At 35.0% G+C, this 144,179-nt stretch overlaps 1 pseudogene; it reads left to right on the forward strand.

The window, feature by feature from the left end:
• Positions 1–7,184: 7,184 nt before the first annotated feature.
• Positions 7,185–99,269, forward strand: LOC112649700 (synaptosomal-associated protein 23-like; annotated as a pseudogene).
• Positions 99,270–144,179: the final 44,910 nt, after the last annotated feature.

Genomic DNA, 144,179 nt, shown 5'->3' on the forward strand with positions numbered 1-144,179 from the left:
CTGGAAACTATAAAATACCTAGAAGAAAGTAGAGGGAGTGTGATCCTTGACAAAAGTCTTGCCAATATGTGTATATATATTTTAATTTGACACCAAAAGCAAGGGCAACAAAAGCAAAAATAAGCAAGTGGGACTACATTAAACTAAAAATCTTCTTCATATTAATAAAAAAATCTAATATGAAATCAAAGAAGAATGTGCAAACTAAGTGTATAATTAGGAGTTAAATATATATATTAACATATATATGTTAACTCATATAGCAAATAATCTGATCAAAAATAGGGCAGAGAAACTAAATAGACATTTTTCTGAAGAAGACATGCAAATGGCCAACAAGTACATGTTAAAGTATTCATTCAACATTACTAGTCATCAGGGAATAGCAAATAAAATACACAATGATGTAACAACTCACAATTGTTAGAAAGGTTGTCATCAAAAAACGAAGAGATAAGAAGTTTTGGTGAGGATGTGGAGAAAAAGCAGCCCTTATGAACTGTTGGTGGAAATATAAATTGATTCAGCCACTATAAAAAAACAGTATGGAGATTCCTTTAAAAATTAAAAATATAACTAACATAGAATCCAACAATTCCACCTCTGAGTATGTACTGAAGGAAATGAAATTACCATCTCCAAGAGATTTGCTCCTGCATGCATTATTTACAATAGCTAAAACATATAACGAATTTTGTTTTCACTTTAATACAGTGCTGTATGTCAATTATATCTTGCCAAAACTGGAAAAAAATAAAATAATGACATTAAGAAATTTTTAAAAGTCAAATATTATCACCAAGTATAATAAGGAAAATTTTCCTTTGAATTTATTACCTTTTTCTTTGTTATTAGATCTATAAAGAGTAAGAATATTTATATGCTCCTAATCAATTATCTGAATGTCTAGAATGTTGTTTTCCTTCTCAGCCTCTCAGCCACTCATTTGACAGTTGCCTCGAAGAAAAAAATAGCAAGAAATGTCTTGTTTACCATTTTAAATTACCCTTCTTTCATCTGAATTCAGATCCACAAATCTTCAGTCTGGGAATTTCTCTGATGTCCTCAGTCATAAACTTTGTTTATGATTTAAAATTTGTTTAAAAAGTTATCCTACATTTTAGGTATTTATTGGCAATGTGAATGGTTTGAAATAGCCCAATCCATCCTGATTAGCAGTGGCAATATTGTATATATGTTACTTAAAACTAAAATTCCACATTTACCACGTCACCCTCCAGCCCATTTTGAAGCAACTTCCACAATGAAGAATAGGATTACCTATGTAGCTGTCCAATTTTTCAAGCCCATCCTCTTCTAAAATTATTCGTATCTTTGCATCCTAGCAGCCAGCACATTGGATTTCTATAGCAGGCACACAATATATGTCTGTTGAAATTAGTTGATGTACAACAAAATGGCCATAATTTGGTCTTAAATATGTCTCTTCAGTTATTTGAGAAAAGCTTCACCTCCCTCTGCAATGGTCTTTCTAATAATTTGAAGGTAGGTGTTATTTTCACCACTATTGTTTCTTTACAAGTTAAATGTTCCCAGTGCCTTCCATGGTGTTTCACAAGGTAACTCTTTTTTCCTTTTTTATTTCAACTTTTTATTTAAATTTTAGTTAGTTAATATGTAGCATGATATTGGTTTCAGGAATAGAATTTAGTGATTCATCAGTTATATATAACACCCAGTGATCATCACAAGAATTGCTCTCCTTAATACCCATCACCCAACTACCTTACCCCCTCACTTACCTCCCCTCTAGCACCCCTCAGTTTGTCCTCTATAGTTAAGAGTCTCATAGTTTGCCCTCATCTTTTTTCCTTTCCCTTAATATTTTTCTATTTTGTTTCTTAAATTCCAAATATGAGTGAAATCAAATGGCATCTGTCTTCCCCTGATTGACTCCTTTTGCTTAGCATAATATACTCTAGCTCCAGCATTTCATTCTTTTTCATGGCTGAGTAATATTCCATTGCATGTATATGTCATATCTTCTTTATCCATTCATCAATCAATGGACATTTTGGGCTCTCTCCATAGTTTGGCTATTGTTGATAATGCTGCTATAAATATCAGCTGGCATGTGCCTCTTCAAATCAAATTTTTGTATCCTTTAGGCAAATAGTAATAGTGGAATTGCTGGGTTGTAGGATAGCTCTATTTTTAACTTTTTGAGGAACCTCCGTGTGTTTTTCCAGAGTGGCTGCACCAGTTTGCATTCCTGCCAACATTATGAGAGGGATCCCCTTTCTCTGCATCCTTGCCAACATCTGCTGTTTCCTGTGTCAATTTTAGCCATTCTGACAGGTGTGAGGTGATATCTCATGGTGGTTTCGATTTGCATTTCCCTGATGCTAGGTGATATTGAATATCTTTTTATATGTCTGTTAGCTATCTGGATGTCTTCTTTGGAAAAATGTCTATTCATGTCTTCTGCCCATTTCTTAACGGGATTATTTGTTAATTTTAGCCATTCTGACCTGTGTGAGGTGGTATCTCACAGTGGTTTGATTTGTATTTCCCTGATGAGTGATGTTGATCATCTCTTAATGTGTCTTTTAGCCATCTGGATCTTCTTTGGAAAAACGCTTATTCATGTCTTCTGCCCATTTCTTAACTGGATTATTTGGCTTTGGGGTATTGAGTTTGATAAATTCTTTATAGATTTTGGATACTAACCCTTTATCAGATGTATCATTTGTAAATATCTTCTCCCTTTCTATAGGCTGCTATAGTCTTGTTGATTGTTTCCTTCACTGTGCAGAAGCTTTTTATCTTGATGAAGTCCCAACGGTTCATTTTTACTTTTGTTTCCCTTGCCTCTGGAGACGTGTCTAGTAATAAGTTGCTGTGGTCAAGGTCAAAGAGGTTACTACTTATGTTCCCTTCCAGAATTTTGATGTTTTCCTGTCTCACATTTAGGTCTTTCTACTGATTGAGTCATAATTTTTTTTTTCATTTTCATCTCATTTCATTACATTTCTATGTCAACTGCCAATCCAAATCTTTCATATCCTACGCTCATGTTACAATTTCATATCCTAATCCCATGTTCATTAAAATATTAGTAGCTCTTTCACAGTGCTATATTTTACTTTTGTTGTGATTATTCAATCATTGGTCTCTGGGAAAGACTCACAATGTTAATTCTTTCCATGTCATTTATGATGAAGATCTGATAACTTGGAGAACTGGAGATTTGTTCAAAGTCGTTTGTCTAAAATGTAGCAAGTAGGAACAGGTGGCTACTGAGCACTTGAAATGTGGCTAATCTGAGTCAGGATGTACTATAAAATACACACTGAATTTCAAATAGTTAAAAGATGTAAAATTTATCCCTAATAATTTTTTTTGCTTATATGTTAAAATGATAATAGCTTAGATATATTGATTTAAATATAACATTTTATTAAATTAATTTCAGCTATTGCCATTTACTTTTTAAATAAGTTTATTAGAAAATTTAAAATTACATATGTGGTTTGCCTTTGCAACTCACTTTTTATTTCTGTTTCACAATACTGGCCTAAAGCCACATAACTGTTCAAAAACAGCTAAAACTCAACTTTTTTGATTGGAGGTCCATGTTGACTTTATTTGTACATCACAGTTTGAGAAGATACGACTGTAGGCAATCAAGTGACTACAAAGTCTGTCTTCATTGCAGAGTTTCTCTAGTAGAATCACCATTTTCTGCCTTGAGTAATTTCACAAATTCACATTCTTATGATGAAAGGCAGTAGCAAGTAAAAATTGGAAACCTTCTTCTCCTTGGGATTCTGGAGGTATGATCTGCACATATGTACCTTACATTGATTCCTATGTAGGACCAGTACTAAGAAATCCCCTGAAGACAGATGAAATGAAAGAATGAAGTCCTTGGTGGCATTCTCCCTTTTAAACCTAGTACACTGGCATGTGATACAGGAAAGTATAATTTGTCACTTCGTGGAAAGTCAGCCTGCAGCAAGGTTCTGATTATAATAGTCTTTCTTTAGATCATTTCCCAGGCACATTTTGCAACACACAAATGAAATAAAGGTATGATTTGTTCCCCCATTCTGCTAGCTTCAGTCTTGCAGCTGATAGAAGTTTATTTTTATCTTAACATTGGAGGTTGCCCCTAGGGCTGCTGAATAATTAAGGACTGTTTCCAGTAGTTCCTCAACAACAAAATACCAGGCCTTTTCCTATCATTAGTTAATAAGAGAGTTAAGGTTGCTGCTTAGAAAAATAGTGACTTTTTGTTGAGTTAAAATGACGGTTCTAATTTGCACTCTTTCTTCCTTCTACATTTGCAAAATACTTGTTCCTGCGGCATCAGTGTGAAAAGCCACAGGTTTCTTATGGCATAGGTGATGTTCATCCAACACAACAGTTCATAGGAATTTCTAAGTGATAATCACACTTAGTTTTATGCCTCACTTTGGTAAATAACTTGCCAATTTACATTAATCTAAGTATAGAGACTTTGTTTAGGGATCTTGGTTAAAAATGTTATATATACTGCACTAAAAATTTAAGGAAAAACTTCCTTGAGTCTAATTAATTCTGCTATATCCCACTTTTGTCTCTTTGGGGTGCAGCTGGACTTTTTAGTATATGACATTTCATGGTCTGGAGTGTTTGGTGTCCATTATGGCAGGACTGAAAATCAACCACTTTTCTGGAATCCTCTCAAGAATGACACCGGGAAGAATTCCTTTGTATACAAGTATTGCGACTACACACACCTTTATAGACTAGCATTTCATCTTTAGATAAATAAGGATAGAGGACACAGAATTCAGGGTCATATGGGTTAATTAAATATCATCAAAGGGTCACACTTGTCAATTACATATACAATAACTTATTTATCTTTACTTCCTGATGATTTAGCTCTCTTTTTCTCATATTTTTTTCATTTTTTGATTCTTACCAGACCACCTTTTAACTAACATGCTCCAGTATAAGGCCAATTAAATGACCATCCCTACCTCCAATGAATCCCCTATAATTGTATTAGTCTTATCTGTTTTTTTCATTGCAACTATCATATTGGGGATCATAAATGTGTTTAATTAGCTACCTAATCTCTGTTCCCATTAGACTATAAATCCCAAGAAATAAGTGTCTTATCTATTTTTTTTTTCTGTGTACCTTCAACATCTAGCTTGGAGCCTATAATATAAATGGTACATCATAAGTGTTTGCTGAATTTTATTAAATCCAGGAGATAAAACTTGTTTCATCTAGAAATGAGTGATGCCACACCCTGGAGGACCAGGGTAAGGTCTATTGGGCAACAGAAGTCTGCTAAATTGCATGGAAAGAGGCAAGGATCCTATTAATGGAGGAGTTTCCATAGTTGGGTCACCCATAGTGCTGCCAGGAGGAAGTGGCCCCTAATAACCTGCTACATGAGTCACACTGGTAGAGTTTCTGATCTAGAGCAATATTTCTTCTATGCAAAGAAACCCAAGTTTAATTTTGCTATGAGGGGGAAGTAGAGACCCTGTGTGGATTTAATTTAGTCCTAAAGGGGCAATATGCTGAGGCTAGGTTTTCTAGATAAATTTTGGAAATCAGAATGTGTTTTCCCTTAATATTTTCATCAGTGTCTCAGAATTCTTCTACCCAAATCTGAATAATAAATTCTCTTCTCCACTCTTAATACCTCACTGTATTATTTCATACCTTTTGGTTCTCCGAATTCCATTATTATGCCAAACACTTATTCACTATATATTGCTGATGCGAGTTAAAAAACATATGCCTATATAACATCACATACCTATGTGGGAAGAGTAATGAATCCTCCTAAGATACTTGCTGAAGTATTTTATAAGAACTGTTTTTTTTTTTTTTTTTGTTCACTCTAATCATCATCAACACAATCTTTGCTGAAATACATAGGATTACACGGGCCACAGATATGTCTATAATGTTATTAGGACTTTCTTTTAACTTCAGAACTGATAAATGCTGAAAATAGTTTAAGTGACTTGTAGTATGTTTTTATATACTTTTGGTCAATAAATGATAACATGAGTCAATAGCACCTCAATCTATAACATACATTATTTATAACTTGTGTTAATCTTTTCTTCCACTAAACATTATTTTCTGAGCCACTTCAGGTTAGCATTTTTTTTCTTATAGTTCAGATTTAGTATATTGCATCCTCGAGTTTATTGACTGCTTCTTTTTGTGAGGATCCCTGTTATTATCTGCAATTTTTTAAGGAAATTACATCTTCAAATAATTAAACCTCAATGTAAGTACTAAATCTTCATTATAACATCACAAGAGATTTGTTTCTATATCTGCAATGCTCTAGCTACCTACCTTTTTTCCCCCCTGAAATGATGTTTGTGAGTGGTTTTATCTTATGGGCCTTTTTGACTTGAGTGTTTGCTTATATTGGCAGCTCCATTCTCTTTCAGGTTTGAGGAGGAGAAGAACAGCATGGAGAAGAAATTTTAAACACATCATATTAGAATAATTTCTTACAAAATTCATGAAGTCAGAGCTGAAAAACAACAAAGAACATCATTTATCTTCATTGCCCTTCCACAATCAATTCAAATATAAACATGCACCAATACACACAATATTAAACAGCATTGTTGTCTTGTACCATTTGTGATATAAAATAGTTAGGACACAAGTCCATGAGCTAAGTTTTTCTGGACTTCCAAATCCAGGAATAGGCAATCTGAACTAAAATGGAACACTTCCTAAAAGTGTTGGATAAAAATATAATGTCTGTGCATGGATATGCAACTAAGAGAGAGAAAAGTCTCTAAATGCCAGAAACAAAGATAAATAAAGGGACTCTAAGTTGTTTATGTTTTTGAGAATGTATGTATTGGGGGGAAATATATTTAAATTTTTAATTATGCAGCAACATACTCAGGATCAGTTGTTTATGTGCATATGAAGATTTGAGAGGAAACATAATAGCGTGGTTGGAAGACACAATAAGATCATGGTACTTGAAAGAGTTTTGCACTCCTAGTGAAAGGAATTCTCTAAAATGAGCATTGGGTATATGGAAGTTATGAATCACTAACCTCTACTTCTGAAACCAATATTAATATGTTAACTAACTGGAATTTAAATAAAAACTTGAATCAATCAATCAATTAATCAATCAATCAATATAAAAGGGCACCAGGGAAACTGCTATGGATACTGCTGGGCTCTGGAATCCTGACCTGCGGGAACAACACCCATCTTCTGGATTTTGGTTGGGGTATGCCATTGGGGAATACAGTGAGAAAATGAAAGAAGGTAGGTGAGGTTTGAATATTTACTTCCCTAGCTTCTTATTTCCAGCTTGTCACATACAGGCACTTCCTGACATATACGGTTGGGAGACCAACCAATAGTTTTATCAGCCTCCAGGTTTTTTTTTTTTTAAGATTTTATTTATTTATTCATGAGAGACACAGAGAGAGAAAGAGGCAGAGACACAGGCAGAAGGAGAAGCAGGCTCCATGCAGGGAGCCTGATGTGGGACTCCATCCCGGGTCCCCAGGATCACGCCCTGGGCTGAAGGTGGCGCTAAACCACTGGGCCACCCAGGGCTGCCCCAGCCTCCAGGTTCTAAGGAATGGCTCTGTCTTCTCACTCCTTCAGACTCAGTTTCAGTCACTCAGTCTTTACTCCTATTACCATCTCTGAGGGGTCATAGTTTTGTGTGTCTTAAGATTTATTTATTTATTCATGAGAGAGAGACTGGCGGAGACACAGGCAGAGAGAGAAGCAGGCTCCTCCTAGGGAGCCTGATGTGGGACTTGTTCCCCAGACCTGGGATCACCCCCTGAGTTAAAGGCATATGCTCAATGGCTGAGCCACCCAGGCATCCCAAGTTTTGATTTCCCTACAGCTTGTCTACATCTTCTAACAATCCTTTATTAATTCTTCTCAGATATCTCAAAGAAATGTACCACGTACTCTCTGCCAGGACTCTGGTGATAACAGAGACTGAAAAAACATACCATTCACCTTCTCTTCAGGAAAGAACCATTTTTTTCTTTTCATGGACAAGGAAACTATACTTGAAGAGGCTTCAAGCTCAAATCTACCTTACTTATATAGTATATGAATTATAAAATTTAAATATTAACATAAAAATTGTTCTAGGCCAGGTATAGCATGACTCACTTGGCAAAAACAAAACTTTAAAAATGCTCCAAAAGGCATATTCATAACTCAAGGACATGATTTTCCCAGGTGTGCCAGGGGCTTAATATGTACTAAATATAAGCTCACAGTCAAAATAAAAAATATGAAGAAATGATTTATCATGAATGAGTGAAGAGCTATAATCAGAGAGGATGATTAGCATTTCAAAATCAGAAGCTAATACAATAACCAGAAATAATGAATTAAACTTGTGTATATACAGTGGAAATATACAAGAATACATACTTTGAAAAAATAGGCATATTTGAAAAAATAATGTAATAAACAGTATATTTGTGTAATTAGAAAAGGATTAGTAACCTTTAAGATAAATATGAGGAAATTAGCCCCAAATGCAACTCTCAACTTACAAAGTCAAAAACCACAGGAGAGAAGTCATAAATACAGAAGACAGCACAAGATTTTCAACTTCAGCCTAAACTAAATCCTAGGAAACTAATATATCCTATTATTACATATTAAAGGCAATATTTGATAAGATAATGACTGGATATTTTTCAGGATCAATTAAAGAACCTGAAATTTGAAACTAAAATCACGGTTACAAAAATAATGTCCAAAAAGAAAGTTTAAAAAAAGGATCAGAAAAAAGGAAAACATTTTTTTCCTAAAAACACAATAAAGAAGTTGCTTTTTTGACTGTTGCAATGTACTTCATAGACAACAGAAAATACATTTCAACTAAACTGTCATTCAATAATGAGAATGATTCTTCAGAAAAACAAAGCACAAGAGCTTGTTGCACATACCTATTTGCTAAATATTTACCAAAAGATTCATATAAGGTGGAAAAAAATTAAATCCAAATAGGTGATGACAAGTACAAGAAATATTCTGGGCCAAAAAAAATGTGAAATAAAATAATTTACTTTAAATGGATTTTTTTTTCCTTTTTCTGGTGTTACACCTTTTGATCTACTCTGAAGTATTTACCTTATGAACATTTAACTTAGTGATTTATGCAATAGCATTTGCTGTTCTTCTATAGTGAAAAAAGAAAATCTGTTTTGTTTTGATGCTGATGATAGACCTCCACTGGGAAGAGAAATCAATGTCATGAATGCCATGCCATATGACATATATGTAATGTCCTAGTGCAAGAGTGTTCATCATTTAACTGTTTTGCAATACGTTTTACACCTTTTTGCAAACAAAAGAAGTGGGGAAGAAAGAAGTCCACACAAGTGCTCCTTAAATGTAATTATGAATTCAAATTCTCTTATTAAAATGCATACTTGATTGAGGATTTCTAGGTGGAGCTTAAAAGACTACATCTCCTTCAAGCTCCAACTAATAGTGATTTCTTGTTGCCCTGGGGATGTTCAGAGTAGCAAGTGAAGGACTAACAGTTATTTACACACTTTAGAAATGATGCAGAGTGATTACTGTAAATTGATTCTTCACTAAACTGAAAACATTCTTTTGTATTTCTGTGTGGGATTATTACTTCCTTTTTAAATCTTACTTTACATTTACCTTCAATACTTCCTTACTATGAGGTTAGAGTGCCAGGCATTTTACCTGATAATTCAGATAAGCCATAGGTCATTAACTCATACTTTAAAATTCCAGGAGTCCTTTTAATCCCCTTTTCAAACTGGAATCAAATTTTTGGTTCTCTCTTATGGAAGTAAACTACTTTCTTGACATTAAATGATGACAGTAAACGATTTCACACCAATGTGGGGATATTTCACTGAACATGCTCATCTTCTGCTTTTTTCTCTCTTTGCCTTGCTGTTAACTAACTACTGCAGTTCTCCATTCTCTAATTAAGTAATTAAACACATGTTTTGGAATCATAATATGTAGAGTGCTTTTATCATTACAGGTAAAACAATAAGAATGAGGTTAATTGTATTGTTTCTGCAGTAGAGGAAAATAGAGCCAGATGGGACTAAGCTATTTGTTTCTAAGTCTGAGGCAGTTCTTCGTGACAGATTTGTAATGAATGCTAAACCATCAGAGTTGACTGTCCTTATTGTATTACTTAATAGTTGGGTGATTAGTTTATTGGTACCACAGGATGGAACTAGTAAATTCTTTAAGGAGGAATGTTCTGGGTGTTCTGATTTGAGATTGCTTTGAAATGACTAATAAAACTATCCCTGTAATTTTAAGTTACATTGTACCAGTGAGAGGTGGATAGGATAAGAAGATAAACTTATTTAAGAGAAAGGCTAGGCTTGGATTTCATTCATTCCAGGGAAGTAAGATAGAAACATGGTCAATAATCCTAGAGTTCTGGACTGTGCCTTGTTCTCTTCTATTGTCTTTCCTGCATCTGCTTCATTCTCTCTGAACTGTGCTGATGCCGCAAATTCTGTGTAGAGAGGGGTTTTACACAGGCTTCCTTACACATTTCAGAAAACATTTGAAGTAATGATTCCACAGGAAAAAGAAGCATGGGGATTTATTCACCTTAAGGAATAAACAAGTGGCATTTTTTACGAAGATTATTTTTGACGAGTGTAAAATGTGCTAAGGATATTTAAACAGATGGAAGATAGGAGAAGTAAAAATTGGTTCAAGGAGATCAAACTCAGGTTTGACTAGAGCCAGGAAACTCACAGTTTGACTAAAAGTGATGAATACTCTAAACTCTCACTATATTTGGTTAATTAGCAAAAGCAAATGCAATTTTTTAATGGCTTTTTTTGGATTTTTCTCATTTCCCAAGCCCAAAATTCTGTCACTTTGAATAAATCAATTTCCCCAGTTGGAATAATTGAAAATACCTCCTTGTAATTTTTGGCTTGTTGAATCCTAGACAGAAAACAAACTCTTTTAAAGTCAATGATTGTTTATTTTTGTTTGCTATTTATTATGTCTGGGATGAGGACTTATATGAGGTTTCCCAGACAGTTACTAAATGCATAGGTGGAGTGGAAATGTATCTTCTCTACTGTCACTTTAAGATGCATTTTAATGCCTGTGTGCTACAGGAGAATGAAAAAAAAAAAAAGACAAAATTTGGGACCAACACAAACTTAGATTATAACCATGGCTCTGCCAAAGTCTAGATATGGTGGTCTTGAGATAACCAATTTTTTTAAGCCTCTGCTTTTTCATCTATAAAATGGCAAAGCTGCCAGAAAAAATTCTTTTAAGTATTAAGAGTAGTCAAAGATTAAACCTTGCCAGACATTAATTAAAAGAATAAGAAGATTTCATTCAGTAACTGCCAACCTTAGGGGAAACTACTGAGCTCCATTCTTTCATCGCCATCAAGAATAAGTTTGCAAGCGGCAAACTCCTGAAGATCAGCACAATTCCTCAGCTGAACTCAAAAGCCATCCAAGAGCTTGCCTCGCCTCTGATAGGACGGTCCTATGCTGCCGTGGCCCTGGGGGGAGAATGCTTCGTCCGTGCACTTTGCCTTGCTGATTTGGAACTCTTCACTTTGTATATAGTCCTCTGGTCTATTTCATGGAACCTTTTCTTAGACCTATTTTCTAAGTGTATATTGAGGAAAAATAAAGCTATTAATTTTTCTTAAGGCAAAAAAACACTTTGAACACTTGGAAGAGAATAAAAGAGTAGGAAGGGGGTGAAAGGGCTCAGGAGAGTCAGAGAAGTGAAAGTTATAAAGGATTATGTAGTGTAAATGCAATTAAGCCAGCTATGTCTGCTGGTCAGCCATCAGAGAAGTTAGGATTTCTTCTCCCCATAAAGACCGGGAAACAGGGGCTCTATTCCTCCTGTGATTATTTTCCAAAGGAACGGCTTCGAGATCTTTGGGAAAGACAGAGATACATATTCACAGTTGTATGTCTCTTTTAGCAATTGCCTTAAAAAATGAGAATTCAAGGGCCTATCCTCCAGTGTTGGATACAACAAAAAGTCAATTCTCCTCCATGTGCTGAGCTCTCAAGGAGGCGTTAAGGTGAGCCTGAGGTTACACAGCTTTACGCTTCTAGAAGGCAGGCTGGCGTTTGTTCATCTCTTAATGCAGAGGTGTGGATGGAGTCATGTGCCAAGATTTCTGCAATTCCCAGAGTCAAAATGAATGTAAAATCCTTAACATAATACTGATACATTGTAGGTAGTTAACTCAATCTTTCTAAATCCATTAGGAAGAAGCAACTTAATCATTCAAGGAGCATGACTAATCTTAAATTCATCAAGATATTATGTAAAAATACAATTCTGTAAAGTCGGAATGGATGGAAACTTTACTAATAGACTCAGAATTAAGTAAAATATACATTCCCATGATGAATACTTACATAAGAATAGCAACAATTTTAAACTCACTGTTGGATTGTAAATATAAACAAGTCCTAAATGATACAGTCACACAATAATCAAATCATAGAATTTTTCAGTCATGTTAATTTTCAAAGATGCCACTAGGAAAGAAAACCTAAGACAACAATCTCCTTCCAAGGTCCATGGCATGCTGAGTGTGAACTCACAGCTCACATGACAAGTCAGTGAGGTCTGGAGCAAGAGTGGACAGTCCAGCTGCATTCACCCCCCTTCCCCATTCCCAACTTAGATACCCACAGACCTTTATTTCCATATCCACTTTCATGGTATGCTCAGTCATTCTGATGTTACTCTGACCTTTCACTTTTCCTTTTATCAGTGCTTGCTCTCCATTGGCCCTAATATGATCAGAATACATGTCTGACTCAAACACTGGGAATTGGGATATGTTCAGTTTCCGTGGCCAAGGCCAGTCCTTTCTGATCTTCACTCATGGCCATACACAGTCACAGATATAACAAAATACATGGTAGGTGGACATCAGTCCTGAATTTTCTTGCATTAAGAAATATAAAACTGCGGTTCCTTTAACAACAAGATAGCGATCTTCCAAGACTCTGGGCTAGATTACAACTACCTCCACCGTCACTGCAGTTGGTCACCATCACCTACAACTTATCATCATCATCATCATCATCATCATCATCACCACCACCATCACCTTCATCACCATTAAATGTTGTTGAGCAATAAGTGTCAAATTCTGTGCAAAGACCTCTGTGGGATTATCTCATTTAATTTTTAACTGCAACACTGTCTGGAGTAGCTGGTGGAGACGTGAAGTTTTAAGAACCCTCCCTAAGAATGGAGCCTGGCTGTAAACTGAGGCCTGCAGGAAGCGCAGATCTGGACTTTCAGGACTTCTGATTCATTATCTTTCAGCGTGCCTCATGTGCACATCAAAGGCTAACTCTAGAACTGGTTAATTAATTAATTAATTAGATTGTCAATTTCATTTAATTAATTAATATAAAATAAAATAAAATAAAATAAAATAAAATAAAATAAAATAGAACTGACCCAGTTAGCATTTTTCAAAAGTCATGCTAGTAAAATAGAGTTTTCTTTTCCCCTTCACTGTCTTCATGTTTTGTGTGTGTGTTTAGGTAACAAAAATGCTCTCTGACATGTAGTTGAAACTTGAGTAAGATCTTATGAAACCAGTAGGTCTAGTATCTGCCATAAACCCTTATATTGGCAACATGCGTTACCTGGAACCATCCTCTTCTGGGTAGTAATTGCAAACTCTTTTGTTGTATGTGTCCAGCTGCATATTCTCTGTGCTGTTTGAATTTTCTTTTCTCTTTTTTAATGAAAAAACATTTTTTAAATGTTCTGCAGCTCATAAACAGTTAAAGAGCCACAAATAGAGACAGTTTGGATATATAAAGCTAAAAAATCATTTATTTATTTATTTTTTATTTTTTTAAAGATTTTTTATTTATTTATTCATGATAGTCACAGAGAGAGAGAGAGAGAGGCAGAGACACAGGCAGAGGGAGAAGCAGGCTCCATGCACCGGGAGCCCGATGTGGGATTCGATCCCGGGTCTCCAGGATCGCGCCCTGGGCCAAAGGCAGGCGCCAAACCGCTGCGCCACCCAGGGATCCCTAAAAATTCATTTAAAGAAAACATTCAGTAGAAAATATTTAGCTGGTCTTATGTAGCCTGCCATGCAGTGCCAAAGCATTCCAAAGTGAAAATCTTTTTGATTGGTGAGTTTGTAAACAGTATCTGGAAATAATAAACATCTGTGGCCTGCTTCCTTCTCCTGGCTTGTCTTTAAAAGCTTAAAAGAAATTCCCACACCTGGGTGTTTTAAAATTCCTGTTCTTTTTCTTCCTCTCTTTTATGAAAACAGAGATCTTATGTATCAACTATCAAAACTATGCAGAGACTTCCTTTTAAAAAAAAGCAATTCCATCTCAAGTCTGGGTTTTGTAGTCAAACAGTTTTGAGATGGAATTTACCCTCTGTTTGTTGATCACTTTAAATATGTGACCTTGGACAAGTTGTCTCCTTGCATATTCATTATAATACATGGAGAGATGATAAATAGGTATTATATATCATATATAGCCTTACATCGTTATGTATATATACATCTATATGGATAGGATATAGACACACAGATCATATTACATATAAATATGAATCGTGCATATACATGCACACACACACACACACACACACACACACACATAAAGTTCAGGTCTCATGTTCCAAACCTCTCCTCTCTACACTAACACCATCTATTTCAAATGAATTCATTTGAACAAATGAATTAATGCTAAGAAAAAATATATAATTGCTACATGCTAAGAAAAATATATAATTGCTACATTAAACTCTTATTTTTCCCCAGAAATACTGGCATTTTTTTAAATGACAAAAATATAAACACTGATACTTAGGAATACCAGTAGGAAAGATATTTTGGGCAATCCCTGGTAAGCAAATGTCTATTTTGCTAATGCCAAAATGTAATCTGCCTCCCAAGCTGAGTTGTAGAAGATAATAATGAGGCCAGAGGCAATTTCAATAGCTATCCCTTTAGGCTCCAAACAGTTGGGGACAGATGGACTGTGGGTCTGGATGGAAGGAGACTGAGTGGAGATAAATAACAATGAAATCTGCAGATATTTACCAAACACACACAATGGTAATATGTCCTAAATAATTATGTCCCAAAGCTGGAAATATATTGCAGTTGATTTAGATCTTTTCTCTACCTGCACTCACTGTTGTAATAGGATTGCTTTACAATTCGTTATACTGTAACCTTGACCCTATTAAGCTGTATCACATACCATAATCTTTAACTTTTTTGGATACTCGCAGCAGTTTCATTGCCATTTAAATCATCATAGGAAAAATTTAAAGAATGAAAGAAAACAAGAAGAGGATGGAAAGAAAGAATAGTATCTGTTGGGAGCCTATTCAGAGATTATCCTAGATGTGCTAAGATCATTAGCTCGTTTACTCCTCGCAATAACTCCACGGGGTAGGATTATTTTCCTGCTTATTTTTCAAGAGAAAAAAATGAAGCTTTGAGAGTTTGGGCATCCTGTCTAGTGTCACATGCAGAAAGATAGTCTATGGTCATGCTGGGATTTGAATCTGCCTTTAAGCATCTTCAAAATTAACTAATATGTAATGCATTAGACACAGGCATATGTCTGACTTCCAGATTGTGTTCTTTCCATGATATTAGATGTATTTGTTCTATGACACACCTACATGACCACTCTTCAAGCAAATGACCCTTTCTAAAATTAAATCTCCTCATGAACCGTGAATTGAGATCCTTGGCTTCAGGATTCTTTTCTCCCTGCTCCTAGGGTAGTATGATATTACAAAGCAGAACACAATTATGTGAGATCTCTTTAAATATTACATTACTATTATTACTATTTATTTTGTAAATACTCATAGAGCAGTATATTATAAACAAAGAACAATTGTGTGAGATCTCTTTAAATCTTGTATTACTATTATTATTAATTATTATTATTTTGTAATTTAGATCCTATCTTATTCTTGTACTGCTAAAGAGAAACAAACTGTTTGATTGATGTAAACTCTGGCCCTACCAACAAAGTCCCAGATGAATTTTGTGAATTTTGAATCTAAGAAGCTTGTTGCTTTCTGGGCACAGTCCAATGAAAATTAATGCCTACACTTTTGAAAAACAGGATATAACATATTCAAACATATTTATTCAATACTTTGATTTCAATAATGTGAATGCCCACATGATAAAATTCTGTTTTTTTGAAGCCAAGAGAAATACACAACAAAGAAAAATAATGTTAACTCTAGCTTAAGCAGCTTGGGAATTGATATTTAATGAAATATGTAATACAAAAAGGAATACATATTCTATTTGTATTTGTTTTCTACTCTTCTATTTCAAAGACACCTTTCAATGCCTGTTCACAAACAGCTGTCAGCATCTGTCTTCAGAAATGAAATAAGGAAAAGAAAATGACAATAGAGCGTATCTATTGCATCTCTGGGGAAGCACATTTTTAATTTCCTATAACTTACTCTACTTAATTTGACAGTTGGAAACTTTGTCTCATTTGGTCCCCAGAACTCAGTGGTATACATCACTCAGTGAGCTTAATTTTATTACAGATATTATCCAAATGCTTTTTAATCATCCAAGATTGTGAGGAGCACCAGAGAGGGAATGTTATTTAACAGGGACACTTATAAGAGAATTAAATGAGGATAGCACTGATTGATTAAGTTGTTCGTGCTTCCCGCTGCACTCTCATTCTGTTTACATGTTAGTTTTGAGATGAGACTGCTATGGCTTGAAGCTTGACATCCGAGTCTTCTTTGTGTGCTAAAATTGCATCAATTGCAACTTATTATCACAATATGTGTGATAACTCCCATAGGGCCTGAGATGGAGTTCAATTTGGCATTAATATCACGTGAAAGAAGAGAGTGAGAATGCTGGGATGGAAATTTCTTTTCAAATTATAAAGCATCTCTAATTACAGGCTAGGGAGTTGGCTTATTTTGGAAAGGAGAGGTCATATTAAAAGGATTTTTGATCAAATCATGACTTTTCAAATATTCATAATAAAAATCTGTCAACAACAACAAAAAATAAAAATAAAAATAAAAATAAAAATAAAAATAAAAATAAAAATAAAAATAAAAATCTGTCAACAAAACCGTGTTGGATATACCAGTTTCTAGCTGCGGATGAAAGATATTCATGTATGAAAAATACTTGTCTACATTCCGTGTCATAATTACCGATTAAATTATGACTGGAACACATATGAAAGTGTATTAGAAAATAATTTGAAGGTGAAAAAATGCAATCCATGTAGACATAATAAGCTCAAAAATAAGAAAAGCGTAAGACTCCTGGACACTATCAGGGGTACATATATATGCCTAACAACTGATAGTGTCCAGAAGTCTTACGCTTTTCTTATTTTTGTATGTATATATATAACACATATAAAATATATATAGATATAATTTGCTATTTTAATGAATATACAAATTAAGCAAACCAAGAATCAAAGAAAGACAGCCAATATTTTCTGTTGTTGTTAAAAATCATGTTTATTAAAACATCATATATGACAAAAATGTGTTTATTCATGCTTCCTTCTGTCAGAAGGAAATTCTAATCTCGTAGTCTCATAACTTTGTCTCTCAGGAAGCTCTAAATACTGGATCTTGTGTTGAAAGAGGAAAAGGGGTAAGCAACTATGCAGCAACTCTATAGTAAACAACTATGTGAATATAGCACTGTGAATAACACCTGCATTTCTGCCACCATCAATTCAATTCACAATGAAGAAATAAAATGATTCTTTCATAGTGTTTAGAGTCTCATTGGCCTTCTTGTCAGTTAGTATGTCTTGAGATGACTAAGGAACAAATTATTAGACAAGGTAAAATGAGGACAGCCTCATTCCCTGGATATTGATAAAAAAGATGTTTAACCAAAACTTCAACTACTAGAGTAAATCTATTTTTGTCACAGATAGGATACTTAAATTATGCCCCAAAATTCTTGTATTTGAATAATCAGGCTGTTTTCATAGCCTCTAATGCAAACTTTAATTAATATTTATCATCCTATATTAAGATTTTCTATATACACTACTATTTTCTCTTACAGGATGCAGACAGTATAAAATAGGAACTGGAACTATCATTCGTCTAATTTTAAGTAAGAAAAAAAGCTAGACATGAGTCTTGGCTAAGTAGTTATATATTTTGCTGCAATTGTTTTTATGAATTTTTTTCCTTTCTAACTTATAAACATATGATCAATACCACATGAGCTGGGGGGAAAAGCTCTAGAAAAAAATCAGATCTTACCAACCAGAAATAATCTCCCAGATATGCATTCCTCCCTCATCATTTGTGATTCATAGGCCTAATTTTACAAATTCTTTTATCTGGGATTCCTGAGTGGTTCAGTGGTTAAAGTGCCTGCCTTCAGCTCAGGGAATGATCCTGGAGTCGTGGGATCAAGGCCCACATTGGGCTCCTTGCATGGAGCCTGCTTTGCTTCTCCCTCTGCCTGTGTCTCTGCCTCCCTCTGTGTCTCTCATGAATAAATAAATAAAATCTTTAAAAAAAAAAAAACCACTTTTATCAGTGCCTGCCTAAGTTAGTGATACTATTTTTCTCTTCCATAAGATCTTTTCTCAACTATATACTTTCCAAAAATTTAAGTATATAAATTATTTCCAATCATTAATAATATGTGGTCCAGTTCAAAAATTTCATCATTTACTATTTTTCACTTATTAACTATGTAAAATTAACCAGCATCCCACATTACTGAAATAATTCTAATATTATCAACACTGTGTTACTAATCAAATGGCTAATTCTTTAGTCCTCATTTGATTTTTACAAAATTGTGTTTTGTGCTATCACAATGTTCTGTATCTTCTTTTAACGTTCTTCATACCCCAGCACCTCTGCTGTTTCATTTTCTACATGTCTATTAAATGTTGACGCTTGTCAGGCTTGAGCCTGGTTCCTATTTGATAGTTCTCCCCAAGCAATCTTATTCATGCCATTAGCTTTAATTGCCATCCATGCACAAGAGACACACAAATATAGTAATAATTAAGATGTCTTCAAAAGTTTCAAATCCACATATCTTACCAAGTATTTTTCCTTAAAAGTTCGAAAAGCTCTTTAATACTTATAGTTGTAATTCTAACATGTAAAGAATTTGGAACTCTTCACCTCCACATTTACATCAAAATAAGGTTGAACAAACAAAAAATAACTATTCTTGGAACCTTGAGAAAAACTGAAGTTTCAAGCAAACTACTGTCCCCAAAGTCTGGAACACTATGCAAAGCCAGAGTCACAATGGCACCCCACTTCCCTAGAAATGAGCTGCTGGATATGAGTAGTTTAAGGGAAAGTTTGGCAAATTTTTGGAGGTTAAAAATGGACTACCTTGAGATTAAGAAACTCCTGAAGTCCACAGATTTGAGCAGCATCAACGCTTTATGGATTTTTACTTCCAGAAATCTCACAACGCTATGATATTCTGGGAAAAACAAAACAAATCAAAACTATAGAGATGGTAGAAAAAAAATACCAGTGATTTCTAGGGCTTTGTGTCGAAGAGGGTGGACTGAATAGTTGAAATATATGATATTTTGTACGGTGGTAAGAGTATTCTGTATAATATTGCAGTGGTAGATCCATGATACCAGGCATTTTTTTTTAATCCATAGAACTTTACAGCTCAGACAGTGAATCTTAATGTAAGCAAATTTAAAATATATTTCTCTAGGTCAGAGAATCAAGGATGGAATGCAGAATGTGACAAAATAATCTAATAGTATTATAGATGTGTAAACCAATCTCACTGAAGAGATGATGGAAAAAGTGCTGACTTGAGTAACTGGAAATGAATGAGGTATGCAACCCTAAAGACAAACAAAATTGAACATAGTCAATAAAGATGTTTGTCGTGAAGGTACAGGTTAATAATTCTGATGCCACTGTTATTGGAACTGAACCATTAGGCAAATGAATGCTGGATGGAGACAGGTTTCTCACTGTTGAATCTTACATAGAATGATACATTTGGTAATAAATTACTGTTAGAAGTACCATTTTGAACTCATTTTCCATTATATAAAGATGCATAAATATAAAAATATGTATAGATCTGCTTATCTAGATAATTAAGACACAGATATTTCTTTATTCTGTCATCTGGAAGCTCTAGAAGCAAAGACACCTCAAATGCAACAAGTACTCCTATTACCCAGATCTTGGTTTCTCCTACCATTCTCCAACGACAATTGCCAAGTCTTCTTGGGAAATGGCTGATTCTGAGATTGGGGCAGGAAATATATAAGATGACCATGGAGCATCTTAGAGTGCCTTCCAGAAGGTAAAGAAATGTTGTGGGGTGGGGGGAGGCCTTTGTTGATGGGTATGCATCAAGAAGAAAGGAGTCATTCAAGTCCAAATTTGGAATAATTCCAGCAATATTAAGTGATGTTTCATTATACTATACTATATGTATGTGTATATGTATAATATACATTATACTATAATCTAAAGTATAAAATAGATAAAATAGTTACTATATACATAAATACATATGTGTATAACATAATTTATATAACCCATTCTCTGCTATTGGAAAGTTATGGATGTTTTCTCAAGTTGTCATTATCTCAAAATATATTTATTATTTTAAATAAGTCTGTGTGTATGGCTTGATTATTTTCTTCTAATAAATATAAAAAATATAATTATTAAGTCAGGGTGTGCAAAGTTCAGATTTTTGATTCATGTTTTCCAAATGCCACCAGTCATGTATGAAATTTAGTTTTCAGAACTCCTAGTGACATTCTGATATCACTCCTGCATTATGAATGTATCTCACTTTGTTTATATAATTATAAATCAGATTGCAAATAATTTAAATACATTTATTGGACATTTGCCTTACTCTTTCATGAATGAATTACATATATCCTCTGCCCAGTTTTTAGAGATGTTTTTCCTATTTAGAGATTTTTATGTTATATAACTCTTCATTATGAAAACACTTTATGAAAAAACTATTCTTGTGATGCTAGTTTTACCTCCAGGCTGGCATGAGTTGAGAAAAACAGGTTTTTTATATAATTAAGATGCATATTCTCAGACTAATTTTGTATCTGATGGGTGGTCAAAGTAACTTTGGCATAGTTTATTGCTCTTGTTATTTTGTTCCTTTCATGAGTCATTTACCTTTCATAGCCAATTCCAACTGTCTCATGCCAGCCACTCCAATACTTAGCTCTCGGCCATAACAGTCAGATCTTTTACTCAGAAAATAATGTCATATATGCTGAGTTGTCAGGATAAATTAAGAAATGCCAAACAAATACAATCATAAGGGTTGTTAAATGCACATAAAATGTTAAATATAACAAGTTTTGTTTAATTTCATTATTGGAATAATTTTGTTAAAAATGTTCAGAATTATAGTAATTTTGTTGGAATTATTTTCTTACTTTGTATTTACTGCTTTTAAATATGGATAAAAATATAGTATAATAACTAGGTCAAATAGGCACACTCACCACTAAACCTTAAAAGGCATGTCACTACACCCTGACATTTTCCCCAAGAACCATACTGGTAGGAGAATGCTGGTGAATTACAAAATTGTTAACAAAGAGAGTTCAAATAGGTTGTTAAACTGTGAATGCAGTTCTGCTAATGTTTCGTTGTTTACTCAAAGACATGTCTACCATTTTGGAAGTATGCTATTCTTACTTAAGGTGTATTTATTCTGTTTCTCTAACAAATGAGAAACTTAAAGTTCTCTAAGCTAAATAAGAGTGGAATGGTCACTAGTCAGTAGTGAAATTAATGTTTATTAAATCAATTATGACAACATCCTATAGAGAATTTCATGCACAGTTACATAGCTTAAATTAGTAAAAAGAAATAGTGCAGATTGCTTCCTATTTCCCATCCTCTATTTGATAAAAATTTCCCAGGATGCTTGTAAATGTTTTGCTTTCTTGGAGGTAATATGCATTAGAAATAAGCACCTCTCTTGTTTTTCATTTGAATTCGCAATGCATTTATTTATTTGAAAACTTAGAAACTCTGATTATTACATTATGGTATAATAAAAAGTGGCTCATTATTCTCATACAACACTTGATTGTAATTTTTCATGTAGAAGAAAATTCAAATAAATGCAAATTTTCAAGAGGATAGTATAATATTAGGAATATTATTAAAACTTCTTCTAAAACCCTGCTTTAAAGTAAAATAAAAAAAAAAAGAAAGTAGAATTCAGGATGAGAAAATAGTTCTGATTTTTTTATTGGCAGTAGACAAAGTACATGGCACCAGGCCAGTTTTATTTAAAAAAAAAAAAAAAAAAAAACTAAAAAGAATAACTTGCATTCCAAAAATAATTAGCTCATAATCTCTGTGTGGATCATAAAGAGATAAAAACACTTTGAAAAGCAAAAAGTAATATATTAATTTGGGGCATACAACAAGTAGATGAAGAAAGTCTTACTTTTGCAAAAGTTCTATAGAATTGTATATATATTCACTTTCAGGACACCTGGGTGGCTCAGTGGTTGAGTGTCTGCCTTTGGCTCAGGGCATGATCTCGGAGTCCCAGGATCAAATCTGACATCGGGTTCCCTGCATGGAGCTTGCTTCTCTTTCTGCCTATGTCTCTGCCTTTCTCTGTGTTTCTCATGAATAGATAAATAAAATCTTTAAAAAAAATGTATAAACAAAGTTTCTTTAAATGATAAATTGGGATAGAGAGAAACAGCTGGTCTGCTATATCAGAAATGCAAACATTAATCATATTTCATATTTTGAGAACTTATTGTCTGGCAACACTGTGACACCCTACTCAATGAAATGTTTAAAAAGACAGATCTTCCATCCTCATGAGATCTTAACTATTGTGTCACTATTCAATACAATGATATCCAAATGACTATTTCAAATTATCAGAAAACTAGTCATCAGATGATATATTGCTATTTAATATTGTTCAGTCATGAATAGCTGGCTTTCTTTGGTTCCAGCTATTGCATGGGGTCTACAGCCAGCCTAAGCTACTTGAAATGAATCTTTTGTTGTTGTTGTTGTTGTTGTTGTTGTTGTTTTCGTTTGTTTTTTGTTGTTTTTTGTTTTTTTTTGTTTTTTTTTTGTTTTTTTTTTGAAATGAGTCTTACCAAGCCCAAAAAAGAATGATGAATTTGATCACCATTATTTATACATATCCTCATGTCTGCTGCTGAAGCCAGTGATGTCCAAGTTATAACAGCTGACTTTTCTTACTCTAGTTTCTTTCCAATCTATATCTGATATTTTTTTCTTTCACTAGAACTAATATAATAAGCTCCCTTCCAAATAAGAATTTATTCATTTTCTTTTTTAAAAAAGATCTTTTATTTAAAGATTTGTGTCTTTTAGAGAGAGGGGGGAAAAGGGAGAGAGAGAAAACAGAGTCTCCACTGAGTCTGGAGCCAGACACAGGGCTCAATCCCATGACCCTGAGATCATGACCTGAGAGAAAACCAAGAGTCAGATGCTTAACTGACTGAACCACCCAGGCACCCCAAGAATTTTGTCACTTCATTTGCAAAGAGGTAAGCAATTTTCTGAGATCTCTCTTTGGTATACTTTGGACTTTGGAGTTGAACTGAGTGAGCCAGAATCAAATACATTATTTGCCCTTGTCTACCTGATACTTAAAAGGTCATTTCAATGGATCATATATAACCTCTGCTTCCCAGACTCTAAAAATATAAAAGGAGAGGAAGAAAATGATATATACTGATGTACGTTTTAACAACAATTATACCAAAGACAGAAAGAGAAATAATAGAATCGGTGTGACAAAGATTAATTAAAACTGAGACAAAAGTCTTAAGAAAGATTTCTGATTTGAACTGAACTTGAATTCCAGGTCAAACAGGACAAATCAATAGAAATATTAGAAAAAAATGTCTACTTTCAATTTCAGCAACAAGAATCTTGAAAAGCACAGTATGAACTAATGAATTAATAAAAATTTCTTCCACATTAGTTAATCAAATCACACACACACACACAAAAAACATTGATGTCTAGGTTATCATTTGAGGCTATTTTTTTTTTTTAAGGCTGTGAAAACACTAGGGGACTTTGGGCTTGAAACTGTCAATTTGAAGACAGGGAAGATGATTCTGTGACTTAGTATAATTGGGCCAGAAATTCTAAGAGACTAAAGACAGGGATATATGCTAAGTAAAAGGCAGTGGAAAAAGAATTAAAATACTGGGTCCTCTGTGACTTTTAAAGCTCACAAAGAGGAAGTGGGAACTTAATGTGTTATATATATATCATTCCTCATTATCTTGAATATATCCAAATAATATTATATAATAAGGTGATAAGAAATGTTACAAGAAAAACCCCCCAAACTGAACAAATATCATCCTCCTAAAATTCCATTTAGAGAATTTGAAAGCATAAAATAGAAACCTTTACTTTAATGATCAGATTTTTAAAGTTTATTGTTTATATTAGGAATATGTAACTTTCAACTGTGTAGAAACAGATGAAGTTTGGGATGCTTAAAATTAATTCAGTGGATTAGAGTTTAGAGCATAGATGTAACTATTCAAAATGGGAATAGGAACAAATTGTTGTAAAGTTACAATAAATAGCAAAGGATTAGAATATTGGAAAAGTTGCCTCAATTTGCTAATGAGTAATCTGAAACCCAAGAATAGAGTTTAGACTTATATAATTTAATTAATTATCATTCACATGCATACACACAGTTTAAACATTTGAATTTGGTCTTTGGAACTCTTATTGTTCTCTCCTTGGGGAAATATTATGTCATTTTTTTAATCTGATATTGTTCAAATAACATCTTTATTTTTACAGAGTATTTGTGTGTGTGTTGCTGAGGAAAAATTCTTTCTTATTTTGTCAGCATTTCAGGTTGGATTTCTCAAGCACACATGCTATGTGTAGCTGTTATTGTGTTAAAAGAGGAATTCTTCACATCCTAGTATTCATAACCATGTATGAATAGTCACAATGGTATGACTGCAGTTACTAATCAATCACATATAAACACATGCACACACACACAAACACACATACTTAATTATAATTAAATATGATTAAATATAATTAAATATAATCATGTATAATTAATAATATATAAATATAATACGTAATTAAATTTTATGGTACCAATATTCTATGAGCAACCTTCAAATCTTTACAAACTTTCTACCCTTTAACCATAAATACGAGCATACAAGAAAACATTGCCTGTTACTACATGAGCTTTATCGTTTGGGTAGCTTGAATGCATGTTTTACTGAGCTTTGGATTTCCATAAAATTGAATATGATATCCAACATTAATTGATTCTGGATGGTACATTTTTGCATAATGATGTTTTAGAAGGGCCTGTCAATACAATTTGCTCTCAATTGTCACAGTGATGTCAAATAAAAGGTTCAGGTGCAAATGTGGTAATTAATTTCTTCGATTATTTTAACACCATCACCTAAAGAAACACAGCCAGATACGTATGAAATGTATGAAAAAAAGTATGATGCAAAAATTTAGATGTTTATAATATATCACATTGCTCCAATGCTTTAATGATTTTACACTTATAATTTCATCTACATCAATAATTTTATCTTTTACAGGTAATTTCACATTTCATTATGAAGGGTATTGTTTTGTTCCACATTTGACACATAAAATAAATCAGAGTCTCAGTGCTGAAGCAGCTGTCGGGTAAAGTTTAGGCTTACACTTATCTTTCCCTTTTCTCTGCTAACGGATCTTGGAGATCTCATGAAGATGGCCACATGAGAGTTCAATTCGCTAATTTATTTAGCTCAAGGGGCACCTGGGTGGCTCAGTAGTTGAACATCTGCCTTTGGCTCAGGTCGTGATCCTGTGGTTCTGGGATTGAGTCCCACATGGGGCTCCCTGCAGGGAGCCTGCTTCTCCCTCTGCCTGTCTCTCTCTCTCTCTCTCTCTCTCTCTGTCTCTCATGAATATATAAATAAAAATCTAAAAAAAATTATTTAGTTCAAGAGTGAGCAAAATGGAAGGAAATGGCTTTCTCTGTAGTTTTGCCACAGTAAAACAAAGGTTCCATTGATGATGATGTATTGATTAACTCAATACAACTCAACTTGGAATAAATTTATGTTATTTTTGTCTTTTGGAGGGTTTGAGATTATGGGGATTTGATGATTCTTTTCTACCTTCATGTTTGTTAGAATTCTTGCTTCTACTAGTTACGTCACCTCCTCAGGCTCCCTTGGAGCTTTCTCATTTTCGTGCTTTTTTTTTTTTTTTTTAATTTTCTTTTTTTTTTCACTGAGATTTTTTCAGAGAATGTAGATTCACATGCAATTGCAAGAAACAATACAGAGAGATCCTATATTGCCCCATGGTAACATGTTGTAAAACTATAGTACACTATCACTGCCAAAATGCTAACTGATACATCCTCTAAATGGAACATTTACATTACAGAAAAAGATCTGCTATGTTGCTTTTTTATAGCCATACCTGCTTCTCTCTAGCCCCCTACTCCTCCTCCTCAACCCTAGAAACCAGTAACAGTTCTTCATTTCTATAATTTTGTCATTTCATAATGTTACATAAACAAAAGCATACAATGCATAACATTTTTGCATTTGCTTGTTTCACTCACAGTAATTCTCAGCTTTATCAGATTGTTTTGTGTATCAGCAATTTATTCCTTTTTATTGGTGAATAGTAACCCATGGTATGGAAGCTCTATAGTTTATTTACCCATTAAAGCACTGGGAGGTATCCAGTTTGGGGCTTTTAAGAATAAAGCTGCTATAAACATTCATATGCAGATTTTAGTATGAGCATGTCTTCATTGACTTTTGATAAACTCCTGAGTATAATTGATGAATGGATCAATATTTGCATGTTTAGTTTTTTTAAGAAACTGTTAACTGTTTTACAGTGAGGTGTAATATATTAAATTCCCAATGATGAGTGTTGTCACTATTTTTTAAAAGATTTTATTTATTTATTCATGGCAGACACACACACAGAGAGAGAGAGAGAGAGAGGCAGAGAGACAGGCAGAGGGAGAAGCAGGCTTCCTGCAAGGAGCCTGATGTGGGACTCAATCCCGGATTCCAGGATCACGCCCTGAGCTGAATGAATACAGATGCTCAATCGCTGAGCCACACAGGCGTCCCACTATTTTTATTTTAACCATTTGAGAAGTATGTAGTGATATCATATTATGGCTTTTGTTTGCATTTCTCTAATGTCTAATGAGGTTGAACATCTTTTCATGTGATTATTTGCTTAATTGCATATTCTCTTTAAGGAAATATCCCTTCACGTCTTCTCACTTTCTAATTGGATTTTCTTTTAAGTTTTGAGTTTTTATATATATTCTGGATAATATTTGTTTTGATGTGTGGTTTGCAAATATTTTCTCTCATTCTGTAACTTGCCTTTTCATCCTTGTTGCAAGATTTTTTTGTAGGAAAATAGTTTTTAATTTTTATAATATTAGATTTTTGAACTTCCCCTTATAGATCATGATTTTGTTGAGAAGTCTGAAAAATCTTTGCCTACTTATATTTTAGAAGTTTTTCTCCCATTTATATACTCAAAGTTTTATGTTTTTATATTTTACATTTAAATCTTTGGTTCATTTTGAGTTGTTCTTTTTAATATTTAACACTTAGATCAAATCTTAGGTTTTTGCCTACAAATGTTTGATTTCTTCTAGGTTGCCCAATTTTTTGGCTTATAATTGTTGATAGTAGTCCATGATCATTTGTATTTCTTTCATATCATTTATAAGTTCTCTTTTATTTCCAATTTTATTTATTTGAGCCCTCTCTCTCTTTTTTCTTAATGAGTCTACTAAAGTTTGTCAATTTTGGTTATCTTTTCAAAGAACTTCCTTGATCCATCTATGGTCTTTCTAGTTTCTGTTTCATTTATTTCCTCTTTGATATTTATTATTTCCTTCCTTCAGCTAACTTGGGGCTTTGTTTGTTCATTTTTTTCTTAATTCCTTGAGATTTACATTAGATTGCTTATTTGAGATGTTTTGTTTGTTTCTTGAGATAAGCCATCATCATTATAAACTTCCCTCTTAGGACTGCCTTTACTCCTTCCCACAGATATTGCTATGTCCAATTTTGTTTTCATGTGTCTCAAGTCATTTATTGATTTCTTCTTTGATTTCTTTATTGACACATTGGGTTTTCACTAGTATGTGGTTTAATATCCACGTATTTGTTATTTTTCCAGTTTCCTTCTTGTAACTGATTTCTAGATTCATATTATTGTAGTCAGAAAAGATGCTTGATATGACATAAATCTTCTTATATATATATTGATACTTATTCTGGGGCCTTGAATATGATCTGTCCTGGAGAATGTTCCATGCACATTTGAGAAGAATGTCTATTCTACTGCTTCTTTTAGCTAATCTTTAAGGATAGGTCTACTAGAGGCAAAATCTTTTAGTTTTCCTTTTCTTAGAATTATTTAATTCATTTCTGAAGCACATGTTTATGGTATATAGAATTTATGCTAACAGTACTTTTCTTTCAGTACTTGAAATATATCATTCCATTTTCTTCTGGTTTCCATAGTTTCTGATGAGAAATCCCCTTTATTCTTATTTTTTTTATGTGAAGTGTTATTTTTCTTTGACTGTTTCAAGGTTTTTTTCTTTGTAGCAGAAACCCATTGCTGAGTAAATTCTGGGCGTGTCCTCCAAGCCTCAGAGAGCATGGCTGTCACGCCAGGGGTGAGCATGGCACCTGCTTCGTGAAAGATTTATTGTCAGATAGATCTATTTCCCCTCCTTGAGCAGAGATCAGTGTGTAATGACAGTCCTCAGCAAGCCAAAAGATTCAAGGATTAGGAAATGCAAGTTATTGTTTCTCCTGGACTGAAATCTACAAGTAAACGTTTAACTTGATAATGTCTGTGCTTTAATCAAATATAGTTATCAGTGAAGTCTCATACAGGTGCATTTGTCTAAATAATTAATTATGGCATGTGGGATCTTAAAGGCTTTGAATAGACTTTGGATTTCACCCAAAGAGCACGGAAATACAAATCAAAACCACAATGAGATACCACCTCACACCAGTGTGAATGGTTAAAATTAGCAAAACAGAAAACAACAAATGTTGGAGAGGATGTGGAGAAAGGGGAACCCTGTTGCACCGTTGGTGGGAATGTGAACTGGTACAGCCACATACTTATTATTAATTATGATGTGTCTCAGTATGACTTTGAGTTTTCCATTTAGAATTTAATCAGCTTCTTGAATCTGTAGGTTCATGTCTGTGATGGCTAATTTTATGTGTCAACTTAACTGGGCTAAGGGATGCCCAGATAACTGGCAAACATTATTTTTAGGCATGTCTGTGAGAGCATTTCCAGAAGAGATTAACATTTGAATCAGTAAACTGAGTAAGGAAGAAATGCCCACTGCAATGTGAGTGGGCATCATCTAATCAACTAAGCACTCAAATAGAATGGAAAAGGTCAAGGAAGGGCAAATATTTGCTTCTTGAGTTAGGACATCCATCTTCTTCTGCCTTGGACATCAGCATTCCTGATTCTTAGGCCTTCAGACTTCAGGACTTACAACAGTGGCATTGTAGCTTTTAGGTCTCCCATTCTCAGGGATTCGTACAGTTTTTTTCCTTAGATCTCATGCCATTGGTCTCAGGACATTAGACTAAATTATACCACTGTCATTCTTGGTTATCTAGTTTTCAGAAAATGTCTCAGTCTCTGTAACCATGTGAAACTATTCCTATATGTCTCCATTTGTGTCTATCTATCTATCTATCATCTATCTATCATCTATCTATCTATCTATCTATCATCTATCTATCTATCATCTATCTATCTACCTTTCCAATATATCTGTCTTATTAGTTCTGTTTCTTTGGAGACACTTAACACTATGTCTTTCCAAACTTCTAAGGTTGTCAGCTATTATTTCTTTGAGTACGTATTTAGCTTTATCCTCTTTCTTTTTTTTTCTTTAGAACCCTAAAATATGAATGGAGCAGGTCCTTGAGTCTCTGCACATTTCTTTAGTATGATAGATCTCTGTTGGTCAACTTGTGTAATTTTGTTCTTCGTCATCCAGCTAGCTCACTGATTCTTTCCTATTTTTACTCCTACTACTGCTGAGTTCACTCACTATGCTTTATATTTTAGTTATATATTAAATTTCATATTTTCTGTTTGGTGCTCCTTTATATTTTCTATGATTTTCAGAGATGCTTAGATCATTTGTTAAGGCTTTCTTTTCTTATTCTGCTATTAAAACCATCCACTGAACTCTTTATTTTGATAATTTTTAGTTCTGATATGTCCATTTCGTTCTTTGTATCCTCTGTTTCTTTGCTGAGGCTTTCTAATTTTTTATTTGCAGTTCATTCATGTTTTCTCATTGAAGCATTTTTATTATGGCTGCTTTAAAATGTTTTTTAGATAATTCTAACATTGCTATCATCTTTATATTGGTATTTGTTGATGGTCTTTTTTCATTCAGTTGGAGAAATTCTTGGTCCTTGGTATTGACAAAAGATTTTCTATTGAAATTTGGACATTTCATATCATATTATTAAACTCTAATTCTTCTTTACATCTTCTATTTTAATTGGTTTTAGTGACACAACTCTGGAAGGGGAAAGGAGGAAGTACTGCCTCATTACCTGAAGTTAGAAGTCTAGGTTCTTCCTCAACATTTGTTGATAACTAAGAACGATGTTCCTCATTGCTGCTTGGCTGGATTTAAACTTCTGGCCCTCCAAGTGGTCACCACTGACAAAGTGGTAATAATGGCTTTCTTACCAATGGGCAATTGTAAAACTTCAATTAGATCTCCTCTGATACCACCCTACATAAGAAGGAAAGGCATACTTCATTATTGCAAGAAGAAGAATTCCAGGCTCTTCATGAAGTATTCATGTGTTTTCTTATCTCAACCTTTCAGTATTCTTATATTTGCTTTCTGTATAATATTTAGGATTTTAAGTTTCACTTTGTGGGAAGAGTAAGGAAAAGTATGTCTACTCACTCTTCCCATCAGCAGAAATCCTATTTTTTAAAGAATGTATGGATATAAGCATAATTTATTTCTTTAGGTTGTAATATTAAGCTTATCTTTTTTTCAAATTCTAAGAATGAATGACAGTGAAGTAGAATACAGAAAACACAAGTTTCAGGAAAGTCAAATGCCACTGCAATTTTTACTCTGACACTTTCAACTGTGTCATCTAGGCAATTTAATTAATTTCTTCAAGTTTTAGTTTCCTCATGAATATATGAGGTAAAATAAATGTAAAAATAGACACTTCTTAATGTTACTTTTAATATTGAAATACTCCTCTGTAAAATATCTGGCATATAGTAGAAAATGGTCATCAAGTAATTTTATCAATGTTAAAACTTCCCATTTAAATGAAAAGTAATAGCAAGTAGTCTCTCCAAAATAGATTGCTTTTTTTTTCACATTTCTAAATTCATTTTTCTGTGTAATATTGATGATTGCGTTTTTTCTGTTGATCCTTAATTTCATTATAATATCTAAACTGATCTTATTTTCTACTTGTAAAGGTTGCATGGATCAATTAATTTTTTTAGCTTTCAAAGGTAAGTTTTAAAATGCAGTTCTTATTTTATCTATATTTTAATTGTATTAAATAATATGTGAATAAACAAATTGAATTTCTTGGAGCAGTTTTAAACTGTTGAGAATTTATAATTTACTTTGAGGTGGAATACTGACTTTCTGTAAAATGTGTTCAACAAACAGAAGTTTACTATTGACAAAACCCTAATCAGGAAAAGCGAATTTCCAAGATCCATGACAACATTTTAAACTTCTTCAGTAAATGCTTTTGGAAAGCCTACTTAACTACTCTATTTTGAAGTCACTATACAAAATAAAATTTATATAAAGATCAAGTTACATGAGGAAGACTTACACTTTATAAATAATTTATAGGTATGTCTTGAGTGCTTATTTATGTAGTAATATGTGAAGAAAACTTGCATAAACTAACATTTAACATCTTCTACATAGTAGGTATGATGCTTTATGCTTTTTCATATGTGGTACATTCCGTGTATGTCCACGTTATTGAGAGTGTTTATCATTAATGAATGTTGAATTTTGTCAAGTGCTTTTTCACTGTCTATTGAGATGATCATATGGTTGTTATCTTTCTTTTTGTTCATGTGGTGTATGGTATGAACTGATTTGTGAATGTTAAACTGTTCTTGCAGTCATGAGATAAATTCCACTTGATCATGGCATATGATCTTGGAATGTATTAATTCATTTTGCTAATGTTTGTTTTGTTAGGGATTTTTTCATGTGTGTTCATCAGGGAATTTGGCAGTAATTTTCTTTTTCGTTATGCCTCTGGTTTTATAGCAGGGTAATGCTGACATGTGAAAATAAGTTTAGAAGAGTTCCCTCTCTTCTACTCTTTGGAAGGGTTGAAAACAATTGGTACTAATTTATTTTTTTAAAAATAAAATTCATTATGATGCTATCTGGTCCTGGACTTCCCTTTATCAGGAAGTTTTTGGGTACTGCTTCAGTCTCCTTATTAGCAATTAATCTGCTCAGATTGTCTCTTTCTTAATGATTCAGTCTTGGTAGATTGTATATTTTGAGGAATATATACATTTATTATAGGTCATCCAATTTTCTGGTGTATAATCATTTGTAGTAATCATGATTCTTTGTATTTCTGTGGTATCAGTTGTAGCACCACTTTTATTTATAATTTTATTTATTTGGCCTAGGTGGCCAATTTAAATATGACAAAGATGTCAAGAATATACACTGGGGAAAGGATAGTCTCCTCCGTAAATGATGCTAAAGAAACTGGACAGCCACATCCAACAAATGAAGCTGGACCTCTCTTTTCCATCATATACAAAAATTTTAAATCAAAATGAAGATTTAAATTTAAGACCTAAAATATAAAATTCTTAGAAGAAAACATAAAGATTAAGTTTCTGGACATCTATCTTGACAATGATTTTTTGGATTTGACACCCAAAAGCAAGGGCAATAATAGAAAAAATAAAAAAGCAGAACTGGGGTGCTTGGGTGGCTCAGTTAAGTGTCTGCCTTCAGCTTGGGTCATGATCTTAGCATCCTGAGATCAAGCCTTCCAACAGACTCTCTTTCAGCAGCAAATCTGTTTCTCCCTCTACCCTTGTGATCTCTCTTGCTCTCACTCTCTCTCAGATAACTAAATAAAATAATTAAAATAAAATAAAATAAAATAAAATAAATGAAATAAAACAAAAAAAGCATGACTACATTAAATGAAAACTTCTGTAGGGCAAAGAAAGTTGTTAACAAAATAAAAGACGTCCATCCTATGGAATTGGAGAAAATATTTGCAAATCATACATCTGATAAGGGGATACTATCCAAAATATATAAAGAATTCATACAACTCAATAACAACTATACAGTCAGATTTAAAAATGGGTAGTGAAACTGAATAGTCATCTTTTTCAAAGAAGACCAAGAGATAGCCAACAGGTACTGAAAGATGCTCAACATCATTAATCATCTGGGAAATGCAAATCAAACCACAATGAGATATCACCTCATACCTGTTAAAAATTGTTATCAAAAAGACAAGAGATGGCAAGTGTTGATGAAAATATGGAGAATGGGGAATACTTATGCCTCCTCTATGGGAATGTAAATTGGTGCAGCCTCTATGGAAAAGAGTATGGAGTTTCCCCAAATATTTAAAAATAGAATTGCAAAAAAAGCAAAAAGAAAAAAGATATTGTACCTAAGAGTACATCAACAGGTGAATGGATAAAGAAGGTGACACATATATATACACACACACATGCATATATACACACACAATGGAACATTGTTCAGTCATTAGAAAGGAAATTCTGTCATTTATGAAAACATGGATGAACTTTGAGGTCAATATACTAAGCAAAATAAGCCAGACAGAGAAAGACATAACTACCACTATGCTATATGGTATCACTTATGTACAGAATCTAAATAAAAAGTGAAACTCTTAGTTTATCAAGAAACACAGAAAAGTAATTGGCAGGAACTGGGAGATGGAGAAAATAGGAAGAGGTTAGGAAAAGATATAAACTTTCAGGTATAAAATGAATACAGTCTATGGATCTAGTCTATAGTATGGTGACAGTAGTTAATAGCACTGTATTGCACAATTGAAATTTGTTACTAGAGTAGAATTTTAATGTTCTCATACAAAATGAGAAGAGAAATATGTGAGGTGATGAATGTGATCATTAACTAGATGGAAGGAATCCTTTCACAATTGATATGTATATCAAATGATCACTGTATACACTTTAGACATCTTACAGTTTTCTCTGTCAATTATACCTCACACATAATTGTATCTTCTCTTAATTGTAACTATATAATGCAAATACAAGTAACAAAAAGTTTCGGTGGCAACTTCAAAAACAGGAAAAAGAAAAGGAAAACTAAGTGCAGTTGACAACACAGATTTCATTATCTGTTGAGCATTTTAGTGTATGACGTGTGTTAAAATACATATGTTATTTGTTGTTTTAACCACGTTTAAATGTATGATTAAGTAATATTGATATTCATGATGTTGGGCAATCATTACCACCTTCTATTTCTTAGACATTGTCTTCACTTTAAACAGAAATCCTGTACCTATTAAGCAACAACTCTCTATTCCCTCGAGTCCCTGGTACTTCTAATTTATTATTTGCTTTTATGAATTTACTGTACCATGTATTTCATACCAAGAAGAGGTCTACAATATTTGTTGTTTTCTGATCTGACTTATTTCAGTTAGTATAATGTTTGCAAAGTTCCTCCATTTTGTAGCATCTATCAGAACTTCATTTCTTTTTATAGCCTCATAATATCATGTCTTGTGTACATACCCTATTTTGCTTATCTACTCATCTGTTGAAGGACACTTAAATTGTTTCCACCTTTGGCTATTGTGAATAAGGCTACAATGAAAGTTTGTATATAAATATCTACTTAGTTCCTGTTTCCAATTACTTTGTGTATATACTTAAGAGTGGAGTTAGTGTGTCATAGAGTCTAAATGTGAATGTAAAGTCAGAAAATAAAGCTCTTAGATATAAATATAGGGAGAACATCATCATGACCATGAACTAACAAAGTTTTCTTAAAAAAGGATACTAACTGAAAGTGAAAAAATGAAGTAGACATTGATTTATTAACATTAAGAACATATGATCATAAAAAAACACTAAGATTGTGAAAAACTAAGCCACAGACTGACAAGCCACAGATTGTTGAACTACATATATGTATATGTGGCTTAAAATAAATATATCTGTGATAAACATTTGTCAATATTTTGTATATAGAATACATAAATAACTCCTAAATTAAAAAAAAAAAGCAGACAACCAGATTGAAAGTGAGTAAGTACTGAACATCTACTTCAAAAAGAGGAACTCAAAATAAAAAGTGACTAAATGAAAAGCTGTTCAATTTCCTTAGTCATCAGGGAGATGCAAAGGAAAACTTGAATGAGCTATAACTGGCACAATCACCAAAGTGGCCAAAACAAAATACCAAATTTGGGCAAGAAAGTGGAGCAAGCAAACCTCTCATGCACTCTCAGTGGAAGTGTACAAATGATCAAACTCCTGTAGAAATTTATCCAGCAGAATCTTCTGTGACCCAGCAATTCCATTTTAACTATATCCCAGCAAAAATAGATATGTATGTTCATGAAAAGACACATACAAGAAAAAAAGACACATACAAGAATAATAGCACTATTCAGGATACCCCAAAACTTAAAACTACCTAAATACTCATAAACAGTACAGTGAATCAATTATTATAAATTCACACAGCTGTTGCCATATAACAAACACGATGAAATACATGATTGCTACTGAAACCATAATTGAATCTTGCAAATACAGTGTTGTGCAGAAGAAGACAGAAATAAATAATTTTTGGGACACCTGGCTGGCTCAATGGGTTAAAGGTCCTACCCTATCTCAGTTCAGGTCTTGATTTCAGGGTCATGAGTTCCAGCTCCAAGCTGGCCATAGAGCCTACTTTAAAAAGATAAATAAATAAATAAATAAATAAATAAATAAATAAATAAATAAATAAAATGTTACTGTATGATTCCATTTATATAAAACTCAAAAAATACAAAAGTAATCTCTGGGGATAGAAATCAAGAGAGTGGCTAACTTTGCAGGGGTAATGACTGAGAGGAAGAGCCCATGACATGATTGGTGTATTTCTAGATTCATGAGTTCTTATCTCACACTTTTGTTTGAGTTTCTTAAAAATATGTTTTCTGTGATGCTCTAGCAAAATCACTTCTAATTTACTTTTTTTTAACTTGTACATAACTTGTTCCTTTTGTGTGGGGTCCTAGATATCTTTTTAAAATATATCTTCAAAGTCTATTAGTTCTCCTAAAATGTGTCTTATAGTTAAATAGTATAGTTCCATTTTCTCAGGTATATTGTAGAGCCCTTTAATTTGTAGGTCTGAATCCACCCCCTTCTTTTTTCCAGAGAGTTTATTTTTATGTTAAAATTTTAAATAATCCCCTTACATATTATTGTTGTACTATCCTTCTCCAGATACTTTTATTTATTTTTGTGTATGTGCAGGCCCATTTTCTCTTTTCTATCTTTCTCAATTCTGATTACTCCTCTTATACTTTTGTTTTTAAATCCTTGGATGTTTTCATTTATCCTCTCAATTTCAACCTATGCTTTCACTTAAAGTCATTCTTTGTTTGAACACTTTGTAATTCAGACTTTATGCCTCAGATGTTATAGCCCTTTTCTTCCGTTTTTCTTAGGTCCGTCAATTTTATTTTGTAATTTTCTTTGTTCATTTCCATTGAGTTCTTGAATTTCTAAATTTAAATATTCCTTAAATTTTGCTTGTAATAAATTATGTTAAATTTATATTACATTTATATATTCTTCAATTGGCTTTTTAGTGACATTTAATTCCCATTTTATTATGCCTTTGTGTAGTTTGTGGTTGATCATTGGAAATGGTATTTTCATCCATGAATACTTTGTTTCTTATTTTCTTTTTTTTCTTCTTAGGATAGGCTAGTTATCAAATTTGCCTGTCTTTTTCTCTTTGTTTTCATAGATGCTTGAAATATTCTGGGTTAGCACTAACTGATACATTTACAGCAATTGCTAAAAATATGAAATGGCTTATTATTATTTTCTTTTTCTTTTATTTAAAGATTTTATTTATTCATTCATGAGAGACAGAGAGAGAGAGAGAGAGAGAGAGAGGCAGAGACATAGGCAGAGGGAGAAGCAGGCTCCACGCAGGGAGCCTGTTGCAAGACTTGATCCCAGATCTCCAGGATCATGCCCTGAGCTGAAGGCAGGCACTAAACCACTGAGCCACCCAGGGATCCCCAACTTATTTTCTTAGCTGAGATCCAACCTCTTGTGTTGGAATCACGAAGAGGAGTTTATGTACTGAATTATTTTTTGTGTTGTTTTTGGAGGGATATGGGACTTTGTGATTTTTTTCCCAGGGGTGAGGGCTCACATTTGTATTGTTGTTGCTATTGTGTGCTTGTTTTTGTAGATCCTTTAATTTCTACCTCTTTTTTTCTTTTTGCCCTTTTCTGACAAGCCTGTAGTTCTAACTTTCTCCTTAGTTTGAATCCCTTTCTCCCAGAAGCTCTGCCTTCTAAGAGGGCCTCCTCCATTCCATTACACTTCCTAAACCTTTGTAGATGATGCTCCATCTATCAGGTCTCAGAAATGTTTTCAGTGGAACCTTTCCTGTGCATGAGGTTATTGGTATCAGGGCATGTCTCAGACCCCACAGCATGTCCCTGCTTCATGGAAGTCCTGTCTCCACTCTCCTCTGGCAGTGTTTTCAACCTAATTCCAGTAATTTCAGATTTTTATTCACTTATTTGCAAGTGAATTGGAGTCTGTAGCTTTCTGTGTCTCCTGGCTTAGCTCTAGTGGTTGTTTATGTGCCATTTTATTTTCCGTCCTGTGAATATGTTTGGCTTGTAGAGAATGTGTTTGAAAATTTGGATTTAAGTTGCTTACCTGGAGTGGGTTTGTAACTCCTTTCTAATGTCATGAAGTCTCATTTCCTCAGAGGGGTCTCAGCTGCTCCTCTGGGCTACCCATCAGTTTGGGCAAGCAATGAAAAATGTGGTCAGTACTAATGAAACTCCTTAATCCTGGCATGCAATGCAGTGATAACTGGCCACCTACCATCTCCACCCATTCCTCATAGTACAGTTCATGGACATGACAAAGTCTGATACTTAAGCGCTAAGTCTGTAGTCTTATTTTCCACATTGTCCAAGTTATTGATATATGCATTTCTTCTGAGAACTAGATATTTAATAGCTCCATTTCCCTAAAATTGGGATATCTGAGGCCTTTTATTGATTACACAAAAAAAATCTTAGTAGATTTTTATCATATTTGTTGTGTGTATTTGTATAATTTGATGTGTATCATTATATTGTGTTCTGAAGTTTTGATGAATCAAGTATTAAAAGTGAGACAACTGTATATATATGTATATATATATATATTTGTGTACATATTATTAAGATATATTAGCTATTGACAAATCCTAATGACCAATCTTAAATAAAAAGATATCACATAATCTCTTAAAATGTTATAGAATATTTTCTTGCATAACTGCCTGTATTATCCTGATAAGGAAACTAAAGCTAAAATTGTATAAACATTTGGTCAAGATAACAATTATGTAGTAGTGAATCCTATGCATTCTTTCTTTACAATGTTCCATATACCCATTAGATATTGTGTAAATAAGATATTACTATTAATGAAAAGCCAATTAAAAACAGGTTATGTGCCCTGTTTTTTACTTTGATATTCAATGAGATTAGTAAATTTGCCAGAACTGCACAGCGAGTAAAAGACGGTGTTAGAATTTGAGCACATCTAACATTTAAAGTCTTTGGTCTAAACAAGTGCATTATATTCTCCTGATTAATGGAAAAGAAGCTTCAGTGCTTAAAAATGCCTTTAATGTGAAATGGGCTTATCCTAATATACTAGGAACAAAATGTATCTGTTTTTCTTTTCTGTAAACCCATCCTTTGCACTTTAAAATGGACCTTTTGTTACCTGTGAACTGTTCTTCCAAAGCCAAAAATAAATTGAAACTCTCTTCAAATCTTAATTGCTTCAAATGTTTAATCTACACAATAAGGCCAATAACCCTGACATACTTCACAGGGCTGATGAGCAAGAAAGCAAACAGAAAGACACAGACAAACACAGTTGTAAAGCTCTTTGTAAATAAAATACAGCCGTATAAATGCAAAATAACAATAATAATTATAATTGCTTTGAACACAAGAATTTCAGAGTGTAGCTGGGGGTAAATTCCTCTCCTCTTTGAGAATCCGTATTCACAATAGAACAGATAATTGTGTTTTCCCTGGTTGAATGTCAACAGCCAATCAGAAGAACAGGGAATTAGCTATTACAGTGCACATGTTGCTTAAAGAATACCAACAGAAATGAGTCTGTAAACCCTCAGACCTTACTTAGATGATGTCATTTGTCTACTATCACGTCTATCTGGTCTTTGATGCTTTAACTCTAAAAACCAAGACCGTTCTTTTGAACAAACGGAGTTCTCCAAGACCTGGAGTCATTTTCCTTCCCCTGCCAGCTCCACACATTCAGTGAGGCTCCAGACGAGGGCCTATTTACTGTTCCTAGAACACTTGCTGCCCTTTCTCTCTGAGCAGTTGGCCCTTCTTCTTCCTAAACTCCTTTCCTATATTATGACCTCTTTTTTGATGTGCTTTAGATACTACAATGAAGTTTCTGGTGATATATCCCTCTATCAGGAAAATATTCTCTTTGTCAACATGAAGCACTCATTGTTTATATTAGGACCCTCACCAAAGTGTATCTCTGTTATAGCCGACTACCTGAATCACTTCTTTATCCTTGCAACTTGAAGAAAGTTCAGGCCTATTATTCTTATCTTAGTATTGCTTGGAACTGTGGTGTGAACAGAGGGATATCTAATGTCTAACAGTTGAGAGCAACTCAAGACTTGATCTTGTGAAAATAGGATGGAGGATTGACTTTTTCTTTATTTTTTAAATTTTATTTATTTATTTGAAAGAGAGAAGGAGCAAGGTGGGATGCAGAGGGAGAGGAAGAAGCAGACTCCTTACTGAGCAGAGAGCCTGACATGAGGTTCAATCTCAGGACCCCGAGATCATAACCAGAGTTGAAGGCAGATGCTTAAGCAACTGAGCCTCCCAGGTGCCCCTGACTTTTTCTTTAAATGTGAGTGACTGAATACAGAATTTCTCCTAGGCATTTAGAAAGTGCTCAAATCTCCTTCTTGATTTTAGAAGAAAAATCTAAGGTACAAACACATGCAAGTGCATGCATGCGCACACACACAGACACACTGACATGCAAAGTCAGGTCAGTCATACTGATGTGATTAATTAGTATATAGATAAGTATCTAATAATATCTTATTAGAATTGAACTGAATAACCTCTACCGTTATCCTCTTCCAAAAACTTGGCTCCTTAGAAGTTTTTCCTGGCGATTCTACTTTGGTAAGATACAAGTTCTCAGAAGTGTTTTGCAGTTGTTCTCCCAATTGGCCTTTTTTACTAATATGAGTGCACTCAAAGGTGCTGAAACAAACCTTTCAGGATATGTACATATTCCTTCTTGTACCCATTGTGTAGCACTCAACCACTTTCTCCATAATAATCATGATCAATCGTCTCAACCACTTCAGACACCTCCTTCTCTGCCTCTCAATTCAGCAGCACAAAGAACTCCAAATGGTCATATCTCGGTCCCCAAATTCAATTTATTGAAACCATGACTATGTTCAAATTGTGGCAGGATTACTTCTTAGGGATCAGGACTTTGAACTCATCAAACCAATGTTTGAGGAAACAAAAAACAAAACAGTTTCCAACATGTTGTATAAGATTTAATAGTGAGGGATCCCTGGGTGGCACAGTGGTTTGGTGCCTGCCTTTGGCCCAGGGCGTGATCCTGGAGACCCGGGATCGAATCCCACATCGGGCTCCCAGTGCATGGAGCCTGCTTCTCCCTCTGCCTGTGTTTCTGCCTGCCTCTCTCTCTCTCTGTGACTATCATAAATAAATAAAAATTAAAAAAAAAAGATTTAATAGTGAGATGTAGAACTCCCACCTGCACCTTCTAGTGTGTGGAGAAACAGTTCCAGTCTTCTGGATGCTGATTTAAAATTTATATTGTAACTTGGGAAACCTCTTACTATCTCGGGATGTTGTCTTCCAATTTGATTCCTATTCACTGATCAGTTCATGACAAGAACATATCCAAGAATTCCATAGATTTGATTCCATTGTTAAGCCTCCTTGTCCATAAAATGAATACCTTAGAAAGAGGTGATCATATGTAGAATTCCATGACAATTCATGAAACAGAATGTTAGTACAGAATGGCAGAAGTCCTGCATCATGAACACAAAATCACTTTTAAAATAAATTCATATTTCCCTAAAGACAAATTAATGTCTTCTCCATAAAAAAGGGGGTAACCAAAATAGTCAACTTCTCTCAAGTGGCTTTTGTAGTTTTATAACAGGATAGGATCAGCTGGGGGGCTCAGTGTTGGCCTTCTATTTTTGGGAGTTTAGGCACTCAGTAGAGTCTAGCAGAGCAACTGCAGTGTAGGGAATCCAAGCTGTTGAGCTCATGAAAAACTCCACTTTAGATGCCTTGGCCATTTTATCCATGGACCCTGTCAGCAAGCACCAGGGTATTCATTTAGAGTTAATAATACTCTAGTATATAGTTGAAAGTTGCTGAAAGAGTAGATCTTAAATGTTTTCACAAAAAAAAAAGAAATAATAATTATGTGATGTGATAGAGGTATTAGCTAATGCTGTCATGGATATTATTTTGTGATATATCAGCATATCAAATCAACATGTTGCATACCTTAAACTTGCATGATGTTAGATGTCAATTACATCTCATTAAAATTGGAAATGAATAAATAAATGCCAATAGACATTCACAAGATGGCTCATCTTCTGGAAGTGGGACCCTCTGCTATAGCGAATGCCTTCTGATGGACATTTACAAGGAGCATGCATACCTTTAGAAACTATGTTCACTTTAAGTAGTCTATTTACATACCATTCCCTCAGAATCACTTGTCAGCTATTTTCCAATCTTGTTTTTCCTGATCCAGTAGACAATTATGAATCAAGGTAGATCCATGTACCCAGACCCTATTTCCTTCCTTGAAAAGTAGACAAACAGATTTATTGCCTGATTTTCCATTCACGCTTCCATTACTATCTTTAAGGACCATCCATGAATAGAGTTGTAGACATGTAGAAGATATGCTCTTCTAGCTGCTACCAGCATTTCATTCAGACAGAACATCTGTATTCTCTAACTAGTGTATTAGTCATGTTTTTCTCTAATAAAACTGCAATACAAACAAGCCAAAAATCCCTCAGGCTTGCATCAAGAAACATATTACTCACTCAAGAATTGCAAGAAATGACTGATCTGTATGGGGCAAAGAGAGCTGGTTACACAGGTGTGTTCACTCAGTGAAATTCATTGATACTTATAATTATGATATAAACAAATTTTGGAAAGAAAATTAAATTTCAATAAGAAGAGTTCTGCTTTATATTCCATAAGTAGGCATAACAGAAGAAAGAGAAAAACAACAAACATTGAGTTCACTTCAAAGGGAAGCATACTAGTGTAATTCAAAAGGTATGTTCATTGTATTGTATTCATGAAAAAAAGGAAATAACATTCATTGGAAATGGATTTCCCATATCTGAGATGATTTTATTTTATTATTCTCCAGGCCAATTAATACAAACACTTCAAAAGAAAGGGGAATGTGGTCAAATAGGTGACTTCTCAGTGAAACAGCAACACTAAACCAGAGACTCTTTATCAAATGATTTGTGCACCGTGCCCTGCGCAGAGATGCCAGCCCAGAGCACATGGTAGTAAAGACAGCCTAGGTTCTGCTCACCAAATCATGTGCCTTGGTATGGATATAACTCTGCCCTCTAGAGGAAAGTGATTTTTTTTTCTAATTCATGACAGATATATTCTAGTAGAACGAATAATCTTTACCCAGCATTCTGTACGTCTAGCAGAAGACTTTGTAAAATGTACCATTCCTTTTTCATTGATGAGCCAGGGAATTTGCTTGGTGGAGCATTCTCCAATGGGCCATACCCTACTTGGTTCTCAATTCCTCATGTAACATTGAGCTTAAATTTTTTCCTTAAAAGCAAAAATTATATCCATCTGAGGCTAGGGATTTTAGAAACTATAGCTGTTATAAACTTGATGATGGTACTTCCAGAAACATTCCTGTTTTAGAAGAGGCAAGAATGTCATCAATATTAGAGAGACTCATTACTGCCTTATGAAATATTTCCTTGTTGAGAGTCTCTAAGGCAGAATTCGGTATTTCAGATACCCAAACATCTTGGGAGACTTTTTACAAGGAGCAAATATGCAACAAAAGACTGCAGTATGGTCTATGCTAATTATTAGGGAACAATAATGTGGGTTAATTAAGATTAATTAGAAGGGAGCACTCACTTAGATTAAGGAATAGAAACTGACATCAATTAGCTATATACTCAGTGTCAGGAGCTGTGCTTTCATATCCATTAGCTTACTGACTCATCTCAACTCTTCTGCTCTTACATAGTCCCAGCAACATCCCTGCACATTTTGCTAGTAGCATTCACATTTTACCGATGAGGGAACTGTGCCTAGGTAGTCTAAAGAGATCCTTAAGGTAACACAGATCATATAGAGTGTATAGAGCAGTATATGGTATAAAATAGTGTCTGTCTCTTTTAATTCCCATTCACACTCTGGCAATTTTTTTTTTTATATCATACAGCACTTTTTTTATTGGAGTATCTTCAGTGGTGTATGCCCTCACTGCCACACACGTGCGCATGTTCAATGGTAGGCTAACCTTTCTAATTGCTCTCATCTTAGGATAAGGCTAGAGTTAGCAATTTTTGCACATACACCAGCTGGCAGTAAAAGAAGGAAGCCTAGGAACATGCTGGGTAGTAAATGAAAACCATTTTAGGTTAAAAAACCTCTCTATGTGTGGAGATGACAGTCTCTACAAATGATTCTTTGCTCTTTCCTTCTTTCTGTCCCTCTTCCTGACCATAATCTGTTCTATTCTGGGTCAAAAATTATTTTTTGAGCTCTGCCCCTACTTTGATTAGCACTGCCCTTCTAAGTATTGGTCACCCATTAATCACAGGCACGGCTACTGGCCTTTGGTGACTTATTCTTTACTTGATTTTCACAAGGGCAAAGCAAAAAAGAGAGAGAGGGAGAGACAGAGAAAGGAAGGAAAATTCAGTGAGCATCTCCAGTTCTTTTATTAATATTAACTTTGGGAGGTAATAGGACAAGTCAAATTCATGCACCTGCTAATTGGTCCAGGCAGAGAGTCTACATTTCTTACTTGAGGACACTTGGTTATGCAGAAAAAGTTCATATTTCAGCAGGACTATAATCAATATATCACCTATATTAGCCTCATGCCAACACACAAGGGTTCATTATTAAGTAGATTCTGAAGGGTTCACTGAATATTGCACTTTGAAATGTGTGTCTGGTGCCTGGGAGCAATTTCCAGCCAGTCTTCTGGGAACTAGGACATACTTAAAAGGATTTAGGAGTAGAAATCTTTCACTTAAGAAAATCCATTTCAACAATTCGCACATTAAAGGAACAGGAAATGTTTCTTTACCAATTTCACTGCCATTGGATGGGGGAATCCTCCAGTAAAACACAGACAATTTTATTCTACTTATTATAGCAATAGATGTATAAGTGGGTGCTTTGTCCTCTCCCACCCTTTTGCAATTATGGAACAGCTCAATCCATCATAGCAATTGTTTATTACATGTACATTCTAAGAACAAGTGTGAGTGTTTGCCAAGAACTTTGAATGCTTCATGTCATTTAACCCTCACAACAAACAAAGGAGGTATTTGTTCTCACTATGTGTCATATTTAGGCCTGGGAATTTGGTGAGGTTATGGGAACCACCCAAATTGACATGATTAAAGAGACCCAAGCTAGGATTTTTATCTAATATATCTTACTCTAAAACCCAAATCCTTAATCCCCAAATTGAATTACCAAGGGATATAATCTTTTTATTTTTTATTTTATTTATATTTCTTATTTATTTCTAATTTATTTACTTACTTTCTTATTTTTGAAAGAGAGAGAGAGCACAAGTGGGGAGATGGGACAGAGTGAGAGAGAAGGAGAGAATTTTAAGCAGACTCCTGGCTTAGCTCAGAGCCTGAGACACTGTATGATCTCATGTCCCTGATATCATGACCTGAGCTGAAACCCGAAGTCAGATGCTTAACTGACTTTTTTTCTCTAAAAAAAAAAAAAAGAAAGAAAGAAAGGGAGAAAGGAAGGAAGGAGGGAAGGAAGGAAGGAAGGAAGGAAGGAAGGAAGGAAGGAAGGAAAGAAGAAAGAAAGAAAAGAAAGAAAGAAAGAAAGAAAGAAAGAAAGAAAGAAAGAAAGAAAGAAAGAAAGAAAAAGAAAGAAAGAAGAAAGAAAGAAAGAAAGAAGAAGAGAAGAAAGAAAGAAAGAAAGAAGAAAGAAAGAAAGAAAGAAAGAAGAAAGAAGAGAAAGAAAGAAGAATCGAAGAAGAAGAACGAAAGAAAGAAAGAAAGAGAAGAAATAGAGAGAGAGAGAGAGAAAGAAAGAAAGAAAGAAAGAAAGAAAGAAAGAAAGAAAGAAAGAAAGAAAAAAAGATTGCAGAACTTGGATGGAATTTGGGTTAAACTATTAACTATATCAAGTTTGTATTGAACTTGTAACTTATTTTTTTTCTTTTCTTTAAGATTTTATTTATTTATTCATGAGAGACACACAGAGAGAGAGGCAGATACACAGGCAGAGAGAGAAGCAGACTCCCTGCAGGGAACCCATTGTAGGACTTGATCCTAGGACCCTGGGGTCACGACCTGAGCTGTAGGTTGATGCTCAACCACTGAGCCACCCAGGCGTCCTGTGACTTATTTTTCTCATATCAATTCCAAATCTGGTGATTACTAGTCTACTAGTCTATTCTTCTAAAGAAGAATTATTTCTTTTAATTTTAGTTTCTGGAAACTTCTTTAATAAATAAATATTCATTAAAGTAGTAGGATAATCATTCATTCTTTTAAATTGTAATGGATGCCTAGACGTTAGAGGCTATAGATGCACTAATTGTAATGCACTAATTATAATATCTTAGGTGACATTTGAAAGCCAGTGGGAGTAATATTTCATTTATATGTTACTTTTCAATATATTTATACCTCATATCAATTATGTGAAATAATGAACACAGATGTGAAATATGAAAGAAAATGTCTCTGCAGTCTTTGGGGTAAGCCTGCCACCAAGGTAATTCATGGCAAAATTTATGTGGTTTAAATTTACCAAGAATGGTCTAGCCTTCAATAACCAGCACACAGATGTTACCTCAATAATATAGCAAGATGAGATCAGTTTCACAATGTGGACTCAAAGGAGGGCAGACATAACTAGGCTTACAAGGGGCCACCATTTAAGGTCAAACTGCCACTTTTGTCACTGCACACTAGAAATGTAACTTTTGGAAATTTAAAAGTCTATCCCTGGGCTTATACTTTTTCTCTCCACATGGAGAATGAGAGTTGAGAAGTCACATTACAATTCAAAGTTGTATAAGCGAGGCTTTGGAACAAAAGCTAATGGATATATGTTTAAAATATTTGCCTGCCTCAGTCTGTGCGGGCCTGATGCCTCCACTCACCCTGGGGACCTCATCTTTCCTGGATGGTCTTTGGAGAGGTACTTGGCAACTTGGCTTCTTAAAATTGATTTACCCTTTGTTTGCCTTTTCTTTTGATTTTGAAATGGGTTTGCTTTTAGCTAAATAGCTACCTGTTCTCCCTCTGCCTGTGTCTCTGCTTCTCTCTCTGTGAGTCTCTCATGAAAAAATAAATAAAACTTTTTTTTTTAAAGGGGGGTATCCCTGGGTGGCTCAGCAGTTTAGCACCTGCGTTTCACCCAGGGCGTGATCCTGGAGTCCTGGGATCGTGTCCCACATCGGGCTCCCTGATGGAGCCTGCTTCTCCATCTGCCTGTGTCTCTGCCTCTCTCTCTCTCTGTGTGTCTCTCATGAATAAATAAATAAAACCTTTTTTAAAAAAATAAAAAAATAAATAGCTAGCTGTTATCCATTAAGTTGAAGTCGACCCCGAAAAAAATTAAATAAAGTCCACCTTGACTCTCCACAGGCACTTTCCCTTCACATTAACTCCCTTAACTTCTAAGGGCTTTGAAAGATGTCCTCCATGCACAGCTACTAACTTCCATTTCGTTGATGAAGAAACTGACTACAGGAGATGGAATGATTCATGCAAAGTGTTAAGTGTGGAGTATAATCCAGCTTTTTTTAAGTGATGCTTTTTTAAGCACTGTTCTCACACTGTCCCATAGCAACCCCTCGAGAGCATGTAATACCAATTTTCAGCTATTAAGGGCATAAAATGTAGAAATTGTTGAGCTCAATTTTTAACCTGCCTAGCAGCTTACAGCAATAATGAAGATCATTACTGATTAAAATTGATAGGAAGGTAGAAAGATCCAAAGTAAAAGCATTGTCAGTGACCTATATGCCGAAGGTCAATGAGGGCATTATAATGGAAATCTACCAGTGATTTTAATGGAAGTAGCTACTTTTGCTTCTCCATTTTTTCACAACCAATGCATGAAGTATGTTACAATGGGTTCATCATTGATAAAGTACAAAATATTTTTTGTGGTTTAGAAAATCTTCATTATTCTGTCCTCTGTGAACTCCATCTCACACCCACATCCATATCCACTTCCCCAAACTCATAATGCTCTTTAGAATCCCACACTTGTCTACACAGCCAGGTCCAGTCAGCATGCCTTTCTCCATCTTGTCCACCTGGAAAATGTTTTCTAAACCCTCAAGATTGAAAGTTTAACTGTCCTCTCTTTTGTGAACCCATTCGTAACACATCACACCCAGGAAGATTTGCCCATGTTCTACTGTGTGCCACATTGGAAACTTACAGACTTGTATTGTGTCCCCTCTACACCTTTTTTCCTTTGTTCCTCTCCCCACCCCAATACAAATAAAACTAGTAATGACACATATTAAGGACACAGAAAAATGTTTCCTAAAAAAAAAAAAAAAATAGGTCTACAAGAAATTGTTGATAAAACGACAGAAATCAGAAAGAATTCTATACACTGTCTCAACTTTTCTTCGTTGTGCTTCCTGCTTTGTTTTCTAGGGAGTTATGTGGAGTTTCTTTTGTTCATTTGTCTGTTGTCTTTATATTTCTGTACAGAAGATAAAGGTGTTGGCTTTATATAGGGCACATAGTCAAATCTTATGACTGTTGTAATAAAAACAATTGCACACTGCATTTCTTTCTGTCTGTCTCAAGAACACATGCTACAGAGTATCTTTTGTAACCATGCTGATGCAGATAACAGCCCCTAAGGGAAATAGAACACTGATCTTTAGTGATTCTGATTGTGCCATACTGTGCATTGGTATTTTAGATTAGGTCAGTTTTGTTCATGCAGTCTATCCTTATTATGAAAGTGTTGAAAATAACACATTTCAGAGTGTTAAGAAAAATAATTTTAGCTCGGAAATTTAGCTTGGGACATAGGTACACATATGAATTATCATTTACTGGAATTTACTTTGTTCAAATCACTATTTTTCATCAGAGGTCCAAAACTTAGTGGATTCACATGTTAATTTGTTAGCTTTTTCTTTTTTAAAAAGGTTTTATTTATTCCTGAGAGACAGAGAGGCAGAGACACAGGCAGAGGGAGAAGCAGGCTCCCTGTGGGGAGCCCAGTGTGGGACTCAATCCTAGGACCCCATGATCATGACCTGAGCTGAAGGTCACTCAACCACTGAGCCACTCAGGTGTCCCAACTTTTTCTGTTACAAATGCAGATGCCAGGTACAAGAGATAATTCTGAGGGACATGGCTTATCATCCTATAAGATATGTAACCGAGTGATTTTATATTATTTTCACACTTCATTAAATTGCCTATAAATGTTCAGCTCTTTAACTGTTCTTTGAAATTCCTTTCCTTTCTGCTATTTACATCATTAATTAATGAGTTGAATAACATCTTTGACCAGTTTTATTTTGCACTCGTAGAAGCTTTTTTTTTTAACATTTGAAATTATACTTTATAATTTCTTATTTTGGGGCACTTGGCTGACTCAGTTGAGCATCAAACTTTTGATTTTGGCTCAGGTCATGATTTCAGGGTTGTGAGGTCGAGCACCCCTTCAGGATCAGCGTGATGAGGGGGGCATCTGCTTGAGATTCTTTCCTTCCTCTCTGCCTTTCCCCCTGCTCTCTCTCTCTTTCTCTGTTTCTCTCTCTCTCAAATTAATTAATTAATAACTCATTTTACCTGGGGTCTATTAATCAGAAGGACAAAGGACAAAGGGTTCCAAACAGTGTTCATTCATGTATCTATTTTTAGCATGTTGCAATATAGTGCAGCTTTTATATGTCTGGCTAAATAAATGTATAATTATAAAATATAATTTCAACTAAAATAACTCTTACAAAATAGACATATAACTGCAAAAGATAACTGCCAGGAAACTGTAAGTTAAACATCATATTCATAATCCAAGCTAAGCCAACAATAAAAATTGGCTGAGCTGACACTTCTAATTCTAATGTGAACTTGCCACTTGAAACATAAAGGCTAAAAAGGGGGGACAATTTAATAAAAATTTATATTCTATAACTGAACAAAAGTATTTAAAATAATAAAGTTGACTTGAAAGATGGTTACAAATCCATAGCCACCATTATTAACAAGAACTTTGCCTAAGAGGATATTGTATAAATTATGCCTTGGTGAGGTGTATTTTTCATATTTGACAATCATTAAAAGCAATATCAAAATAAATTGAGTTTAGAACCAGCTCTTTGAAATGCTGCACTAAAAACGTGAAACTAATATTTTCAAAAATAATTGAGCATAAGCAGTGATGTATATGTACATATGCATATGTGTCACATGTATGTGAATAATCATATTTATTCAAATATATATGAAATCACTGTGTATACACATATACATTCCACCTGAAAGGACTTTTGAACTATAAGACGTTAATCATTTTAAAACATTTAATTTTGACTTTATCATTTTAAAATTTTTCTTGTGTATACTTTGTAAGTTTTATTGTGTATTAGTGTAAAAGGTCATGCATATTATTGACCAAGAAGACTATAAGGTGGTAAGGCCACCAAAAACATTTATTTGGGATTTTAGGGATTGCAATCTAGGAGACACAGAATCCATTGAAATCGAAAGTGTGCTCTGAATTGCAAGTATACGGTGTAATCTTACAAGGCAAAACCCACAAGGTTACATAAATTGTTTCAAAAGACTTATGATTGGTGCTGGCAAAATTAAACTAACTAATACAGGATTAGCTACTTAGCTAACAGATGTTACATTATCTCTATTTTAGTCCAAAGTAGAAGGAGATGTTCAAGGAGGTGGTTGCAATTGACAAATCGCAATTGACAAATCGCAATTGACAAAAGTCAAAAAGTTCATGGTGTTCTGAGAATTGAAACAGAAGCTGTGCAGAGGCCCTGCTTTCTCAACTGCCTCCTGGTGCTGTTTTGAAGGACTCTCCTACCAATGCTTACTGCATTGGGGAATGTTCTTTCACAATATAATATAAAATAAATATGCCTCTCGTGGAATATCCTAAAGTTGTATTTGTTGGTTTGTTTTACTAACAAGCATGCTATCCAAAAGTCTGGAGACCATTTATTTGGGGGATTAGTAACTATTCTCAAAATAGGGAAAGGTTGCTGAGACTGAAACCCCGTATGAACTGTATAAAAGACTCAGAAGACAACACCATGGTCCTCACAAGGAGGTTGTTGGGCAGAACAAGATAGCATTGGAGGCAGAGACCTTGCAACTGTTTCTAGACTCACTCATACTTGTCTTTTTTCCATCTAGCACACATCTCACCTCCTGGCACATATAGCTTACCAGAGCATATATAGCTTACCAGAGCATTTGTTTTCTTCCTAAAATTGTATTCACAAATGGTGTCCCCTGCAGGGAAAAAAAAAAAAAAAATTCTTAAGGATACTATCCACATTTTGTTTTGTTTTGCTTTGTTTTAATTTTGATTCTCCTCGTCTCGATTATATTTTTCTTGCCATATCCCCTAATTTTTTGACCCTAATAAGCAAACTGCAGTCCTTCAATGCAAAATGCCATTCCATGCTTCCAGGCTGACTCCATTTTCATATGCTGTCTCTTTGCTAAATATACTTCTCTTTCGTCATTCCTCTGTCACTTCGTACTTACCTTTCAAAACTTGGTTTCAACATTCCTCCACCGTATAGGTGTGTGTGCGTGTGCGCACTTCAGAAACATTTTGCAAAGTAAGTCTGAGATAAGTGGAGATGCATAAATTGAAGACAAATTTTGAGACTCATAGAGATGGTAATTTAAGTTGAGAATATATAGATTGAGAAGAGAAAAGGAGAAAGTGTTTTACTAGTATTTAGGAAGAAACACAGAAAAACATTAGGAGAAAATGACAGGAATTTCTCAGGCAGAAGAAAAAAATCCAAGAAATGTTCTTGGCTTAGAAGCTAAAGGAAGGGATTCTTTGTGGGGTTTTTTTGTTTGTTTGTTTGTTTGAAGATATTATTTACCTATTTAAGAGACAGAGAGGGCAGCCCTGGTGGCTCAGAGGTTTAACGCTGCCTTCAGTCCAGGTGTGATCCTGGAGACCCAGGATTGAGTCCCATGTGGGGCTCCCTGTGTGGGGCCTGTTTCTCCCTCTGCCTGTGTCTCCCTCTGCCTGTGTCTCCCTCTGCCTGTGTCTGTGCCTCTCTCTCTGTGTCTCTCATGAGTAAATAAATAAAATCTTAAAAAAAATAATAATGAGAGAGAGAGAGAGCACAAACAGGGGGAGACCCTGAGGGAGAGGGGGAAGCAGACTCCTGGCTGAGCAGGGAGCCTGACATGGGGATCAGTCCCAGGACCCAGAGATCTGACCTGAGCCAAAGGTAAGAGATTCAACCACCTGACCCACCCAGGCAGCCCAAGAAAAGGATTCTTTGAAGAAAGAGGGAATGAGCCAGCCCTGGCAAAAAGCAGAGAGGTTCTGAAAAGGCTAAAATGCACAAGCTTTGGCAAGTCTCAAGGACTTTGGAAATGCAGTGTACTGGTGTACTGGTGACCTTAGTAAAGGCAGCATCTATACCACAATACAGGTGAAGATGCAGACTGAATGTACAGACTAATTTTAACTTATTGGGAAAGAAAGAATTAAAGAGAACAAAGGATAAAGTCAAGAGCCGATATAAGAGAGTGTTTTGCTATTATTTTAAGGGTATGAGAAAACAGAATTTTCCAGATTAAAGGAAAATCCAGTACATTTTGAAAAAGGAAGGTGGACTGTAGGCATATAGAAATGAGGCATGTAGAAAGGATGGTAAATGTGTATTTTGTTCAATAGGAAAACTATTGAAGTGAAATGTAAAAAGAGCTCATTATTATAAATCTGAATAAACATTAGTTTCAAACTGACTGCTGGCTATCTATTGCAATTAACAGGAAGCTAAAAACTCCAGTTCGACTAGTCACTGCAGAACCAGTTGGGTGGCTCAGATGATTAAGCGTCTGCCTTCGGCTCAGGTCATGGTCTCCACATCCTGGGATCAAGCCACATCAGGCTCCTAGCTCAGTGGGGAGTCTGTTTCTTCTTCCTCTTCTTTCCCTTGCTCCTTCATGTTCTCCTTCTCTCTCTCTCTCTCTCTGTATCTCTCCGTCTCAAATGAATAAATAAAGTCTTAAAAAAGAGAGTGGGAAAGAGAGGAGACACTAAAGAATGTAAGGAGATTATAAACATACTTCTTCCGTGCAGAAAGCAGTATGGAAAGGGTAAGTGGAGAAATTGGAACATGTTCTGTCATGAAAAGATTGAGTTTCTCAAAAAGCTTTGTCTGACTTCCCCACCTGCCCATGCATATACCTATAAAGTTATTCCCTTCCTCCTTTCTGTCATCTCTTCTTGCGTGTAATTTTTTCTAGAGTACTCTAAATGTTAATTCTAGATTAATGCATCTTCACACACACAGCCCCCTTCCTCAATTAGCTATGAATTACCCGAGGTATTCAACTGTGTCATATTTGTCCCTACCTGTTAAGCACCATGCACACTTCCTGCCATATTTTAGGCTCTTAGTTTGGACTTTCTTTTTGGAATGATAGGTTGAAAAGTATATAATACGTATTGCAATGGCAAGAGATATGTTGTCAATGTCACTGAAATTCTGAAAAGTCAGGTATCTGCAGGGAGGCCTCTCATCAACTGAGAAATGAGTTAAATTTTATCTATCTACCCCTCCATTCATTTATAGATGAAGGAATCCAGACATCTAGGTCCGTGGGCTCCTGAGAGGTAGTTATAGGACAGCTCATCTGACTTATGAGAAAAAATTCTTTCCCCTTCAGTAATGGAACTTCTAAACTTAACTTCATTAGTACACACTCCAGTCAACTAAGCTAGTTTGACTGCCCTTAGATTATCAAGAGTCCATGTTCTTTGGCTTAAAAAACAAACAAACAAACTACAGCAAACAAACAAACAAAAAAACCCTCTTTCTTAATCAAAAGATAATGCAATGAGACGTGGTGAATGAATAAAATATTTGGTTGAAATTGGAGCTCTCTGGTATGTGAGAATGAATATCATTGTCTGGAAATCAAAATCATTAAAAAAACAGTTAAGGACATTGGTGTGAAAGTAAAAGGAATAATTTAAAAATAGCTTCCTAAATAAAACCATTATCCCTCAAAGCAGAGCTATTTAAAGGAAACTGTGAAACACTGCTTGGTTCAAAGATCTGTGTGCACACTGTGCATGACAAACCAAGAATACAAAATAATGTGCATAAAAGCCAATGTTTCCATAAATGGTCATAAAGGATTCATGTTTTTCTCTCTATAAAATTTACAAAAGCAGCCAGCAATGTAACACTAATTATACATAAATAGTCTTATTTTAATCATTATTATTGTGGGAGTATAATTGTAGATTGGAAACCCATTCCAGATACAGAAGACCTATAGTAACAGAAATAACTTGATAGAGTTTTTCTAATGCAGTCGATGGTAAATGTGTATTTTGTTCAATAGGAAAACTATTGAAGTGAAATGTAAAAAGAGTTCATATTATAAATCTGAATAAACATTAGTTTCAAACTGACTGCTAGCTATCTATTGCAATTAACAGGAAGCTAAAAACTCCAGTTCTACTAGTCACTGCAGAGCTAGTCACAGAAAACATAAACCAGACCACTCCGGATTGCCCATTCATAAGCTTTTTAAAAGATCTGGTTAAAACAAAATTTGTACAATTCTTCTCTCAAACATAGAATTATGCAATCAGGAGTTCTGGTCGAGTTATCTTTATTAGGTGTTCAGTTAATACAGTAATACACACAAATCTAAAATTCACTGCTTTGTGAATTCTTACAAATATATGCAGTACAGAGATCAATAAAAGGGGCATTTCTGGCAGCCCAGACATTTCCTCTTTACCTCTATCAGGTAATATTTCCAAAGCCTCCTCCAAAATACTTTCTAATTTCTAACATTATGGGTAAAAATTGTTCTTAAACTTTATATAAATGAAATAATATATATGTTCTCTCTTGTTTTTTGACTTGTTTTTACAATATCATGTCTGTGAGATCCATCTTTATTTTCTCACTCTACTGTTAAAGGGCATTTGGATTGTTTTTATCATTTAGTTATGAAAATTGTTTTAACATGCATTTTTGTACACATTTTTGAGGGTATATATATTCTTTTTTATAGATATGCACCCATACATTTTGAGAAGAAATACTGGATTATAAAATAACATGTTCAGCTTTACTAGGTGATGTATATAATGCCCATCAAGACTGATTTACAGGGCAGCCTGGGTGGCTCAGTGGTTTAGCGCCACCTTAAGCCCAGGGCCTGATCTTGGAGACCCAGGATTGAGTCCCACATCAGCCTCCTTGCATGGAGCCTGCTTCTGCCTCTCTCTGTTTCTTATGGATGGATGAATAAAATCTTAAAAAAAAAAAAAAAGACTCTGAACTACACAATCCTTTGTTCTATAATGCTGATACTTTATTTTTTTTAATATTTTATTTATTTATTCATGAGAGACTGAGACACGGGCAAGAGGGAGAAGCAGGCTCCATGCAAGGAGCCCGGGTCTCCAGGATCATGCCCTGGAGTGAAGGCAAGAGCTAAACCGCTGAGCCACCTGGGCTGCCCCTAATGCTGATAGTTTATGATCACAATTTCACATGTAATTTATTTTGTAGTATTTGATGTATTTAAATTATATATATTTATAAAACATAAAATATGCACATATAAAAAATCTAGTATTCAACATGTATCTACCTTTAAAACTTTAAGTGGAAGAGGATTTTCTTAATCTGCAATCACCTAGAAACACCAGAGAGCTAGTGTTCATATTTTGGCAGGGTGTTTCATCAGTGACCTACACAAAAAATGGAGCTGAAATAATTTCACTTGAAGTCACTGTTTTCGACCTTTTCAAAGAATGATTTGGCTTTTAATCAGAAATTTGTGTTTCATTTTGAACACGGAACACATCATCCAAATGCAGCTATTTCCATACAAATGAACTACTTTCCATATCATAAGATTAATAATGAACAGACTTGCATTTCTACAAATGTATGGAGGAGTTCATGCAGAAGACAACTCTGATCTACTTGAACATGCAATGTATCTGGTGTGCTTGAAAGTTTTGATCTCTCATTACTCTTGAGGGATAAAAGAATAAATACGTGTTGGTGGTTATGAACCTCCATTGAGTCAATCACTCTTGATTTTTAGCAAGGGATAGGTTGAAGTAAGTTCTATGTCCAGTCTCTACCTTATTGTAAATGGAAGAAATAGACAGCTATTTGGGACAAATCTAACATAAGTGGAAAGAGTGAATAAAAAGAAAGATGATGCTATCACTAAGTTTGCATATATATATGAAATTGTGGATTGGAAATGGTTCTCCCATTGAGTAGCTATGCACATTTATACAAATAAGAATTTGTCTAAGCCTCAATTTTCTTATCCGAAATGATGTGCATAATATCTTCTTACAGAAATGTAAGTTTCAATGCCATGAACTAAGTATTTCATAAATGGAATATACTTCTTGCTATAACCATGTTATTATGATGGTGATGATTTATTTTATGCTTCTCTAAGCTCTTTCACATTCATTATTTTATTTTAACAACAAGAATACTTTGAGAATGACTAGAACATGCATTATTATCCCCTTGTTCAGAGAGGAGGCTCTGTCCTCCTTGTACTACGATTGCATGAAAGAAACAGGACAAGTGTTGATCACTCCTTCCTCCTAGTTTGGTTCTTTTTCTCACCCCATCTTTCTGTCTTCCTACATATTGATTCATAAGTGAGTTGTGTTTCATCTCATTGAGTGTGCTTTTGTGTGTCCCTCAAGGATTCTCAAGTCTCCATGTCAATAAGCATAAATTCTATGTAAAAGAAGCTCGCTTCGTCTGGATCTTTCTTCTACTCCATTGATGCTCAACCACTGGCTAACTTTTTCTTTCTGCTTCTTTATTTGAATTATCTCTCTTTCTCACTGTTAGAAAGTATATTTTGGGTTGGATGAGCTGCCGCAGTATATTCACATTCCTTGCCCTACCATTTATCTGCCACTAAAAGGATGGAAGGAAGGAAGGAAGGAAGGACGGGAAGAAAGAAAAGAAAGAAAGAAAGAAAGAAAGAAAGAAAGAAAGAAAGAAAGAAAGAAAGAAAGAAAGAAAGAAAGAAGAAAGAAGAAAGAAAGAAAGAAAGAAAGAAAGAAAGAAAGAAAGAAAGAAAGAAAGAAAAAGGGGAAAAGAAAAAAATAGCTAATTTTCCCATTAGCTTTATTTACGAAAGCATGTGTCACAGACCCAATACTCAAAGTAGTTTTTCCTCAGTTTGGAGGTCAGTGATTTCCAGGGTACTTAATTCATAAACCTTCAAGTGTACTACCATATTTTCACCCCACCTACTTAGCTTGTTGGCATGATGTCCAAGTTTGTGTTCTTATGGTTGCATGATTGCTATTACTGTCCCAGTAATCATATCCTCATAAAACCAAGTGCAGGAGCAAGATCAGGAAGAGAAAGTGTCTCCCTCAACTGGCTTTTAAGAGGGACAGGCTACAGTTTTTGTCTTATTGGCCAGAATTTTACCCCAAATCAATTCCAAATCCTTTCACTGCCATGGGGGGTGAGGGGTAGAATTACTATAGTTGTAGTATAGATTAATCAAAGTCTACTTCCTGGGGTCATGCATGGATACAGCCTTACCTGAAGCATATGCATTCTCTCCCCAATACTTGTAAACAATTAAGGTTCTATTTCAAAGGAAGAAGAACTGTTACCCAGGTACCCAACAGTGTCTGCCATGGTCCTGTCATGTCTGGAGTGGTATATGTCACAAAAAAATGATCAATTGACCCCAAGTTCTTCATTCTTCATTGACCTAATTAACTTTCTTGTTTTTTCTTCATCATGAATTGCTGAGGGCATGGTCATGGAGTACTTCACCTTGGCACTCTTGCTGGGAAGAGAGTCTTAGTGTTTCTGTGTATATATAGTAGAGGTATCTTGGACAAATTTTTTACTCTCTATGATCTTTTGTGTCAGCCCCAGAGCTGCTATGAACTCTTGTTATTTGTAGCAATATTTCTCTTCTATTTTCTCTTTCCCTCCCCCATCCATGTTCTGTTGCTCAGTGATGCACATTTTCCATTTTGACTGATTCCTTCTGGGGCACAAAAGCTTCAATTAGCAGCTTTTCATAAACTGTTGCTTCAAGTACTTATTTTTTCTTGGTCTTATTATTAAATTATAAGTCTATTACTATTGGTGTTTTTGAAATCCATCTGCCAGATAATCTATTATAATACTTTGCAAGTTTGTGCTGTGTCCCAGCAGAGATGCTAAAGAGAAATGAGTTTTGATTGTCACAAATTCAGTTTCAGCTTGAGGAAAAACTGACTAGAAAAGTTATTAGCCTCTGAATTAGCTACTAAAAAAGCTTTGAAGTCATCTTCCCCTGAGATCTTACATAAAGGGCTAAGTACGCCTGTGACGATTTGGAAATTTTTAACGGTCTGGAGGGGAGAGTAGAGATAACTCTGAACTTATATGCTACATTATATCCAGATTTTTGCAGACCTCTAGATTTGCCATGTAGCATGCAGATCAACCAGTTTGTAAGTGTGGCCCAAAATCAGGAAACTTAGGGCGCTGGGAAGGGTGATATCAGGATACCCTACCCAACTGCTAGACAATAGCTTACACATGTAAGGCTGTATAAAATGGCCTCTACTGCCCTCTGGCCCCCTGGAAAAGAATGTAATCCAGGAGGCCTGCCTCACTGAGAGAATATGAGTGTTCTGTGCCCTGAAAATGCCATCCGTGGTGATGTGAGTAATGAGAGAGTTTTATCTTCTGCATCGTGGAAATAGTGTTTGCAATGAAGTGTGTCAGAGACTAGTGAGACTTGGATTCAAATTATGGTGTTTGAGGAAATCCCTTTACCTCTCTTAGACTTTTTTTCTCATATACAAAAGGCAATAACACCATAGAGAGTACTGCCAACATTAAATTCTGTCAATGTATGGAACAATCCGTATGCTGTCAATTCTCTATTAAAGTTACTTATTTTAGTTTTTCCATTTCATGTCCCAGTAATGCTGGTAATAGACTAGAAAGTCATAGAGCAGGAGCTGTAGAAAATAGAGCTCGAGGCATGTCCTTCATGCCAAGGCTTCATGAGTCCAGCAATCTCAGGATAGCAGCAGGAGGGAAAATGGGACATGAAGTCGGGGAAGTAAAAAGAACAAATACAAATGCAAAGTGGTTCACAAGCAATTTGGGTACAGCCTTGAGACAACACACACCTTTGCTTGTTTCCATGGCAAGTCCTTCAGACAGGCCCTGTGAATCCACTGAGAGATATAACTGTTTAAAGAGAGGACAGGATCAGGATGCATCTTCAGGCTCCCTCACACCTCCTATCTTTCCTCTGACAACACTCCTTCCCAAGAGACGGATGCCCCACACTGTGAGGGTGGGTCACCCAGACTCTTCAGATACCTTCCAGAAAGTCCACTCCCAAGGCTGTAGTTTTATCGGAGCCACCTGCTTTATCTGATTTCAGGAGTAGAGAGAAGCCAGAACTTCCCTATTTCTGCAATTGCTGAGGTTCTTGCCTCAAATGTAACTTTGGGGAATCTTATTGGGGAAACTGGAGAGGTGTTCTTGTGGGGGCTTGTGAAAAGTCTTCAGACAGCTTCCATTTTGAGATAGGAACAAGGTTGTCAGCTGAGGATGAGAAGGGGGGTGTTTGTGCTAGTTGATTGAAGAAGGGGGAGGCATCAACTCATGGTCTAGAAGAAAGGGCGATGAGCTGACTCTGATGATGTAGTGGGATAACAGCATAATGAAAGTGAGGAATAACAGCAGCCGCCAAGGCTTCTCACTGGGAATCTGGAGTAGTGCATAGACTAGGTTCCTACATAACTTTTTTTTTTCCTGTCACATGCATCAATTTTCCAAATCATGTCAGTAAATATTGATGGATCACTAATACATATCAGTAGATATTAAGAGATGTATAATATAAGGAAGGTTTAATATGACAAAAATACAAATAGCTAATTTCTACTCAAATACCCAAATATCTTAGCTTTGCAGATGAAAATAAAGAGATGGATAATTCAAAGCATAGCATTGGTGGAAATTTACCTGTCCATGTAACAAGTGTGGGAAAAATCTCAGCAGGAGGCAACACTGTGATTTGAATGGTCAAGTAAATGTTGGATCCAACCCAGTCCAGGGACAATAGATAACAGTTCATAAGGAGTGTTGAAGGAAGCAGGGCCACAGAGCCAAAGGTGACATGACATAGGCAAAGGTGAGGCTGTGATGAAGGACACTATGTATTTCTGTTTTCTTATAAACAAATACAGCTGATGAGATGAACTCTTATAATTAATCTATGAGAAATAATTTGGAAAAACAGAACAGTGTTAGATATGAGAATGTTTTGAATGACAGATGCAGGCATTGGGTCCATTTTCTTGCTGAATGTGAAGCCCTGGATAATTCATGAGTTAATATTAAATAACTAAGATTTCTTAAGTTTATATTTTATGCTATTACCATTCTTTATGTTTCACATGTTTTAATTCATTGAATGATGTTAATAACCTCTGCTCTCACACAAGGTGCTATAACTTAAAAGGTCTCAAGATTTTCTGATAAACTTAATCTGTGGGGATAAGTGAGGGATATAGAAAGCACATCTCTCCCAAGACACGTGGGTAAAGCAATAAAAGCAGGGATAGCTTAAACAGACATCCTTCCTGAGTAGACACATTTCAAAATAGAGCCAGAGGCTTAGTTCCCTTTAGATGGTCCCTGACCTACTGACACTATGTGCAATGGTAAAGCAGCCCTCTAATTCCTATGCATCTCATTTTGTCTTCCCCAGCCTTGATTTGATATTGCACTTGATTCTCTCATCCCAGATGTTCTCTTGGTAGTTCTCATCCCTGCTATATTATACATAGACAAAAATATTTGATCTCTAAATACTGAAGTGTTGGTTGGTGTAATGAGTTTCTACCCAGAGAGGGATTCATATGATCTTTATGGATATTCTTTTTCCTATTTCAATACACAAAGAAAGATCATTTGTTAATTGAGATAAGTTTTATATCCTTTTTAAGAAAATATAAAATGTTTGACATTTCTAAGTCCTGAATTGTTTCCCCATTCACCCAGAAATTTCTGTTTAATTACATGAAATCAAATATAACAAAAGCATCAAGTTTTCCAAGCTTTTATCTGATTCTTTTTTTTTTTTTTTACCATTTCATTTATTGGTGTTTAATTTGCCAACATACAGAATAACACCCAGTGCTCATCCCATCAAGTGCCCCCCTCAATGCCCATCACCCATTCATCCCCACCCCCCGCCCTCCTCCCTTTCCACCACCCCTAGTTCGTTTCCCAGAGTTAGGAGTCTTTATGTTCTGTCTCCCTTTCTGATATTTCCCACACATTTCTTCTCCCTTCCCTTATATTCCCTTTCACTGTTATTTATATTCCCCAAATGAATGAGAACATATAATGTTTGTCCTTCTCCGATTGACTTATTTTACTCAGCATAATACCCTCCGGTTCCATCCATGTTGAAGCAAATGGTGGGTATTTGTCATTTCTAATGGCTGAGTAATATTCCATTGTATATGTAGACCACATCTTCTTTATCCATTCATCTTTCGATGGACACCGAGGCTCCTTCCACAGTTTGGCTATTGTGGACATTGCTGCTGATTCTGATATATATCCAATTGTTGAGGTTGGATGTATGGAATACCAAATATCCAGAAGAATATTATCTAAGAGGAAGTGCACTTGGTAAGAAGTCTAAATCCTATGCTCTTGATCACATCTACCATTGGAACAAGGAGAGTCTACCTCCAGCTTTGAACATCCCTTCCCATAGTTACAAATAAAGCTACCTGTGAGTCCTTGCCCACTACAAATATTTGTTGTCAGACTAAAAGCAAAGAGACAACACTTACCCATTAAACCTGTTGAAGGAATCAAGTCAATCATGAGGGATATGCTGAAGTTTCTTCCTCTAGACTAAACCTCTTTTTTAAGCTATTTAATATTCATCAATAATCAGCATGAATTCACATGTATAAGCTCTTGAACTAAAACAAACATATACATCTCCATTGATTAGTTATGTTACTTTAGATTGTGTTAAATAACTTGATATATTTCAGAAAACTTTCACCTGAAAACATAGAATGATCATTTATCACAGTCTTTGAGGATACCCAATGTCAGGCTGTGAATCCATGCTATTTTGGAATCCGATGGATTCCACCAAAGAGTAGAATATAAGTTTACAGGTGATGTCTGTCTCTAGATATTGATTGAAACTTAAAGACCATTTATAATATATTCTAGTATTCATATATTTTAAAAAGAGGAATGCTTTTAGATACATCCAAATTAAATATAGAAAATATATATCATGTGGGGGGAATCAAGACAGAACTCACGTATGTACCTGGTAACTCACCTACCAAACAACTCTTGTCTGCAATTTGCTTATTCCTCTTTAACTCCTTATAGTTGCAATGTAAAACCAACACCTTGACTTTTATTGACGTGACATTCACATAACATAAAAACAATCATTTTAAAGTGAACAACAATTCACTAGTATTTACTACCTTCATATCATTGTGCAAATACCATCTCTCTCTATTTCAAAATATTGCATCACTCATATAAAACTGTGTACCCATTAAGTGGTTACTTTTCATTGCTCTTGTCCCCTAGCCATTGGCAATCACTAAACTGGTTTTTGTCCCTATAGATTTACTTTCTGTGGATATTTCATATAAATAGAACCATGTGATTGATGACCTGTGATATCTGGTTTCTTTCACTTAGCACAATGTTTTGGGGCTCATCCACACTGAAGCATTTATCAGTAATCCCTTCCGTTGTACAGTTTAATAATATGTCATGGTATATATTAGTGTCCTAGGGCTGCCATAACAAAATAACACAAACTAGTTTAAAACAACAGATGTTTGTTCTCTTCTGGAAGCTCAAAGCTCCATATCAAAGTTTCAGAAAGACAATACTCTTTCAGAGAACCCTCAGGGAAGCATCCTATTTTGCCTCTTTCTAGTTTCTGGTGATTGCTGGCCATCCTTAGCATTCTTGGGATTATAGCTGCATCACTACAATTTCTGCATCTACCCTCACCATGCCTGTGTTGTATGTCCTCCCTATATCTACATCTTCATACGGCCTTTTCATAAGAACCAAAGTCATTGGATTTAGGGCTCAACTCTAATATATTATGACCTCACCTTCACTTACCTAATCACACTTTCAAAGACCTCATTTCCAAATAAGTTCACATTCATAGTTACCTGGGGTTAGGACATTTTTTTCCTAGATTTCTGAGTGTTGGATTTTGTCAAGCACCTTTCCTATGCCAATTAAGATGATCATGTAATTGTTTTTTCACTTTCCATTTTATGGATATGGTATATTTCATTGATTGATTTCCTTATTTTGAGTCTTCCTACTTGTTATTCTGCAGAGCCTAATTTTCTCTACTAATCCTTTCTTCACGTCCTAGATTTAGTGCTTTCTCCATGTCCCCAAACACACTCTGTGTATCTTTATCACTACATTTACTGCATTGACTTATAATTGTCTCTACTCTGTGAACCAAGAGGTCACAGAGGCCACATTTGATCCAGCTTATATTCCCCAAACCTGGCACAGTGCCCAGAACATAGTAAGTGTTGATAAATTAAGGTTGAATATCTGAGTGGGGGATGTTAAACACAAATTGCATAACAGTAAATCTCTGTTTTCTGAGACTTAGCCAAACTTCAAGTCACAAATTTAAGAGCCTCCTTATGTGTCAAACATTCCTTTATGACCCTCAATTCTCTCATCTTAATTTCCCTAATACTCTTAGAGTCTAAAACACTTAATCATCACTTAGAGGTGTACATGGAGGCTATGTTCTCACTCATCTTCCCAATCCACTGATTTTAACAAGAAATCTGTACTTGGAACTTGAAATGTTAAAATATACACTGAAAGAAAGACAGAAAATGTAATTGCTTAGAATTCTTTAAGACAGGGATCCCTGGGTGGTGCAGCAGTTTAGCGCCTGCCTTTGGCCCAGGGCGCGATCCTGGAGATCTGGGATCGAATCCCACATCGGGCTCCCGGTGCATGGAGCCTGCTTTTCCCTCTGCCTGTGTCTCTGCCACTCTCTCTCTCACTGTGTGCCTATCATAAATAAATAAAAATTTAAAAAAAAAAGAATTCTTTAAGACATTGAATGGTTTCATCTCTTGGATTGATTAAACATTAATTAATATAGTAATAATATAAAATAGATCAATAGTAGAGGATTGTTTAACCATAGGAACTGTGAAAAAGAGCCACATATGTGAATATTGACCAAATCTATCCAATAAGCTTATAGAAAAATAGTGTCATTGGAAAAATCTCTTTACTAGGTAAATAGATTAATCAGACTATTTTATCTGTGTATCAATAAACATTCTATTTTCTTTATAATTTATATAATTCTAATTCCATGGTCAACATCACTTTTCTTATTACTATTTGGCTGTGTATCTTCAAGGTCACGTAACACAATATTTTTTTCATTGTAAACGAATGTATTGGCACTCTGAATTTATATATTAATCACAGAATCTAAGATATTATTAGCATAATAGAGAAAGGTGCATCTGCACCAGGTGAATGAGCAAAATCAGATTTCTGGGGCTGCATAAATCGTTTTAGGTGAGTGTATTATCTATTTACCATAAAGTATCCCAAGAGAGGCAACATCTTGGTAATTTTAGCCTAAAACTAATTTGCTATGCATGGTGTGAATCATATATAGCATTTAAGTGGTATGACTCTTAAATAGATTCTTTAATCAAAAAGAATGAGTCCAAACCCAGCTCCACCACAGTCTATATGAACTTGACTATTAATTTTTCAAAGCCTCGGGTTCCCCATATAGAAAATGAACATAGTTATAATACTCAAATTCCAGGACTACTATAAGGACTAATAAGATGTCTCCTATAAGTTCTCAAAAGAGGAACTAATATTTGGTTGGTCTTCCCTAGTGCATTTCTAAGATGAGCACAGGACCCAGCTGAGTTGCAGGGACTTACTAAAATGATAATGCAGAGCTTTAGTATGGATTTCTGTACCTTCCTATGTGTTAGCACAGGGACCCATCTTTATTCAATAAGACAGATATCATCATTTATATATTTTCCCCATACATGATGTGATCACTTCTCTCTTTATGGTTTTGCTAAAAGCAAATATTACTGTTCCATAAAAAAGAGAGTCTATTATTACCCCTCATAATAACACTGGTGTCTAGCCATTAGATATGGGAATCCCTGAGGTGTTGTTTTGGCAGATTCTCAGGTCTCATCAAATACCTACCAATGGCCACTTTTGTTACACTAGTCAGAAGTATATGACTGTGCAAGTATAAGTAAGGATGGAATCTCCATTTGTGCTCTCCAGGTGAGAACAGAATCCATCAACAGTCGCTTATTGGTTTGTATTTCCCGTACTTGCAATATACTATAATTCATAATGGCCTCTAGCCATCTATTCATTGGCTAATTTAGATATTAGCTTCTCTGATAACTGTAAAGAAAAAATAAAGGAAGAGTAAAGTCACCTATTGGCTGTACTTTAGCCACATAGAGAACTTTGATATCGATCATTTCCACTGTATCTTTGGCATTATAAATATATATAGTAGTGGAAAGATAAGTTTTATTTATTTATTTGTTTGTTTGTTTGTTTATTTCTTGGCCCAAGAACAAAAGGCCCTGCAACTTGGAGCATGATACACCTTTCCCTGTAAACTTTTTCCTGTTAGTAAAGCTTATTTATTACGTTTGACTTCTTCCCCAAATAGGAGAAAAATATGTACCCTTGATATAATGGTTGTCTTTTGTTTTATATGCTATTTTCATTTTGTGAAAAACATCTACTTTCTTTTGAGTATTGCTTTTGCCACTACTCCAGTCGTTAGGTCTGGGAAGAGTCCTATTTGGATCTATCTGGAGCCATGTCAAATTTGATTCATCAAGAAAGATAGAGAGGTCACCTCACACTCTGTCACTCAGTATTTTTCAAAATGGAGCTCAGAAATAGAGCCACTCACACTAGTAAAGGAAGCTGCAAGACTTTGGGACCCCAGTATTAACATTGGTGTTTCTTTTTTCTCCTTCTTGGGAAAGCCCAGCTTTATCTTTTTTTCCAGTGAAATATAATGAAGCCTGCACCACAAAGAGAAATAACAATTCAAACAATTTTTGGTAACTTTTGGTCTCTGGCTGTAGATATTCCAAAGCACAACTATATCCTTGACTTTTAATTGTTCGAGTTGTTTGATTCTTACTTGAAGGTAATACCAGTTAAGATACAAACAGGTAAAATATCCTTCCTTCAAGGTAGGTAATTGAGGAAATCTTTATCAAGGGGCTATTTACAAAGGGACTAGGGAAAGCACAAGGCATGGAATAGTAAGCAAGGAAAACCATTGCTTCTCTTATTCAGTCCTGAAGGAGCAAAAGGAGGGAAAGATCACCAGAAAGCAGAAAGAAAATTTTATAGAGAAAGCTTTATGGCAGTAGCTATAACCTTTGCACAGGGGAATATAGCCAAAACCAGGTGATGCAAGGAGTACTCTGACCTCACTCTCCTTATCTTTATAATATCCTGCCAGTGTCGAAACAAGAGGCCAAAGAACACGGAGTATCATTGATACAATTCACATGGGTCAGCATCCTAAAGACAGAGCAGATAGAAAAAGGCAGGAATGAACCAAGTGTGGCACATATAAGATGTCCAGCACAGACCCAATGAGCTAGTAAATTCCCCCTTTTGCTTATATTAGTTCAAGTTGGGTTTCTATCACTTGCAAACTAGAACAGCCCTGACTAATGCACTTGGAATTCTCCTTTCTAGTTTTTGTCAAGTGCCTGCCTGGTCCACTTCAATTATCTCTAACCAGGGATTTATGCAAAAAGGGTGATGATAAAAGAAGTAGGATTAGCAGCTGATAGATTACCCAGTCAATTAACCCATGGGACCTACTTTCCTCTTTCCAGAAAACAGGCAGTAAAGATAGCATGTCTTAAAGCATTCTCTAAGCCAGTGAAACACCTGCTCATTTCTGTTCTTTCACTCAATCCTGACAGCAATTAAATCTCTTCAAACTAGTTTTCTCTCTTGACAGGTCTGCCTACCTAAATCACACATGTTTTATTTGACCACATCACAGCAAATCAACCTACTGCTCCACCGTATGAATTGCTAGTGGAAGTCAATCATGTAGCTTCTCCACTCTGAGCTTGAATATACACAGGTATATGCTTGCCAGAAAGTTCTGCATTCAGTTCACCCACTCCTCATCAGTCTTATAGGCAGGCATAGTAGGAGGGTAAAGTTATTCAATATAATTTTTCTCAATGGTTTAAATGAAAAATTTGACCCAACAACTTCTAGATTTGGAACGCTGAAAATCAACCAAGGCAAAAACTGAAAACAGAGGAACATGGACCCATCTGTTCCTATTGTTTCTTCCCTACCCTTTCCTGCCCATGTTGTATTGTTGTTTTGGAAGACTAAGAGAGAACATGTAAGTGGAGAGAAACCTTTTATCCTAAAAGTAACTGGGTGCTGGTGGGCCCTCAGAATAATCCAGCTATGCTATTGAGCACAGCGCTTTCCTGACCTCTGTCTCCTTTCTTAAATAAACTGGGTAGATATCAGTATCCGCCACTGGGCATGGTCAAAAATGAATAATAGAAAAATGGAACGACATTCAGTGGTGAGGCTGTGCCAGTCTAAAGAGAAAATGTGGAAAGCAAGCAAGAAAGAGGGGATTGATGAAATTGGTTTTCTGTTCTTTCTTTTTTTTTTTAAAGTATATAATCCTGATGCATAAAGCACTATTTTATGTGCTTCAAATAATGTTTTCATTAGATCTTGAGAGCACACAAATAAAGCATGTATTCTTTATTTTTGATGACGATAACTTGCACCTAGACCAAAGCAAGTCAAATCAGGGCAAAGTAAAGGCTATGAGGACTGTGGATTTCCAAAATGCATTTGTGGATCATTCTAAAACATTTGCAGAAAGACCACAAAATGAGGGGTCATTAGAAAGTAATGAGAATTTACTATGTGTCAGGTACTCTTTTAAGTACTCTGTATTTTATTCTAACAGCATACTATGATTTAGCTACTTACTGTCATTACCTCAATTGACAGAGAGGGAAACTGAGGCACAAAGAGAGTAAATGTCTTGTTCAGCATCACAGAACTAGGATTAACAGAGCCATGACTCAGACTTGGTCAGACTAGGATATATATATGGAAAATATATATATATACACACAATTGCTTCCGTTTTTCATGAAGAAGTTAACTCAGGTACTAGGATATATAGGTAGTCATATTTAATTAAATGTGTTTTCTAATGGTCAGTGAAATCAGCAATTATGGCCATTGTGTATCTCAAAGGCATATAAGGAACTGATCTTATAGTATTTCATAAAAAAACAAAGTGAAGCAAGAAATTGAGCTCCTAAACAGCTATTTCATGACTTATTCCACAGCATGACTTAAATATAATGCTAATATTATTTTATCTTTTTAGATATTTTTGTCATTTAGCTATATAAAATGATATAAATATCATTTTAGAATTTCAAGGCAGCTCATAGTTATTTCTATCAATCAATCACAGCCTTAAGAATAACGTGGCATGTCAGATATTAATGCACAAGTTTATATTTTCTGTGAAGTCTTAGCTTGACTAAAACTTAAAGCCAAGAACTACCTCCAGCCTACTTCAATGATGAAACATTATTCACATTTTTTACATAAACAGAAACTCATCGGTTGGGTTGAATCATATGTTCAAGATCACAAAGCCAAGATCTGAATCATAATTTATACCCAAATCTACTTGACTCTAAATTCTAATGTCTACAGAGTATATCAGAAAACATGTTTGGGAAACTCTAAAGTCTACTAATCCAGAAATCTTTTAAAATCACATTGACCTCTAATTATTTCTGTCAAAAATAGGGAATGTTCTGAAAATCTATTGGGCAAAATCCAGTTTAGTTTAGGTCACTGATGGTCAACAAAGTATTTATTGGACTCATAAGTGAAGATTTTAATACAGTTGCAGTCAATTGTACAAGACAGAACCAAACCTCTCTTCCCCCCACCCCCCATCCTTGCCATACGTAAAGAACTCATTATTCTCCCACTGGTTGAAATGTCTGAGGACTGGCTTAGCACAGCAAGATATAAGGGTGGATTTCATCAGATAAAGAAGTTCTGCTATGAAACAGTTTAAATATGAAACTCTGTGACAGGAGAATGCATGAGGTGCTGTGGGCACTCAAAAGTGAGATATTTACAACAAACTTGAATAATTAGAGTTCAGTGAAGCTCAGGCAGTACTGTAATATTTGGCTTTTTATGGTGCCCAGCAATCAAACGAGATGCATAAATACTGATCTCAAATGTTCTCTGCTTTGTCATTGGCTCTCCCATGCACTTAGAAAAAGTGTCTGTCCCAGAATTAGTGCTGAAGAAACATTTCTGAATTTAAGGTACAAAGTACATGCATCCCTAAATGCATCTGCTTTTTCTCTGGAGTCTCTCTTAATAGATAGATGAGAAAGAGAGAGAGAGAGACAGACAGAGAGAGAGAGAGAGAGAGAGAGATAACTACAAGGATAAACACCTCATGCCTGTAGAGTCTAAGACACCCAGCACACTATGAAGGACTGGGTTGGCCAAAAATGTCTCCATTTACTGGGTTATTCTACACATATTTAGTGAAAGTCAACTAAATGCCAGGAAGTAAAGCAGATCAGGATAAATTCATTTTGATGTCTCAGCCCGAGAGAGGTCTGTGGATGCTGGTCCTTCTGTGGAACGGCCACATCCAGAGGCCGTTCTTTGTTGTGCAGGACAGTACAATGCATTTAGCAGCTCTGCTCCATGCTTACTAAATGGCAATGGCATTCCCCAATCATTGGGCCAACAAATAATGTATCCTTGAATTTTCACATGCTCCATTAAGGATGCTGACCTGTTTCTGGGTGAGAATCACATTGGACAAAAATAAAACCTAGACCTTAGTCGAATTGAAAGATGAGAGCAGCAGTTACTCAAGTGAAGCAGAGGGAGTGGAGAGGTGTATCAATAAACTCTGCTGCTGCTTCTGCTGCTCCTGCTGCTCCTACTAAAAGCAGTTCATGCCAAAGACAGAACACATAGAACATTTTGCACTTTCAAAAAGTACATGCTATTCAGCTCCTCTGAAGCCTAGATTTTGGAGGGCAGCAGGATCCAGAGGAATAATAGAGGGTGAGGATACATACACACACACACACACACACACACACACACCTCACACAGGTGAGGAGGTGTGTATATATATATATACATACATACTGCTTAATACATATTTAATATAGATAATACATATATCTACACATATGTATTTTTATATATTATTTTTCATGATTGTGGCAAGCACCATTTCTATACTTAACAGATGCTGTGCATATGTAGGGAGGGATAGAGCAATGGAAGATATATGATTCCTTCCTAAGTTCACCATTTCTCTATAAATGTGAAGTGCATCAGTCCTGTGTTGTAACCTTTCCTTGTACCAGAATTTGCATGGTCCAGGCACATGGTAGGTATTACTAACAATACACTGAATTGAATATGTTAGTGTGTTTTGTGAAGGGTCACTAGGATCTTTTAAATTCAGAAGGCTTTATTTGCAATTCAGCCCAGCTAGTGCTATAACTGGGGCTGTATCAATGATGATGTTTGCACATGTTATCACCTACTTTATCCATGATTCAGGGGCCATCAGCTCAGCCACTAAATAAATACCTTTTATTTATTAGGTAAGTATAGGGTCAGCATTAAATTTAAGGGCAGTTGAAAGAACAGTATCCATATCCTTACCTTAAAAAAATCATTGGCTTTTAAAATAGAGAAATAATATTTTCTCTGCTCAGGAATAATAATTTTCAAATTTAGATCTTTCAGCTAACTTAAGTGTGAAAAATGCAGGTGTTTAGAGGATTAGTATCCTCAGCCCAGAGTAGCTGGCTGAGGGGACTGTCAGCCATCCACTGAAATGGGAACGGCAACAGAAATTCATTGGCACTAGTTCTATAAAATTTAATTTTCTTTCCTTTTCCTATGAATGCTCAAATTAGCAGATGGATGAAAGTGTCATTTATTTACATTCATTCAGGGTATTACTTGTAGGAAAATGAATGTGTATTCAGAGGAAAGCTACAGAACGATATTATTCTTTTACATTTCACACATGTAATTTAATATGTTTGTATATACATAGCAGTGTGTGAATTTCTAGGAAGCATTTTTAATTAAGCCATTATTTCTAAGTATTCATATTTATAAATGAATAAATTTGAAATATGTTTTTATATCTTAATTTATGGAATATTCTCTGATTTCCCTTCATTTCTTAATAGCTATTTTAGTTGTAACGGGAGGGTTCTAGTCCAACTCAAATTACATCTTGTCCATAGGGCTTATATTACATCATCTGGTAAAGAATGCACACTCATTTCTGCTCTCCCAATTCATTTTTCCCCCTCATTTGACAATATTTTATATAGCTTGTGAAATATGCCTCCCGACCACACAGCCGAAGTCTTAATGGTAAAGACAGTTAATATATATTAACATTCAAGAAATATGCACTGATTGCCTACTATGAAGGATTTAAGGAAAACATGTCTATTAATGAATTGGCCTCCTTAATGCATATTTATTAATTACACTATTTTATGATTCTCTAATAACATAAAATTTTAAGATAATCCAGGACTTGTTTCTTAAAATTAATTTTTCTTCTGTAAAATATTGGTTTAATAATGGCAATCCTTAGGAAAATATCACACTTGCTTCTCTTTAGGTCTATCATATTTAACCTTAAAGATTTCAGTTAATAGGATAATTTAATGAAGTCTCAGTTTGAAAAAATATTCAGATGAGCTCTTTGATCATTTTCTCCTGTTAACACAATAGTTTCTGAAAGTCCCCTTTCAGATGTAGCGTGCCCTTGTATTTGTCTCTTGTACCCAGTGTAGAGAGGGGTTAGAATTGGCACTTAGTAGCACTGGATTTTATTAATGTCTTTGCTGTCTAGACCTATAGTAAATACGTAACGAAAAGATGAAATATGTATTCTTTTAGAATAAATCATGGGGTTTCATTAACAAACAGTAAGTTAGTGGTTGTATTTCATCACCTTTTTTCCCAAATAGACCTTAGATGATAAAATCAGATTAAATTTTAACTTGGAACAGATGAGTTTTGTCATCTGTAGATTTGGCATCAATTGCTACAAATTGGTATGCATCTTTGCCATGTGGTAACAGTATTTTTAAATCTCCCCAAATTATGATCTTCACAGTTCAAAAGATCCACTTGTCAGGTCTAGCACAGCTTCAGTTAGGTCTGGTTGGAGTGTATTATACCCACAATGCAGGTGTTGATGATCAAAATAAAACATCTTTCTGCTTAAATCTTTACCTCCATCCTGTGAAAGAAAATTGATATTCACCAAACACAGAGCTTTGATGTGGGAACCACATAACAAGATCCCTTCCCATTACCATCTGTGATGCCTGGGGACTGCAGGGGATATTGTCAAGTCATCCCCCCAAAAAACATAAGCAGATATGAAGGAACGACATGAAATTAATACATTTAGTTGTGTGGTAATATTTGTCTTCTTGTAAATTTACATTCTTAAGACATTATTTTTTTAAATCTTTGCACTTTTTTCCCCCTGTGGACAGTTTTTAGATTTATCAGCCAGAAAAGAGATATGGATATTTTTCATGTCTGGCATTCATCACGGATTCCGTCTAGTTCAGTTTCTTTAGCTGCCTTGCTCACTCTGGGGAGCAGTCTCTATAGCTAATCAATCACTCATCTCCGTATTTTGTGGGTGGCTGTCACCTCAGTATGTAAGAGATCAGACTGAGGGCTATGTCTGGAAAACAAAACAGTGAGATAAATTCTTCACTCCTTTTTCAAAGAACTAGCAATTCTTAAAGAGCAAGACTGTCCAAAATGCTGAAATAGACTTTGATCACCACGGTTCCTGTGTGTACATGGGGTGGGTGACTACGTATTAGAACCTGAAGGACATTAAAATGGCAATTTGCCTAAATACCTGTGAACAGTTAATTTGCCACAAAGCTTATCATTCAATTAACTGTACTTTAAAGGTCTCTTAATTGCCAGAGATTAACTTGTGTTTTTTTAAATCACTGAAAGTGAATCCTTTGAGAATTTTTTTGATATAAGATGCTTTATTTCTACTCATTGTTATGAAACATCACACGGAAGCATGAAGGTTCATGATGGTTGTAATGGGGTGGGGGGTGCAGCCTAAAATGTTCCCACTATTCGATGTAAGATAATTATCCTTTTATAGAAGAATAAAATACACTTAAAAGAAAAGCAAACAAGCATAGCTGACATTTTGATAGGTTAGGACACTGGAATTTCCTATTATATATCAACTATACCTCAGCAAGTCAGAAATTTTAGAAAAAAGTAAATTTTTCTTGGAAAGATAATCACTTTAGTTCTACTGGTTTTTCCACTTATTAGGTAGGTAATTTCCACTAATTAGCTAGGTAATTTCCAGTCAGGGAACACTTCTGAGCCTCCTTTTTATTTATTTTTATTTTTTTAAAGATTTTATTTACTTATTCAAGAGAGGCACAGAGAGAAAGAGGCAGAGACATAGGCAGAGGGAGAAGCAGGCTCCATGCAAAGAGCCTGATGTGGGACTTGATCCTGGGACTCCAGGATCACACCCTGGGCTGAAGGCAAGCGTTAAACCACTGAGCCACCCAGGGATCCCCTGAGCTTCCTTTTTAAATGAAGGAGTCAGTTTTAATGATATTTAGTGACCTTTAAAATACTACAATTTAAGGATTTTATACATCCTGCTCAAGAAGACTGAATGACAATGCTTGTATTGGGAATTGTGGTATGGAATGGAAGTGAGGCAGTGTTAGAACTTTAACACTTAATGATATATTTGTTTGCCTTTGTTTTAAGATAAACTCTGATGATGTAAAATGAATGATTCTGTATAACTGAATAAGAGGTAAGGAAATCCTTGTAGGGACAAAAGCTCGGAATTTCCTTTAATCTGTGTTCTACCTATAGTGGACATTCCTGGGGGGAATCTAGCCCCTGGTGCTTCCAGAAGGTAATGGGTTTTGGAAGATGCTGAGAAGAAGCAATAAGGCTAAGAAAGATTTCCCCAATTTACTAGTAATTTCAGGAGAAGCTCTTAGAAGAGGAATCTTACATGTGGATATATCTAAGGTGTTAAGATATTAAGAAAGCCCTGGAAGAATAAGCCTCAAAAAGTATTTGAAAAGCCAATCTCATAGTTAAGAAGATACATCTATAGGTATAAACTCTTTTTTAACCTTCATGAACTTCCCGCAGACAACCAGACCCAGGGCTGCTGATTTCTGATTTTCTAGAATTCTTCAAAATATTTAAAATACAAAACAAGCATTCTCTACAGAAGGTCAGATTTCATTGTAGGGAGAAAATATTGTTTGTGTTGCCCATTAATAAATTATTTCCTACTGAAAAGAATCCATGAGGCATCACTAATTTCAAAGTTACTGAACAGTTATATGCTCTGTAATAGGGCCCTTCAAGATAAAGAAATCTAAAATCCAGAGTTCAAAATCTACAAAGCAGTTTGGCATTTTGTAAGAGTTTGGAAGAACCAATGTTATAGGTCAAATCCAAAAGCAGGCTACTGCCAGAATTTTTTCTTGCTTTAGGAGGGTCAGTCTTTGTTCTATCTAGGGTTTCAACTGATTGGATGAGGCCCACCCACATTGGAGACAGCAATATGCTTGACACAAAATGCCTCAATTTAAACCTTAATCTCGCCTAAAATGCCCTCATGGAAACATTCATAATAGCATTCAACCATATATCTGGATACTGTGGTGCAGCCAAGTTGACACATAAAGATTATCATCACAGGTCCTGTCTGCTGCCAGTTCCATAGATGATGTGACACTAGTGTGGCTAGCACATGGAGTGTGATCTTGGATGTGGTTAGGAGATCCCCTGTATAGAACAGTAGAGGCTACAAGGAGAGAAACTGAGCAATGTCACCTCTGTCTTAGGTTCAGATACCTAGAAGGAGATGCTCAGAAGGACAATCCTTGTGCAAGAGATTTGCTAGTGGAATTTTTGAAGGAGAAACTCTTGGGGGACCAGGAGAGCAGAACAGGGAAGAGAAAGAAGTCAAGCCAGGGTAGATGTTGGTTGATGTGTACAGAGGTAGCTCCAGCTCTTCTATGTGTGACCTGATGTAAGGCATGATCAGTGGGCTTTTTTCTTGCTGCTGATCAGTCATTGGCTAAGGATTGCTCCCCGGGGACATATACTCTTGGTCAGTTTCCAATCTCTGCACACATTGGCAGAGGCCTCCTGAGACAAAAGGCTTCCTTCAAGGAAGAGTTCCAGGTATAAGGACTTTGGAAGTGTTGAAATAAATTTCTAGACTCTAGATGGAAGCCCTCCTGCCCAGGATGCTACATCAGTAAACTGCAACTTATATAATTTTCATGCCCCTATAAATGCTATGCTTGACCTGACACATGGTATATCCCATCAGCCAATCCCTGAAGGCCAAGCTGACTCTCAGCTTCATACTTATTCCCTTGTCCCTTATTTCTTTTCCATTTTTCTCTTCCATGTGTCTTATTCACTTTCTGTTTTTCTTTTCCTTATTCCTTATTCATTTTTTCTAGAAAAGCTTGCCACACAGTTCTATGAGACTGACATTTCATGAAGCATCCATGTTTGTAGTATCTAAATTGTCTTCTTTAATCATTTTGACAAAAGCAAAACATGCAAACTACAGGGAAACATAGATATGGTTCTGTGCGATTCCAGGGCTCTGAAATGTCCTGTCCACCTCCTAAACCCCCTTGCCCTGCACATATATATCTCAGATTTTGAGATGCATCTTTTCTTTAACATTGACAGATTATGTTTTCTATATCTTATCTAACATTCTAATAAAAACTGTTTCAACTCCTACCACCAAAGCCCTACCTCACAACTCCATTCCCCAACACCCAAACCCACACTCCTGCAGAAATTCTGCTTCCACCACTGACCACTGCCACAGTCAGCTCACTAAGTACTTTTGCTAAGATCTGATACAGTTGTATTTTTCTGAACCTTTTAAGGCCAAGAATAAGTCAGTATAGGATAATTTTTCTGCCATTTAAAAAAATTTTTTTTATTTATGTTTTTTGAGAAAGAGAGAAAGAGAGAGAGCAGAGTAAATGAGAACAGGAATACAGAGAGAGAGAGAGAGAGAGAGAGCAGAGTGAATGAGAACAGGAGTAGGAGGCAGGGGCAGAGGGAGAAGGAGAAGCAGACTCTCTGTTGAGTAGGTAGCCAGACATGGGGCTCCATCCCAGGACCCTGGGATCCTGACCTGAGCCAAAGGCAAATGCTTAACCGACTGAGCCACCAGGTCCCCATTTTTTCTGTCTTTTGAGTCATGACTTCTACTCTATGAAACCTTGCTGATATCGAAGTGAAGGAGCCATGCAATTCTTCACTAGGTACCATCAGCTTTTCAGCTTGTCTTATTCTCTGACTTTTCTGCCTTCTGTACAGTTATTCCAATTCTGCCTTTTCCCATCTGATTGGTTAAAGAAACTTCTCCCTTTCTGCCTTCTAAATACCAACTTTCTCTACAGAGCAAGATAGGAGACAAGTTAATGGGTTGGTGAGAGTGGGAAGCTATTGTGTATGTTATTGTGTGTGTTGTGTGTGTTGTGTGTTTGCATTTGTGCAAACAATGGAAAGGCATTCACTAAAATCAAATAATGAAAAATGATGGCTGTTATTGCTATGAAACCACTGGAAAACTTAAACACTTAAGAGATATATTAATTAGCAAAATAATTACAATGATAATCTTCATGTGATACTGTGTACGTTCAGAGTGTTTTTCTTTGATTACTAACTCCCTGCTATGGAATGGCTAAGGGAGTGGTATTATTCATTCATGACACATCATACAAAGACTGAATAGAAAGAAATTTGGAGATATTTCCAGGGAACTGTTACTACAGACTTAATAGTGGAGCCAGAACTAATCATGTCTCCAAACAGGTGACCTTTGCAAAACCCATCGCACTTTTTCCTCTTCTTTCTCTCGTGTTTTTGTTCCTAATTTTCTTTCTTCCTAGACCTTTAAGAGATAATTTATAGTGCCTCATTCAGACTTTGAAGATAAATCTTGATAATGTGAGCTTACAATGGCTAAATTGGTTTAAAATAAATTAGATTAAAAACAAATCTCTGGCACATGAGCATATGACCCTTTTCAGACCAGGGCTGATTTTGAAGTAACCACTAGGAAGAGGAGATTTATAGGGGCACCTGCGAAAGCATCTTCATTAGGGAAGCGCTGGAGGGGACTGCAAATTATTTTACAACTCACCATGCATTTTCCGCCTCCAAGATGTCCTCATGGCTCCAGAGCAATTAATTTGCTGTGCTAGATAATAATTAAAGTATTTTAAATGTGTGCTGTTCAACCCATATGCAAGCACATCTGTGAAGAAGCCTCTTTATGACTGCCTTCTGTTTATTCTTGACAAGTCTTTTGTTGTGCCAAAGAAAATGAGTCAACACGCTGCCCAATTGACCCAAGTTGAGTACCTTGTCTGCTATCATTAGTATGCCCAGACAATTAGGACCCATCCCTAGTTTGTCACATTAAGCCAGTCGGGACGGAAATTGCAGGCATGATGTGACACTATCCATGAATGGACACACATATTTGAATGATATTTTGCCTTCTTCGATATCTCCCCGTTCTAGATTAAATCAAATGCAACTGGGATTTATCACAAAATGAGACACCAATGTTGGGCTTTATAAAACTTCTCAAATAAAATGTCCTGGATAGTTTCTATTTTTCAAATAAATTTAATATAAACTTGATAGTATCTAGTCATATAGGAAACTAACCACTGGTTTATCAAGTTTTTATATTCACATGTCCAAGGACCAATAAATTCTAGACCTGTAAAATTTTGTGTTGCCCTTTTTTTTTAAATAATGAAACACTGGATTTATTACTTTGAAAGAACAAGAACAACAAAAAGAGGGGGGCTCCTACTGTTATGTTAAGAAAACAAGCTTGAAACATTGAGACTTTTGATTTAGAGAGTTTCTAATATTTAGGCACATTTCTCCATGCATCCCACTCCTGCCTACTGGGTTCAATTCACTTCTGATTGAAATATATATCTTTTAGTAATTCTTTCAGGAAGAGTCTATCTGAGGTAAACCTACATACAGTCTTTTCCAGAATATGTCTTTATTTACACTTGCTCTTGAATTCTATTTTAATGAAACAGGTGGTATAGGACAAGAGAAATTTATTATTACACAATTCTGGGAGCTCCAAGTCTGAAATCATGGTGGGTCAGGGATGCACTCTCTCTGAAACCTTCAGGGGAAAGATCCTTTGTTGGCTTTTCTGAATTTCTGGTAGTTTGTCTGCAGTCTTTGATGCTCCATGGTTTGTAAAAGAGCCACTCCGACCCTCCAGCTCCACTGTCCTCTTAATGTGTTCTGTCTGTTAGTCAAACTCCCTTTTATAAAGAAACTACTCATATTGGGTTAGATCCTAATACAGTGACCTCCTTTTAACTTTATTATCTCTATAAACACTGTATTTCACAATAAGGCCACATTTTGAGGTACTGAGGTTTCAGATTTCAACGTAATTTGGGGGGAAGTGTGCAATTCAATGTATAACAGGTATTTAGATTGTTTAGCTTTGTAAAAAAACTACCAAACTCCCTTCCAAAGTGGCTGTACCTTTTGCAGTCCCATCAGCAATGATGGGAGTTCCTGTGGCTCCACATCCTCTCAAGCTTTGGTTAGTTCAATGTTTTGGATTTAGGCATCTTAATAGATGAGTAGTCATATCAAGTTTTGTTATAATTTGCGATTTTCTAATGGCATGGACAATTTAGCCTCTTTTTATATTTACTTACAATCTATCCCTCCCCTTTGGTGAAATGGGTGGGTAGATCTTTTGTCCATTTTTTAGTCAGTTTTTCCTATCAGTGTATATTCTAAGAGGTTTTGTGACTGTTTGTTTTGCTATTATAGATAAAGTCTTTATCAGAGGGGAGCCTGGGTGGTTCAGTCAATTAAGCATCTGTCTTCAGCTCAGGTCATGATCTCATGGTCCTGTGGGATTCTCCACTGAGCAGAGTCAGCTTCTCTCTCTCTCTCTCTGCCCCTCTGCCCAGTTCTTTCTCTCTCTCTCAAATAAATAAATATAATCTTTTTAAAAAACCTTTATCAGATATGTATTTTGCATATATTTTACCATGTCTATAACTTGTCTTTTCATTCCATTAGCAGTGACATTTGCAGAGCAGAAGATTTTAACTATAATTAACTCTTACTATTCTTTTCCTTCTGTGGAGAATGTTTTGGTTGCTGTATCTAAAAGTTATACCCAAGTTTTCTTATATGTTGTCTCCAGTATTTTTCTTAGTTTTACATTTTACATTTAGGTTTATGACCCATTTAAATTAATTTTTTGAGAGATTTTAGGTCAGTGCTTAGATCAATTTTTTTTTGTAGAAAAATATCCTAGTATTCTAGAATATCTAAAATATTATACTATTGTTACTTAAAAGTGTTATTTGGGGGGCACCTGGGTGGCCCAATGGTTGAGCACCTGCCTTTGGTTCAGGTCATGATCCCAGGGTCCTGGGATCAAGTCCCACATCAGGCTCCCCACAAGGAGCCTACTTCTCCCTATGCCTAGTCTCTGACTCTTTCTTTGTCTATCATGAGTAAGGAAAAATAAAATCTTTTTTTTTTTTTTAAGGAAGACTATTATTTCTCTATTGAAATTCCTTTGCTCCTTTGTCAAAGATTCATTGAGTATATTTGTGTGGGTCTACTTCTGAGCTTTCCATTCTGTTCTATTGATCGATTTGTTGATTCTTTCACTAGTAACACACTATAATAAGTCTTTAGATTAATTACATCCTTCATTTTTGTTCTGCTTCAATATTATGTTGATTATTCAGGGTTTTTGCATTTATGTATAATGTTTAGATTTAGCTTGTCAATATTCACAAAACTTTCTGGCATTTTGACTAGGATTGTGTTGAATTTATAGCTCAAGCTGGGAGGCCAGACAACTAAACAATTTTGAGCCCCCCTATCACTGAATATGGACTATCTATTTATTTGGTTCTTTGGTTTCTTTTTTCAGATTTTCAGAGTTGTATAGTGTTCATCATATAGTTTTTACACATATTTCATTGGATTTGTACCTAATATTTTACTTTTTGGTGCTAATGTAAATGGTGTATATTTCAATTTCAAATTCCAATTGCATATTGCTAGTAAATATAGGATAACAATAGATTTTTATATATTAACCTTTCATTTTTTAACCTTACTATGATTGGTATTAGTTCCAAGAGTTGTGGTTATTATCATTGATAATTCTTTCAGATTTTCTACATAGACAACCATGTGATCTGTGAACAAAGACCATTTTATTTTTTCCTTCTAAATCTGTATAAATTATATTTTCTTTCTCCTCTTATTACGTTAGCTAACATTCCAGTATGATACAGAATACGGGTTGTGAGAGGGAATAGCTTGCCTTGTTCTTGACCTTTTGAAGAAAAAAAATCTAGTTTTTCACCATTAGATAATATGCTAGCTATACAGATTTTGTAGATTTTTTTTTATCAAGTTGCTGAATTTACACCTTATTTCTAGTTTACTGAGAGCGTTTTTTTGACATGAATCAATGCTTTTGACTTTGTCAAATGCATTTTCCACATTTATTGATATGCTTATATGAATTTTCTTCTTTTTTCTGTTTATTTGATAGATTACATGAATTGATTTTCAAATGTTGAATTTTCATTGTCATTTTAATGTTAATGACATCAGTAGTGGTACCCCTCTATCAATGGCAGTATTGGTAATTTTTGTCTTCTCTCTTTTTCTGTTGGTTAGGCTGATTAGAGATTCACCACTTCTACTGATTTTTTGAGAACTAGTTTTTATTTTGATTCTTTTCTCTATTATTTATTATTTTAATTTTATTGATTTCATGCCTACTGTGTATTATTTCCTTTCTTCTGCTTACTTTGGATTAAAATATTACTAGCTATTTTGTCTAGCTTCCCAAGGTGAGAGCCGGGATTATTGATTTTAGATCTTCTTCTTTTCTAATATATGTAATTATGCTATAAATTTCCCTCCAAGCCTTATTTCAGTGCATCTCACAGATTTTAGTTCAATCTATTTTCATTTTTATTAAGTTCTATGCATTTTGAAATGATCTTTGAGACTTCTTTCTTGCCCCATTTGTTATCATTTATAAATGTGTTATTTAATTTCTAAATATTTTGGGAATTTCCTGTTATCTTTCTGTTATTAATTTCTAGTTTCATTCCACTGTAGTCTAAGAGTACTTTCATGAATTATTTTCTTTTAGATTTGTTAAGGTCTTGTTGTTGTTATTTTTAATGGCCAGATTATGGTCTATTTTGGTGAGTATGAGAGTGTCAACTGTAGTTAGATAAAATATAATGAATATAAAATAAATTCAATTGATTGAGGATGTCATTCATTTCAGCTATATCTCTTCTGATTTTCTCCTTACTGACTGCTGAATCCCTCTATTAGTGATAGAAGGGTGTTGAAGTCTCTAATCATATTAGATTTGTATACATCATCTTGAAATTCTATCAGTTTTTGTCCCATATGTTTTGATACTGTTGTTTAACACATAGACATCAAAGATGTGTATCTTCATGGAAAATTGACCTTACTATCACGATAATGTCCCTCCTTATCCTTGATATTTTTCCTTGCTCAGAAGTCAGTTTCATCTGAAATAGTAATTCCAATTTTCCTTTAATTAACAGTGTAGTATATCTTTCTACATCAATTTATTTTTAATTTTTCTGTGTCTCTCTCTTTAAAAAAAATATTTTATTTATTTAATCATGAGACACCAAGAGAGAGAGAGGCAGAGACATAGGCAGAGGGAGCCCAATGCAGGACTGGATCCTGCACCGGATGCTGCACCTGGGATCAGACTGTGAGCCAAAGACAGAAGCTCAACCACTGAGACACCCAGATGTCCCTGTGTCTCTATCTTTAAAGTGGAAAAAGTTAAACTTGTATTTTTTTTATATTCACTTTGACTGTTTCTGTCTTTTAATTAATGCATTTAGGCTAGCTACATTCAAGTGATTATTCATAAATAGTGTCTATCATATTTACAACTATTTTTTGTTTGTTGTCCCTGTTCTTCATCTTCCTTTTCCACTTTTTTATGCCATCTATAGTATTAATTGGCCATTTAATATAATTTAATATTCTTCCCTTTCCTGTCATAAAAATTTTTCTCATGTAAGAAAACTATTTGGGACACCTGCGTTGCTCAGTGGTTGAGCATCTGCCTTTGGCTTAGGTTGTAATCCCCGTGTCCTGGGATCAAATCCCACATCAGGCTCCCTGGAGGGAGCCTCCTTCTCCCTCTGCCTATGTCTCTGCCTCTTTCTCCGTGTCTCTCATGAATAAGTGAATAAAACATTTACTCTGCCTCTTTCTCCGTGTCTCTCATGAATAAGTGAATAAAATATTTTTAAAAAGAAAGAAAGAAAAATATTTAGTGGTTGGCATGGATTTTACAATATCTATTTATAACTAACCTAAAACCACTTTCAAATAACACTACACAAATTCGCAGGTAGTGTATACATGTCATGTTATTCCCAATTTCTTTCTCCCATCCTTTATAACACTGCTGTCAAACATTTCACTTGCCCACAAGCTGTAATCACCAAATACATTGTTATAATTGTTATTTGAAAAAACTTTATTTTCATATTAATGAAGAATAAGAAAAATAAGATTTTATTTTACCTTTATTTATTCCTTCTCTAACGCTCCTCCTTTCTGTATGTATATACAAATTTCTCACCTGTATACAATTTCCTTTTCTAAGAAGAACTTCTTTTAATATTTCTTATAAAAGAATTACACTAGTAACAAATTTCCTCAGTTTTTTGGTTAATTTTTAAAGCTATCTTTATGTTTTTTTTAATTTTTTTTTAAAATTTATTTATGATAGTCCAGAGAGAGACAGAGGCAGAGACATAGGTAGAGGGAGAAGCAGGCTCCATGCAGGGAGCCTGACGTGGGATTCGATCCCGGGTCTCCAGGATTGCACTCTGGCCAAAGGCAGGCGCTAAACCGCTGCGCCACCCTATCTTTATGTTTCTTTCACATATGAGGATAACTGCTAAATGTGAAATTCTAGGTTGGTTTTTGTTTCTCAGGTCTCCTTGCTTAAGTAAGTCTTTGGTCTATTTCAAGTTAAATTTTGTGAGTGGTGTGAGAAAGGGATCCAATTTAATTTTTCTGCTTGCATTTCTTCAGTTTTTCTGTGTGTGTCCTGACACTTTACTAAAATATTTTAATTAAATCCAACAGATTTTTGACTGGTTCTTTGGGATTTTTCTATACATTGGATCCAATTATAAGCAAATAGTGATATTTTTATTTCTTCCTTTGCAATTTGGATGCATTTTATTTCTTTGTCTTGCCTAATTGTGCTGACTGGGACTTCCACTATTTGTTGAGTAGGAGTGGTGAGAGTGGGCACCCTTGTCTTGTTCTTGATTGTAAAAAAAATAATAATAATAAAAAAAATAAAAAACAAAAAACGCTTCCTATTTTTCTTCATTAAGTATGTTAGCTGTGTGTTTGTCATATATGACCTTTCTTATGTTGAAATATGTTCCTTCTAAACCAAATCTGTTAAGGGTATTTGGAGACCTGAGGATTCATGCATAATAAAATCATTGTAAATTGGGATTACAAACTTTAATGTAAAATTGCTCGAGATTTCGGTTTCTTATTGATAGCATTTTGTTTTTCTACACAAAGCTCTAGAACAGGGTTAAGATTCCTTGCCAATTCCCTAACTTTAAGATGAGGATTTTGTGGTCCATGAGAACTGAATATTGTTTGAGGTTCCAGCTGCTGAGAAGGCACCTGAGCTTCCTCATGTTAAGTAGTCCATCTGAGATTCTTCTCCCAGGGGTAGGATCCCAGTCTCTCTCCCTGGCCTCATTATGTATTCTGACAACATCCTGAACCTGGGCAGTGTCAGGTATCACTTACTTGCATAGCTGCTAGTTCTTCTGTTCTCTAGTATAGAAAGATTTTGTCTGTCTATATTTCAAGCTCAGAAGCGTAATCATTTCTGACCTTTTAATGTATTCAATATTTCAGTTTTGTGGGGCAGAAAGACATCTATGTTTATTCAGCCTGTCATATGACCCAAAATCATGACTCCATTTTATATATTATTTTGATTTGGCTAATGTTTCCAAAAGGCCATTTATTAAAATTCTATAAGATCTTTATTCTTAGAGCAGCTTCATAGTGAAGTGGAAAGAGCAAGGCCTCTGGAATAAAGCACTCTGGCTTGAATTATCACTTAAGATTTTGCGACTGTAGAAAAACTATTTAAACTTTTTGGATTTGATTTAAAATGGTAAGGCAGAATTACCAGCTTTTTTTTAAATTTATTTTTTATTGCTGTTCAATTTACCAACATACAGAATAACCCCCAGTGCCCGTCACCCATTCACTCCCACCCCTGTCCTCCTCCCCTTCTACCACCCCTAGTTCGTTTCCCAGAGTTAGGAGTCTTTATGTTCTGTCTCCCTTTCTGATATTTCCCACACATTTCTCCTCCCTTCCCTATGTTCCCTTTCACTATTATTTATATTCCCCAAATGAATGAGAACATATAATGTTTGTCCTTCTCCGATTGACTTACTTCACTCAGGATAACACCCTCTAGTTCCATCCACGTTGAAGCAAATGGTGGGTATTTGTCATTTCTAATGGCTGAGTAATATTCCATTGTATACATAAACCACATCTTCTTTATCCATTCATCTTTCGATGGACACCGAGGCTCCTTCCACAGTTTGGCTATTGTGGCCATAGCTGCTAGAAACATCGGGGTGAAAGTGCCCCAGCGTTTCATTGCATCTGTATCTTTGGGGTAAATCCCCAACAGTGCAATTGCTGGGTCATAGGGCAGGTCTATTTTTAGCTCTTTGAGGAACCTCCACACAGTTTTCCAGAGTGGCTGCACCAGTTCACATTCCCTCTAACAGTGTAAGAGGGTTGGTTCCCTTTTCTCCGCATCCTCTCCAACATTTGTGGTTTCCTGCCTTGTTAATTTTCCCCATTCTCACTGGTGTGAGGTGGGATCTCATTGTGGTTTTGATTTGTATTTCCCTGATGGCAAGTGATGCAGAGCATTTTCTCATGTGCATGTTGGCCATGTCTATGTCTTCCTCTGTGAGATTTCTCTTCATGTCTTTTGCCCATTTCATGATTGGATTGTTTATTTCTTTGGTGTTGAGTTTAATAAGTTCTTTATAGATCTTGGAAACTAGCCCTTTATCTGATACATCATTTGCAAATATCTTCTCCCATTCTGTAGGTTGTCTTTGAGTTTTGTTGACTGTATCCTTTGCTGTGCAAAAGCTTCTTATCTTGATGAAGTCCCAATAGTTCATTTCTGCTTTTGTTTCTTTTGCCTTCGTGGATGTATCTTGCAAGAAGTTACTGTGGCCGAGTTCAAAAAGGGTGTTGCCTGTGTTCTCCTCTAGGATTTTGATGGAATCTTGTCTCACATTTAGATCTTTCATCCATTTTGAGTTTATCTTTGTGTATGGTGCAAGAGAGTGGTCTAGTTTCATTCTTCTGCATGTGGATGTCCAATTTTCCCAGTCTCCCATTATTGAAGAGACTGTCTTTCTTCCAATGGATAGTCTTTCCTCCTTTATTGAATATTAGTTGACCATAAAGTTGAGGGTCCACTTCTGGGTTCTCTATTCTGTTCCATTAATCTATGTGTCTGTTTTTGTGCCAGTACCACACTGTCTTGATGACCACAGCTTTGTAGTACAACCTGAAATCTGGCATTGTGATGCCCCCAGATATGGTTTTCTTTTTTAAAATTCCCCTGGCTATTCGGGGTCTTTTCTGATTCCACACAAATCTTAAAATAATTTGTTCTAACTCTCTGAAGAAAGTCCATGGTATTTTGATAGGGATTGCATTAAACGTGTACATTGCCCTGGGTAACATTGACATTTTCACAATATTAATTCTGCCAATCCATGAGCATGGAATATTTTTCCATCTCTTCCTCAATTTCTTTCAGAGGTGTTCTATAGTTTTTAGGGTATAGATCCTTTACCTATTTGGTTAGGTTTATTCCTAGGTATCTTATGCTTTTGGGTGCAATTGTAAATGGGATTGACTCCTTAATTTCTCTTTCTTCAGTCTCATTGTTAGTGTATAGAAATGCCACTAATTTCTGGGCATTGATTTTGTTTTATCTCCATAATTATCTATAAGAAACAAGAAAGTGGAAAACCAGATTCCTAGCATTCACAAAACGAAGACCTGGGAGTACCCATGAGACATAATATGCAAGTCCAGTTAAATAATTTGTGAGGTCCAGGGCAAGATGAAAATGTGAGACCCTTTTTGAAAATGATTATCCCTGTGATGACAGAATAGCACTAAACCAAACACCAACCCTTTTAAGCTCAGGGACCTGTGCTCTCCGACAGGCACAGTGCCCATGACATCAGCCCTGATGAAATGTTCGGAAGAGTTCTAAATAAAGCAGTATTCAAAGAGGGTTAAGAAAAATCCTGTGGGAGGATCCTACAACTACAAATCACAGAGAAAGTCTATATAATACAGCTTTCCAAACTAAGTGGCACATTAGCAAATTTATAGGGAAATTCTTTCGGTGATTACCTTGTAGCAAAAAGCCTACCTAGAGATTTTAGGCTGGAAGTGCCTGAGTTTCCATCCTAGCACCATCCCTACTGATTGGATGAACGTGGACACATTGTTAATCACTCTGTGCCTTACTTTCCTCATCTGTGAAACAAGGATAATAACAGAGCTTATCATGATGGGTGTTTAGATGAGAGGTCTTAGAAGAGTCTACGGCACATAGTAAGTGATATATAAAAGCTATTACTCTTTTTCTGAACACAATATTATAACACTGTTTAAATTACTGGAGGATATATAGAGAAAAGGAAATGTTTATAAATCAAAAATTTCCCAAGTAGAAATATTTGAATTATTTATTTATTTATTTTTAATAAACTTGGCATGTAGAAAACAGTTCCCATTATGTCATAAAACCCAGGCATAAAATGACAAAATGTATTACACAATAAAAAAGTTTTGCACATCACAAAATAACCACAAAAAAGTTTTAAAAAGTTAAACTGATAATACTTTGTAAAGGGCAAAAAAGTATTTAATAAATATAGTGCTTCCTCAAATAAATAAGCATTATTTTAATGAAGATCATTGACTATGCTTTTTTGGTATTTGCTCCATGTCAATTTCTTTTATTGTAAACTGTTCACATTCTTTGCACATTTTCTATTAAATTAAAAGAGAAATTACAACAAAATACTATATTTTTTATCTATCACTTAATCAAAGGTAAAAGAAAAAAAACTGTAGGAGTGCATAAGTGTCTCAGTTGGTTAAGTGTCCAGCTTTTAATTTCAGCTCAGGTAAATATCTCAGGGTCCTGGGACCCAGCTCTGCATGGGGCTCTGCACTCAGTGGGGAGTCTACTTGAGATTCTCTCCCTCTCCCTCTGCCTCTCCCCTCCACTCACTCTCTCTCTCTCTCTCTCACTCTCTCTCTCTCATTCTTCCTCTCTAAAATCAATAAATAAAAAAAAGAAAAAAGCAGCACTGGATAATACAACATGTAGGCAAGTGTGAGAAAACAGAGAATCTCATACATTGCTTGAAAAAATCAAAATTATATTGAGACCAATTTGGAAACTTTAGCCAAAATTTACAAGACATTGCTTGTTCCAGCACTTCAGCTATATCTTCTATATACATATTCATATAATATGCAATGGCTTATGAGAAAATATTTCCTTTTAGCAATTTCCACAATAACTAGGAATAAAAATTCCTCAGGCTTCCAAGGATATGGTTGATTAAAAAATTATATCTACATATCATGAAATATTAAGCAATCATTAAAAATATGTGGCATTTATCTTACCTAATGTGGAATCCCCAAAACCATCCCCAATAAGTCAAGAAAATGATAAGGATGCACATATTGCCATTACTATTTGACTTTTTCTTGGATGAATTAGAGCAATTAAACCAGAGAAAACAACTGGTGACATTAAAATGTGGAAAGGAGAAGTAAAATGATCTCCACTTGTGAATGATATCAATAATGAAACAATTCAGTTGGATAACAGAACATAAAACTGGGATGCCTGGGTGGCTCAGCAGAGGCACAGGGAGTGACCCTGGAGTCCAAGATGGAGTCCCACATCGGGCTCCCTGTGGGGAGCTTGCTTCTCTCTCAATCTGTATCTCTGCCTCTCCCTCTGTGTGTCTCTCATGAATAAATGAATAAAATCTTAAGAAAAAAAGGAACATAAAATTAACAAAAATCAATACCATTCATATATACAACCAATTAAAGAACATAATGAAACATTAAGTGTCATTTAAGATAGCTACATGAAAAGAAAAAATATATAGTATTGTAGAATAAACTGAACAAGAAGTTTGCTAAATTTATATGAGGAAAACTTTAGAACATTCTCTACTGAAAGACACAAAAGGAGACTTAAATGGAAGGACACTATTTTAATCTTGAATATGATGAGCAAACATTACAGAGATGCCATTTTGTCTAAATTAGGAATAAAATATTTTTTTAATGAGGATTTTTTGTTTGTTTCTAGAGACAAAATGATTCTCCTATTCATTCAGAGGAATAGACTTTTAAAAATAGCTGCAAAAATTCTGAACTTAGAACAAACCAGAGCTCATTAGTCAATGAGAAAAATGAATCTTAAAAATATAAAACATTGCTGAACTTTATTGATAATAGGAGAATTATAAACTGAAACTACAATTTGGCACCCTTTCTCACCAATCAAAACCTTGACCACACATTCTTTTGGCGATTCTGAGTAAAAACCTCTTCCACATTATTGGTGAAGGTACAAAGTGATATAATACATTTGAGAGGATTTGGCAAAACCTAACAACACTTACAAAGGACACTTTGGCCCACCATATCCACTTTTGGGAATTTATCATGATATATCCCCATAAAAATAAAAATAAAAAATCCAAAATATTGGAAACAACCTAAATAGCTATGTAGAGAGACTGGCTGCGTGAACAATGGTGCATTCGTGTGGCTGTAACTGAACCCAAGTTTGTATGCCCAACACAAAGCAAAGCCAGTCACCTCAAATCTGCCTCATCCAAATGAGGTTACAAGTTTTTATGATCATAGGGGTTGAAATTACATACATACTGAATAAAAGGGTGGGGAAGCTTATGACTATTCATGAGGAAAGATGAAGCATGCACATTGAGCAAACATATAGTAACATACATCCCATGCTCACTTTGGGGTGGAGACTTATTATTTTGGGCTCCGACATGAGGAGGTATCTGTAGGACAAGAAAGAAGGCTATGGTATGTTCTGAGAGCTGGTACAAACTGGATGGGGCCTGGGGGTTATCTCAGATAAGGAATGCAGGACCTTGTGTGTTCATAGGCTGGAACCATTATCAGTGACCTTCATCTGTGTTGGTCTAATTTTCTGTGGAGATCACTGATGGATTTGTTAGTGGGATCTGAAGAGAAATAAGAGCTGATTGGGTGCAATAGGTCTCTGAAAATTAAGCTTGCAATGTCTTGTTAGTCTCAACCTCATTAAGCCTATGGGGTGGGAAGCTGGATTAAATTTTGAACTTCCAATAAACTAGCTGTAAAGGACAAGATTGGGAAATTAAAAGTGCTTGAATATGAATTATATATATATGTAATATTTTATCTACATATAAATATCTATTTAAATACAGATAATATTTTACCTAAAATTAAATTTTACTGTGATAGTGTAACTGCAGTTATGTAGATAGCCTTATATTTAGTAGACATACACTGATGTGTTTCATTTTTAAGCATCCTAATGCCTACAACTTACTTCTAATGGTTCAGCAAAGATGAATGGATGAATGAAGTGTGAGCATGTGTATATTTGTGTGTCTGCCTGTGTGTGTATGACAGAGAATATGAGAAAAATGAGCAAATGTTAACAATAAGTCTAATTTTTAAAAATATTTTACATTTTTTAGATAATAGAAGTTGAGAGAACAATTTATTTAAAGTGTGTGTCTTTAATAAAAATAAAAAAGTTTTGGTTTATCCTAGTTTTCAAAGTATCATATTTATATTTCATCAGTTTTCTCTATTTTTTAAATTTCATTACTTTCTGTTATTTTAATATTTTCTTTTCTTTTCTTTTTATGTTCCTTGTATTTAGTTTTTTCTTAGTTTCTTAAGGTGGGAGCTTAAATCATTGATTTAACCTCATTTTTCTTTTCTAAGTAAAGCATTTAATGCTATAAATTTCCTTTTGATCTCTTGTTATGTTCTATGTATTTGAAATAGGAAATTTTCATTTTTGTTCATTCTAAAAAGCTTTATAATTTCTCTTGTGACCTCCATTTCAACCTTGCAGTGATTTAGAAGTGAATTGTTTAATTCCCAAATATTTTGGTACATAGCAGATACCATTTTTTATTGATTTTTACATGAATGTCTTCGTGATTTTATAAAATAATTTACACAGTTTCTAGTTTTTCTAATTTATTAGTCTTTGTTTTATGGTACAGAATATGACTTATATTAGTAAATGTCCCATGTACATTAGATTTTTTTCTTGTATTTTTAGTTCAACTGGTTGACAGTATTAATTTGAAGCTACTGTGTCTCATATTAATATAACCATTCTAGCTTTCTTTTGATTATTATTTATATATCTTTACAATTTTTTTGCTCCTAACCCAGTAAGCCTTTAATTGTAATGGAGTTTCTTTCATACAGCATGTAGTCAAATTATTTTTATTTTTTTAAACATTTTATTTATCAGAGAGAGAGAGAGAGAGAGTGCACACAAGGAAAGGAGCAGAGGGAGAGAAACAAGTAGGCTCCATGCTGAGCAGGGAGCCCAAGGTAGGGCTGGCTCCATCTCACAATGCTGAGATCATGACCAAAGCCAAAACCAAGAGTTGGATGCTTAACCAACTGAGCCACCCTGGTGCCCTAAACTGTTTTTATTCTTTATCAAACCAGATATCTCTCTTTAGACTGCTCTTTAGGTCATTTATATATCATGCAATTATTTATGTAATTGTAGTTAGGTCTATCATTTTATTATTCAATTTCTATTTGTGCTGTCTAGTTTTTATCCCTCTGTTCCCTCTTCTTTTGGATTATATGAATAAGCTTTAGAATTTCATTTCAATTTATATGTTGGCTTTTTGGCTATTTTCTTTGTGTTATCATTTTAGTGGTTGCTCTAGGAATTGCAATTGTATATGCCTTGTCTATTACAGCCTATTTGGTTTAATGTTTATGTACTTCACATTGAACCTAGCTGTCTTTAAAACACCTAAGATTTTACCATCCCCATGCTCCTTTATTTTGTAGTTGTCATATATTAAATTTATATACAACAAAAACCCTCTGACAATGTGGCGATTTTTGTTGTTAATATTCATGTACATGTTAAGGAACCTACAAAAACAATACTCAATTTATATTTATTATATTTATATAATTATTATATGTATATTTATTTATATATTCAATATTATGTAAATTTATATTTACTCAAACCTGTGCCACTCAAGTCATAGAGTTCTATGTCTGAGTCTTACCCTTGGAAATGCCCTGGAGAAGACAGAGAAAACATACATGGATACTTCCTGCCCCTGGGAGTATGCAGCCTTCTTTTTCTGATTCCTATTGCTAGAGAAAACATACATGGATACTTCCTGCCCCTGGGAGTATGCAGCCTTCTTTTTCTGATTCCTATTGCTAGGGGTTTCAGTTGGAGATTAGCTGGGAGCACAACTACAGCTAACATAGGCTCATGACTTGAGGGTTTTTTGTTTTTTTTTTTTCAAGATAAAGCTGCAAGAGAAACAAACAAATGAACAAAATATGAGAATTGTATCCACATCCAGGTTGACTCTCTGAGTTTTCACTCTTCCCTAGAACTTGCTTTGAGGCTCTCAGGTAGTTTATTTTTTGCATTCTGTCTATTTAGCTAATCTTGTCAATTTTGCAAGAGAGATGGCTGAAGAGGGCATACCTGGCTGAAAGGAACATAATTTTGTGACTTTTTCCTGTAGTGATAAGGAAACTCGTGACAAAATGAAAAACTGTGAACTCATGTCCATGCCATGTTTGGTTCCATACAAGACTTTGTACTTATGCAGTAAACTAAATACATAAGCTTTCCATAAATTTAATGTAAAACATGAGATTTAAATTTAAATGCATTATGCTGGAGAAAATGGAAATCTTTTGGGAAATGATATTATTAGGACACAGATAAACTAGATATTATGAGAATCTATGGAAAAACTTTCTATTTGAACTTTCAGAGTAAATTTTACTATCATAATATTTAAGACATATAACCTTTTTAAATTATCTTTACTAAAAAATACATATGATAAATGAAGGCCATGTTTTAAATAGTATGTTTATTATTTGATAACAACTGATTCTAGACCTTCCACATTTTATCCATTCCACAAATCTATTTTATTATTCATTTGTTTTTTAAATGATGCAGGAAGCATATGCAGTGTAATTCCAGATAGATCAGGGTTTAGGATTAAACTTTCACAGAAAAGAGCTACATCATGCAAATACTCATCATTTATACAAAGAATGATTTGACCCATGTAAACTCTTATTTTCATCAGCTCTAAAAACAATAGCTTTGCTTTTCTGTGAGATGTATTCAGCAAGTTACATACAATAACATTCACAAAACACATAACCATGTTTCTAGTGCATGATCTCAATAAATGGAAATTGATGTCATTATTATATTCTAGGTATTATGTCAGATGCTAGGGAAATAAACTGCAATAAAAGCACTGTACTGACACTCAAGGAACTGAGTAGAAAGACAGTTTAGTGGAAAAATGATATGTAATTACATGATAACCAGGTTATTGAATTATGACACAATAATTGTTAAAACATTAGTATGATAACAGAAACAACTAGTTGTAAAAGAAAGTAAAAGCAATTTCCCTGTGTGTATTATCTTACACTACCTACGTAAATAAAGTTTATCTTAGATATGTACTAAAAAAATAAGACTTTATCATTGTCGTGGTAAGAAAAAACCTTCAAGATACATTGTTTATGAAGTTATAAGAGACACAAATGATCATACTGATTATACTGCTATTTGGGTAAATGAAATACACACTCATAACACACATACATGATTTTTCTGGAAAGTTAGTGAATAGTGAAAAAAATAAACATTGTTTACCCTTGAGGAAGGATACTGAATTGCCAGGGTACATAAATAAAAGGGATATTTGTAAATTTTAAAAAATATTTTCCACCCCTTATAGACATTGTCTATTTAGAATTTTAATAACATATTTAGAGATTGAAAGCATAATGTGGGAAAATGTTACTGACATAATATTTTGGTGTAAAATGTAATATAATAGTAGTAATCCAATCTTTTTTTTTTTTTTTTTTGAGCAACATAGTTGATCGTTAATACCATTTAGTTAAGGAGGTCTTTCCAAAGATTAGTCAATTAATCTTGTCATCAGCCTTCCAAAATCCTTGGTGAATTTTCAGAACTTTGTAGGGAGGGGCAAGATGGCAGAAGAGTAAGGTCCCCAAATCACCTGTCTCCACCAAATTACCTAGAAAACCTTCAAATTATCCTGAAAATCTATCAATTCGGCCTGAGATTTAAAGAGAGACCAGCTGGAATGCTACAGTGAGAAGAGTTCGCGCTTCTATCAAGGTAGGAAGACGGGGAAAAAGAAATAAAGGAACAAAGGCCTCCAAGGGGGAGGGGCCCCGCGAGGAGCCGGGCTGAGGCCGGGGCGAGTGTCCCCAGGACAGGAGAGCCCCGTCCCGGAGGAACAGGAGCTGCACCGACCTTCCCGGGGGAAAGGGGCTCCAGGGAGGTGGAGCAGGACCCAGGAGGGCGGGGATGCCCTCGGGCTCCCCGGGACAGTAACAGCAACTGCGCGCCCAGGAGAGTGCGCCGAGCTCCCTAAGGGCTGCAGCGGGCACGGCGGGACCCGGAGCAGCTCGGGGGGCTCGGGGGAGGCTCCGCGGAGGGGGCTGCGGGGCGGGAGCTGCTCGGGGGGGCTCGAGCGGAGGAAGAGGCTCCGTGTGGAGGGGGCTGCGGGGCGGGAGCAGCTTGGGGGGCTCGGTGGGGGCTCCGCGGAGGGGGCTGCAGGGCAGGAGCGAATCCAACAGCGCAGGCCCCGGAGCACAGGGCGCCGGGACACAGCCCAGGATCCCGCCTCCCCCGGGACAGGCAGAGGCCGGGAGGGCCCAGGACAGCGAGGACGCTCCTGCCCCAGCTGAGCAGATCAGCGGCCCCGCCCCGGAGCCTCCAGGCCCTGCAGACGGAGTTCCTGCCGGAGCTGAATCCAGGTTTCCAGAGCTGCCCCGCCACTGGGGCTGTTCCTCCTGCGGCCTCACGGGGTAAACACCCCCCACTGAGCCCTGCACCAGGCAGGGGCACAGCAGCTCCCCCAACTGCTAACACCTGAGAATCATGCACAACAGGCCCCTCCCCCAGAACACCAGCTAGACGGACAACTTCCAGGAGAAGCCAAGGGACTTAAAGTACACAGAATCAGAAGATACTCCCCCGTGGTTCCTTTTTTTTTTTTTTTTTTTTGCTTTTTGATTTGTTTCCTTCCCCCACCCCCCTTTTTTCTCCTTTCTTTCTTTTTCTTTCTCTTTTTCTTTTTTTTTCGTTTTTTTTCTTCCTTTTTTTTCTCTTTCTCTTTTCTTTCCTTCTTTCTCTCCTCTTTTTCTCCTTTTCCCAGTACAATTTTCAGAACTTTGTTAGGGTTTCAGAAAAATTTATTGACATAAATCAAGCCAATATATTTATCAAGCTTTCCAACCTTCTGACATTCCCAACATTCTTTAATTTTCCCCCATAGTTTGCTAAGCCCATAGAATGATATCCTCTGCTTCCTTTGTGACTTTTTTGCACCTGAACGAAGTGGGGATTTCTGGGGCTTATCAGGCCAACTGACCTTGCACAGAGCATGTGTATCTCTCCATCTAACTCATCTGGACTCTGGGACTGAGATCATCTGTTGCTTCGATCTCTCTTAGAAGCAACAGGCCTGTTGAACTTCCCCAACATTTTTGGTTTGGCTTCTTCCACATGACAGCATATCATTAACCTGTTTTATATAAGCATATTTAGTCACAAATATATATTTATTTTTTTAATTTCAACTGAAAATTCATTGGGGTCTCCCACAGCACTGATTATCTTAAAATAAGTTGTTAAACAATAGAAATGTATAGCAGACACAGCAGGTTGCCTATTAAAATCTCGTTTTTTCTCTTTGTACTAAGAGAGCCCTAATTCTAATTGGGGCGGCATTATGCTCTGCTAAAAATACATTTTCTTCTAGCCCATCTGGCTGCTAGGTATGGCAGTATTGCACAGTTCTGGACAAGGCCATCTCTCACTTTGTTCAGGGCTCCAGGCAAATTTTTTTTTTCTGGGATCTCTGTCTATATAAATAGTTTGATTAAAAATATATTAGAGACTTCTATTTCTGGTGAGATGCATTGGACATGTTTTTCCCTCTTTCTCCTGGCAAATGCAGCACAAGTCTTGAATAGTATATACACAACAAACTTATAACCTCTAAATGGTGAGAAAAGTAGACAGCCTGGCTAGTAACATTGGTAACTGAAGGATGGCATGGTAGTAAGTATCCTGGGTTTCCCTTTTTGTCTCATATGTCTCAGACTAAATACTGGAGAAGCCAGCAATCCAGATACATCACTGGGCAGAGATACGAGCAAAAATATAAACAAACAAACAAATAAATAAATAACAAACAAAAAGACTGCTTTCTTATCCAAAGGACCAGAAAAGAGGCAGCCTAGCAGGACAGAAATTTCTGGGAATAACCACCCTATTTCAAATACCACAGGAAAGAATTGAGGCCCCACTCTCAATTCCACCAGCAAAAACTAAGTAGAAAGCTGAAATTATACCTTTACCAAGGTGCAACGAGGCCCCCCAAATTCACAATCAGGGTCATGTCAGAGAAGACATAGGAGGGAGCCAGTACTTTCATCACTGATGAGTAGTTAGGTGCCTGCCCCTCTGTCCAGAGAAGTGGATTCCACAAAAGGGTCCTTGATGGTGAACAAGAAGCTTGTGTGCTCAGAGAGATGCTTAGGGTGGTATCAGAGGAGAACTAGTGGAGAGTCCAAATTTTCGCTAACGCTTTATGGGGAAAATGCTACTTTCCCCATGGTATCAATGGAGGCTATACGGGGAGCAATAATGAGGTGTTTCTGCCCTTCCTGGTAAGGATTTTATCAGTGGTGACCTAAAATTGGAAAGTGGTCTACACAAGAATCCCTAAAGAATCTATATTTTTAGAAAAAGACCTCAAGGAATATTAACTGAGTCTGGCAAAAGCCCCAAGTTATAAAATAAATATAGAAATATTAATTATATTGCTATATGCTAGCAATGAACATATGGAATCTAGAAAAAAGATACAATACCAGGGGGGTGCCTGGGTGGCTTAGCGGTTTAGCGCCTGCCTTCGGCCCAGGTCATGATCCTGGAGTCCCCAGGTCAAGTCCCACATCGGGCTCCCTGCATGGAGCCTGCTTCTCCCTCTGCCTGTGTCTCTGGCTCTCACTCTCTCTCTGCCTCTCTCATGAATGAATGAATAAAATCTTAAAAAAAAAAAAAAGAAAATATGCAATACCAGGGCTCATACAGGAGTTAAGAGGACCCAGTTAGCTCTGGGTCGGGTCTGGGGATATCTAAACTGCTGGGGACAAGAGGAGTACCTGGAACTGCTTGAACAAAGAACTCAGAGTCCAGTAATGTCTACAAGGCAACATGGGGAGATGGCAAAGACAACACTCTTAGTAATGTGGTATGTAGCCAGCCAGGTCGAGTGACAAATGGTCAGCTTCAACAAGCAACTACTGGAAAAGCCAACAGCAGATCCATTCAACTTAAAACTAATGATGCCAGAGATGATGAAATAGAAGAGAACCTGACTCAAGTGGGCAGTATCCTAGGACATTGGAAAAATAAGGCTCTGGACATGGGCAATGGGGTTGAGGCTACAGATCCACAAATAGACTGGATCACACAAAAAGGCTGGTATCAACAAAGATCGTATTGACTTTGCCAGTGCCAGAGCAAAGAAATTCATCGATAGCTAAAGCTGCAGCTGTGCTTATCATGTATTCATTTCTCCAGTTGCCCCATCAAAGTCATTATTCTTTCAGAGTTTGATGTTTTGACCTCATGCTCTTTGAACCAGGAGATAATGTGCAAGATGGGCTTGTAGTACACACACCTTATTTTTGTATGTTCTCTTTTCCCTTGAGGATATACTACTGCTCTGCTTTCCTTCTAGTGCTTGTTTTTCTCAGTTTGGACTTTAGAATGGTTTTTGTACATTGTATATAGTGAAATTTTTCACCCTCTTCGTTTTCTTCAGCAGGTTCTTTTGCTCTTTAGAAGTATTGCCAAAGACAGCCATGCAAAAGGGAGCTGGAGGCAGGGGGAGCACAAGGAGGAGAGGCAAGAGATAAGAGGTTGTTCCTTCAAGAAAGCCTATAGGCCACAAAGTAAAATGGGTATTACCACAATAAGGAGCTAAGCTAGTTGGGTTTAGTTTTTAAGTTGCTGTTATTGTCAATTTAGGCTAATACTTGGCCTCAGAGCTGTTATATACAATATTTTTGTTATGTATAACAACTTGGCAACCTCCGCTCTAAATAATAGAATAAATTTTCTTAAAGTGAGCTTAATTGCTGAACTTCTGGTGATTCATGTATGTACATAGATTCTGTGATCCCATTTCATATTGCTCTGACCAGGAACTCTTTGTATAAATGCATGGCTTTTTTCCCCACACAATATTAGTGGTATCCTGGTCCTGTTACATGCCTATTGACCTCATAAATTTGTCATTAATCTTTGAAGAATAATGTGTAAATATGTATGAGTAACATGAGAATTTCAGATTTACCTCAATGCCAAGAATTATGTTTAGATAGGAAAAAAAGAAATTTGTTTTGATCTCAGGTAGAAAAATAGTTAGATTGCTTTGAGTTTTACATAGTGGGGTGGAGGAAGAGTAAAGGGAGAGGGAGAAGCAGGCTTCCTGTCTAGCACGGACTCCAACCCACAGTTCAATCCCAGGACCCTGGGATCATGGCCTGAGCAATACTTAACCAACTGAGCTACCCAGGCTCCCCAAAATAGACTGAACTTTTTTTTTAGACTGAACTTTTGATGCACCTACCAACTTAGCATCTGAAAGACATTGTGATGAGTGAAAAAAAATCCAGTCTCAAAGTGGTCATATACTGCATAATTCAATTTATTTAATAGTCTCAAAACAACAAAATTATAAGATGAAAAACAGATTAGTTGTTGCCAGAGTTGTGGGATGATTTGGGAAGAGATGTGCATATGACAATAAAGAGATAGTTAGAGAAACATTTCTGGTGATAAAATAACTCTGCATATTTGCATAGTGTGGTGGGGGTCATGTGACTATACATCAAATGTAATAAAAAATAGAATTAAGTATATACAATATATAAAAGTCAAATTCCTGTACTTAAAATTGTATTGTAATTATGAAGGATGTAACCCTTGGGAGAGATTGGGTCAAGAGTACATGAGAACTCTCTATACTGTATTTGTAACTTTCTATGAATTTGTCATAATTCGTATAATTTTATGAATATATGTGTGTATACACAAAAACAGTGGGCCCACCTAAAGTACACTGGCTTATCAATAAAGATAGAAGTGTGTAATTAAATATTTGTTTATTGTCCAATCAGTGCATGTAATTCTTCATGATGTCTACATCCTTTTTTAAGGTGCTATGCTATATGGTGTCTACTTTCCACACACACTCATATTTCAGAATCCCAGTCCTTTTTTTCTGAGATTTCTCCTCTTCACTTCTTTTGTGTACAAGAACCTGTATGGGAACTTAATATATAGTCTGTGTCTCTAAATCTCTTCTCAATGCCAACTTCACCTGGCTCCATTCTTGAGATGTGCTGCTTCTCTATGTAGAGTAAGAGTTGTTTTGTTCTGTTTTTTTCTTTTCGTTTGCTGCTATATCTCCTGGGTCTAGAACATATTAAGAAATCAAAATAAAATTTTCATTGACTAGATGAATAAATATGCATCAACTAATTAAGAGATTAGCTAGATATTTTTGATGGTTACCAATGAAGTGTAAGATGCTCCATATTGGGTCCCTGTGGAGGATATCCATGTGTTAAAGTAAAAACAAGGTGAATTATTTAACCACCACCTTTGTTTCTTAATTAAGTAATTCACTGAATGATTAACTGAATCATTGTGCATTTGCTTGATCCCTATAGCAAACATCCAGAGGACAACTAATACTGATTAATCAAACAACAGAATTTGAACATTATAATTCATTACAAAACTATGGTGACATAAATTTCTAACCATGGAATTCAGGAGGAAAAAGTGAGAATGACACAAAAGGAATATAAATATATATTGATATATATATAAATAAATTTATTACATATATACACATATATATGTGTAACATATATACATATATATGTATGTATATATATATTTATGCCATGCCCAGTGTGAAGCCCAATGTAGGGCTTGAACTCATGAGATTAAGACTGGAGTTTGAGATTGAGTTGGAGGCTTAACCTACTGAGATACCCAGGTGCCCCGGGAAAGTATATATTTTTAAAGTAAGAATGTGGAGAAATAGGAAGGAAAGAAAAAAAAAACAAACAAACTACAAGAGATAGAGTGGTGGACACATGGTGTAATGCCTCCCCTCATGGTAGTTGTCTATAATAACTTTTTGCATAATGTAATGCTTTCATGTAATAACATAAAAGATCATCCTGCAGCACATGATTCAGTACAACAAAAGTGAAATGCAGGCAATTAGCTCAATGATTTTCAGGGAGAAAATGATTGCTCTGCACTGTGTTACTTTATGATCTGCCTATTAAAGGACCAGCAAGAAATTGGGAGGAAAGATGCATAAGAAATGAAGTTAATTAAAAATACATGTCACATCCAGGCAAATTGAGTTAAGTCATCCAGGTTATAGAAAAACAATTTCAAACATGCAAGAAAGAACTTGTGAGATATTATATTCATTAACCCATTCTGAGAAATGTAACAGAAGAGGCCTTTCCCATCAGCAGGTGGCCAAGGGAAACTTTAGTTTTATAATATAAGGGGTTCAGTATAACATTAAACATGAGCCTATAAACTTAGATTTTCTAAATACCAAAATAAACACCAGAAAACAAAATAGTCTTTTTTTTTTTTAAGTAATACTTGAAAGATCAACTGAAAAGTAATAAAAATCATTACATTCAGGGACAAGTAGAAACAGGGTGAAAGAGAACTAGACATAAGATTTATCCAATATTACTTTTTATAGCTTTGGGTTTTGAAGCCTGCAAATTATTTATAATTTCAAAATTATAAAACGGGTGGCTCAACGGCTAAGCATCAGCCTTTGGCTCAGGGCTTGTTCCTGGAGTCCTGGTATTGGGTCCTGCATAGGGCTCCCTGCAGGGAGCCTGCTTTTTCCCTCTGCCTGTGTCTTCGCCTCTCTCCCTCTCTCTCTGTCTGTCATGAATAAATAAAATCTTTAAAATAAATAAATAATCATGAAGATGAAAATAATGAATCTTTAGCTAGAATGTACTCTTACATTACAAATGGTGACCTGTATCTGTAAGGCTGGCAAAGAACTACTGAATATAAAAGCAATTCAACCACATTGTCTCCCTGATATTTTAAACACAAAAATTAAAAATAATTTTAGGTATTATAGGAAAGTTGCAAAGCCAGTACTATTTGTCCCCCACTTTCTCTAATGTTACCTAACTATGGTACATGTATAAAGCCCATGAAATTCACAGTAGCCCCAAACTATTTTATATATAAAGCCCATGTAATTCATAGTGGCCCAGCACTATTCACAAATTTGTTCCAATATCATAGGCTTTTCTGCTAATGTCCTTTTTCTCTCAAAATCCAATGCATGATATCATTGCAGATAGTCTTCACAATTCTATATTTATTGGACACTAACATATGGCAGTTTCTTTGTCTTGCCCTGTGTTCCAGGACCCTGTTGGGTTTGAAAGTACCAGTCAGCTCGTCCTTACAATAAGCCTCAATTTAGATTTGTCTGAGATCTTTTCACGATACAACTGGGAGTATGGACTTGGGGAAGAACACCACAAATGTGAAATACCCTTCTCATTGTATCAAACAGGATGTATACATATATACAGTTCCTGTTATTGTTGAATGGTGCTCAGAAATTGGATCTGTGCACTGGGTTTTGCTCACTGATACTGTGGCATCCCTGTTTCTAGTTTATCTGAGCAGAGAGAACTACGAAATATATGCAGGTATCATAACCCGTGTAGATGCTCATCTATATTTATTTCTCTATCTGTATGGATAAAATAAACTGGAGTTCATATTGATGTCTAACTCCAATCCAGTACCACAGTATTTCTTCTAGTCTTTTCCTCCATGCTGATTTGTAACTTCTTTCTATGTAGTAAGAAATCTGCCTCCTTTTTATCTGTAATCTATTTACTTGTGTGTTCTATTCTAGCATCGTGCAAAGTATTTCCAAAATTGCTAAATTAAATCCCTGGGGCAAACTAAGTTATTAATTAAGCAGAGTATGTACAGTTATTTTTACTGTGGGCCTTACAGAATAGACCCAACATGCAGCTTTCCAAAGTCATTAGGCCATCTCCTTTTTACTTATCTCCTTTGGAGCAGAAAAGCTATACATTTGCAAAAGAGTGCATTCTTTTGTCAGAGTTCACATTTCATTCTGGATTTCCACAGCATGCTCCTGTTTTCAAATTATCTGCATACATTTTCTGCACCCTTCCATATACAGTTCTATGGGTTTGGAAAAAACGGTCATGTATCCTCCTCCATGGTATCATAAAAATGGTTCGATCACACTAACATCTCCTTATGTGGCCTCCCTCCTTGTCAGCTGAGCTTCCAGTGTCCCAACCCTGGGTGACAACTGATCTTTGTTTCTGTTGCTTATGGCCTTACCTTTTCAGAACAGGAGATCAAAGGAGTCACACAGTAAACAGCTTTTGGGTCTTGCTCTTTCACCTATTAAAATGCATTTATAATCCATCATGTGGACGAATAAAAATCAATAATGTGTTCCTTTATATTGCTAAGTGGCGTTGCATTGTATGGGTGTATCATAGTTTGTTTACACAACTATCAAAGGACATTTAGGTTGTTTGCAGTTTTTGATCATGAATACTAGAAATATTTTTATATAGGCTTTGGTGTCATGGATTTTAGTTCACTTGGATAAAAATCTACTGACAGTATTACTGAATCCTATGGTAAGTGCATATATGATTATTTTTTTAAGTTGACAGTGACATTTTTCACTGGAATCAGAAATGAATGAGAGTTTTTGATGCCCTGCATTCTTCCCAGCATTTGACATTGTCAGTGTTTTGTTGTTGTTGTTGTTGTCTGCTTTATTTGCTTTTATTTTTGCCATTTAATAGATGTATATGGCATCTTATTGTGGTTTAAATTTGCATTTCTCTAATGACAGATGATGCTGAGAATCATTTAACATACTTATTTTCTGCACCAATATTATTGTTGGTAAGTTGTTTGTTCCAATATTCTATTTCTTATTGAGTTGTTTACTTTCCTATTGGAATGTAAGGGATTAAAAACTATTCCGTTTAATGTCTTTTAGAAGATATGTGATTTGCAAATATTTTCTCCCATTCTGCAGCTTTTCTTTTCAATTAGAGCAATTTCTTTTAAGGAGTAAAAGCTCCTGGGTTTGATAAATCTAGCTTACAATTTTTTTCTTTTACGGATAATGCCTTTAGTGTAATAACTTATTGTCAAACTCAAGATCATCAGACTATTTCTTATAGTTCCTCAGAGAGTTTTAATAGTTGTGTGTCCTGCACTTATGTCTATGATCATTTATGAGTTACATTTTGCACAAGTGTGAGACATAAGCCAATGATATTTGTTTTATTTGTATTAGCTCATTGCCTGTAGATGTTTGATTATTGTATTCTAGTTGGTGAAAATAGTACCTTTTCTTTGTTAAATTGTCTTTGTACCTTTGTCATAAATCCATTCACTATATTTTCATGGGTATATTTCTGGGCTCATTATTCTGTGCCATTTGACCTCTGGGTCTACCCTCTCACCAAAAACATAGTCTTGACAATGGTAGCTTTATATTGAGATCTGTGGCAGGACAGTGTGAGTCCTAAATATTTATATTTCTTTACATAATTATTTGGTAATTGTAGTTTATTTGCCTTTTAAAACAGATACATTTTTAGACTTTAAATAGGAATCTATTAATTCCCTTGATCAAATTGGAGATAATTGACCTAGTAATAATATTGTGTCTCCCATTCCATAGATATGGTACATTTCTCCATTAAAAAAAAAAAAAAAAAAACCTCTTTGTTATTTTCAAATATTGCATGGAATGTTATTATGTTTTTACATGTTTGGTAGAATTGATAGTGAAACATATGGGCTTGGCTATGTTTTAAACTACAAATCAACTTTTGAAAATAATTATAGGGCGATTCAGGTTACCTGTTTCTTCTTTTTTTTTTGTTTTAAAGAAGATTTTATTTATTCACGAGAGACACAGAGAGGGAGGCAGAGACATAGGCAGAGAGAGAAGCAGGCTCCCTGCAGGGAGCCCGATGTGGGACTTGATCCTGGGACCCCGGGATTATGACCTGAGCCAAAGGCAGACACTCAACCACTGAGCCACCCAGGCTTCCCTACCTGTTTCTTCTTGACTAAGTCTTTTTAGCTCATGTATGTTAAGGACTTGGTCCATTGCATTGAACTTATTGTATTTATGGACATAAGAGTTGTTTCATTATTCACTTCTTATCTTTCCAATGTCTGTGGGTTCAGACATTGGAAAGATAAGATAGCACTTCCTTTCTTCTCTACTATTTGAAATTTATGTCTTTATCTTTTTTCATGGCCAATATTGATAGGAGTTCATACATGGTATTGGTTCTTTCAAAGAATCCATTTTTTAAGTATATTTGACAGAAGATGTTACATTAGTTTCAGGTATACAGCATAGTGATTCAACAACTCTACATTGTGCTATGTTCAACATATGTGTAGCTACCCTCTGTTACCACGCAAGGCTATTACAATACCATGGACTATATTCTCTGTACTGTAACTCTCATTAAGAAGCAGATCTTTGCTTCATTGATTTTATATATAGTTTTGTTTTAAATTTTATTTATTTATGCTTGTCGTTATTTTTTGCTTGCTCTGAGTTTAATTTGTTCTTCTTTCATTTGTTTGTTAAAGACATCGTTTATTTTATTTTTTTTATAACTTAGTGACATTATGTTTCCCAAAGCACTGCTTTTCCTGAAATGCTCGAAATGTTGCATTTTCATTCCTATTCAGTTCAAACTAAGTTTTAGTTCCTAAAAGACATCCCCTTTGATCTAGGAGTTATTTGGGAGTATGGTAACCTAATTTCCAACTATCTTGGCACTTTCCAGAAATATTTCTGTTAACAGATTTCTATTTTAATATTGTTAGGAACTCAGGGCATGATCCTGGGGTCCAGGATCAAGTCCCTCTTTGGGCTCCTGCATGGAGCCTGCTTCTCCCTCTGCCTATGTCTCTGCCTCTCTCTGTGTCTCTCACGAATAAATAAATAAAATATTAAAAAATAATAGTTATGAACTGGAAGGTAATTAATATGACTAATATTCATTTAAAATTTGCTAAGATTTGTTTTATGGCCCACAATATGGGCTATTTGGGTCAATGTTCCTTGTACAAATAAGGAGATTTTATATTCTTCTGTTCTTTGTAGAGTGTTCTATACCTATCAGTTTTGCTAACAGTTTTGTGTGGGTCTCTATAATCTATTGTACATCTCCCTAGATGTTCTGTCAATCACAGAGAAGACTATAGAAATCTCCAACTATAGCTGTGCATATATCTATAACACTTTTAATATCTGTATGTCTCATATATAAAGCTTTGTTGTTAGGTATAAAGAATAACCTAGTATTGTCACCTATTCCTGGAGAATTTACTTCCTTGTCAATGTATCATTTCATTTCATTTCATTTCATTCCATTCTGTGAATTTAAGTGTCTGAACTATATCACATTTCTTCTCATTGTAGAACTTCCTCTGGCATTCTTTGTAGCCTGTTAGCAGAGGACACCTGAAGTCTTTTTTTTTCTTTTTAACTTATAAAATCCTTATTTTTCCTTCATTTTTGAAGGCTAGTTTCTTTGAATATATAATTCCTGATTGACAGTATTTTTCTGCATTTATTTTGTTCCTCTCGCTTGCATGAATTATAACTGTGAGTCATCTCTTATTTCTTTCCTATGAAGCTCATGGGCCCACTCCCATTATCTTTCATGAATCTCTATGTTTTCCAGTAGTTTGAATATGTCTATGTGAAAATAAACAAACAAATAAATAAATAAAACTTTATTTTGTTTGGTGTTTTATTAGCTTACTGAATTTTTGGTTTAAAACCTGTCATTAACTTTTGGGGAAAAAATTGGCCATAATTTCTTTAAATATTTCTTCTTCTCCATTTCCTTTTCTACTTTTGGGATTCCAACACATGCATTCTAAAATGGTTTCTATTGTCCAATAGCTCTTGTGTGTTGTTTTCACCAATGTTACCTTTATTTTTCAAGCTGGGTTATTTCTAAAGACCTACCAAAAGTTCAACAATTCTATTCTTGACTGTCTTGAGTCTACTGAAAACCCTGTCATAAGACCATCACATTATAGGGCTTTGTATATATATACACATATATATACACATATATATACTTTCTTATACTTTTTATCCCTTCTAATACTATTCCTCTTATAAATTTGATTCTGATGATTGTGCTATTTTTTACATTCTGCTTTCCATTGTTTTTCTTTCCCAATGTTTCTTTATTTCTTTCCTTATTGAAAGCTGGATATGTTGTATAGAGCATTAGATACCTTTATGATTGAAGATGAGCAAGGATTTCTTTCTCTTAGGGCTTTATGTGGGAATTTATGTTTATATAATCAGTAGTTGAGCTGAGTATAAAGTTTGAGGTTGGTAACATTACCTTGGGTGCACCACAAGTCAGATTCTGCTTATGCTCACTTTGTGTTTAGTTTCTGGACAATTGGTCTACAAATTTTTATGAAAGTTTTTTCCTTTTTGCCTTTGAGCACCTTAGCTTTGCTTTGGAAACTCAAATTGAAAAAACATTTGAAAAATTATGTAATATAATTTTTCTTTTGTATTTCTTTTCAAATGAAATCTATCCTTTTTTAACCCTCCATGTGGCATTTGCTGTAAATTTTTCTTATTATTCTCTGTATTCCTTGTCCACATAGTGATGTGGCACAGGGAAAACTTCTTTGGTATTTTGATGAAGTCTTAGAATGAAGCAGGCACTTCTTTGTGTTCCATCCCTCCTTTTGTTTGGGGTGCTGGTCTTAACATATATTCCTGTAGCTCCCATGGGTAGAGTTTTTAAAATTTTTATTTCCCTATCCCCCATGCCTTAACTGCAATGGGTTTCCACCAGATTCCAAAGCTACTGTTTTTATTTATTTTCTCGGCAGAGTAAGGCTTTTGCTATGTAGATAAAAAAGAGAAGATTATTTGGGGCTATAATCCTCTCCCAACCCTCATCATGGGAGAAACTTTCTCAACATTTTCACCAATTTTCCCAATGAGGTAAAGCTTAGAGAGTCAGAGTCTTCTGTGTCCAGGGTCTCTAGCCAGCGAATAATAGGCCTTTGGCAACTCATTAAAAATTGCTGCTTAATCTTCTTATTAGCTTATGTAATTCTGCCCCAGCAAAACAAATCCTTAGACCCTATATCTCCCTGCAGGTTAGTGATTCTCCCCAGAATTCATGTTACTGGTTTATACTTCAACCTTAGTTTTCTGATGGATTCTAGAAAGGAAACTGATTTGCATTTTGTCCAGCTTTTTTCTTATTGTAAGTTGAGAGGAATGCTTTCACTTATTCTCTCTACATCTCTGGGGTGAAAACATTCTCTCCACTAAAATTTTAAAATAGCAAAATAATTTCATATCTTTAGAGGGATATACTCTAAGGGCAAACACAATTAGAAAGAAATATTAAACTTTAATTTGTTTATTTTTAGAATATTGGTATTATAATTATGAAATTATTTTATGAGCATTATAATGTGAAATAAGTAAGTAAATATTTTAATAGTAGTAGGAACCTAGATTTCCTCTGTAAGAGAAAAGCACTGCAAATATTTTTTTTAAAGTAAAGAAAGAAACTTTCTCAGTGGTAAATCTAAATTGGGAATGTCAACATGAACTCAAATATTTATAAGTATAAATATAAATACATAGTTTTTTTCTAATTCTAAGCAGTGAAACATCTTAGAACAATCATCTAACAGAGATGCTTATTCTGAATACCACTCCCTTTAAAAGTCACTGAACTAAAAAAAAAAAGTCACTGAACTATTACAAAGATAACTTATTTTGAGTCTGGGTTTGGAAAAATACAATATCAGCTGAAAGGACATTGTTTTATGAGAAAGCAAGGAGGTTCTCAAAGACTGATGAAGTTATGCCTAAAAGGAAAACATACTGTCATAAGAAAATCATCATTTTGGTATCACTAAAGTAATATTTTAGCAAGAATCATAATATATGCAAAATCATTTGGTGAAAATAGGGAATAATACACATTGTCTCAAAATGTCACATCACAAATTGCTAACAAATTGTATGATAAAGGGACAATATACTTTTAAAATGAAGGAGATCCCTGGGTGGCTCAGTGGTTTAGTGCCTGCCTTCAGCCCAGGGCATGATCCTGGAGACCCATGATCAAGGCCCACATTGGCCTCCCTGCAAGGAGCCTGCTTCTTCCTCTGCCTGTGTCTCTGCCTCTCTCTCTGTGTGTCCCTCATGAATGAATAAATAAAATCTTTAAAAAAATAAAATAAATAAAACAAAATAAAATGAAGATATTTGGTGTTTACTAAGTTAACTGACATTAAATTTAGCATCATAGTTTTGGGACATTTTCAAATTACATATCTCCGGCACAAAACAAAAAAAGCATTCTTTATCATTGGTATAGTTTTCTGGCCAAAAAATGTTTAATATGAAATGATTTTCTATGAAATTAATATTCATAGAAAACTCAGAAAATGATCAGTTACACAAAATAATGGTCCTAAATACCTTAAAAGAGTCAATATTAAGAGAAAGGTTATGAGGAGAGTTCTAGATTTAATGATATTAAACAGAAAATAATCAAGTACAATATGTAAACCTAACTGGATGAATTTTCGAAATAAAAAAGATAATAAAAGCTCTGAAAGGAGCAATTGAGGGGATTTGAACATGAACTTTCTATTTGGTGATAACAGAATTTTACTGTAATGTCAGAGGTATAATACTATTGTGGTTATGTAGAAAATTATTCTTAAAAGGCACATGAGAAAGTATGAAAGGTGAATTGTAATTATCTATGACTTAGAAAAAGCACCATACACACATACACACACACCAAAACCAAATTATATGTGTAAAGATGGGGAAGAATTTTTTTTTAAGATTTTATTTATTTATTCATGAGAGACACAGAGAGAGAGGCAGAGGGAGAAGCAGGCTTCATGCAGGAAGCCTGATGTGGGACTTGATCCCAGGACTCCAGGATCATGCCCTGGGCCAAAGGCAGGCACTAAACCACTGAGCCACCCAGGGATCCCAAGAAGGGGAAGAAAATTAAGTGTGGTAAAACTTTACAATTGGTGAATCTAGGTTACTGATAAATGGGTATTTGTTTTTTGTTTTTAAGATTTTATTTATTTATTCATGAGAGACACAGGAAGAGAGAGAGGCAGGTACACAGGCAGAGGGAGAAGCAGGCTCCATGCAGAGACCGGATGTGGGACTCGATCTGGGGTCGCCAGGATCATGCCCTGTGCTGAAGGCGGTACTATACCACTGAGCCACCCGAGCTGCTCTAAATGGGTATTTGTTGTCCTATTCTTTAGAATTTCTATATTAATAAAGATTTCTAAATATTTCTCTATATTAATAAAGGAGCTAAAAATCTTAAAAATGTACATTAGCGAAAATGAAATGACAAGATAAATTGTGATTAAGTGGTAAATACTAATGAACATATCGGTTTTCCACAAAGAAAGTGGTCATAGAACCTCCAAAGTAGGTGAAAATTGGCATAATTATTTATATATGTCTAATGTTTTTGAATGTATCTATTTTTATACTTTTTTAAAGATTTTATTTATTTGAGAGACAGAGACAGTGAGAGAGAGCGTGAGCTAGGGACAAGAGAGAGAAGCAGGGGATCCCTGGGTGGCGCAGCGGTTTGGCGCCTGCCTTTGGCCCAGGGCGCGATCCTGGAGACCCGGGATCGAATCCCACGTCAGGTTCCCGGTGCATGGAGCCTGCTTCTCCCTCCTCCTGTGTCTCTGCCTCTTTCTCTCTCTCTATGTCTATCATGAATAAATAAATAAATCTTAAAAAAAAAAAAAGAGAGAGAAGCAGACTCTCCACTAAGCAGGGAGCCCAATGCAGGGCTCGATTCCAGGACCCTGAGCTCATGACTTGAGCCGAAGGCAGTTGCTTAACTGAATGAGCCCCCTCCCCCGACACCCTTATTTTTGTATTTTTATAATCAAAGCAATGCATGCACATGTTTATAAAGCATGTAGAATATCTTCTGATAAGTAGGCACCTCCCCAACCCCATCTTTCCTTGGGATAGTCACACACCAAAGGCAATTTCTATTACCTAATTCTGTTTTAATTTTTTCTCCTGCTTTTTCTACAGTGATCCCCTAGCATGTGAATTTTTATTTGTCCATTTAATGCTCTACATGCTTAAATCAGAGGCTATTAAGTACATTACAACCACTACATTATCAGCACGATTTTGGAAATATGATTATTTTTGTCTGCAGAGGTATGTAGCCAGAGGAGTCAATGTTAGAAGATGCAAGGGAGTTAATGTGCAAGAAAAAACAATACAAAAGCTATTTGACCAGTACAAAATTAGCCCATAACCTGCAGTGAATGTGCTACTAGTGACTTATCAAAGCAGGTTTTCAACAAATATATTTGCTAATTAATTGTTTAAAAGGGACAGCACAAATTTAAGGTGTTTATATAACTACTCATCATATTCATACTAAAATGTTTTTATTTATGACTGCTTCAAACTTTAAGCAGTTCCCCCTAACTTCCTGTCCCATGTAAACTCCATCAAATAAATGTTCAAAGACCTTCCACTCCAGAGCTAAAGCTAATCTTGGTTTCTGAGCTGAGTTTCAACAAAGAAGTTTTATCAGGAATTATCACTTCTCTATGCATTCATTAAGAATTTAATCTCTGCCTTACTAATTGCCACGTATTGTGCTAGGGCTCATGTTCTTAATACATAGTTGCTGAGATGACCTGGGAAATTGTCAGAAATGTCAGTTCCACAGCCCCATCCCAGACCCACTGAATCAGAAACTTTGGAGGTGGGGCTCAGCAACCTATGCTTTAATAATAGGAAAGAGTAGGAAAACAAATGCAAAATAAAATTTTCAAAGTATGAGAAATGTAATGGAATATATACGTACTGTTATCACATTCATTACTCTATATTATAAAATTCATACCTAAGGATTTTCAGTTATGTACATTTTAACTAAGAATAAAAATAATTGTAAAATATTTCTTAAGAAAAATAAAAAGAAATAATCCATTCTAACTAGAAGAAAGATTTCTTCTTGGAAAAATTGATACTTAAGAGCCAAATCACAACCTGAAATTGGCCATGCTTGGAATCTGGTGATCTTTGCAATTTTTGAATATATTCCCATTTACTCAAACATGGACTCCGGGGTTCAGGACTGGCCTTCATATGAGGTAGCATAATTAACTTTTATGGTCAACTTGGTTTCCTGTTGAATCGAAACCTTAGTCAGTGATTGATGGTGGAGCTTTTTACTCTCATTTCTCTTTGCCCATATTCTTTATGTGGGTTTCCACCTGCAGATTATCATGTATGGGTAATGATGACTGAGGTTGACTGCCCAAGATTCACTATGCTGGCACCATCCAACATTACAATTCCTCTAAATGTCCTATTTTGATACAATATTGAAAGGGATGATTTTGCACAAATTGCCAATCCTTCCCACAACATACCCACGATCTGATTACTACTAAATGTTAAATTAGTAATGGAATCTAAACTGTAACTTTCCAAAGTATATGCTCCTCCTCTGCTTTTTCTTGTAACTTCTGACGATGTTTTAGTCAATACCTTTTAATAACTCTTTCTTTATTGTTTTGTCCTCTACAAATAATACATGATCTTCTTTTAATGTTCATTACAGTATGCATAATACACTGTATATATGAATGTGTAACTAAATATCTGTATGTACTTAAATACATATATTTCATTTTAAATGAATCCACACATGTATTAGGGCCCTTCAGAGAAACAGAAAAAATTATATATAATATGAATTATAATATTATAATATAAATTATAATTATATTACATGTATAATTATAGAATCATATTATATTTATTATTAATTATGTCATAAATGTATGATTATATTACAAAATTAAATAATATAATAAATTATTATTATATTTATAGTTTACAAATATTTTTATATCAGGAATTGACTCACGTGAATATGAAAACTGAGAAGTAACAAGATTTGCAATACCACGTTGGAGAACCAAGATAGTTGATGGTATAAATTCCTGTCTGACAGTTGACTGTCTGGAGATCTAACAAGAGAAAAGTCAATGCCTTAGTTCAAATCCAAAGGCAGGAAAGGGCCAATTTTGCAGTTCCAGGAAGTCAGGCAGAAAGAGTTCCTTGCATACTTATCTTTTTTGTTCTATTCAGATGATCTTGATCAAATGAGACTCACTCACATTAAGGAAGGCAATCTCCTTAACTCTATTGGCTCAAAATTTTCATCTCATCCAGAAACACCCTCACAGTCACATCCAACTGTTTGACCAAATGTCTTGGCACCCTGTGGCCCAATCAATTTGACATATAAAATTAACCATCACAACACATAATCAAATACAGTTCATCATGCTATTTGAAAATTCCCCAAGAATATCATTAACTATTTAAAGAAAATCTTTATAAGCAGCTATTACCAGTTGAACTATAAATCTGAATCAGTTGTAGAGAAGAAAATCTCCCACCTCTTGTTTGTATACCAGACTGGCTTAAGATGATTTATTTTACATTATTGCAACTTGAAATATATATATATATATGTATTCTGGAAGTGAGTAATTGGTAAATCAGAAACCATTTTTAAGATTAAACTAATTAAAAGTGTAGGGCTAATCATTGTCTCATATGTCCCCCACCCATTCCAAATAACAAGCTTTACAACTCTTAATGAGTTTGTACATTTTCTTTTATGCTACTTTTTCTATCAAGAAGAAAAATATTTTGTCTTCAAATGTTTTTTTGAGTGTCAGCATTTTTTTCCTACTTGATTAAATGATCTACTTGATACACAAAACTATATTTTATATTAACATGAAAACAATGAAGTCCCTTTTTAAATCAACCTGTGGGACAACTCCAAAACAGTTTCGGACAACTCTGGGAATGTTTTGCTACATATGGATCTGCCACATGGAATTTTTTTTTCTTAAAACTGTCAACTTCATTACTAAGCTACAGAGACTACAGTTTTTCACTGAGCCCAAAGCTCATATTCTTTTTCTTTTCTTGTAGCACTCTTACTGGTCTCAAAGAGGAGATATGAGGAAGAAAAACTTTCTTTTGTTCTTAGAAACTAGAGTAGAGGTGTGCAATCAACAAGAATTCCAGAGTAACAGTGGAATTGAAAAGAAGAGAAAAAATATAAATGAAGAGGTGATAATTTCCCTGAGTTAGAGACATGGCTCTGTTGTTATAAGAAAATCATGGAGTTCAAGGTAGGATTGATGACAAAAGACATATACTTAGACATTGCTGCATAAATATTTTGAGCTTCAAAGAGGAAGAGAAATTCTTGCTATTTCCCAGACAGAAAGTACTAACTCTTCATAAAGAAAAAGGATAAAGAGCCCAGAAATAATCCCTTAGATTCATGGTCAATAGGTTTTTTTACACTGCTGCCAAGGTAATGAAATGAAAGAAAAGATTACTATTTTTAACAAACTGTAATGGAACTATTTTTTAACAAAGTAATGGAACATAGGATATCCATATACAAAATAAAGACTAAATAAATCAGTGAATGAATGAATGGCTATATTCTCACCTAAATATACAAATAATAACTAAAAATATATTGTAGAGCCACATGTAAGAACTACAATCCTGAAGCTACTTAAAGAAAACACAGAATAAATTATTTTTGACCTTGGATTGGTTAAAGATTTCTTAGCTATGAGTTCAAAGCATGACCCAGGGAAAAAAAAAAAAAAAAGAATAAAACTAGGTAAAATGTACTTCATCAAACTTAAAATAGCTTTCTATTCAAAGGTACCATTAAAATTTAAGAACAAGTCACACCCTGGAGAGAAATATTTGCGATACATATTATAGTAATGAGCTTTTTTTCAGCAAATATATAGAACTTGGGACTCCTCAGTGGCTCAGCAGTTGAGCGTTTGCCTTCGGCTCAGGGCATGATCCTGGAGTTCCAGGATGTGTCCCACATCGGGCTTCATGCATGGAGCCTGCTTCTCCCTCTGCCTGTGTTTCTGCCTCTCTCTGTGTCTCTCATGAATAAATAAATAAAATCTTTTAAAAACCCAACAAATATACAGAACTCTTACAACTCAATATTAAGCAGCATAAAAATCCAATAAAAAAATGGACAAAGATTTGAATGTATAGAGGTCACCATGGCAGACATATAAATGTTTAATAAACATATAAAATATGCTTAATATAATAAATTAATATAATTAATATAATTAATTAACAGGGAAATACAGATAAAAATCAAAATAAGATACCACTACTCTCCCAGTGGTATGATTAATCAAAAAGGACAGTAATCCCAATGCTGGCATACATTATTACTTTCAGTAAGGAAAGATTTCCTAAAGGGAGTGCAAAAAACATAAACCTGACCATACAAGAAAAAATATGACAAACTGGACTTAACCAAAATTAAAAACTTTAGCTCATTAGAAAATACTAGTGAAAAAATAAACAGGCAAATGTTAGCATGGGAAAAAATTTATAGACAACTCCTACAACTGGAAAATAAAAAGACAACTGAATAAAAATGAGGGGGAAATTTTTGAAAATATATTTTACTCAAAAAGAACACATTTTTTAAAATAAGAAATGTTAGTTCACATTCCTTTAGTTAATGTAAATTAAAACAACATTCACTGTCATGCCTAAAACCAAAAAGACTGACAATTAAAATTTTGAGAATGTGGAACAACTAGAGTGCATAGATATTGCTGTGGTCACAAACTATGGTGAAACTATTTTGGAGAATTTAAGAAACAAAACCAATGAACATGCAGTAGGAAGGAGAAAGGCAAAGAAACAGATCCTTAACTACAGAGACAAACTGAGGGTTGATGGAGGGAAGGTGGGTGGGAGGATGGGTTAAATGGGTGATGGGCATTAAGGAGGGCACTTGTGATGAGCGCTGGGTGTTATATGCAAGTAATGAATCACTAAATTCTACTCCTGAAACTAATATTACATTGTATATTAATGAACAGGAATTTCAATAAAAATTTGAAAAAGAAAAGAAAAAAAAGCTAATGGATATAGCTGTATGCTTAAGTTATTAAAAGTACACTATATAAAATATACATATAATACACTATATTCATAGATTAATTTAAGACATATAGAATACATATTTTATTTAAAATTAGAAAAACAATTCAAGAACATTCACCATAATGACAGATTAATAGAAAGCTATCTCAATTGATACCAAAACTACTATGCAATATAAGTAAACATTAATTTGTGATTTAAAAAAAGCAAACAGGAATAGAAAGTCTTCTTTAATATTAAAAAGGAGCATTAAAATTATTAGTAAAAAGGGTGCTTAGATAGATCAATCAGCTGAACCACCAACTCTTAATTTTGGCTCAGGTCATGATCTTTGGGTAAAGGGATTGAGCCCCACTTTGGGCTCCATGCTCAGTCGGGGTCTCTTGGATATTTTTTCTCTCTCTCACTCGCTCGCTCTCTCTGTCTCTCACTCTGCCCCTTTACCTGCTTTCTCTCTCTGAAATAAAAAATCTTTATATATATATATATATATACACACACACACACACACACACACACACACACACATATATATATACTCATAATAAAAGAAGAATGACCATTACCACTGTGGTAGGCAGAATAGTGTGATTCCAAAGATTTCCATGCCCTAATTATCTGAACCTGAGTATTTTACTTTATATGGCAAAAGGGACTTTACAGAGTTGATTAAGTTTGAGAATATTGATATGGGGAGATTATTCTGGAGTATATGGGTAAACCCAAAGTAATCAGTAATGAATACTTAAAACTGAAAGAGGAAGGCAGAAGAATGGGTGAGTCAGAGATGTAACATGAGGACTGGACCTGCCTTTTCTGGCTTTAAAGATGGAGGAAGGGGGCCTTAGAGAAGGAATGTAGAAAAACTGAAAGCTAAAAGCTGAAAACAGCTCTCATTTTATAGCTTCTAAGAAAAAAATGGAAGCTATTTCTACAACCACAAGAAACTGAATTCTGTCATAGCCCAATATGGATGTCAATTCTCTCTCTAGAAATTTTGAAAAGGAACACAATCTTCCAAAACCATCATTTTAGCCCAGTGAAGTCTGCATAGGACCTTTGACTTACAGAAGTGTAGGATAATAAATTTGTGCTCTTTTAAGCCACCAAATTTGTGACAATTTTTTACAGTAGCAATAGAAAGCTAATACAATCACTAATTCTATTTGCCATCATTGAAAAGTTATATGGTCATATATAAAGAAACTTTGAATGAATTTAAAGATAAGTTACCGGTTTTATTTTGAGAAGGTAACATTTTGCAACATGCAAAATCAGTATTGGCAACTACGGAACTCTGACAGGTAAAGAGGCTGCAAAATATCTCTTACTTCCTCAAAGCCAAAAAAAAAAAAAAGAAGGGAGGCTACTGAGGATCAACACTTTTACTGAATCTATCAGACAATGGATCATATTCTAAAATCTAAAGAGAAAAACAACTGAGATAGTTTACCTGAAGCAGGAGCCATGATGAAGCACTGGAGATGGAATGTAGATTAGCATGAGAGTGAAAAAATTCCAGGAGTCTAGTCTGAGCAGGGTCCTCACACTTCCGGAATTACTCCTGATTCTTACAGTAAAGTTCTGAGAAAAATTTTTTATCTCATGCAAGGGAAAGAAAAAAATAACCATTCAAAAATAATGTCTGAAATGTTTTCCATAACAATGGCCTGCTTTGCAAAGAAAATACTTTACAAAAGAAGTTCCTTTATCAGAGGTTATATATCTGGGGAAGGGCAATTATCCAGAACTCCCTATTCCCCCAGGTTTCCTATCTCCCCCATGAGGAGAAATGAAGACAGAGGATCACTTCTGAAGGGCACAGGTGAAGAAATCAGACTCGCTGAAAGACCACTTTCCTTCTCTCAACACCTCACTATCATATCAGTAGGGCATTGGTATAATAACAGTAAATTAGAACTAAAAGAGCTACAAAACACAGATTTTATTTAAGAAAGAGTTAAGGAAACCCAAAATAATAGGAGAGAGAGGAGAAAAGACACTACAGGAAAATTAACTCTATTGCACTCATAACTACAGCAAACACCAACCCAGCTTCTAGCTAGATTCATATAAAACTCCATGGTAAAGACCTATTAACTTTATATTCAATTACCCATTTCATCATATCTATATCTAAACAAAGATTATAAGGTGTGCTAAAGGCAAGGAAATATTGAAAGAGACAGAGTAGGCATCAAAGCTAGACTCAGGTGGAGCACAAATATTGGAATTATTAGACAAGATATCTAAAATACTATGACTAATACATAAAAAGTAAAATGGAAAAAGTAGACAACGACAGAAACAGATGGATAGTGTAAGCAGAGAAATGGCAAATAGGAAAGAATCAAATGGAAATGCTAGAAATCAAAATAATGAAAATAAAAAAGGCTATTTGTAGATTCATCAGTAAACTGAACATGGGAAAAAATTAGAAAGCTTGTAGATGTGTCAAGAGAAATGCCACTAACTGAAATGCAAGGAGAAAAAAGAATGAAAATAAAAACTGAACAAAATAGTCCAAAACTGGGATAACTATAAAAGTTGTGATATACATGTAATGGGACTATATGAAGGATAAGAATAAAAAGGAGAAGATATATTTAAAGTAATATTGAAAAAAAAAGTAATATTGCTTGAGAATCTCTGAAATTAATGATGGCACCAGCCATAGATCCAGGAAGCCCAGAGAATATTAAGCAGGATAAATATTTAAGTGTCTACACCTCGGCCTATCATATTCAAACTGCAGAAAATCAAAGACAAACAAAAAATTGTCAGAAAAGCCAGGGTGGAATGGAGGAGAAGCATCATATGTATAGAGGAACAAAAAGAGTTACATTAAGACTTCTTGTCAGTAACCATGCAAACAAAAAAAAATGGAGTAAAGTATTTAAAGTTTGGAGAGAAGTAAAACAAAACAAAAACAGAATTCTATATCCAGCAAAACTACCCTTCGAAAAGTCAAAGAGAAATAAATACTCTCAGAGAGAAAGAAATAGCAACAACATAAACTTCCTATAACTAATAAACAATGATAGCAAAGTTGCAGTTAAGAAGTTAATATATAAAAACTAGTTGCTTTCACATACACCAATAAGGAAAATTTAAAATTTAAAATTTAAAACACATGGGATGCCTGAGTGGCTCAGCAGTTGAGTGTCTGCCTTCAGCTCAAAGTGTGATCCCGGTATTGAGTCCCACATCGGGCTCCCTGTGGGGAGCCTGCTTCTCCCTCTGCCTATGTCTCTGCCCCTCACTCTCTGTGTCCCTCATGAATAAATAAATAGCTCTTTAAAAAATTTAAATTAAATTAAAAACACCATAGTATTTACATTAACACCAGAAGAAGAAAGAAGAAGGAAGGAAGGAAGAAAGGAAGGAAGGAAGGAAGGAAGGAAGGAAGGAAGGAAGGAAGGAAGGAAGGAAGGAAAAAGTAGAAAGAAGAAAGAAAGAGAAAGGAAAGAAAGAAGAAAGAAAGAAAGAAAGAAAGAAAGAAAGAAAGAAAGAAAGAAAGAAAGGAAGGAAGGAAAAGAAAGAAGGAAAGAGGAAGGAAGGAAGGAAGGAAGGAAGGAAGAAGAAGAAGAAGAAGAAGAAGAAGAAGAAGAAGAAGAAGAAGAAGAAGAAGAAAGAAAGAAAGAAAGAAAGAAAGAAAGAAAGAAAGAAGAGAAAGAAAGAAAGAGGTAGTAGAAATCGAAGTATGTACTGATTCTATATGCAGACTCAGAAGGGCAAGCACAATACCGATTAAAACACAATTGGAGGACCAGCATTATCTAACTTTAATACTTACTATAAAGCTACAATCATCAAGACAGGATTCTATTAGTGAAAGAAACACATAGATTAAAGGAATAGAATACAAAAATCCAGAAATAGATTCACAAAAATATTGTTAACTAATCTTAGACAGAGGAGCAAAGGTAATTCAATGAAGAAAGGAGAGGTTTTCTTTCACCAAATAATGCTGGGGAAAAAACATGGACATCCATATTCAAAAGAATGAACTGGAACAAACAACTTACACTTTTCACAAAAATTAACTCAAAATGGATTGTAGGCCTAAATGTAAAATATAAAACTTAAAAGTCCTAGAAGAGAACAGAGAAAATTTAGGTGACTTTAGGTTTGGCAATGCATTTTTAGGTATGATACCAAACTAAGACCAATGAGTAAAGAAATTGATAAGTTGGAATTATTAAAAACTTTTATTAAAAACTTCTATTCCACAAGATAATGATTAAAGAATAAAAAGAAAAATCCAAGTGTGGGAGAAAATCTTTCCAGAACATATAGCTGATAAAATACTGGTACCCAGGGGATCCCTGGGTGGCTCAGTGGTTTAGCACCTGCCTTTGGCCCAAGGTGTGATTCTGGAGTCCCAAGATCAAGTCCCGCATCGGGCTCCCTGCATGGAGCCTGCTTCTCCCACTGCCTGTGTCTCTGCCTCTGTGTGTGTGTGTGTTTCTCATGAATAAATAAATAAAATCTTTAAAAAAAAATACTGGTACCCAAACTATACAATGGAATCCTAAAACCCAATAATAGGAAAACAAGCACCCACTAAAAATAGGAAAATATCAGAGCAGATACCTAAATAAAGAAAATATACAGATGACATATAAGCATATAAAAAACACTCAATGGCATTTGACATTAGGGGATTACAAATTGAAACAATTATGAAATATACTACACAACTATTAGAATGGCTCAAATCCTCAAAACTGACATTGCAAAATTGTGCTGAGAATGAAGAGCAACAGAAGGTATAATCCATTGCTCTTGGTAATGCAAAACATAATATAGCCTGTTAAGAAGACAGTTTGTCAGTTTCCTACAAAGCTATGCATAGTATTAGTATATGATACAACAATCTTGCTCGTAGGTATTTATTCAATTGGTTGGAAATGTATATCTTACTAAAAACCTGCACACAAATGTTCACAGCAGCTTTATTTATAATCACCAAAAAAAATTAGAAGCAACAAAGATGGCCCTCAAGAGGTAAATGAATGATCTATCAAACAATGATCTATCTATATAATGGAGTATTAATCAGCATTAAAATGAAATGAGCTATCAAGCCATGAACAGTCATAGAGTTAAATGCATATTTCTTCATGAAAGAAGTTAGATCAAAAAGACTACACATTGTATAAGTATATACATATACTCATACATACATATTAATTATATATAATACATATTCATTATATATATATTTATACAAAATACAAAACTATAGAGATTAAAAAATTAATGATTGGCTACATTTGGGGAGATGATTTGAGGAAGAATAGATAATGCACAGGTAATATTTAGGGTGGTGAAAAGATTTTATATGATAATGGAAGATGTGATATTACACATTTCATAAATCCCATAGAATTATAAAACAAAATGAGTGAACCTTAATATATGAAAATTTATAATAAATTTATCTCAGAAGTTATAGAATTCTAGTAGAAAATGCAGAATGTGACAGGAAAATATCAATATTATCCACAGATTTATAAAGGGAATAATGGAAAAGAGCTGACCTAAATAACTTTGAAAGTGAGTGGCATCTGCAAGACCAAAGAAAAAAGAAAATGCTAAACACTGTTATCCAGTTTAAAATTACTCTCCATTAGGGTATTGATTAACAATTTGGTCCTGCTATACATATTTAGTGGAGTTGAATAATTAGTAAATATATAATGTTGACCAAAGCCAGATATATCATTCTTGAAAAAGAAAGAGATTAGCAGAGAAAGAAAGCTAAAAATGATCCATATGGTAATGGGTTACAGTTGGTGATATTTATATGAACACACTTTTACTTTAATGTACATACTGTTGCTTACATGAGAAAATATTTATAAATAGGTATATGTACACAAGTTAGTGCACAGACATACATTTTCTTTCTCTGTCAACTGAGTGGGTAGAGAAGAAATGACTTCTCAGTGGGAGCAAGTACCTACTTTCCTAGTTGTTAGTTTCTAAAAACATTCAAAAAGTAACCAGAAGTCCTTAAAGAAATGATTTATTTCCAGACTGAGAAAGGAAATATACAAGATGAACCTCTAGCATCTTGTAGAGCCATGATGGAAGAAAGTACTCTTAAAAAAACCCTACAGGTCTCTATAATGGAGCCATGCCAACAGGACACAGGAGCCAATTGAAAGAGCTCCCAATGGACAAAGCTGTAACAACTTAAGCAAGAAAATAAACTAATATCAATTTATAACCTAAAATGCAAAATAAATACCCATGAGTCCATGTTAATACAAATAAATTATTAAGTAAACAAATAATAATTGGGAGAGAAAAGACAAATCTCTACCCAAAAGGTTCCAAATAGGGTAGCCCGGGTGGCTCAGCGGTTTAGTGCAGCCTTCAGCCCAGGGCCTGATCCTGAAGTCCCAGCATTGAGTCCCGCGTCAGGCTCCCTGCGTGGAGCCTGCTTCTTCCTCTGCCTGTGTCTCTGTCTCTGTCTCTCATGAATAAATAAATAAAATCTAAAAGAAAAAAGAAAGGGTTCCAAATAATTTATATAGATAGTGTGGTCTCAAAGAGGTGGAGCATAACCCCCCACTTCTTGTGCAGGCTATATGTAATTATACACAGTGATTTCCTTCCGAAGAGTCCTATATAAAAAGCAAGGTGAGAGGGGCACAGGGAAGAGTAACCTACAGCAGATAAACCCGACCAACACTACTGGTGATCATGCTATCATGATTTATGTCAACAGCCATAAATTATGTAAATAGTATGTTTCCTTGATCTATGGTGATGAAAATGGCACCTAATCTCTGGCACCTTATTCTCAATAACTGATAACTCTGTATAAAAATGAGAAAAGCCACACACATTGCAGTACAGGGACATCCTACAACATATCTGACAAAGTTTTCTTCACAAATATCAAGGTCATCAAAAACAAGGAGTCTGAAAAACTGTCATAGCCTAAGAAGATATGACAACTAATTGTCATAATGTATCTTAAGTAGGATCTTAAAACAGAAAAAGAGCATTAGGTGAGAACTAAAGAAATCTAAATAAAAACAACTTTAGTTAATAATAATCTACTATTTTTGGTTCATTAACTGTAACAAATGGCTACCATATGTAAATATGGTCAATATGTAAATATTCTAGTATTAATGCTAAGATAAGCCATGGCTCAGGAATACATAGGAACTCTGTACTATCTGCTCACTTTCTCTATAAATCTAAAAGTGTCCTAAAAATTAAAATATATATCATCAAATCAAATATATTTTATCCATTACTTTAAATATATTTATAAAATAAAATAATGGTACCTACACTAGCTTCTAAGGCATTAAGATATCTACCAATAGATCTATCAAAAGCTATGCAATGTAGCTACATGTAGAAAATTGAGATTTTTTTTTAAAGAAAACATTTATAAGATACTCTATCTATATAATATATAGGTTGGATGACTCAATGTATAAAGATGTTGAGTTCCCCAAATGCATATGTAAACATTTAGTGAAATTGTAGTTTTTAAGAAAAGATGATAGAGGTATGATGTTTTATGTGTGTGTGCAGGTATCACACATGTATGTATATAGGTCTGTGTATTTAATTTAACCAGATGATTCTCTAATTTTTGTGGACAAAGACAAAACAAACTGTGAATATATGCCTTAATATGCACAAAATATAATTATTAAGCTATAGCACTTAAAAGAGTAAGATACTGGCACAAGAACAGACACAAAAAAACCTATGAGACAAAACAGGGTATCCAGAAAGAAAGCCCAGAATTTTAACATTGTAGATTAGGGTGAAAAGATAGACATTTCAATGAATCATGCTTGGTATTTGATACTCATATTTAAAAATAAAATACACTTCAACTGCTACCTCACCTCAAAATCCTTACATATAATTTTTCAAATCAATCTAGCTGGATTGTAGACATAACTGTTAACATCAAATTTGAACAATGGCAGAAGAACAATTCCATTGAACCAAAAGGGAAGCAGCACATTTATGGAAGATATTTGCAATATAATAACCAACAGAGGAATAATACTGGAAATACAAAACAGAATTCCTATGAAATGTTCAGAATTGCTACACAACCCCATAAAAGAATAAGTACATAAAATGAGATGGAAAAAACATCAGAGAGGAGCACACATCAATGGTTCATAAACATAAGAGAAGATGTTGACTCTATTAACACGGATTAAGCCCATTATGTTGAGCAAAACATTTAAGTCACATGAGCATACATATAGCACTGTTCTATTTATACAAAATTGATAGTTCAAGTAAACTGGAAATTGTACACCTACACATACATATATATGTAATTTGTTAAAAAAAATATGGGTAGAACAGGGATTGGATATCAATAGGGAGGAATGCACACAACACTTCATTTTCTTGGTCATATTTTATTTATTGTTCTTACATACAGAATCTACTTTATGAAACTAGGTAAATAAAATACTACCAACATGGATTCCAAGGTTAACATCAGCAAATATAAAACAACAGCAACAAAAAATCCATACTGATATATGCTGGAAAGTATTCACTAAAACCCAGTAGATCACACTAAAAAGAAAAAAAAATAGCATAAGATGAAAATATAAGATAAATGCACAAAAAAAGAGACTATTTCATGAAGATCACGACCAATGATTTTCTCGTGTTAGTTAAATCATTAAATCTATTTCAATTAAAAATTAGAAATAAGGGACACCTGAATGGCTCAATTGGTTAACCATTCAACTCTTGATTTCAGCTTAGGTCACGATCTCAGGGTTATGAGATCCAGCCCTGCACTCAGCAGGGAGTCTGCTTAAGGTTCTCTCTCTCCCTCCTTCTCTGACCACCCTCTAGCTCTCACAGTCTCTCTCTTTTTCTAAAATAAGTAAATAAATCTTTAAAAAAATTAGAAATAAGAATATATGAAATTTAAAAAGGTGAAAGTTTAACAATGCATAAAGGGAAGAACATCTCAACTAAAATAAGAGACTGAGAAAAAATGGAATATATATATTTATGAAAAATATAACTCTCCATAGCAAAATTTTTAGAAACATTTTGGTAATACATGTCTATACATTTTGCAGTGTTGCAAATTATTTCAAATAATCAGCTCAATTAGAAAACAATTTTTTAAATAAATGGAAATTTTATAGAAAACACATTTAAATGGCAAAAACATATGAAGGTATGCTAACACCAATAAGCAAATGGTGATTTGTATTCATTCTTATAACCAACCTCATCCTGATCATAAATTCTGTGGTTTCTCTTAATATTTTTGTATCATGTTTAAAATTTTAGGAGTCAAAAATCTTCACCTTAGACCAGATACCACAAATTAGAAAAACTAGTAAAATTATGTTTTGTTTCCATAGACTAAACTGTTTTACCTCTTAATCATATAACACACTTATTAAATAACCCAAACATGGTCAAACTTGAGTGGATTTAACATTACTTTACTTCTCCCATAACTTATCTCTTGTTGAGAGTATTAATCAAGCATTTATTTGTGATCTTAGGGGTTGTAGCCTGGGAGATACAGAGCTGATAGGAATCAAAGTGTGCTCTGAATTGCAGTGGGGAAGGGAGGCTTATAAAGCAAAATCTACAAGGTCATAACTCATTTTGAAAGGATTATGATTGGTGCTAGAAGAGTTTAAACTAACTACCTAATACACAGTTGACTATTTAGCTAACAGTTTATCTTATCTCTATCCAGGGATGGTCCATTGGCAATTCATGAAGTCAAAAGCTCATGGTGTTCTGAGAATTGAAACAGGAAGGATGCATAGGCTCTACTGCCTCAATGTCCTTATGTCCCTGTTTTGAGTAACTCTCTTAGCAGTTGTTACTTGATTTTGAGTCTTCTTTCACAAAAGTGTGAATAAGAAGCAAATTTGTTTTCTAAATCAGTGTTTTAGCATCTGGAAAAAATTACTGTTTTTGAGAAAGTAAGGTGGTATAGAAAATAACTATATATATGTATATATATACATATAAAATATTCTAGTTACATCCTGTCCTGTTAGTAGCTTAGAGTATAGTTAAGAAAATCATATACACAGGTCAGACCTACACAAATATGAAGCAGCTTTCAATAATGACTAAAGGTCATGAAATTTCAAGATGAGCATTTTGTGAACTAGTGTGTTTGAAAATGGCAGCTGTAAGGACAGAGGACTGAGACAGGGATTCATATAAATAATTTGCATAGATATTAAGGTATCTCAGGAAGGGAGTGATGTTAAGTTTTTTTTTCCTAGGTTAAAGTGCAACACATGCAATTATTAGGTAGGTCTTTTGGTAATCTGAAAGTTAATGGAAATTCTATTATGATATCCATCTATATTAATATCAAGTCCCTGAAGAAGACTTATCATTTTTAATAAAAACTGGTTGGGAAATAAACAGTCTCCCTCAGGAACCTTGGAAGAAAGAGCAGCTGGGTCCCAACTGAGGCTCTGAGTGTGACAAAGAGTCTTGTGTCATTTTTTCAATTAAGTTTATTGAGACATACTTTACATTGAGAAAAAACACCAGTTTTTAGTTAGATAGTTCAGTGATCTTTGAATGTGTAAGTATTATAAACACAATCACCTGACTTCTACCATCGGCCTCCATTGATGTGTGTGTACTTACGGCTGGCCCCTGAAGCCACAAAAAGTGCACACTATCATCCAGGAACCTCAAAGCTGCTAGTATACCCACAGTCTGTCCTGGCTCTTGCTTCTGTCCCAGCTCTCATTGTTACATAGTGTCCGCAGCTAGCCCTGACTACATAGTCACCTAAACCCAGCTCCCGGAGCCAAGCATGATCTCTGGCTACTACTGCTGCTTGCTCTAGTCTCTAGTCACTGGAGCAGGAGGTGCCGTTAGAGTCACCAATGGCCTTTGCTTCTACTACAGGTGCTCTACAACTTTTGCCAAGAATCATACAATTGACATCATGGATTCTAGCAACCTGGGCCAATGAAACACCAAGGCCTTGTGCCCACAGCTAGTACATGCCCCCACACAAGTACCCCATACCACTAGAATCGGGATCACAGCACTCTCCAGCATGCCCCACCCACAGATGAAGATCTTTTCTTATAAGCTCAGAAAGTAGAAGTGACTGCATCTTCAAAGGCATAGATGCTTACACAAGGCTGCAGAGATCATGAAGAACCAAGGAAAAATAATATCACCAAAGAAAACAGTAAACTTCCAGTAATTAACCACAAAGAAATGGGATACATGAATTGCCTGACAACTAATTCAAAATAATTGTTCTAAAGCTAATCACAGAACAACAGGAAAACACAGAAAAAAATATGTATATAATGAAATCAAGAAAACAATACAAGAAGAAAATGAGAAGGCAACAAAGAGAAAACAATGAAGCAACAAAATTTTGGAGCTGAAAGATATAACAATTAAATTGAATAATTCAGTAGAAAGCTTCAACATGTGATATGATCAAGCAGAAGACAGAATCAGTGAACTGAGGTCATTTGAAATTAAGCAGTTAGAGGAGAAAAAAAAAGGAAAAGGTAAAAAGGAATAAAGAAAGCCTATGTGACTTATAGGACACCATTCAGAGAGAGAATATGTGCATTATTTAAGTCCCAGAAAAAGAAAAATAGCCAGAAAGCTTATTTGATGATTTCCCAAATATGAGTAGAGGTGTGGTTTCTCAACTTCATAAAGTCCATAGGTCCCCAAACAAATTAAACTCAAAGATTTTCTCCAAAGATTTTCTTTTTTTCAAAGTCAAAGAAAGAATCTTGAAAGCAGCAAGAGGAACGAAGCCTGTCATGTATAAGAGCTATCAGATGATTTCTCGACAGAAACTTTATAGGCCAGAAGAGAATGGATGATGTACTCAATGTGATGAAATGAAAACAAAAATTGCCAACAAGAATACTTTTTCTGGCAAAGGTATTTTTCAGAAATAAAGAAGAAATAATGGCTTTTGCAGACAAACAAAAGCCAATGAAGTTCATCACCACTAAACCTGTCTTACAAGAAATGCTGAAAGGAGTTTTTCAGGCTGAAGTAACAGATGCTAATCGGAAACACAAAAACTGAAAATATGAAATGTACTGATAAAAAGTAAATATGTAGTCAAATTCAGAATACTCCAAATACTAATTCACTAACTCTATTATAAAAGGTAAGTGACAGAAATATTAAAAAGAACTATAGCTACAATTTGGTTTTGAATACACAATATAAAAAGATGTAAATTGTGATACCAAGATCATAAAACATGGAGGGGGTAAAATAGTGAAGGCTATGTATGTGAATTCTGGATTTTTTGTTTAGAAGAATAATAAAGACTGAGGCAGATTGTTTTACATCTGGAAATAGGCATCTTCTGTGTGGGGAATTGAACTTCCCTTGTCAATACTTTAGCTGCTTTCTGAATTTGTTGTTGCTATGGTTATATTCAAGATACCATAGACTCCAAACATCTCTAGCAGTAGGATCCTGGTATATAATGCTTAGGGTGGGAAGCAGGATTCCATTTTATTTGTATATATTAGAATGTCAGTATCATCCAAGCTTTCAGCTGACTTTTCATGCTTGACCCTTGGGTATTCCCTTCGTGTGATTGCTCCTTTACTAGCACCAGCCTGCTTTTGCTTATTACTTTGTATCACTTCCTTATACGGAGGAGGTGTCCTTGCTTGGCTCTATAGGTACAGTGTCAGTCTTATGGAGGCTTTGTGAACTGGATATTCCGGAGTGAGAATTTTTCAGTGTTTCTCCCACTTTATTTCAGCTAAAGACTGCCTTATGTTTGTGAAGGGGAGAGAAGTTTTGAAGGGAGTTTTCTACCCCTCAGCCAGTGATAGGTTGTTGTTGACTTCTTTGTATTATTTATAATCATGTCCCTAGTAGGGTTTCTCATCCAGACTCCCAGTGCCAAAGAGATTCTTTTTCTCTTCCTTTTCTTTAGTAGTATAATTTTGCCTGAGCCCTAGGGTTGCAAGTTTTCTGCTTCTTCCCCACTAGCATAAGTCTTTCAGTTATTATAAATGAAGGCCATGGCAATGGTTGGGATTTTGGTTCTCTGAATCACCAAAGAGGACCCTCAATAATCTTCAGCCCTGTCCCCAAACTTTCCCTTGAATACTCAGTGGAAGCCTATGGAAAACAGCTCATGTGTAAATACAGACAACTCTTGGACTGGGAATTCTCAGTTATTCAAAATGTCATGCTAGCTCATACTCAGCCTACAAGAAATCATTAGGACAATAGCTACTTTATTCTCACTTAATTTTACAGAGGCCAATTCTTTCTCCTGTGCTGAGGCACCAGAAAACTATTTGGTATCCCATCTCTCTGTGTGGAGCATCCTCACTCTTTAGGAGTTAATTCATTGGTTGCCCTGCAGGCTCAACTTCCTAATGGACTTAAGAAAAAATTAAGACTTTTCTCATGGATAGGATAGGAACAAAATTGTGGATTTCTAGATTATAGGCAGCACTACAACTCTATATTGAAGTTTTTTGGTGTAAATTCCAGAAAAATAAAATAGGTCAACTTTTAACTTCTAAAATATCTCCATTTATAAATAAACAAATGGAAGTTCAAAAATACATACTATTAAAAAAAATAATAATAAAATAAAATAAAATAAAATAAAATAAATACATACTATTTATTAATTTTTGGATTTCTGTTTCAGGTTAGCTCTACCAGAGGAGTCAGTGACATTAGAGGATCTACCAGAGGAGTCAGTGACACCTCCTTTTTTTTTTTTAGAGTTTATCATACTTTTATTGGAACTTATCAAAATCACATAAATATAAAATTAATTAGAAACTGATGAATTTTCTTTCTTCATATACTCTAATAATACTCTAATAAGAATCTCAAAAACCTTGAAGTTTGCTATCTTCTACTGTCTTGTTGGACAGATAAAAAACTTTGAATGAAAATCCACTTCTTGGAAAAGAGCCAGAATTTATGCAGAGGTGTTCTGTATTGGTCAGAGTGAAAGGATCGTATTTGTCTGCGATGACAAGGAGGTTAAGATCCTCTAATGTCACTGACTCCTCTGGTAGAGCATGACTGGCATTTTTCTAAGTTAAGACAATTGAGGAGAATCCTACTTGTTTCCCTGAAATTACTTTTAAATACTCATCAGGTCCATTAACTTGCAAAGATAATAAAGAATGCTTTAAAGACAACTCTGATTATCCTTATTGTCACATAAATTCTTGAAGGGAATACTTCTCTTATGTGAATTTCTATTTTTTAACTTTCTTTTTAGTGTAGTAAAAGTAGAATGACACCTACCCTTCTAACAATTTTTAAGTGTGCAGTACATTATTGCTAACTATAATCAAGGATTATAGTTTTACACTGGATTTCTAGAATTTTTTTTTATCTTGCATGACCAAAACTGTATACCAAATGAAAAGAAATACCCTGTTTTTAACTTCTTGAGGAACCTCCAATACTGTTTTCCAAAGTGGCTGTACCAGTTTGCATCCTACCAATAGTATAAGAGGGTTCCCCTTTCTCTACATCCTCACCAACATTTTTTGTCTCCTGACTTGTTAATTTTAGCCATTCTGACTGGTGCAGTGTGGTATCTCATCATGGTTTTGATTTGTATTGAGCTACCCTATGACCCAGGAATTGCACTACTAGGTATTTACTCCAAAAATACAAATGTAGTGATCCAAGGGGGCACCTACACTCCAATGTTTATAGCATCAATGTCCACAATAGCAAACTGTGGAAAGAGCTCAGATGTCCATCAACAGTTGAATGGATAAAGAAAATGTGTGTATATACATATCTATATATCTATATATCTATATATATCTATATATATCTATATATATCTATATATATACACAAACAATGGAATATTACTCAGCCACCAGAAACGATGAATACTTGCCATTTACATTGAAATAGATGGAACTAGAGGGTATTATGTTGAATGAAATGAGTCAGTCAGAGAAAGGCAATTATCATAGGGTTTCACTCATACATGTTATATAAAAACAGCACAATGAATCATAGGGGAAGGGAGAAAACTGAGTGGGAATTCATCAGAGAGGGAAAAAAAAACTATGAGAGACTCTTTAGGAAACAAACTGAGGATTGTTGGAGGAAATATCGGTGGGGGGGTGGGATAACTGAGCAATGGGCATTAAGGAGTGCCCGTGATGTGATGAGCACTGGGTGTTGTATGCAACTGATGAATTACTAAACACTACATCTGAAATTAATGATGTACTATACGTTGGCTGATTGAATATAAATTTTAAAAAAGAAAAGCAACTCCCTATTTCCCTCATGGCCATCTCTGGGAAACTGCACTTCTACTTCTTGTTTGTATGAGTTACACTACTTTTAATACATCATATAAGTGGATCATACAGTATTTATCCTTCTGTGACTGGTTTATTATCATTTAACATAATGTCCTCAACATGGATGAACCTTGGAAACATTTTTAACTTTTATGTAAATCCCTAGTGCTAGTAATTACAAAATGTCCATCTATCTTACATTAGAGAAAATTGGCTTGCTTAAACTAAATACTGTTTATTAACATTAGAAGCTAAATAGAACCTCAATGGAAAATACATTCTTGTCTCCTCAATCATAGTGAACAATGCCACAATAGAGAAATGAAGAAAACTGAAAATAATTCTTTTTTGTTCATTTTTTAAAATATTTTATTTATTTATCGGAGAAGAGAGAGGGAGAGAGCATGAGCAAGGGGAGGGGCAGAGGGAGAGAGACAAGCAGACTCCCTGCTGAGTGAAGAACCTGATGTGGGTTTCAGTCTTAGGACTTTGAGATCATGACCTGAGCCAAAGTCGAATGCTTAACCAAATTGAGCCATCCAGGTGTTCCAAAGCAAAATAGTTCTTAATCATCTCAACAAGATCATAATCAGAAGTGAAAGTTGTAGGCAATTGCAACAACAGTTAGATCGGTGACCCAAAAGAAAAACTAAGCCAGTCATTTGAGGACAGAATATGGAAAGAGAAAAATTCAAACTTCTAAAGTATTGAAATTGATAGCATCAAAGTATATCACAACTGGGACTAGTTATAGTTAAAATTTATTGGTCTCACATCATCACCTATTTTACATTATCATCTCTACCCAATAAGCAAGTATACCAGATATTATTAGTATGATGTAATATGACATGAACAAGATTTGTAATCATCAACCATGATTTAAATCCTGTATTCAGTTGTTAAATGACTTTGGATCAATTATTTGCTCATAAATAGGCCCTAACATCCTAATTCCCAGGATATAAAATTTTTAAAAAACTAATGTACATAGAACACCTACTACATTTCAACTGAGTGAAGAAAGGATCAACTTTCTTTGTCTATTTTATTTTTATGAAAGCTCTCCAAGGGTCTTTGCAGTGCCTTATCATTTTTTTTTTTCTTAACTAAGAGGCACCTGGCACAGATTCACCTCTGGATTACTCAGGGTCATCAGAAAACCCCCCTTTTCTTTGAAGTCCTCTATCAATTACTGTCAATGTAATTCAAGTGGCAATTAATCACTTCCTGCCTTATGACATCACTTGTTTTCTTGTACTGCTAATCAGCAGCTTGATTTTCAAATTAACTGTTGATAACTTTCTTTACCTGTTAATTTGTAAGCATCTTAAAAGCTGGGATTGTCTCTTAAGATTTTGTCTAGCCAACAAAGTTTTAACAAATCTAGTAAACTCAAAGTTTACTGATAAAAGTTGCTGCTATGTTTTTAAAACTAAAGCATGCTTGTTCAAAGACACTGAAGACACTAAAGGGCTCCAAATTTATATAGTGTTTATTCCTGCATTGAGTATTTCCACTGAATTATATCTTTATAATTTGTAATATTTCTCTCACTGTGTATTCTTTAATGTATCTGTCTCAGTTCCTCTCCTAGCTTCATGATTTCTGAATTGTCCTCTATTACAATGGATCAGCTCAGATACCTGCAATTATTTTACTACAACTTGCATCTAATAATCTCTGTCTGGTGAGGTACAGAGTCTGCAACCAAACAGGTGCATATGCATTGTGAAAATAATTTTTCTCAGTAGTACTTGGACTTTATATTACAGATTACTTTTCTGGATGAGATTTACATCATTGTTTTCAAAATGCAGTACTTTGGTGATTTGTAGTGAATCCTTTGGAAAAACTCTTAAAAATACAGAGTCCTTGGTCATATCTAAATACTCCCATTAATAGAGTAATGTAGTAATAATAAAATTGCATCTGCTAACTGAGAAACCACAGGTAACTCAAAATTTGAAAACTTTCTATGAACTTAACATAGCTTGTGGTCCCAACCTACATTTCCCTATTTCTCAACTGTTTCTTCTTCATCACAATTTTTAGTGAGACCTTTTTGCATGAATGATAATGTTAATGTGGAATTTTGATTAGTGAGATTAAAGAAAAAGTAAAGAAAGGGAGGACACATAGATTACAATAGATCAGGCTCTTGTTATTTCTCTTTATAAGACACTAATCCATTTATTTTTTCACATTCATTTTACTTACTTTAATTGTAAACTTATATTAAATTTTTCATTTCTGCTACATACATTAGTTGATTTCTTTGTGAGGACCTCTTTTGTGTTCTCTATAGTTTTCCACACTTTTTTCTGTCCTAAATATATTATGGATAAGGACACATGTTTGTGTGTGCATACACATGCATGCACACACACACAGCCCACAGCCTTTGAAGTCATTACTATATACAGGTTTTAAGCCAAAGATTTCATACATCTCCATAATTCTATTCAAATGTCACAAAAATTCTCATTTCTGATGGGAATTCAATATGGAAACTGAGATAAGTAAAATGAAGTTACCCAATGTCACATAGCTAGAATTTATCAGAACAAAAATTTAAACCCAGGATAGCATAGTAAAGCCATGCTATTAACTTTTAACTCTTCAGAAAACCATTAGAGACTTCTACATTTCTCTTCCACATATTATAAGTGACTCCTAGACAATAATTTTTATTATCTGTGGCATCATTTACAAAAAAATAAATTGATGTGTGTTAGCAAAGATCTATAATGTTATCTGGTTTCTGACAGTTACAGGACTATATGTTGGAAAGAACAGGAACTTAATTCTTGAAAAACTAAGCCAATTGGTATAATATTTTTATATATAAAAATAAGATGTAGCATTAATTAATAAATATAAATTTCTGAATTAATTGATCTTATACTTTCTTGCCACTTCTCACAAAATACTACATGTATACTAATGCTGATGCTGATATTAATTCCACACCTTCACTTCTCATGGTAGATCTAATTTTGATTCTTGTCAGGTCTACATATGTAGACCTTAAAGAAATAATTCCCTTTGAGGTTAATGTATAGAAGATACAGGTTGAGTAGATGAAGCAAACAAGAGGTTTACCTTGAAGGATTCTGAGAATCTTATGCTTTGATAGTCAAATTGGATAGTGGATATTAACATAAAATGTGTTCCAACATGAGTAGATTACGACAAATTCAAGGACACAGACACACAAACATATATACACAGAAAGACGAGTGGCAGAGAGAGAGAGAGAGAGAGGCCTACATATATAAAAGCAAATTCAAAGATTTTGTAACATTACAGTGCTCTATATATGCCTGTGTCTTCACTCAAATTTGCCTATGCATGACATAACTGCCCCCTCACACGTGTCTTATTAAATTTTCCCCATCCTTCAAGGAATAGTTCTACAGCCCAATACTCACCTATCTCATGAGGATTTTCAAAATTCCTGTTTCTTCTTCTGTAAGTATGGATCGCTAGACATATTTACAGTCATCATTTGACTCCTATTTTAGACAGTGAACAAGACAGGCCTTCTGTATATCATATATTGCCTGTTATGTACTGACCCATACTAGAGCAACTCATCTCTGGGACTTTCATGTTTGTAAATTCTCAGAAGCTGGAGACTTTCTGATTTGACTAGGAATAGTGAGGAAAATGGATAGCCCTAACTATTCGTTCAAAATGGATGAATATAAGGAGACTCATATGTTTGTAGATATGAGATTTAAAATATTTCCTGTATATATATCCATGTGCTATGGTGGTTGATTACATATCGTAGACAAAAACATGTCCATCTCCCTGTACAAATTTCAACTAGTACCAAACAGGTTTCAATTAAAACAAAAGCTGATTTAACAAGACTGAAGAGAAATTAGTGCTTGTACTTATTAAGTGATACTCCTTGTTAAGGTTTTTAAAAAAAAAAAAAAAAAAAAAAAACATTGTAATTTCCAAATTGTTCTGTATCCACATAAAATCACCAAAAAGTAGAGGTAAATTTTTCATATAATTATGTGAGAGATAGAAACCAAGCTCATGAAGTTAAGTAGTATAGGCAAAAGAGCAGTTAGCCAATTGAAGGGATAGATATGATCAAACACACTTTTACAGCATCTCATCACTCAGTAACATGCCTACTAACTCTATACATTGGTAGCTAAATGTGTTGTGTGCTCTCTTTAGGTTAAATGAAATACAGCCAAAATAAAACCCAAATATTTATTTGTCCTTTTTGCTTTGTTCTATTTTTTTGTTGATGCTGATTGTTGTTGCTGTCAGTGGCGGTGGTGTGGTAAAAAGTCTTTTTTAAAGCACCAAGACTAGATGATGTGTTTAGTGGAAAATCAATCCTCCTAGGACAGTGGAGAACTAAAACTTTGGACTATTGTCCTCTAGGAATAAGTGCCATCTCTAATTTTCTGTATGTAATGTATTTTTTTGTGCATCCTATTATATTTTTTTTAATTCCTTGGATCTCAACTTGAGGGTTTTTATTAAATATGGATCCTATGTGTGCCCCCCAAGTTAGAGTTAAACTCTTCTGTAGCATGATAGTTATTTCTTTTCCTCCTGGGAAAGTCACAAATCTCTCTATCTCTCTTCTGGTTAAAAGCATTACTTACACATTTAATGTCTATTAAAAATAAAGGACAGGAACCTATTCTTAGAAACAGAGTACCCACCATCTGAAATCTAACATTTTAGAAGAAAGCAGAGAATGATCAAATCAAAAAAAAAAGAAAGAAAGCAGAGAATGCCATATCTGAGTAGTCCCCCCCCCACCCGCCATTATTTTATTTGGTTTGAGATGTTCAGAGAATCCATGCATAATGAAATTTCCTGGCTAGAATAAATGAGCATTTGAGATCATCTAAATCCAACTTTCCCTAATAATTTTGTCTCCAAAGCCCCTCTCACTGTAACATCTTACATATAAATATCTCATGGATTTAACAATATTATTATTGCAGGAACAGAAAGGATTGAATTTGTAAAGATCTCTTCTTTTTTACAACTGTAAAATGGGGCTAAAATAATATCTCACAATACTGTTAAGTGTATGCATTTTGTTAAATTTCAAAGCATTTGATATAGTGTCTAACACAGAGTTAAATAAATAAATAGCATTTAAGCTAACTATAAGACCAACAATTTTTCTAGAAAGTTCACTTAAATAAAATTATTTCTGATATTCATAATGCAAAAACTACATGCTCCCTTTTTAAGAAGTAGCATATGCTATTTAATTATAAGCACTATTTTAAATTATTTCTTTTTCTAGGAACATATATTGTCAAGAAATAAATTTAACTATAAAATATTATTTTGCCATGATGATCCAAAACATGTTAAACTATAGATGTTTAATGTTAATCCAATAGAGCAAAAACTGCCTTCAGTCTTTTTAGTTCTTTTAACTTTTTGAGTTCTTTTTATAAATCGTGAATATTGAAAATAAATATTTTCTGATTAATGTTTATAAGAAGTTACTTAACATATTATGGGTTTGATAATTGTATTCTCACTAAAAAAGATTAGCTATAATCATCAGTCTATGTTCACTGTTTAGCAGAGGTTTTTGTAGTACTGGAGTCATCCTAAGGAGTAAATGACTTTGATCAAATGAATGAGTGCGGCATATCTTTAGAATAACTTGAAGTGAGTTTGCACAAGTATCAACTTTTTGCTCATCTTTAATTTCTTGCATTTGTATTACTAATACTTCCCATCTTTAACCACTGAACTGTGGTGGATTTCAGAGCAAATTTAAAACTAAGGATAATCACAATTTATAGAATACTAACGATTACTTCAAGTAATAAACTGTATTACCAGCTATATGTGAAACTAAATAGGCATATTTAGTGGGTGGAATAAAATCAATTTCCAAGTGTTGAATAAACATTTGAATGAATGAGCGATTGGTGCATCCCAGTTTAATCACACCAAGCCATTCTCATCTGAACTACAGTTCTTGTTTCTTCATTGCAGATGCTGTAATAGGAGGCACCATTCTCACCAAGAGTTATCTTTTGACCACCCCAGGTAGTGCTCCAAAGTAAACAACACTCTGTAGTATTACCATCTTCCTTTGGTTACATACATTCTTGGAGCCTAGAGACTCTATAAGTTGTGGTAGCATATACAATCTGTTTGCAATATAATGTGAAATTTTGGCACCCAGTGATTTAAAATTTAACTCTGTGGCTGAGTCTAACTACAGATTATAAATAGGTTACCATGCTGTTTTTAATTGGTAAGCTTCCCCAGCCTTCTCTACTTGCCTACTGAGCCCTAGCAATAGGAATCAGATAAAGGTTGGGGAAGGAGAAATTAAGGGTCACTTGGGGATCATTTAATTATTTGCCTAATCAAAGGAAAATGAATTTAGATTATTTTCTACCTGACCAAAAACTAGAGAATTGGGGAAGAGAGCCATTCTCCATGTACAGCCGGGGATCTTATTAGGGACTGAACTCTGTGCCCCCAAATCCATAATTGAAGCTATAACCCCCAATGGGACTGTATTTGGAGATAGGGCCTTTGAAGAGGTAATTAAGGTTAAATGAGATCACAAAGATGGGGGCCTAATCTGATGGGATTGATGTCTTTATAACAAGAGGAAGATACACCAAAGATTCTCTCTCTCCTCATGAAAGTCCACGTGAGGACAAAGCAAGGGGATGGCCACCCACAAACCAGGAATAGATCACCAGGACCCTTGACTGTAGCTTCATGTTGAACTTTTAGCCCTCAGAATGGTAAGAAATAAATTTCTGTTAGGTAAGCCACAGAATGGTATTTTGTTATGACAGCCTGAGCTGTCTAGTGCAGTCCCCAAAAAGAGAGGTTAGAAGTGATTCCAGGCACAGCTATTTAGAATGGCTAAGTGACAGCCCAGCTAGAGATTAAATGTGAGGCTGGTCTCCTCTTGCAAGTATGGGGGGAAATTTTGCCTCTGGCAGAAGATTTGACCTTCTATATAATGTGAATAATTCCAGGAGTAAATTGTAAAGACTCTCCAGAATATTAACAAATCTAAAAGACACTTTCCTGTCTGCTAATCCTGTGAGTTCAATTAGGGGACAGATTACTGGTTTTTTGCTGATAAAGTCTCATTATTGCCAGAAATCTTGTCAAGATTAGGCTTAACATTGGGAGATCAGTTCCTTTCTAGGGTACCTACAAATTTATGTGTTTCGTTTTTTTAATCAGTGCACCCATTTCTGTAACTAGAAAATAAATTAACCTGTTAGCAGAAAATTATCTTGGTTCAGGTCTATGTTCACACTATTTTTTTGTTTGTTTGTTTGTTTTGGAAGCTTATAGACTTGCTATAAGCTGGGTTTTATATTGACTTTGTCAATGATCAAGAGATAATAAGGCCTTTAGTAGGAAATAGAAATAATGTAAAATTATAAAGACTGAGCCAGAGGTTTTCCAGGGGAGCCTTAAGCAGGACAGTGACATTGACTCCTAGCATGAAACAAAACAAAACAAAACAAAACAAAAAAAACATGGTGCCAGGTAAGAAAGAAGACACATAGTATAAAGTATAGTAGTTATTAAAAAGGGTTACCTAAAAAAAATAATAATAAAAAAAATAAAAAGGGTTACCTAAAAGCCAATTTAGAGTAACATAGTTTGTATAACAAAGATAACCAATCTAGTCATTGCCTTGACCTCACTATTGAAGGTATGACAAAAATTCATCTACATACAAAATGAATTTTAATATGGCATATCAGAATATATATTTCAGACCCACTTAATTCTAAAGCCTTTCTCCTGATCAGTTAGGGACTTATGAGGGCCTAAAGCCTTATCTGTCACCTGTATCTTAGTGTAGAAAGAAATATTTTCTCCAGTTGTCATGAATCTAAAGAGAATTGTTCTTTGAGAGGTTATAGTTGCCCAACTTCCACTTCACAGTTTCAATAAATTCAGACAAGTTATAGCTAGAACATGATGGAGAATTCTACCCAGAGTAGGCAAAGAAACTACAAAAAGAATGCATTTATTTATCCAATTTTCAGTGTGTTCAAAGGTAGCTACAAGAGACAAGGTTTTTGTTATTGTTGTTAGAATAGTGGCAAGTGAAGGCAATAAAGTAGTCAATAGGAGTTAGTCGAGAGTCAGAGTTCGTGATGAAGAATCAAGTATTGATCTTAATCCATAAAACTGAGTATTTTAGAATCAATAACTGTGATTGCCTAAGGGAGAAGAGCTTGAGGAAGCACAGTGGGAGCTCTGAAAAATGGCATGACTTAGCCACTAGTAGCCCAATTCCAGTTTACTAGATAACTGTCACCTGAGAGTTTTTCGGTGCTGTCACAAAGATGGCAATGTCAATGGCTGGGCCACCATAAAAGTGGAGAAGAAATCATGATAGTGGAAAAATCAGCTTTTCTCGTGATGAATCAGTGGTAATAATTAGAGAAGAAAAATCTCAGAAAAACAGTCTATCAACCTGCTAAAAAAAAGATTGCTATGATTCCAAACAATAAACTCCAACTACAAAACTATAGTGAAAGCACCTGTGTTTCTAAAATAATAGATGATATATCCTAAGAATTGCAAACAAAAGGAAATAAAAGAAGTTTATTTCACATATTTTATCATGAAGTGTTAAGGAATTAATCTGCGTTCATTTTTATCCAAGAGACTGTCTATTGTGCCCTCTACACAATACAATAAGCTCTCAGGATTGTGATCACACATCATCATCTCTTTTTATTTAAATGAACCATCCTCAAGCACCAATGTGAATGAAATAAGTACTTACCCATTCTCTACTGTCTAAATATATGTCCTTTCTGCTCAGACCCTAGAAAAATAATAATAGCTAATTTCTTCCTGAAATTTCTAGTAGTATTAAGTGTTACCTCTGCATGTATCACAAGTGTTTCATATAAATTAAATAAATGATTTCCAATAAGAGAAAGGTTTAGGAGCTCTATTCAGTCAGTACTTTAATGACCCCTACATATATTGATGCCATAGGCATCTTTATATCATAATCTCCCTCATATTTCAAAGCCCTGCTCTAGTCCTAAGCCCTTTATAAATCATTTGGTTGCTACATGTTGTATTAAAGGCTGCAAAGATTGGTTTTATTTTTACTAAAGTCTCCCTGCACTTACAATAAATTTTACAGGCAAAAATTTGTGTTCTCACTTCCCAAATGACCATGTGAGGACTTCAGCAGAACTTTTCCCCAGTGAAGCAAACATTTCATTGGTAAAATAGAAAATATATTTAAAAAATAAATGTATCTGGAATTTTTCCTAAGAGCATATAGAAAATGAAGAAATGTTTATTCAAGAAAACCTATTATTATAGATCTATATTACTAAGATTACTATAAATCAATATTACTAAGAACAGCAAGAATCTTCTTACGTGTATGCATGTGTATGTGTGGGTGTTAGTGTGTGTACATTTGTGTACATTTGTGTGTGTATGGCAAATGATCCATGATCTGCTCCTGCATCAACTTCATACCCAACTCAGTGTGAAGAAAACTCTACACTACATATCTATGGCCAAGATGATGAGTATTTTCTTCTCCTAGTGCCCTATCTGAAGCTATGCTTTTAGTCTAGTAGGTGTAGACAGCCAGAGTCTCTCATCCTACTCCTTAGCAGTATGTTGCAGAAGTTCTATTCCAGGTAGCTATGGCCAAGATAATTGGAGTTTCCTCTTCTACCAAATCCCCATTCATAGTGCAGAAGCTATACCCCAGTCACAGAAGGTTGAGAATACTGGGAATTCTTTGGCTTTCTCCTCCTTGCTTACAGGTTGCTGGCTCCATGATGACAGAGCCAAATCAAGAAGACCAAGGGTTACCATCCCCATATAACTTCCAACCCATGGAGTAGGTGTGTCCTACTTCCTACTTCCTACTTCCTACTTCCATCTGGGAGTAGGCCATTGTACCCAGGCCCAGTGCAATGGCATGAATGTTCTGCCCAGGGATGAGTTACCCTGTAAGAACAGAGATTTCTGCAGCTTTCCCTAAGGGGACTGCCTTTATTTGGTACATAGCGTGCAAAGTTTATGCGTGAAGAACACCTTGGTAGTAAGCAAGTACGAGGAGGCTAGTAGATCAATTATAGTAGTAGCAACAAGCAAAACAATAGATTGACTCAAAGTTTAGTAGAGATAACTAAGGAAAGAGACAACTGGGAAGACCCCTCCTGAGACTGGAAGAAGCTTGAGAAAGACAATGCTTGCTCTTGCCCACTTTAAATGAATAACATTGTGGGGCAATTTGTGCCCCCAGGATATTGTTAAAAACAATAGAACAATCAGCTAGTAATTAGTGGAGGGGAACAGCTGGATATGGTACCAAAAGAGGCAGACCAGCTCAGAAATTTAAGCTTAAAAGGGAATTCAGGCAGAGATAATCCAAGAAGTTGACAGACCACAGTATTCCCTGATGGCTAGAGACCATACAAACCTCTGGGGAATGACATTGCAGGGGATATAAACTTTACTGAATTAGTTCAGCCAGGTTACTGCATAAATCATTAAAGAGAAAATGTTAAGATAAAAGAATGGAAAACTTGTTCCAGAGGCTAGACAGCAATGAAGGAACACAAGAGTTTAAAAAACACGACTATGTAAAGGATTTTTAGGGAAATGGAACTCATCTGTATGACCTGTAATTAGGAAATAGAGTCTATATTTGCATAGTTTGTAAGTGTGGGCATCTGACATTATCCACTGGTCAACACCCTTTGAACTGTTTAGCACAACAAATGAAGTCTCTGTCAAAACATTGCTCGAACACAAGCTAAGGAAACAGAGACTTTAGTGAGAACATACAACAAAGAACATTCTTTCCAAAAAATAGGAAAAAAGAAGAAGAAGATGGAGAACAGGACAGAATACGAGAGAAAAGGAACACCTCCAGGACCAGGAATGATTCCAACATGTGAATTTAAAGGAAGTGGTGGTAAGAGAAAAGACACAAAGAAAATAATTAACATGCAGTAACAACAATTCTTATGTGGTTAAAATAACTCAGATGTAGTAAATTTATACAAAAAATACAAGTAAGTTTTTATCAACTGAAAGAGATATGACCCTTCAGATTGCAAAGGCTGAATACCAACGAGGATATATAAAAATAATTTAATGAGCCACAGTTAGACATACTGTTATGAAACTTATAATTAACACAATTTAAAACAATGTTCTAAAGGCTTCTAGATAAAATAGGATAAAATAGGAATGGATGGGGAGTCTGTTAGTTAGGCATCCCAGGCATAGGTTAAGTGTTTTGGCTCAGGTCATGATTTTAGGGTTGTGAGATCCAGCCCTGAGTGGGGCTCCACACTCAGTGGAGCATCTGCTTGAAGATTCTCTCTCTTTCTCCTTCTGCATCTCCCCCTATTTATACATGCTCTCTCTCTCTCTCAATTAAATAAATAAATCTCTCTCTTTTTTTAAAGATTTATTTATTGATTGATTGATGATAGACATAGAGAGAGAGAGGCAGAGACACAGGAGGAGGGAGAAGTAGGCTCCATGTCGGGAGGCCGACGCAGGACTCGATCCCAGGACTCCAGGATCACGCCCTAGACCAAAGGCAGGAGCCAAACTGCTGAGCGACCCAGGGATCCCCAATAAATCTCTTTTTTTTTTAAAAAAAGGAATGTGAATTATTTTGTTATATCTTATCAGTAACATTAAGATTGGTATTAAGATAAATAGTAAGAGCTAAGAGTTTCTGTCTCCACTCCCTAATACCCATGAGCAGAAAAGGGCACAGAAGATTCTGAGTAAAAATAGTTTTGAACATGTGCTTCAGCTTAAGCATTACTAAAATAGGTAGTCAAAATGTTGCCATTGGGAAGAATCAATGTATTTGTGTTTCATACACTCATTCTGAGGAAGATACTTGAAGATGTATTTCAGCAATGAAGAGTAGCTACCCCAAAAGTGAAACATGTAATTTATAATATCAGTTCAGTCGAGAAATCTCAGAATGCCAATAACTCTGGCAAGTTTTTTATTTGGTCTGAATAAGGATACCAAATCGGAGACCTACATGGAACATATTTTTCAGGATAAAAATGGAAAGATTTCAATAAAGCATATAACATAAAGAATGTTGTATGATATCCTTAATATGGTGAGTACAAGAAAAATAATAAAAGTGAAAAATAATTTTAAAAAACTCAGAGGGAAACTAGCAAATAAAAGAAAGCCACCAGAAATTGTTCCACAAATAAAGTAAACTGAACAGTGTCATATTTTGAGTATTTGATGGAGTGAAAGGACTATCTAAAATACTTGCAATTTTCTCCACTGATTATCACAGAGTTTTCCCAGTGGAATTATAAGAAAAGAAATGTAATCCTAGGAATCCATCTGCTTTATCATGAGCATTATTGATATAAAACTGACAATAAGTCACCACTAGGAGATTTCCATTTGTTATAAATAAAATATGTAATAATGTGCAGAAAACTTAATTATGATTACAGAGCAGAAGAATGTAAATAATGTCATCCTTATAAAAATGCAGATGACTGGGGCACCTAGGTAGCTCAGTGGGTTAAGCATCTGCCTTCAGCTCAGGTCATGATTCCAGGGACCTGGAATGGACTCCCGCATTGGGCTCCCTGCTCAGTGGGAGTCTGCTTCTCCCTCTCCCTCTGCTCCTGCTTGTGCTCTCTCTCTCTCAAATAAATAAATGAAATCTTTTTTAAAAATGCAGATCACAAGCGTTAACAGGTATAAATGGAATGAGAGGGTTTTATGTATGTCAGGATGGTAATATGCCAATTTATAATGGAAAGAGTAAAGGAATATTTAAAAACTGATGAAATAGAAAATATAGACTTAATTACATATATGTACAGTTGGAGTGTATGTGCACGTGTGTGTGCTATGTAATGAAGATAGCCAAAGGAAGAAAAGGTAGAGATATAGCTACACATTTGGAAAGTAGAGAAAAGGAGATGAGGATGTTTTAGCAGGTTATATCTTCAACTTTCATATGAAAAGCCATAACAATTGCTAAAGTTAATGAATTTTTAAAAAGCCATACAAGATATTATTTGCAGTTAATTAAAAGGCTTCAATTCATTGCCCATGAATCGCTAGAAGAAGGATGCCAAGCTCTGCTAGGGATTCCTGTGAGCCCCATTTGAAACACTCCGTTTGAATATACCCTCTCATTTAATGACCCAGGACAATCACAAGGAAGTTTATCACCTCTGCCCCTAAAGAGAAGGCACCCCCAACACCCTGGAGAGTGGTGGAAGAAATATCCTTGGTACTCATAGGTAAGACAAATTAGAGGAAAATGGCTCCTCCTGTATTTGTGTCCTGTAACCAATACAAATGCCTCTTCAATTAAAGAGAATTACAATTCAATTCAAGAGAATTACTTTGCCAG

The sequence above is a fragment of the Canis lupus genome, chromosome 19, assembly GCF_003254725.2.
Source record: "Canis lupus dingo isolate Sandy chromosome 19, ASM325472v2, whole genome shotgun sequence".
Classification (NCBI taxonomy): domain Eukaryota; kingdom Metazoa; phylum Chordata; class Mammalia; order Carnivora; family Canidae; genus Canis; species Canis lupus.